At 35.2% G+C, this 126,527-nt stretch overlaps 1 protein-coding gene across 1 annotated transcript; it reads right to left on the bottom strand.

The window, feature by feature from the left end:
- Positions 1-11,113: 11,113 nt before the first annotated feature.
- On the bottom strand, positions 11,114-72,641 carry LOC129000454 (chromosome-associated kinesin KIF4A-like). The gene is made up of 20 exons (XM_054427418.1): positions 72,495-72,641; positions 70,857-71,153; positions 69,922-70,116; positions 65,570-65,706; positions 64,849-65,047; positions 62,138-62,350; positions 55,997-56,285; positions 54,278-54,391; positions 52,392-52,484; positions 48,419-48,469; positions 46,571-46,690; positions 22,801-22,961; positions 21,137-22,681; positions 20,432-20,513; positions 19,661-19,747; positions 17,665-17,763; positions 14,716-14,859; positions 12,523-12,607; positions 11,490-11,618; positions 11,114-11,199 (listed from the first exon to the last, which is right to left on the bottom strand). The coding sequence occupies exons 1-20, from the start codon at positions 72,572-72,574 to the stop codon at positions 11,114-11,116; spliced, it is 4,206 nt and encodes a 1,401-aa protein (XP_054283393.1). The 5' UTR covers positions 72,575-72,641.
- Between the last annotated feature and the right edge of the window lie 53,886 nt (positions 72,642-126,527).

Here is a 126,527-nt window from a genome sequence, read left to right as displayed (position 1 = left end):
TTCTCCAATTTTGACCCTAAAGCATAGGCTACCGTAAAAATTTCAAGAAAAACAACCATTATCATTATGAAAGTAAATTAAATTACCGGCACCTATAATTTAAGTCCAAAAAATTGTTATTACAGGCCTAATAGTTTCCATGATTCAGCTAGTTTAAATTTTCTAATTTTAGCGAATTTCCCATATAGGGAATAAGCTATTACCGTAGGTCTCATGGTAACCCCTAGACCCGGGACCGATTTACTTTTTCGTTTTGAGGTCCCCAGAGGCCAAAAACATCATCCGTTCAAATTTATATATATATAGTGCAATAGACCAACGATTTTATAAGTTTCAAAAAACATAGTAATTTTTTACTTTGACACAATTTAAAATGTTGTTTTATTCCCTAAACCTCAAAACAATTGTTTTTTTCTTATTGGAAATTTAATGTAGAACATGTTCATGGTATCAGTTGCTTTGATATGTGTAGTAGTGGGCGAGAAATTGTATCTTTAAGTTTCAACACAAGAGTATTTTATGAAAAGTGAAATAAATTTTTTTCGAAGCCAATTTTGAGAGTTGGATGTTTTATATACATCATTGTAGAATTTCGGTAGCGTGTAGAGTGGATTGAGTGGACTGTATTATTTGTTGCATAAGCGGAGTTTGATTCTTCAAATTAGAACACTGAGATACAATTGACAAATGGTTTTAATATTAACAAATAAACTTTGAGTAATTATACAGAGCTACAAAAGAAATTAACATTACAAAAGAGAGAGAGGGATCTTCATTTCTTGATGTTTTGTTTTCAACTAACAAAATTACTATTAAATTAGTTCATTGTTAAATCACATGTTGTTTTAAACATTAAAACAAGTTAAAAATCAATGCCATCTGTATTTATTTTTAGATAAAAGAAAGCATTATTATAACAAAGTTAATTATACTGAATATTACAGAACATACCCCCGCCCGTGAACCACTAAGAGGGGTTCACCTAATAATCAAGTTTGAGAAAAAATTGATTTTAGAAATGAACATATTTACAATAAACTGATGGTTAACAGTCTAACTTCTTTCAATATTCATCATTGATTGGAAGGGGTGAGACTTAAGTTAGGTCTGGAGAGTGTCCACAGTTGTTGAATACTCTGAGGGTAGGACTTGTTGTGGAGGAAGATCTCCCATTTTCTGAGTGGTGGTCTTAGGATTCTTTGCATTTAAAGCTTTGGATGCACTTGTAAACTCTTCTTCGAATAACACTTCGTGAAGATAGGATCCAAAACTTCTGAGATATAACGGCTTGTAAAAACTGAGGTTCAGCATGCAAGTGTTTCAAATGGTAATGATCAACGATGAGATTGGTGACAAGGTTAGTTTTGGGCAAGACAATAGGGTGCTTTGCAGCGTAGGATACTTGAGAGTGCTTAAGGCGGCCTCCAACACGAATCAATCCATTTTCGTCTAAGAAGGGGGAGAGAGACACAAGACGAGAAGAACAAGGTTTTCCATCTTTCAATGTGGAAATATCTTCAGAAAAGACTGTTTGTTGAATCATTTTACATATAGTGATTGTTGCTTTATCAAGCTCTTCAAGCTTTAAAAATCCTGATTCTTGAACTTGGTTCAAACCTCTACAAATGTACAAATGTTAAGTTATTTTTGAAGTGTAGAATGTAAGCGATGACTCGCTGGAGGGTTGACCAAGATGAAAACCTGTTGAATAAGTCTGGTTTTTGAGTTGTAACCATTATTGGTAAAGGTTCGGCCTTACGTTCTGGCAATTGTTCGTCTTGGAGAGGGGTGAAGCGTGGAATAGGCCACAATTCCTGATTCAGAGATAACCAATCGGGACCGTTCCACCATAAACTGTTGTCTTTCATAGAAATGGGAATGGTTCCTCTACTGGCAATGTCAGCTGGATTACAATGAGTTGAGACATGTTTCCATATGTAAGTAGGAGTAAGTTCCTGAATTTCTGAGACTCAATTTGCAACATAAACTTTTAAGCGGTAGGGTACAGTTTTTGGGGATGCGGAATACTATCCCCCGGAAAACTACCCCCCCAGGTGAAACGTGACGTCACAAAATCTGCTAACTAACCAACATGGAAGCCGTGTCCGCGACTGGAATACTACCCCCCTAGACAAATCATGCTATGTAATTTTAATTTTCATTAGAGTAATTCAGTTGGATAATAGAAAAGACATGTGGTGAATATAAAACAGATTTTCAAAATGTTACAGCAAGTTTGGTTGGTTAGGTTAGGTTAGATTAGAACTGTTTGACAACTAAATTTGAGTGTTTGTGACTGGAAAACTGCCCCCCCCCCCCCGGTCTCTGACGTCAATATGACGTAGTAACCTGCTTGGGGGGGTAGTTTTCAGGGGGGCAGTCTTCCGGCGACCCCAGTTTTTATCCATGACAAGACTACAGATGAATCACACCAAGCATGTAATTCGTTGACAAGGTAATCTTGAGAGAGTAGGGAATTGCAATAGTTTAGGAGTTTGGACAAAAGATGGGCACCACACAATTCTAATCTAGGGATGGAGATCTTCTTAAGAGGAGCAACTCGAGCTTTGGCAATTAACAGATGTACGTTGATTTCTCCGGACGAACTTACACATCGCAAGTAGACACAAGCTCCATAACCTGTTTCAGACCCATCACAAAATCCATGTAAACTGATATGAACAGCATCAGCTACGGAAACATATCGAGGTAAGCTAAGTTCACTTAAGAAAGGAAGTTGTTGGAGGAACTTAGACCATTTTTCAGTTAGATCCGGAGGTACAGGCGCATCCCATGATAAACCTAGTGTCCATAAAACTTGTATCAAATCAACGCTTTTACCCAAAGAGTGACTGGAGTTAACCAACCGTTTGGATCAAATATTCTGCTAACTGTTCCAAGTATACCTTGTTTAGTGGGAGGTGTGTCTGGGATGTTCAACTGATAAGAGAAAGTGTCTGAGTTAGGTGACCATTTTATACCTAGTACCTTGAAATAAGGTTGATCTGAGGAGTTGAAATAGAGGAGTTTCTTTGTAAGAGTCGGGAAGAGTATCCATGATTTGAGGGCAGTTGCTAGTCCATTTCCTCAATTCGAAACATTTCTTAGTACCAAAGCTTGTTCTATGCTGTTGGCACCTAATATTTAATCATCAACATATACTTGTTTCTTTAAAGCCTCAGCTGCCAGAGGGAAGTTTGCGCCTTCATCAGTGATAAGTTGGTGAAGTGTCCTTAGTGCCAAGTAGGGTGAACAGTTGAATCCAAACACAACCGTAGTTAAACGGTAAACTGAAAGGGGGTCGTCTTTATCATCTCTCCAATACACTATTTGGTCGTTTCTATCACCTGGGTGGATCATTATTTGACGAAACATTTGTTTGATGTCACATGAGAAAACAATAGGGGATAGTCTAAACTTAAACAGAATATCATTGAGATCATGTAGTTTTGGCCCGGTATGTAGAATATCGTTAAGGCAGACACCTGAGAAGCTGTGTGCGCTTGCATCATATACTACGCGAAGCTTGGTAGTTGAGGAATCTACTTTGACAATAGCATGGTGAGGTAAGTAAAATTGTTTATTATCACTGTTTGGAGGAGGGTTAACAGGTTCTTGTGACTAGATGACAATAAATCATGTATGTTGTTCAAAGGTTTATTGCGGACATTTTCCATCACGAAAGTAAAAAACAATACACAACGTTTCGGGATCTGGAATCTGATCCCGTCTTCAGGTGAAAAAACTTAACTAACACATTACAACTAACAATACACAAACGCCCAACCTAAGTTGGAATACACTACCGAGGGTAGTAGTAAAAAAATATGCACTGTATAGCAGTCAAGTCATGATACAACATGCAATTAATAACAAATCACAAAACACTATAATCTATAAAAGGTTTACGTACAAAAAACTCACACAATGGAACACTACCAACACCGTACGCTATGACTCCACCAATGAAACTGAACCAACATGGCTGACCAATCGGAAACACGGAGACAACAGAAATGGCTTCCGGTCCCTGGAAAAGTAAAACCAACAGAATGGCGGAGCGATGTACGATGCCGCAAGATGGGTGTTAATTATGTTTATTCCTATCACGAGTTTTACTACGAGTTAACATAACGTGCGAATTTTGAGGAGAACTCGTTATTTCCCTATTTATTGAACAATTAAGTTCCCTATCCTTTAGTTCCTTGTTCAAAATGGGTAGCCAAAGTGGCCTTATTTCAACCGATGACTGACTGATTGGTTGGTCTGCTAATTTAATGTATGAGGCTTCAATGAGTTTACGTTTGAAAAAATGAGGTTCCTTATGGACAATTTTTGCCTCTTCAAAATTCATACGATGATTTTCGGACCAGCAATGATGAGCGATCTTAGATTTTTCCACTAAACCTTTTTTGGTGTTTTCTCTGTGTTCTTTGATTCTAATGTTCAATGGTCTTTTTGTCTCGCCATAGTAAGGCCTGGAACAATCATTGCAATTTATTCTGTAAACACAGTTTTTAGTATCCTGAGTGTCATTTTTGGGTTTTGTTTTGACGAGACTCTGCCTAAGTGTGTTTTGTGTCCTAAATGCTGTTTGCACATTAGAGGGTAAATTATACCGTCAAGATGAGGGTATGGCCATGGGGTCACCATTGTCACCTATCTTTGCCAACATCTTTATGGAGGAGTTTGAGCAAAAAGCTTTGGCTTCAGCTCGGCTCAAACCGAGGATATGGTGGAGATATGTCGATGACACTTTCGTGGTTTTCCCTCATGGAGATGATAAATTGAATGAGTTTTTAGAGCATCTTAATAGCGTTTCATCCTCCATAAAACTAACCATGGAGGTGGAATCACAAAACAAACTCCCCTTTTTGGACGTGTGCGTAGAAAAGCATTTGAACAGTCTTAGAACATCTGTTTATAGAAAAAAGACACACACAGGGCAGTATCAAAACTTTCAATCAAACCACCAAATTTCTGTCAAGGAGGGGGTTGCTTACTCTCTGTTTGACAGGGCTAAGAGCATTTGCTCCAATCAGGATGAGTTAAAGGATGAAATTAAGAAAGTAGAACAGGATTTGGCTAGTAACGGATACCCTCGATCCATTATAAACAAATGCAAGAACGATAGGGCTACGCGTGAACCTTTACAAAATCGTAAGGAAAAACTCGTCCACATGTCAATCCCGTATGTGTCAGGACTGTCGGAAAAGATCAGAAGGGTTGCTAGGAAATTTAATGTGCAAACAGCATTTAGGACACAAAACACACTTAGGCAGAGTCTCGTCAAAACAAAACCCAAAAATGACACTCAGGATACTAAAAACTGTGTTTACAGAATAAATTGCAATGATTGTTCCAGGCCTTACTATGGCGAGACAAAAAGACCATTGAACATTAGAATCAAAGAACACAGAGAAAACACCAAAAAAAGGTTTAGTGGAAAAATCTAAGATCGCTCATCATTGCTGGTCCGAAAATCATCGTATGAATTTTGAAGAGGCAAAAATTGTCCATAAGGAACCTCATTTTTTCAAACGTAAACTCATTGAAGCCTCATACATTAAATTAGCAGACCAACCAATCAGTCAGTCATCGGTTGAAATAAGGCCACTTTGGCTACCCATTTTGAACAAGGAACTAAAGGATAGGGAACTTAATTGTTCAATAAATAGGGAAATAACGAGTTCTCCTCAAAATTCGCACGTTATGTTAACTCGTAGTAAAACTCGTGATAGGAATAAACATAATTAACACCCATCTTGCGGCATCGTACATCGCTCCGCCATTCTGTTGGTTTTACTTTTCCAGGGACCGGAAGCCATTTCTGTTGTCTCCGTGTTTCCGATTGGTCAGCCATGTTGGTTCAGTTTCATTGGTGGAGTCATAGCGTACGGTGTTGTTAGTGTTCCATTGTGTGAGTTTTTTGTACGTAAACCTTTTATAGATTATAGTGTTTTGTGATTTGTTATTAATTGCATGTTGTATCATGACTAGACTGCTATGCAGTGCATATTTTTTGACTACTACCCTCGGTAGTGTATTCCAACTTAGGTTGGGCGTTTGTGTATTGTTAGTTGTAATGAGTTAGTTAAGTTTTTTCACCTGAAGACGGGATCAGATTCCAGATCCCGAAACGTTGTGTATTGTTTTTTACTTTCGTGATGGAAAATGTCCGCAATAAACCTTTGAACAACATTAACTCACCATCACCAACAATGAACTTCAAACAAAGAAATCATGTATGGCTTTACTATACTCTGCTTTAACTTCAGGCTGACTTTCTAATTTTCTTTCAAGTGATAGGAATCTATTACGAGCGCAAAATGATGAGTCACCAAGAGGGGGATGATTTTCTTTTATGGGTAGCCTAACAAAGTAGCGTCCATCTGAATCCCTAGAGACCGTGTTTAGAAAGTGATTTTCACAAATTTCTTGTTCAGATGGTACATGATGTTTGATGGGAGGTTCCTCTAGAGTCCAAAATTTCTGCAAAGAATTGTGCAAATCAATATCTTGAGTACTTAATAAAGAAACATTACCCTTGCATTGAGGGGCTGTTTTGTGAGGGACTACAGCAGGAAGAGTTGGGGCAGAGCCTATGATAAGATATCCAAATAATACAGAATTCATGGCAGCAGGAAGATCCTTGTTAATGATGATGCGTTCACCAGTGATTACTTTAGCAAATAGATCAGCACCCATGAGAACATCTATCTTACTAGGCAGATGAAAAGTTGGATTCAGCCATGACCAAATGTTTGAAGTGTTCCTTAACATTAACTGGAACTTCTGAATGTGGGAGGTTTGAGGTAATTTTGTCTAGAATAAGGACTGGGTTGTTATCAGCAATCATTTCTCCGCTAAGAGACGATATGTTAACTTTTGACACACCTTTTGACTTAACTTCTACTGATGATAGGCCATCTATCTTTGAATTACTGGAAAATGTCCGTTTAAGCATAAGCAGGTTAGCAATATTTTCTGTTACGCAGCTTACCATAGATGCGGAGTCAATAACGGCTCGGGCTACAACTGTATTACCGTTATTAGCTTTCAAGTGTACCAATGCAGTGGCTAGCAATATAGTAGTATTAGGGTTGGAGGAGACAGCTACAAAGGGAGGTTCAGGGTGATCATATGTTTTATTCATTTCCTTGGCGTTGGAGCATTACCTTTAGGCTTTTGGTTAAGATTATCATTAGGCCTATTATTAGTTTGGTGTAAGAGGGAGTGATGTTTCAGTTTACAGTGAAAACATGATTTATTTGACTTACAGTCTTTGACAGAATGAGCGGTACCTAAGCAGTTCAAACAGAGGTGGTTTTTCCTCACAAAATTGTATCTCTCCTGTACAGAAAAATCTTTGAATTCTGAGCATTGGTAAATGTTGTGATCACTTTTACTACAAAATGTGCATGTGGCGTTTGAGTCTCTGAAAGCTAGTAAAGTAGTGCGGTTTGGGTTCGGTGTAGATTTATGTAGGCCTATGTGAGAGGAGTGAGGGCTGGACCTCTTACTATTTTGAGCGAAACCTACATTGCTTGAAGTAGTTCTAGGGAACTGAGAGTTAGAGAGGTTAGCAGCTTCTAAGTAAGCACATTCATTCTCTAAAAATGTTATTACTTCACCTACGGTTGGTAGGTCTTGAGAATTAACTCGTAAGCTTTCAAACTTTTTGCGAATGTCTGCGTGTAACTTCCGTAGTAACATGGCTGAGAGCAAGATGTTAACCTTGGCTATGTCATGATGAGTGCAATGAGTGCTTGGGCATTTTCGTTATATTGAGAAATGAACGAGCGAATGTTCTTGAGGGAGGAGTCAGTTAGGTTAGGTAAGTCTTTTATGTTGTTGAGGTGTATACTTATGATTTTCCTACTGTTTTGATACCGTTTTTGAAGAAGATCCCATGCTACATCATAGTTTTCAGCTGTGATTGGTAAATTCTTTATCAGATTGAAAGGTTCTCCCTGTTGAGTAGAAAGCATCAACTTTAGATATGTTTTCATTATCATGAACAGATACTTGAAACAGGCTAACATAAGATAACCATTGTTCCGGTGAACCATTAAAAGTTTTGAGAGATAGAGGAGGGAGTTTTAGAGAGGTGGCTATCTTGGTTTGAGGAAGAGCTACTAGGCCTATGTGGTAGGCTACTTGATGGAGTATTTGTTATTGAGTCAGTGTTTAGAACAGGCCTATGACTTGTAGGATCTTGAGAAAGGTGTTTCTTCGTGAGAGTTTGAATTTCTACATATAAGTCAGATATAGTATCTTGTAATTGAAAGAGTGTATCTTCTTCATAATCATCGGGAAGCGTGTCACTATTGAATAGTTTCGCAAGGGAGGTTTCAAATTCGGAATATTTTCTTAGTGTTTCTGAATCGAAAAGTTTCAACTTATTTATTTTGTTCATGGGACTAATCAGGTAATAAATCTAAAGCTTGGATGTTAGTTTGGATTTTGGCTAAACGATTCGCAATTGAGTTTAATTTCCTAGAGAGGGTGACGAATTTCATTTTTGTTGAACAACAAAACAATTATTCTGAGTATTCAGAGAGAGAAAAAGATTAGAGATCGTCATTATCGTCTGCAATACGAGACACAGATGACAGATGGCATTGTTACATTAGCGCTATTATTGGTGGCTCTGAGCATTACAAAATACCAAATTGTACAGTTTGATACAAATTGAAATGTCAAATATGGACCTTTTAGATCTACAGTAGTCTCGGTAGTCTTCTTACTTCTTAGTGATGATAGCGGAGTGAAGAGTCTATTTTAAGGTTTGCAAGTTAGAGTTAGAGTAGAACTAATTGTGACTTATAGTTACCAAAAGAGCTGAATTTCAGACGATCTGCGGCCGAAGGACCATGTAGAATTTCGGTTGCGTGTAGAGTGGATTGAGTGGACTGTATTATTTGTTGCATAAGCGGAGTTTGATTCTTCAAATTAGAACACTGAGATACAATTGACAAATGGTTTTAATATTAACAAATAAACTTTGAGTAATTTTACAGAGCTAAAAAAGAAATTAACATTACAAAAGAGAGAGAGGGATTTCCATTTCTTGATGTTTTTTTTTAACTAACAAAATTACTATTAATTTAGTTCATTGTTAAATCACATGTTTTAAACATTAAAACAAGTTAAATTCAATGCCATCTGTATTTATTTTTAGATAAAAGAAAGAAAGCATTATTATAACAAAGTTAATTATACTGAATATTACAGAACAATCATTAAACTCCATTTACATTGTACTTTTACCGAAAAATTTTTGTAACACTGATGACCAGCCACCCTGTATATATATATCCAGGGTTCCCCACGTAAGGTGTCTCAAATTGATTACATAAAAACAGCTTTAAGTACAAGAATGAAATAAAATTATTTCCCACTAAATCAACCCTCAAGGTATAACGTAATAGTAGTTTACGCAACGATTGCGTTAAGTGAGTCTTTACGACACGAGTAGAAAGGCTCGTGCCTTAAAAACTTCTACGAGTGTCGTAAAGACTATTAACTCGAGTTGCGTACACTACGTTACCTACAACTGTTTTTTAATTACTATCAATCTGGATTTAATTACTAACAATCACTACTGATAACCTTTTTAGAGAGGTTATATTTTCGTGTATTGTCATTGCCACTGAAAGTGATGCAACGACTTGTTGTATAATCAGCTGATTTCCTGTAATTACGTGTTTGTTAAACTTCGTTAAATATTACATTGCTAGCAGCATTCTTACCATAAATAATATTGTATCAGGTACAATTCGGCAAATATTTCATTCATTTTTGGACTTCCACCAACTTAATTAAGAATACGCGAGTATCAACATGAACAAGTCGGATCAACAATTAAATTGGTCAACTGATCAGCTGATCAGCTGATTAGTTGACATTCGAAGCATTACAATTTTAATTCTTTTCTCTCAATACTTGAACCTCATTGGTCCGTTACCTGTGTTGATATGAGAAAAACTATGCTGATATGAAATGAAACAATGCTGATATGAAAGTAAACAGCTGTAAAGTGAAACTTTTCAATTCTAAGAACTGGACTGAAATGGCTACTTTAAAAAACGGTCGTAGGTAAAAATATTTTATATAACATTATGAGAATGAAAGCTAGGCTCGGCTTGATTTTATCTGACTTGGACCTTAGTCACTGAAGTTTTTAGACTATACTCAGCTCGGCGCTAATAACAGAAATTCATGGGAGTGAAAGTTAAGGTAGACACAAGAGAAACAATCGGAATCGAAAGTACAAATATTTACTGGAAATCCACTCAAGTGTTTTTTCCCCAAGAGTAAAAAAGTACAAAAAATTAGACAAGTTGATATCAGACTGTACAGTTTCCAATGCATCACAGAATATTGTACAATATGGAGGCAACAAAACATAGTTAAGTATTTTGTTATACAATTATTACTAACAATAACAAAGCACAAGAGTAGAATTGCATATAATTTCAAAAATAAATAAGAAATAAGCTTATATACAATGAAAATAAAATACATTTATACACAAATATCAACTTATAACCTTAAAGTACTTGAGGTTTAAGGCATAGGTTTTAAGTTGCAATAAATTTACAATTGAATTTGAAATTTGTGTACATTAGAGGTTTTGTACACAATAAAAATGATAAACTAACAATAAATTACACAGACATAAGCTAATAAATCTCATTGTGGCATAGAAAAATAGCATTACATTAGCTAAATAGTAAAACCAAAAAGAGCACAAAAATTACACCATCAATACCACTGTAGAAAAATCTCAGTAGTCCAAATAAATGAATGAAACATTTCAAAAAGGCCTTAAGACTATACGTACATTTATACTCGAATATACCGAATTTTGATAGTTAGCTTACTTTAAATAACAGTAATATAACTTGGAACATCAAATTTGGAAAATTACAATGTTTTTAAGGCAGTATTGAGTACAAAATTAGCAGCTTGTTTCTTAAAATTTGGATGAATCACATTTTTCTTTTACAAAACTAACCATTTAGAACTACTTCACTTATAAGAAAATACTAGGCCTATCAGAATAGTTCCAGTCCTATATTTTACACTCGTTACAATGCCCTCTGTATCATAGCCTGCGTCGTGTGTTTGGCTGTTGAGATTTAACAGGAGATGACAGTCCCAGCTGACTGCTAAGCTGTTTGACAGCCTTACCTAGAATAACAATAAGGATTTGCTGCTTTAGTCAATCTACAATAGAGAATTTCAACTGCACGCTTAAAACTTGTGCCATGGCTATGTACATTTTGCCATTCCAACAAGAATTCAGATTTACTTCCGAACCAGTAGAACATAAAACATATAAACTGAAGACCGTTAATATTTTTTCATAAAAATAAACCTTACGGGCTCTGTATCGTCAGCAGAAGCTTCCATACCAATAAAACATCATGTACTCCAGCTGAATTTCCCCATTAACATATGCCATACAGTAAACTACTTGCCTAGAGATGTGACAGCAGACAACGCCTCGTGTTTGTCCTCTATGTTGACTAGCTGCTCTAGAGCCATGATCCTACTTCTTAAACTGTCAACCTCCTGCTCTATACACGGTTTCTTGTTGTTTTGTGGAACTGGACATAAAAATGAATAAGATTGAAATCATAGGAGACAGAATGCAAGTGGGTAATAACATGCAAAACTGTATATTACACAAGCCTATCTATGACAATTCCTTGAATGAATTGGATAAAAAACATGTTTGTTTGAAATTGCATATGCATTTACTACAGTATTTGACGATTCTCGGCAGGGACTCTACTAGAGGTTATGGAACACTCCTAGGTTATGGTTGGAGGCGAACCAGAGGTCCTGCCCAATTGATTTAGGTTGTTTATGAACCTAAAAACATCACTTTTAAATGCTGGATTTGTGGATTTAAAAATTCCTACAAGAGGTATGCGAGTCTTAGTTTTGCACTATTTGATCCATCTCCAGCTATTTTGATAACCTTGTGATCATTTACAGTGCTTGTGGAGACTTCATCCTTGTTTCCCGCAATCGCTGTGACAATGTATATTTTCAATCCCACCATCTTCGCAGACACTTTCTGTGTTCGCTATAACATTACGAGAATGAAAGCTAGGCTCGGCTTGATTTTATCTGACTTGGACCTTAGTCACTGAAGTTTTTAGACTATACTCAGCTCGGCTTGACAATCTATAATTTAGTTTCTATAATTTACATCTAAATTATCTAAATTATTATTATTGATATTGTGACTTTCGTATACCAATCTCATCGAATTTTCTATTTTCCACTCTTGTAGGCTAGCACCCAGAACAGTCTCACTCTCCTTGCTAAGCCATCTGTCAATTGATGAGCCAGCTGTCAACTGATCAATTCCTAGATTGAGCTAATGAAGAAAAACAATTTGATGTTTGGTTAGCTCTTTCTTTCTATACCAAGCTTTGTAACCTGAAAAGAAATTAATTTTGAAACATGTTATCTTATCTAGAGGAACGGTCAGTGTCTTACCTGGTTCGAGAGGAAGTGGTTTAGGGTCTTGTGAGTTCTGCATCCATGTGGCACTATGAAATAGTTTGTGCCCTCTGGTCTTTGACTGAAATACACCGCCTTAATGTTAATAAATCGTCTTAGAATTATGTGTTTTGATACGGTTGTGGTGTCAATTTAATTTAGCCACAGCTGCTATTAGATGTTTACTTTATGTTAATATTTAGTATGCTACAACTCAAAAATATTTTTATTTTGTTTATGTCATGATTTACCACAGTTCTTTATTTGTTTGTTAATCAAATAAAATACCCATGCATTAATAGTGGTGAAATTATTTATAGAATTAAACATTACTTTATATTGGTGACCCCGAACGACGACAACAAGAACGACATTCCTTCCTCAATATTACCAATGTTGCTAGAAGAAATGGAAGCTTAATTGATGAATCTACGAGAGCAACAAAATGAACTCTCCACCAACATTCAGCAATGCAACAATTCTGATAATGTATCTGTTCATCGAGTTGCAGTCAACCATTCTGAGCCGATCGACCTAGTCTATGGTTTGCTCAGGTAGGTTCCCAGTTCGCTGTCTCAGGCATCACGAGCGATGCCACTTGGTTCCACTACGTCGTTTCTCAGCTTGAAATACGTTATGCAGTGGAGGAATTAAAAATCCACCAGCATGGAATCTTTACGCAGTACTTTGTTTGAAACTATTTGAGAGGCTGTCTACTAGTAAAGAACAACGCATTCCGCAGTTAATGACTGACGAGGAGTTGGAGATCGCAAGCCATCGCAGTTCTTCCATTGTCTAGGTACTAGAGTGTCTAGTTTGTTTCCATTTTAAAATTCAAGACTAATTCTAGATTTTTTAAGACTAGTTTTTTCAACAATTTAGTGAGTGTCGATACCAAAATGTATCAATTCTCAATACTGATACCAATTTTTATAGTTTAATCAAATTTTCTAAATAATTTGGTTATACTACACACACCCCTGTCTTTATGCCATAAAATATTGTTATGATAATATGGTGTTTTCAAGTTAAGACAAAATGCAACAATGAACAATTCTAATTAGCCAATTAGGGGTTTTATTTTATTATGAAATCTTCCACTTACACCATCACTGACTGCCGCGGTAACGGTAACGTCATCCGCGATCGTGGCAAAATTATTAACATTTCCCGCTGCCGTGTAGACATCATCGTCTCTCGCGGTCACGAAAACGTCATTGTCGTCGTCCACAATTGCGGCAAAATCATGAAAATTTCCCGCGATTCCGGAAAAGTCATCATCTTCGTCCGAAATCGCAGCAAAATCATGAACATTTCCTACAGCCGTTTCCCAGACATCATCGTCGTTTCCCGCGATACCAGAAACATCATCGTCCGCGATCAAAGCAAAATCGTGAACATCTCCTGCGGCCAAGTAGACATCATCATCATTGACTTTCGCAGTCACACATATGTGATCGTCGTCTTGCGCAATCATGGCAAAATCATGAAAATTTCCAACTTTGATATCAAAATAATCCCGACTTTTTAAGACCATTTTGAAATTCAATACTAATTCCCGACTTTCCCGTTTATCCCGACTACTAGACACCCTGACGTACTCTGATCAGTCCAGCCTATTTCTACAGGACAACATCCTTCGAGAACTGTCCATCACTTAACACAGTCTTCTACAGGGTATTAAAAAAAATCATAATTTTCTGTTACCAGGCAAAATAAGGCAAAGCAAATCAGGGCATAATTTTGCCTTATTTTGCGACTAACAATTGTGATATTTCAACTATTTATATAATTAAATCTGATTGAACTTAGTGTTGTTTGATAGAAAATTTTAAATTCTTAACAAAACATGTTCTGGACATTTTTTCATAAAATCAGTAAATTTGTAGTTATATAAATTATAAAATGTAAATGTCTCCCATTTCAAAATTCCAAATGATCTAGTTAGTTTTTTCAACATACTTCTATCTTATATTACTAACCATGTTATTACCATGTTTCATAAAGATCTGTTGGAAAAATTTAAGGATAAAAATGTTTAGGTAACAAATACAAAATGGAAGATTGGTTAACACAAATGTCTATCACACTTAGTAGGCCTACAGATAAAACATTTTCACTCCACCATTTGGTTAGCCATGGCTACTGTGATGATGTTATCACCATTATATATTTTCACTGGTCACTCACCAGGATTGTATCCTTCATCTCTCGTAGCCAACCCAGAAACACATCCTGAGGCCAACGGACAGAACTCATCGTCCTCTGATCCCACACTCGGACATTGACGTCAAACCAGCTGTGAGTCGTCACTTCCGGCTCCAGCTGAAACACCTGCGATGGGAAATACTAGTCAATACTGCAACAATACTGTTACTTTTGTCACCTATTACTTAATCTTCCAGTACTTTTCAGCTAGTCATTCTAACGCAGGGTTACTTTTACCTGTTATACTGGTTATCAGTTGTTCCTCAGCAAGACTTACAGTTATTATTTAAAGATGCTCGCTGTTTATGGGAAGATACTATCGGCGTTATTCCTGGGATAACTTTTTTTGAAATACCAGCAGCATCCGTAAGTACCTGTTTTTAAGTTTTTGACTCTTTGAGTTGTGATATTTGTTTGACTTGCATGTGTAATTAGACCTTGCATCTTTTATTGTGAACTGTGTCTGTAGCATTGTGAATATAGTACAAATTACTTATTTATTTATTATTAATTTACGTATTTAATTATTTCTTGTAGAACTGTTCAGAATTTGGTAGAAGCATGTTGATTGGATCTGTAGAGCTTTGTGTTTTTTCCTACAGAATGTGTAACTTAACTGACGATTCCAAATGCATGTATTGTTCAAAGGAAAATAAATACAGTAGACTCCCTCTAGTTCGGCCACCTCGGGACCGGACCACTGGCCGGACTACAAAACGGCCAGACTAACCGGAGGTAGTGCATTTTACATAAACAAAATACAAATAATATTGTTGCGCAATTGTGATATGTTAAGTCATTAACCTTGGTTCAGTAATCAAAACTATAACGTTTAAAATCACACTTACTTAAGCAAAACAAAAATTACACAACACTGTACGTACAGCAATAAATCACGTAAAGAACAGAACAATAGACAGTCTAGTACTGCAAGCTACTACTAGGCCTACCGTAGTCAGCATAGGCCACTACTACATATTGTTTCAGAACATTAAGAATGTCGATAAAAACATTATATAGGCCTAACTCATAAAATCATAGTACATAGTCATAAAGATAATAACAACAGTCGTAAAATAGGATAAAGATAGAAATGGATGATGTAAAACACTACTTATTCTTTCTTCTTTGTTCTTCTATTCTTTCTTTGGTTTCTCTTCATCAACACATTAAACTAGTTGCCATGGTTACTAATCACCCAATCACAAACTGTTGTGAGATAGCAAGCGCACATCAGACATCAGTTGTGTAAAGAGCAAGAGCAGATGATTGTCAGTGCAAGCGGATAGCTTGACCTTGAAGCTAACGATGGCTATTTCTTTGTTTTGTTTTAATTTATTTTTGTCAAATAAACCGTGGTGTTTCAAAAACAATAATGGGGGAACCTACCACATAAAAAAATGGTCCGAAGTATTTAATATACACTGCATTACAACATATTAAACTGAAGAAAAACTATTTATAAAAATGTTCTTGGTATTTTTGAGGTTATGTAACATAGTTTTACGTAGGTAATATGCAATAATTCACCCATAGAAGCACCCGTCAACTAAACTGACATGAATTGTTTACTACTATGGCCGGAAACTAAACATTCAAGTTGAATCCTGTCGAAGGTCATTCGCCCGTGACGATATAACTTGTCCTCCTGAGACCGGGCCGGACCATCCGGCGGCCGATCCAACCGAAGCCGAACTAGAGGGAGTCTACTGTATTCTTATTCTTATTTTGCAACTTCTCCTGCCTAGTAGTAAGGCATCTTGAGATCAAGCTATTTTTTTCAGTGCTTCTTTATCTTTAATTCTTCTCATTTCTATTGCAATCTTGTTGAATAATTTTGCACGGTTGTGTGTTATTGGAGATAAACTCATTAGTCATTACACATGAATATTGGTACGTTACAGTTTTCACAAATTAATCGAGTTATCACGTTCACAGATGCAAACAAGCAGTATATACAAATTTTAACAAATGGAATATTTAGTCCCAGGTCTAGGTCTTACCATGCCACATACGGTAATAGCTTATTCCTTATATGAGAAGTTTGATGAAAGGGCTTTTGACACAAAGTAAAATTTACACAAATCGAATAAGTCATAATTTCCGATGACTTTAAAAGTGTTAACTCAAAGATTATGGAAATACTCACGATGTACATAACTAACATTTCATTATAATCAACATTTATTGTAAATATTTTGTATAATTTTTCAATAGCTGATCTGGTTTTTTAGCGTTTTCTACAAATGTTTCCCACTCATAGCCGTTTGTTCATAATAACAATTATAAATAATTTAAAAAACCCCTATTGTTTCTATAGTTTCAAAAATGTAAGGTCAGTTTGCAAATTTACACACCTAGACAAACATTTTGGTATATAATATGTGGGGTTAAATCTTAAAACAAAAAAGCCTTAGGGGATATTGTTCAAAAAGTGTAATTTAGCGTATATTAATAACAGGATGTCCACAGAAAATTTTTCATTAATTTCCACGACTTTCCATGACTATCCATGACCATTTACCATTGATTTTCATGACTCACGAACTTTACTCGATAATTATAATATAACATACACACACGAATAATACTGCCTGGAAAAGTTATTTCACAGAAATACTGAAATATGTATTAACAGATGAAAATGGAGTACAATTAGGCACAACAATGAACTAATACAAACTCAAAACTCATAAACTAATTCAACTATAATAAATTGAATTGTCATACATTTGTTAAAATTCTTACTCTAGTTGGGGTTACGGCTGACTAGAGCATTGAAAAGTCCCCTCAAATCCATCCATCATTGGGGATTTCTATGACTTTCAATGACCACAATTTTTTCCATGCCTTTCCATGACTATCCCTGACTTTCCAAAATGTGGACACCCTGAATAATATAAATTAAACCAATCATAGCTTTAAAATTACCCAAGGTATTTTGAGTCTGGAACAAATGTCCTCAGCATCTTTGAGTGACTGATGAATCTCTTCTGCCTTCAGCACAAAGCTGCATCTTGCACTTCGATTCTAAAAAAAAATTGTATAAAAAAGTTAGATTCATCCTACATTTTATAATAGCTAGATCAGTATGAAAAATTAGCTTTAATGTTTTTGTAAAGTTAGAGTGGATAATATTCAGTTAATTTAGATTATAAGTCATTTTATAACTAGTTTTCCCGTTAAAAACATTCATAATGGAATACAAATAATGAATGTTTAGCTACAAATGCAGTCACCACTCATGCTTAACAATGATAAATTTACCATATTAAATGAATTCATATTCTACATAAGTTACCGAGCTACATTCAGGTTTTGTATCGTCTAGAAATAAAATTATCACAACATGATTTATATTTTGGAACACACTGAACACTGGTTATGTTTCTTCAATAGAGGGATGGGATAGTGAAACGGTTGAAGCTTATGTTTGTTTTAATTCACAACAGGTTATAATCATCGAGTACCAGGGGACCGAGCATTGCTCTTGGTGTTTGTAGGAGATATTAAAAATATAAAAATAGGCCTACATATGTACAGTTTCCATCATATTATAAAATACAGTCTTAAATTATGTATAAAATAAAACAAATTATATAACATCATTTTATCATGCTCACGTATTGGTGCTATTTGCGCAACATTTTGTGCATGGCCCTGTCGTCTCAAGTCATTGAAAATCATTGTAGGCCTAAATAAACTCGCATTACTGACACAGTAAAAAATTCTAAAATAAAAATTCTGCAATTAAAATTAGTATCATTACAGTATTGTCATTTTTAAATCTGGGCCATTGTATAAGAATTAATGTTATATAATAGTTATCACATTTTAAGTTTATTGGCCTATATTTGACAAAGGTATCCCTGGGATCGTCAAACAACCGCCCATTCTGGTGGTGCATCGTCATAAACTAAAGAACGTCCTTGGGTATACCTCAATACTTTTGTTTAGCATTAGTGTATTATTTTGTGTGGTATAGTATTCTATGACTTTGAACAGTCGTAAAATTATCCCATTGTTTAGTGAAAAGTGTATTATATTTAACCAATGCTAAATGGTATTTAGGGGAATGTCCTTTTCTTTTGAACTTTATTTAGTAATTTGCCACTGTACTGTAGATGGTTTGAAACAAGCATATGTTTCAATTCATGTATTTACATTTTTGTAAAACTGTCATTGGTACCTAGCTTTCCATAAGACCAATGTTAAATATATTGAAATTTCATTTAAAGTTTTTAACGAAAAACAAATTTGTTCAGAACAGTGGCTAACATGAATATTGTTTTTAGCCTGTAACTAAGAGATATTCCTAACAATTTAGAGGAAATCGTAGGAGCCGTTTTTGAAATCATTATCCGCAAACGTTACTCGTATTATAGTATAGATTACTGGTTACTGCTAAGCACATCAAAAAGAATTTTAAAAGAAAGAATCAGTTGATCATAATACAATGGCCGTCTGTAAATTAAGGTCTTCATCAAGCTCCCATCAGGGCTAGTTCCAAATTGAGGACAACGTTGTGTTCCTTACTTCATTCACTACTATTTTAGCCGACGATTACTCTCAGAGTATTTGAAAACGCAGAAAGTTGATGCTACTGCAAAGTATGAATTATATTCTGTTCTGTGATTTGATTTCTGTAGGAAAGGGGTCGACCACTTTTGCTGGGCAGTGGGTGTTTATCAGTTTGAAACGAGACAGTGAATGAATTCGAGGAAACTTTGCTTGCTGATCGGTGTGTTTAAGATTACCAGGCATCGTGATCCGAATGCAGAATCACTGCTTCAAGATAAATTAATGACAGCAGTCGGCCAACATGATGGAAAACAGTGTGCAAATTTTTAAGACCACCTAAAATCTCCCTCCACAAGCCAAAAACCTAATCAATGAAGTAATGTCAAACAGAGTTATAATTACTTACAGACTTCGAATGCTGAGCAATAGAACGTCTAATCACTTTACTTGGTGTCTCCCAATTCTCTTTATCATCTTCAATTTGACTGGAACTCTGTTGTATAGGACAAATTAAAAACTTAAACTAAATCAAAACCTTGATGAGAATAATCAAATTAATTTAAGAAAAAAACAGAAAATAATGAATTGAAATTGATATTTCCATGCTATTCCAAATCAACATGCATGCTATTACATCAACATCGACACCCGACAATCGTGTTCATAGCATATTCCCAAAACATTGAAATGCATAGCAGCTAGCAGCCAGATGTGCATGCTCAAGACCCATTGTTTTTATCTAAGAAAAATCCCATAATGTTATTTCAACATGTGTGTAAACTTACCACTCTTTGTAATCTTATGCTACGCAATCACTTTTTTCAGAAAGCACATGCCACCAACCCATGGTTCTAAAGCCCTTGGCAATAATATGATAAAAAAATACCAAGGGCATATATTATAAAATGAAGCTAAAATGCTTAAAGAGCTATAAAAGGTGCTAATAACTCAAAAACTTGAATAACGGTCTAACACTTATACCTCCTTCTCATACAGAAATTTTTGTCCGCATAAGTGTTTTGAAATTGAAAAAGAAGACAACTTAAATAAAATAACACCATGGAAAAATTCTATGAAATATTTTATTTTAATTCCTTGAATTATGCTTGACAACACAGAGAAAAGTAATTTGTCTCAACAGACTTGCATGGGAACTAACAGCAACAACAAATCGTACCTTTGAGAGAGCAAGTTTCCGATCTTGCTGGGACAGCTGTTCTTGTAGTTGAGTACACAGGGACTCACTTGACTCTTTCGCCCTGAGAAACAAAACAAACACTTGTCAATATGGTGTTTTAGAATTTAATACACTTAATTTGAAGCCTAACGATTGGTCAACCCTTTTTATTTAATTATTTCCCTCCTAAAATGTTTATTTTCTGTGCATCTTTTCTCTGACTGAAATATACCATCGAAGAGACACAGAGTAAAATATAGAGTAATACAGTATATGGTTTGGAATGATATTAATTTAATCTTAGGTTTTACTTTCTATAGGAACGCAGTAATAGCATTACAAACTCTGTAGTTTATCACAAATGAGTAGGATTTACATTAGATAAACTAGATGGGACAACAAAACTTTTTCAAAGAAAATTCTCAAGAAAATTTTCAAATTGACAAACCCCTAATAGACTGCCTCCATGGGATTGTTTGGTTAAAATGCTGTACTATACACCACATTGTTGACTAGAGTGTGCATAAATTGTGTCCCTGCACTAGTTTATTACTAGATTACTACTTATGAATCATAGTGCAAGCAGATACGGGATTATCTATCCGGATTTACTTTCAATTGTAACTTCTGTTGTAATACTAGACTCTAAGTCTTAAGGTATGTGCAAAGAGAGTTATATGAGACGAGAAGTGTTCAGCAACTTACCTCACAGAAGCTCTAAGTTGATTTTTCACCTCTAAAAGTTCTTTTGTGAGAGAAATGACCTGTTGCTCCATAGACGATATCCGTTTTTCATCCTCAACTTTCTTCTTTTTCAATTTTGAATTCTCATCTTTCACAGATCTCAGCTGGCTTTCTAAGTACACTACATCTTGATAACTGTGTTTAATATTCTTCTTATCCTCTAATTCACCCTTCAAAGCAGATAATTCATCTTCTAAACTTTGGATTGTTTCGACGTACTGATTGACTTCTTCTTTGTGCGTTTTTATCAGCTTGTCTTTTTCATCAATGTACTGGCTGATTTCTGCCTCGTGTTTTCTTGTGAGATTGCTGTTCTCATCAGCATACTTTTCAACTGCGTAGAACAGACCGTCAATTTTCTCCTTATACTTATTGTGGTCTGATTGAGCTACCGACTGCAAAGTTCGCACTTCCTTCTCAAGTTCACTGATGCGGTTTTCACATTGAATGTGGACATTCATCGATCTTGCAACAGCAACGGCCTTTCTCAAAGTGTCTAATTTCTCTTCACATTCAGTATGGCTTGCTGTCTTAGACAATTGCATGAGCTCTTTCTTCAAGGAAAGGATTTCTTTGTGGCTTCTTTCCTTGACTGTTTCTAGCTTGGAATTTTCTTCTTTAAATTTGATAATTTCATCTTGTAAGTCTGATAAAATTTTTTCTGATTCCGTCAAAGAGCTTTTCAATTTTTCAATTACTTTATCACATTTTCCATGGTCAGCAAACTGTTTTAATTCGTTTATTGTTTCCTTCAAAGTGCTGATTTCTTTTTCACAACCTTCATGATTGGATTGAGTTGTCATTTCGGTACATTTTTTCTCTAAAGTTTGAGATATTTCCTGATATTGACGAGTAAACCTTTCTGCCTCACACAGGGCTGTCTGCAACATCAGTATTTGGCTGTCACAATGGTTATGATTGAAGTTATTCTTTATTTCTAACATATTGTTTTTCATCTCACTAATGTCTCTTTCATAATTATGATTTTTCTCCGAGCATTCACAAAGATCTTCTTTCAGTTTATTGGTCTCAGCTTTTAGCTGCTTATTTTCCTTTTGATTCTCTTCCAACTCATTCTCAAGCCGACATAATTCTTCTTTGTTACGGTTGTACCTTTCATTTAAATCTTCCAATGTGCCTTTCAACTGCCTTATTTGTATCTCATATTCATACTTATCTTCATTTACCTCCGAACAATCTTTTTTCAATTCCTTGATTTCTCTGTCTAATTTCTTGTTACGATTTTCAGTCAGAGCTAACTCATTTTCCAAATCTTGAATCTTCTGATTACAATATTCGTGAAAGTCAATGACTTTAGTTTTTTCCCATTCCTTTTCCAATTTTAAAATTTCTTTCTCACTTTGATCACAGAAGATTTTAGCTTTGGCCAGTTCTTTAGTAGTCCGATCGAGATGTTCTTGAAGTGTAAGTAGTTTTTGATCACATTCTTTATGATCTACTGACCGATTATCTTCTTTCAACCTTTGAACTTCCTGTTTTAGTTCTCTGAAACAAACAAGATTTCCAACATTAAGTCATTGGGGCAAAGACAAGACACAAGGACAAGATACAAAGAATCAAACTGAAATTTATCTGTGTAATCACAAGTGACTGTTTGTTCTCACCTGATCATTCTCTCGTGAGGTCGCTCATTTATACGAACAGTGTTGACAATGCTACGTGCTTGACAGGCATACCTCAGTGTTGACAATGTTTCATCTACATACTGACTGCTCGGACTGATGGTGGCCAACATGGCTGTGTGAGAGTTGCCACCCAGACTTTCCTGTCACAACAAAACCAATCAAATAGTATAATACAACATTGTGCAACTAAATACAGTTGGGTACCAAACACAGTAGACATGTGCTGAACTCAGGCCAAATGTTAATGTTCAGATTATGAGTGATGACATTTACTTTTCTAAATGGTCTAAAAACTACTCAACTGTAGTTTAGAAATTTGTCAGTAGGTGTCACGACTAAGGGTGGGTTGTAAATCGTTAGAAAAAATATTCATAAAACAAACAAAATTAGTAAAAATCCATTGGCATTACGCTAATACTCTGTTTGTAACAATCATATCTAATACTTGTAATTAGAGTAAAATATTATGTTTTTACTTTATACTGATAGAGGTGCCATATATGGCAACCACAGAACATAGTAGTTTTCGATTACTTTTAGGATGCTATGATCAAAAGAGCCATAAATAAACAGTCACTAGATAAAGTCTCCTCTCTGCTACCTTATCACTCCCAGCATCACTCCCACTGATAACAGGCTAAACTTATCAGTAATCAGTCCCACAGCTCATACATGGCAATTGCAAGATAAGAAATCTTCAAAGGTCAAATTAGGTCTTTTCATAGTTTATCCCAAGATTATTTTTGAAATTTGTGTTTGAGCAAAATTGGGGAGTTTATGAGACAACCCCATACGATTTTAGGTCTGGTTTTACCATGTATGCAATTAACAATAATTTAATCTACAGTATTTCTTATCACTAGTGTACTTGTTGCTCGAATTCCAGCAATTGCGAGGTATTACAGGTGTTAATTTAAAACGAATAACAGTCATAATTTTAGATGACTTTAAAAGAGTTGACTCAATGGTTATGGAAATACTCACGATGTGCATAACAGTTCAATATAATCAACATTTATTGTAAATATACTATCATTTTTAAAAAGCTGATCTTGTTTTTTAGTGTTTTCTACAAATGTTCCACACTCACAGCCGCATTAGGTTGTCCATAATAACGATTATAAATTCTAAAAAAAATAACATCATTTTTATTTCTTCTACTTGGTGGTGTTCTATGACATTCACATATTTCCATAGTTTGCAAATCGGCTTTTTCAATGATTGCTGAAGAAATGCAGCACAGAACCGGTATATCAAATTGTCCAGGCTCTCTCGCTTTTTTCCATTCTAATATTTACGCCAACCCAAAATTAAATAGTACATATTTCACTTCAACCAAGCCGGCAAATGTTTTAAACTAAAATATTAACAGCAATTAAATTATCCAGCTAATCATAATGTAAACAAATATGTTATTCATAAGGATAAGGGAACTTTAAAAGCCACTAGGGCAGAGCCTTATTGTTTCCAAAGTTTCATGTAGCGTATTAATAAATAATAATATTTTATAAATAATAATACAATTTTGTTTTAAGATTTCACCCCACATACTATATACAAAAGTGTTCGTCTAGGTGTGTAGATTTGCAAAATGACCTTACATTTTTGAAAAAGTCCTTGGGCTCTATTTATTTATATTTACTCTTATTAATCCATTCACCAATCTCAGTCGGTACCGAATAGCGTAGTAGTTGTAGTGAGTGGGCCAGGAATCTACCCCACGGCCGAGTCATAAATGCTTGCTTATCTCTGCCACGGCCGCCATGCGTCTGCTGTGGGATTTTATCCCAAAAGCGGGATATTACAGCTGAATCCGGGAAAATATTGGACGAGTGGGGTTGTTTAACTTCGTAGTTTAACATAACAAATTGTACAGAAAGATCAACAATGCCACCCGGAGTGTTTCTAAAGTGATACAAGTAAGTGTGTCATTTCAAGATCATTTTGGTTTTTATTTTTCAAACCCGTGTATGAAAATCATAAGGTCATAAGGATGTAACAATGTCGAAGCCTTAAAATTTCAATCTCGTCTATTTGTTGCTGTGAGAAATCTGATATTACATGTTTATCGATTTGACAGAATTTATATTATCAGCGTAGGCTGCCTCTCAAGAGCAAGTTCAACATGCTTCCGATCTTAATAAGTTTAAAATACCACCGCCACAGCGAACCTGCAGCGAATTTCCATTTGCCTGGTTGGATTGCCACTTATATATTTTCTCCAAACTGTATGAAATCCTATTATTATTACTATTACTCAATTGCATACCTACCTTGCCTAAAAGCTTTGGAATGCCTATACATTAGCCTATATACGTCCCCCAAAGCATACACACACAAAATCTTTATACTGTAATGCGAAAAACAAATTGCAAACGTAAGGTAAGCTAACGTAGATAAGGCGGAATAAAACGGGATATCATATAGGGCAGCGCGGGATATAAGGGAAAAGGGATCCACACGCGAGTAGAGGGAGGGGAGTGAGACGACACTGAGACTGAGTTGTTTGTTGTTTAGTTAGTTAGTTAGATGCGGTCGTGGGAATCAGTCGACAGTTAGCGCGTCACAGCCAAGCCATGGATCTGATATACATGACAGATGTAATGGCTTATCAGAGCATAAGAGGACCAGTGTACAACAACTATGATATACAGATCAACAGTAAGTCTCTAGTGCAATTGCAACATTTATCTGTACCTATACTCTGATCAAACATTTGTTTATAGCACAGTACATATACAGCTCAAGTGTAAAATAATATAGTAATTGGATAATATTTTACGATCCTTAGCATTTCAATAATTTGAGAATATAATTATATTTAGTAAAATAAAAATACGTACAATTGTATTGTGGGGATTCTTTAATTCTTAAAATACAAAAATTAATTTGATATAAATTGATCGAACGTTTAAAACTAAATGTAATCAGTTTGCGTTATAAATCCATTCCGTACTGAAGGTACGGTGTAGGTAAGCATTCGTAAACCTTAACAGGAAAACCTGGTTTCCTCATGTTTTTTCCTTACATTAATGAGAGTTTTTCCTTATTCCGATGATTTACAAGTTAGCTATATATTTCTTTCAATAAAACGCAAATTGCGTTTGAAATTTGACTGAGCCATATAAGAATCTAAGAAATATAATTCTAAATTATATTTGTGGCCATTTTTAGCGAATTTCCCATGTCAAGCTATTACCGTAGGTCTCATGGTAAGACCTGGACCCAGGACCGATTTACTTTTTCGTTTTGAGGTCTCCAGGGGCTAAAAACAACATCCTTTCAAATTCATATAAATATATTTATAATTTTATATGTCTGTAACTTTATATGCGTCCGTTAGCACAACTCGAGCAAAAATCATCCGTTTTTAATGAAATTTTGTCTAGTTCGCGAATCAGCATGATCGGACTAAGGGAACAGTTCAACTTCTTTCCAAACCAATATAGAGCTAAAAAAAAACAAATGATTTGGTATACTGAATCATCGTTGTATGCCTAACGGTTACGGAAAAAATCCCAAAAAGTTAAACTTCAAAATGACCATGTTATTCGTATGGGGAATAAATAAACCGTTGTAGCTTGCTTGTCTGTAGACATATTTGAATGAAAATTTGAAAATGTGTTAACTTCATACTAAGCTATCAATATTTCAATAAAAACGCAAATGATTGTCTTCCTTACAGCATAAAACCTAAGTACTCATTATAACTTATGATGATATCGGACAATGCTCGAGCTAAAGAGACTACACAGAACACCGTAAAATGTTTACGCATAGTGATTAAAAGTGAATGAAAACAAAAATGTGTTAAACTATCAATAGAAGCGTCTTGCATGCATGCAGAACAATAATCACCTACAGTACACCACACAGTGTAGCGATACAGTATCTATCAAGGACGCTGTGTTCCTCGATCGCCTTGATAAAAATAAACGTTTCCGACGAAAAGAAATTTGATGGGAGACACTGGCGAAAGTCAACTCGATTCGTAGCATTGAAGACTAATTCGGTCGAGACGATCGTATAGAATTCTAAAATCTTCCACTTCCCCGTTCTAATAGGTTCAACCATACCTGCATTTTATTCTTTTCGTTTGCATCACGTAACAGTTACACAACTGTTGACAACGGAAACTAACACAGTGATATTTATTGAACTTCATATTTACAGTGTAATTAAGATACTGGGAAGTTGTGATTGTTGTAGATGTACGATACTGGCGCTGTTAATTACCTACTCGTTTGAGGAGAATGCCATTCCGAATTTCAAACTCATAAAGTCTATAAGGACAAGTACACAAATTCTAAACGAACTTATACGTTTGCTTACAGTCGTTTACGATAACAATAGTTTTGTTTGATGAGAGAAATGCAATCTGAAGGCAACCAATTGGACAATAAACCTGACCGATAATGTCGTCCAAGTTTGTCTTCAAACTATTTACAACTATGTAGGCTATTAAAACTCAATGTCTCAAATCCAACTTTGATCACATTATAGGTCAAATCCAAGGTCGTGGATTTTCCAAGTCCATGAATGAATCTGAAAATTACTACTCTCTATGCCTACTAACTGGTAGAATGTCCGATCGATGCCTTAGCTAATTTAGACGTGGATTCGGCGGTGCGGCGTGAAATTCCATCAACCGTCAACCCCTAAGGACAATAGAAATAGAAGACTAGAAATAGAAATAGAAGACTGAATCAACCAGTGATTCAGTTCAGAATCAACCTGAGCTGCGTCTACAGGTAAATGCGCACCAGACATTGTCCTTGACCGGTGTATGTGTGTGTGTGTGACGAGCCCCCGAGCTGTCCGATATAAATAGCCCGATGTAAACAACACGTAGTGGCTCTGCGAGATGCGTAGACACAAACAACACGGCGAGTTTGTATTTAGTTTTTGTCATAGTAGTGACAATATATTTAAATTCCATAATGGAGACACCTATTTAATAAAAACCCGTCCTGGCAATACTACTATGATGTACTATGGATTTGTTATCTTCGATTGCCTATTTCAAATCTAGAGTTCCAAGATAACGATTCACATAAAAAATGAAATGTTAATTTGTAGTACAGATTGAATTTTTTTTAACAACCGGTATTTTCAGGTTTCCGTTAATTCGACCACACTAATATTGTTGGGTGTGCGTTTCTAAAGTTTGGTAAGATTGACATGTTTGCAGGAACTTTCCAACCAACACGATTATAATGACTAAACTGTGCGTTGATCTAACCTTACCTGACCAAACGTACAGTAACGAAAGTAATTTCATTGTGATCGAGATAGTTGGAAAGTACACCAAAACCCACCTTCGAAATTCAAATACAGTTTACAAATGTTATATAAAGATTAACATCCAGATGGTTCGGAACCTGTTTAGTTAAGTTTCTTAAACCAGTTCTATCCGGTTACGAGCGTCTCACTTTATACCTGTGTGTGGATTGGACAGAGCCACGTGTAAACGATAAATGCACTTTGTACCACAGATACAAATCGTTACACAGTTAGTTACCGATGTTAATTGCCATCTCGTTATCCGGTGTCTATTGTTCTTAACTTTGTAAATCGTTCCATTGTTTTGTAAATTGCTACAGTTTTATTTTGTTGGGCTCAATTTATTTATCACTAAACAGTTCCATTAATATGGTAGCGTATAGGTAAATTGATTTAAATCAAGAATTCCTATTCGTCAGGCGCTGAGTAAAATTACATGAAAGCATAGGCTAAGGGACCAATTAAATGGTGTTCTATTATCTGTGATGAAAGCCATTTAAATATAGCAGCAAATAAGTTAATACACGAGCAACACATAAAACAGGCGCAATGTGCAGAAGTGCAATATATGCACTGTATAAATTATCCAATGAAATATTTGAAAAACAATAATTTACAACTTAAAAAATATGATATAGTCTAATAAGCAAGCAATGTATGAAATGACATTTTCTAATTTCAGATTTGTAGAAACAAGTGCTGTAGATTGTCTAGTTATCGAATGCTGTACAGATAAGCTAGCAGCTAGCATCAATGATATCAGTGAGTAGGAAGTGCGATCCGTCGGTCACGCCTACATCATAGCGAGGTCGACTGACTCATTCTGCACGTCTGCTGACCACTTCCACTTGTAAACAAACACGAGTACGAGAAATGAAAACAAGTCGAACCAGCTTTCTCACCTCATGATCTAAAACACTACACATTTGCAGAGATAATTATGGTTTCTTTGCCTAACTCAAGCAACAATTTTTGTACTCAGGACACTGCAGTATCAATAAGGACGTTAATCAATATGGTTTTAAAATGGTAGTGTTTATTGGGCCTATACCTAAACTGACCTATGGTTTTATCTGGGGCAGGTTTTATGAATACATCACGTTAGTTTAACTGATTAGAGATTTCCAAAAGCATTAGAATGGCCTTAAAAACACGATAAATAATTTTTTATTCATTTAAAAAACAGTTAAAATTCATCAAAATATTAAAAAGAAGTTGTCACGATATTGTGCACGATAAGATCAGTTTCCGTTATAATTATTTGCAGCACAAACGGTAAACATTCTGGTTGGCGCTTTAAAACAACTAACTTTGAACAATGAATTCGAATTGTATTCATTGCTTTGAATTTACGACGTCGAAAGAGAATCGTACAAAAACAGCCACAAAGAAATCATTACTATATTGTTTCAGTACAAGACATTGGCCTGGAAATATTTGCCAATACTGTCTGGTGTCCGCGATATACAGTAATGACACAACAGTCTTGCTTTCTCGCACCCCTGCTGAGCCTATTATACGCTATAATTGTCGTCGTACCTTATCTACGGTTGCACCATCTAGTGTAAATAACACGTGTCAGTATCTGCAGAAGAAATTCACTGTTACAGTGATACACAATGGTATTGTTACGTGTAAATAATCCAACTACAAAATAGGGGAATTTTATAGTGGGATATTCACTTTAAATAAGCAATCCCGAGATTCGAGTTTCCTCTTTTTTCGGACAAGGAGAAATAGGCTGAGTTGAATGTAAAGTGTCAAGTGAATGCAATGTATTGTCTGTATTTATCTACTTCCTGATAATTAATCCACTAAATAGTGTTGAAAAATACAATTTCTCGCACATAGAACAACATATAAGTAATTGGCCTCATAGTATATACAAATTTAAAATTTTACTAACCCCATCCTTTTTATCTATTAAATAACTCGTTCAAGATTCTCAGATCTAGCTGGACACCCTATATAGGCTATAATAAAAATAACCACTTTACGATCGTGAACAAAATGAGTTCTAGTGATTGACCACTCTAATCAGCGACTGCACTCACCCTAAATCAGTTAATCTACTCTATAATGTAAGAACATTTACTGTTTTTAGCACCATTAGAAGAATATTTTTAACGAAAGTATTCGTCTCTAATAAAAGCCACCCTGTTAAAATATCTTCGACATTTAAGTATGACATTTGTAGAAAACAATTACGACAACGTTTTTGTTTTTACATTTAAACACGTCCCTGTCATTAGACGTGTTAATTCTACAGGTACAGGGGGAACGTTTGTAAAACACGAAACTAATAGGTAAGCTCAACAATATACAGGCTTTATTCACTTATAAATACAGCACTAAAATGGAAGGCACGGTTATAAGCATCGCGAGTTGGCAATTTACTGATGTTGCCGGGTTTGAAGCAGAATATTATGCGATAAATAAGAATACAGTTTCTGTCTCAGATAGTTGGACACGGCCCAGGTAGGCCTACGTGACCCATAGTGCGTAACCACGAGGGAGTGAGGGGGGAGGGTCCAAAGTGCGTACGTGCGTGACCTCACGGTCCCGCCAAAATTGTTCCCTCTCCCGCCAACCCGATCCCTACATTCACTTCTTTACTGCGCAGTTATGCTTGCTTATTAGTAGACTCATTTTAATTTTGAAATAATTTTTAAATCGTTTCCAATAGAAAAACACCTATCTGCTTATGGAATAAATAGCATTGTAGTGTAATTACAGTACGAAATCTTCATAAACATTTATCCATATATAGATTACACGTTGGAGTATTTATTTATCTTACTCTTCTTACTACATTACTCCAGTTCAATTAAGACCTCAATGAACAAATTAATAAGAAACTAGCTGTTGGCCTGTTGTCCTAGTATGGGTATGAAGTAGTCGATTAAAAATGAATATAATTCAAAACAGCTACTTTACATAAAGACAAATTCTGGCATTTTTAATAGGAAAAATCATCTTGTAAAGAAAAAAACCCTGAACAAAAAATTGTGGCTTCGACATTCTCTAGTTCTCGAAATTCTCTTTCTTTCAACACAAAAATCATGAAAATCCGTCAAGTGGTTGATTTAGAAATAAAAAAACCCTGTCACGTTTTAATGTGATGTTTATCCTCCACGAACTTAGAGTGGTTTTCTAAGACAGGCAAAGCATATTTGAGTGGTAAATAAGTAAATTTTGTGATTGTAGAAACATTATAAAACCGTTTTCAAAATCATATAACAGCTTACTTCCCAAATTTTACTTTTACAGTTTTAACATTTATTGAACCGAATACAGTACAGTACAGTATATGAAATGCAACAATTAATTGCGCTTTTTAACTAAGATCATAAATAAGGTGTAATCATGAGCAAATACTGACTCCTTTATAAACCCAGATAACAAGGCAACAAACAACGTTAGGTAACTGTGTCAATTCTCAGAAAAATACTTTTTCCTCAATTTATGGAAACCACTGCATATCTAATGCATAATATATACTGCCCTCAATAACTCCAGTTTTCCCAATGTATGTAAAACCACTGCGTATCTTATACATATATTTAATTAATATGACAGAGGTAAATTAAACCATTATTATATGTTTAATGTCTTCAATAAACAGTATAAGTGAAAATATGTGTTCTGTGCATCTAAAACATATTCATGAGATGTCATTATCTACATTACAGAACAAGTAAAATTTCTCGTAGAACGAAGAGTATATTATTAGCAATTTACAATTGACAAAGTGATCTTAAAAAAGAAAACACCATTTAATTTAAAATGTAGTTTAACAAAGACTATGAAAATTCAGCTGAAATATAATTATCAGCTGAACAATTTGTATGTGTTTATAAGTGATTGCATGGTTGTTTATTACAGAGCTGATAATTTGTAATACGAGTACATGGATTGAGCAGTGTATCCATATGTACTGTATCTACATTTTTTTACACAACTGTGACAACACTCCTATTGATAGATTTTCAATTCATGTCTGTATGCATTTGAATACACAACCTAAATCATTAAACTCCCTAAAAAAGTTCCTTAAGAGAACTGACTACTTATATAACACATCTGAATTGGTTTAACAGTTAAAATATTAGCCTACTTTGTTCATATGACACACCAAGTTAGTAAATACGGTTACACAATGTTGTAGCCGAATGGTGATTAAACAAATGAACAAATGAGGCTGAGACTATGGGACAAACACTGGACATTTCCATGTATACTTTTGATTGCGGTACCTAAACAAGGCAAGACCAAAAGCAGTCAACAATCAAATGATAGCTAGTTTTATACAGTAAAGAAAAATAACTGAAATGGTCTACTTGGAAATTTGTGAACACAGTGGTAGGATTGAATACAAATTCTGACACACCAAAATTCTTTTTACTAGACAACTCAAACCCCATTGTATGCCTCAAACCACCTTGCTTGCTGCAAAATCTGTATTCTATGATGCAAGATGAGGTAAGCTGTTTTTGCAATTTGTCAGAGGTGTAGATTATATTGCCCAAGTCCTCTTAAATGATAATCTTATCATGAAAGCTATTGTTATCAAGAGGATAAAGTGATGCTGTTAATCAGTAAAAGCTATTGCTAAAAGCCACAAACAAGACTAGGGACCACTCCCCCTATAACCCTATTATGTATCGTGATGAACAGTGAGTTGGCTGTAAGTCCAACACTACATATTAGATTATTGCTTTGAAAAAAGGATATGATTAGTACAGCACAGATAAATAACACACTCATCATCATTATAATATCATGCAATAGCTAGAGGTAATAAAACTTAATGCTAACTCTTGAAACTTGCACTAATATCCTATGCCTATAGCCCCCTTTTAGCGAATTATATATATATATAATATGTGTGTGTCTGTTAGCATGATAACTCTAATGATGATGAGTGTCCAATCAAAATTTATCACCATTTTCCATCTTTTATGTATATTTACCGTCTTGTGAGTAATAGTATAAGCGTAAATATAATGTTATAACTGTTATAAGACGTTTCTTTTATTTACTTTCCGTAAATTTAATAACAAGGACAATGCTGATCAAGAAATTATTTAAATGTAAGTGTAAAATTGTATTACTATGGAATACAAATTTAATTAATCAACTAGAAATTTCTCTTATAATACTTTTGAGTGGCTGCAAAATATTTTCAGTGACCTTATTTCTGCCAATACATAAAAAATCTCAACCCCAAATCAAAGGCATGATGTGTCTTTAAGGTTTTGAATTCAAATTACCATTCTTTTGATTTGAGCAGTTGGCGTTCAAATTAAACAGTGTTAATCCGGATGAATATTCCAGTGGGAAAGGAACATTATTTTTATTAAGTATTATGTAAATTAGGGCCTATAATTTTTGAGCAATAAATAGGTAAACTCATTAAAACTTGTCACTTACAACTGAAAAGCCACCAGAGAGAAGGGGAGGGGCTAAGTTACTCGTGAAATTCTTAACTTTACTTATTGTAAAAAACATATTTTTTTCTCTCGTAAAAAAGTCATTCATTATTATTAGGCACTAAAGAAAAAAAGATAAATTAGAAAAGCTCAGAAAAATTGTAAATGTGATAGCCATAAAGATTTATTATTAGAGGCGCCAATTGAACTATCATATTTATTTAAGTATTAGATACAAAGGTTATCCATCAGTCTGCAGAATATTAATAGAACTGACAAATACATCAATCTTTCTTTTCAATAATGTCTCACTAGATAAACTACAATGGTCATACTTTGCATTTTGATAAAGAAAAATAAACAACCATAACCAAGTGATAACATTGTACAAGAAGAACATAACTTTTAAAACATCTTTACATACATACTTTTTTTTTTAATAGTGATAGTCTTGTGTGTTTGAGTTTGCTAATAGATTTGATTAATTAATTACAAATGTTCATAATCAATCCATAGAACAGGACCAATATTTAACCCTTTCTCCTACTAATATTATAAACTAGCAGAGTACCCGTCCTTCGTACGGGGTTGGAATATAAGTATAAAATGCTTATTGCAGTTATACTCAAGCTTTGCGTTTGCAATAAGGGAGGACAAAGTTTCATAAAATTTGCTTTTTTAAATTTACAGTATTCTATAGTATTACACATCTACCATAGCCATAATGTTCTGCCACTTCACCTAAACAATAGAGAAAAATAAATTATAAACAATTCGCAAAATATCACAAATTATTCATGAAATGAAAAACATAAACATAACTGTAAACAATCCTACTTTGACGGTTCTCATTGCGAATCAAAGTTTTTTTGTTGCTGCTTAGTTCAAATTAGCTGTTTTCATAAATGCAAAAGAATATAGTGCTACAACCTGTTGGTAAATCTTATAACTTTTTAATGCTTTTCCATATCATAGAACCAACTTTTTTAGTTGAAACAGCTGACGGTAGATACCCTACCGGATTTCTCAAATTAATTCCCAACTTTTTCCTGATTTTTCATTAACATAAAAAAAAATTCCCAACCATCGTGAACATATGTCGCGGTCACAGCACCATCGTCAACATATGTTGAAGTCGCGGTACTATTTTCAACATGTCTCATGGTCACGGAACCATCGTCAACATGTCCCGCAGTCACAGCACCATCGGCAACATATGTTGAGGTCTTGGTACTATTGTCAACATGTCTCATGGTCACGGAACCATCGTCAACATATGTAGAGGTCGCGGTACTATATTCAACATGTCTCATGGTCACGGAACCATTGTCAACATGTCCCGCAGTCACAGCACCATCGTCAACATATGTTGAGGTCGCGGAACTATTGTCAACATGTCTCATGGTCACGGAACCATCGTCAACATGTCCCGCGGTCACAGCACCATCGTCAACATGTCCCGCGGTCACAGCACCATCGTCAACATATGTTGAGGTCGCGGCACTATTGTCAACATGTCTCATGGTCACAGAACCATCGTCAACATGTCCTGCGGTCACAGCACCATCGTCGCAGAAAGGACTAAGCAAGAAACAGACCCTCGTCACCCATTACACGGCCACCAACCTGCAGAGCGACGGCTTCGGTCCAGAAAGAGCTTTTTTATACTGACACGAGTCCTGGATGGATCACTCTCAAGCAATCGGGTGTCAAGGTGGGAGGCCACGTTGACTAACCCTCCCATACCAGCCAGGGAGGAACTGGCTCCTGGTGGAGGCCTTCATTACACGGTGTGGAAGACCCTAAATCGAATTAGGGTCGAGGTACCAAAATGCAAGACAAACATGCAGAAATGGGGTCTCTTACCAGGCGAAAAAAACATCTTGTGCGCGTGTGGTGCTGTTCAGGGTCCTGGCCATCTGCTGATCTGCCCACGCCTAGACCAGTCTTGCACATTAGATGATCTTTTACATGCGAATGACAAAGCCATATGGGTGGCTAATTTTTGGAAAAGCGAAGTCTGATTTCCGGACACGGAAAGTAAGTAGCACCATCTTGTCAACATATGTTGAGGTTGCGGCACTATTGTCAACATGTCTCATGGTCACGGAACCATCGTCAACATGTCCTATGGTCACAGCACCATCGTCAACATAATATGTTGAGGTCGCAGCACTATTGTTAACATGTCTCATGGTCACGGAACCATCGTCAACATGTCCTGCGGTCACAGCACCATCGTCAACATATGTTGAGGTTGCGGCACCATTGTCAACATGTCTAATGGTCACGGAACCATCGTCAACATGTCCCGCGGTCACGGCATCATTGTCAACATGTCCCGCGGTCACGGCATCATTGTCAACATGTCCAGCCGTCAGGTACCATCGACTTGTCCTGCTGTCACGGTACCATCTTCAACATGTCCCACGCATGAATGATCGTTAACATATCCCACGTTCACGGTGTCATCTTCGACTTGTCTCGCAGTCAGGGTGCAAGGGTGAAGATCTCTGCGATCACGGATATATCATCATCTCCTGGGTTTGCGGAATAATTGTGAAAATCTCTCACAATCGTGAAGACATCATCATCGGCAGCCGCAATACCGATAATATTTTTTTAGATCGGGGAAACATCATCATCGTGATGCTGCGAAGTCACCGACGATCAGAACAAATCGCGTGCCGAGAAAATTGCGTATCATATTTAATCCCGTCCCAATGATCAGGAATACACGATCCCAAAATTTGTTTGAAGTTTTGGGACCCGTTCTGCCAAAATTCATTACTTTTTCACGGCTCCCCCCCCCTTAAAAATCTCCGACTTTTTCCTGAATTTCCGGAATTCCTGACTGGATAGACACCCCGCACTTTTTTTACAAGTGTTATTGTTGTTTAATTGTAATTCATATGAATTTTACTCCGTTGATGATTGAGTAAATGCTAAAAGTAAAATTTCCAAAACAGGCAAAAGTTGGCACCAAGTTTAAATAGAAAAAAATGTTTTATTTGATCAATTCTGAGGAAAAGACACAGAATGTATCACCCATAAGGTTGCACAAAACTTTATTTTAAGGAACAACATTGAACTTTCCACTTAGACCTGCAATTCTCTATCACATTTTTGCTATGAATGATTTCCAGTGCAGAGCAGTAATAGCGTCCCTGACTAAAAATACCTCAGTAGGCCTAAGTTGTGACACTGTCTTGTCTACAAGGTGAGAGTAGCTAATGCGGGTGACAGAGAAAGAACTACAATAGATTCAGCAGAACTGTGCACTAAACTTGTTCTTTCAGTATTTATGTAGTGCATTATTTTTAAAATAACCACATTTTATGCTAATTTTTTTTCTTGTGCTCTGTTTCTAATAGGACAAAATAAATCTACCCTAACTACTGAGGCTGCAAACTTTAAAAGAAATCTATAAGAAAGATTCTCATAAGGAAGTGTTGGTAAAAAAAAATTTGAACATATGGCTGAGCTTAAGTAGAAAATATGCTAGTACCTGTTGCAGTATCATTAAGAAATTGGATACAAAGATAGGATCCAAAGACACAACATATGGTAACAGCGCCCTACATATCACCTCATTAATAACACATTAATATCTACAACAATAGAAAGTGTTTTGGTGTCTTTGAGGCTATTCAATATTCAGGCTCTTTGGTAGATCAGGATGCACATCCTGTAATTATGTTATTATGTTGATGTTCCAACTCTCTCTTTTCAAATGACAATTTGTTTAAAATGCTCATTAATAATGAATGTATGGAAAGAGAGGTAAATTTTGTTGATAAAAAACAATGCTAATCAGTATTATAGAATACAAACTTGGATAAACTTGATTAATACGTAAAACAATGAATTACTCAACTCGAAAAAAATGAAACACTTACACAAAATTGTATAAAAAAACCTTGTGTTTATGTTAAATGAACTAACAAACTGAAATTCTAACTGACAAAATTAGAATATGTACTTCTAGAAGTTTTTTTCCTCTTGAGGTAAATACCTTTGGATGGGTTTTTTGTTAAGGGATATCTCTAAGACAGACTCTATTTGCCTAAAGAATGATCTTTTAGGAATGAATTTGCTTGAGTAGGAAACCAATAGGTCATACAATATTAAAAAAACCCATAGGAATACAGTAAGGAAAATGAATAGATAGGCTACATAACTAACTTACCTATGAAAATAGTTCCAGGCAGTCTAAAGCACACAACAAGTTCACAATACAGTTAATTAACGTACAGTTTTCTTTTTACTTTTCTGATATACTGACTATACCAGGTTTTTTCTGTTATAATGGCCACACCAGGTTAGGTTAGGTCAGGTTATTTATACATTAAAAATATATTTACTTTAATTTAAAATGTTTGGTTACCCACCATGATCTAGCCTAGTGTGTTTGACATAAAAGGAAAGAACGGTTTTTGTTTGTGCTACTGCCTGGAACTCTTCTCTAAGGTTAGTTAGTTGTGTATACATGCCTTTTTCCTTAATGTATTCCTAAGACAAGTGTTTTTTTATACAAAAACTAAATATAACGTAAGGGTGATTTAGTGGGTCTTGAGTCAGGTAGCTAAGGACGACGTTTTATGGTTTAATCAACACACTTGCATGTCCCGTGATTACCTATTTTAAATGTCAGTATTCTAAATACAGTAAACATTCAAATGTGTCAGTTTTCCATGATAAACCTTAGCCCAAAATGTTTTCTAACTGTTACTTTATTAATAGTTGCCTATTAATCTTCCTGATCAATAATATTGCCAAACAAGGTAGCATGGTTGGTTACGATTAGTCAAAATTATTTGTTTTAAAAAGCCAAAGAACTGATGCACACTTAACTCGAGTTGTAGGTAATGACTGCAATGAGTACAGACGACCCTTGTCAAGGCTAATGATTTGTATGTTTCGCTCAATCACTTATTAAGAGACCTCTGAGTGTTGGTGCATTAGAAGGAGTAACAGTTAATATCTCTCGCCATTGTCTATTGTCTGTTGTATATACATGTACATTAGTATTTAATTGTTCTTTCATATAATCACAAATTTTTCTTTACAAAATTTTTACTTTATTCCTAATTTCCTGAACAGTCCTTGAATTTCTTTTTCATCAAAACAGACATTATACTAATATGTATGCCAATTAATTGACGAGACAGTGTCAACTTCAACTTAATGGTGGAATGGAACTACCAATTTTGTAACTTGATTTTCTAAAAAAATATTCCATACCATGTTAAGGTTATCAAGGTACAGTTATGTCTATTCTTTTATTGAGGTACATACTTCCATTATTCAGAAATACTACGGTACGACGCAAAGTAGCAACGCCTAGAAAATTGTTTTAATTCCGTTAGACTGCATAGTGTTCTCATTTATCATTTTTAGATTGATGGTTGATCAAGGTTAAACAGTACTGTATTAACAGTGGTTTCTTTTTTTTCAGATGATCAAACTAAGAATCAAAAGGTTCATCAGAAGAACAAGGAGAAAGAGCCTTGCAAGATTTGTCAGGAGAGGAAGAGGAGAAGCTTGATGAAGTACATCAGAAGCAAATCCCACGATCATTCCGACAATGATATCAAGGAAGAGGAGGATGAAGAGGAGCCACAGGAAAAGCAAATGCAAGATAAACAAGAGGCAAAGAAACGCTAAAGTAAAACTCAGGTTGAAATGACTTGACATAACAAAGTCAGATTTTGTCAAGAACTGCTCATAATTTTACATTGTTAAACACTTTACACCGCCTGAAAGTATTATAACTACAAACGGCAAACATGCCTAGGTGATTTGAAAAAGTATTATCTCATAATTAACTCAGTATCATAGTGAGAGAAACATGAATGGTTCATCGTAAAATCTAGTTCCCTTTTCACTTGTCAAAAAGCTAAGATAACCAGTGCAATTTTAAGGGTAGAAGTAGTACAACCGATTCACCAATTTGACCAACAAAACATGTTTCAACAAAATAACTCACCCTAATGTTTTTATTTTATTATAAATGATACCTAATTGTTTCAAGAACATGGACATTCTTCTTTTAGTTGTACTTTGATTTCAGAATTATAAAAGAAGGTTTCCCTCAATGAATACTGCAGTTAAGTGTTAATAATTAACTGACAGAGAAGTGTCGAGGTAGAAAAGACACATTGCCTAATGATGTCTTTATTTTCATAATATTTTCCTTCTGTTTTAACTACCAGGTTTTGATGGATTTTATTACTGGACAAAGATGAAGAATTCAAAAATGTGTAGCTGACATATTAATATATCAAGTTGTAGAGCAAAGCTCTTCCCGAGCTCATTGTTTTGTATTAGTGGTTGATATTGGATATTTTTTACAATATTGATGAATTAAAAATGCATTTAACACGTTGACTGCGCCCGCCGACTTTACAGGCGCTCCCCAGTGGCGGGCGAAGCCCCGGCGCGCAACCGAATCAGCGAACGCAATTGGCATTCAAATATTTCAGTCTGACGAATCACAAAAGAGCAGTGGTGACTGTGCTGCGTTACCCCGAGAGTGGATGTAGTTCACTGAAACACCCAAAGGTAGCAGCACTGCATGGATCCGTATCCAGTGTCTTTGTAATGTGGGTTGAAGAGAAAAAATCCCCGAAACCGGGACAAAAGCATTGCCAGACAGGATTTTACGGAAAATTTTAGTACCAACCTACACCAAAGTAAAGCTCGAATTCTAAGCTGGCAGGCTGGCAACGATTATAACGTCTCCGTCTGAGGCTAAGCTCACACTGACTCAATATATTTCTGTTGGTCTGGCGCGCGCCACCTGGGAGCGCTGGCGACGCCGACTAAAGTCGGCACGCGCAGTCAACGTGTTAAAGTCTGAATACCTCAAAGGTACTATTATACGAGACTTGGTCTAAGTACAGCAAATGACTCTAATCATAAGATTATTTCAAAACACTATTAGTAAGTGTTCTCAAGGAGGAATATTTTTAAGAAATTTACTGCAGCTGTGACCTAGATAGACAAACATGCTGGCATTTCAAATAAAGAGGCTGCATTTTTTAATTAGTGAAGAAACTTTACTGTAACCCACATCACCGTCAACTAAAAAGGGTAAAAAGTAAAAGGTTCCTAAATTATAGAATAAATGTTTTAAGTTATAACACTTTAGGAGATGTAAAATAGTATTTAAGACTGATTGTTAAAAATATTGTAAATATTGATTGATGTAAATACAGTAGACTAAGAGTGGTTAAGGGTAATTTTATTTATAAACTTATGAGTGGAGGGTACAGTATTTATCACCCCTTTTCTTTCAATAAATTTGTTCAGATTCATATTTTGTAAGTGTATTACTGTACATGTAATAGTGACAAACTACTTAACTGTTTGTAGCTAAGTTTAACATACATTTTTGCATCAAATATAATCAGCACTCTAAATCTTAGTGAACTCTTAAATTGTAAACTTTGGAAATTAGATATTCTTTGCTCTTTGTATTTCCAGCTTTCCATTGCATTTCATCCTGCCATAGCCTTAAGTATTTTAATAGGATTTTGTATTTTATAATAAATATTTTTATACCTCATTAGAATTTTTATTTTCCTAAACTTTCTTGAGCCGATTAGGCCTAATGCTTTGCATTGCCCACAAATAATCTTTGTATTCTTTTGATGCAGATACATAACGGAGGAAGATAAGAACCTTGATGTGCCTAGTTGTTAAAAAAGAAGCTTGAAACGAATCTATTAAACATAATTATAAGACAGCTGTGCTTGTTTTGTTCTAAGTTGGACGATCATGAGTGTAGCAAGGGTGGAAAAAGTATAAGTAAATGACCATGTCTCTATGTGAAGTTCTGCTCTTTAATTAATTATGCGGAAACACTATTGTGTGGGTCAGAATTTATGAAAAGGATGGGAATCAGATTAATTAAAGAAAAATGGAAACAAAACTTAGACTTAAAAACATGAAAAATACCCCCTCCAAAGCAAACCTGCAGACTTGGAGGATTTCCATTAACTTGATTAGCTTTCCATTAAAACATTTCCTTAAACTTGACATATATATTTTTTTTTTTTATTACATTAGGTTAAACGAGTACTTAGGTTTGCTGCTACAGGGAAGGTAGTAATGTGTTTTTTTTTTTAGCAAAACATCAAAAGCTTGGACGAAATTACAGAATTGGCCAAATTTGATCAAAATATATTCATAAATATGTAAAGTACAACTCTTTACTTTTTCTCCAAAAGAATAACATTTAAGAAATATAAATTTACAGTTTTTTTTTTATTTTCTCCATAAACTTTAATTGTACAACAATTCATCAATACATTTAATTATTTGTTTTTTTAATACTCTACAACGTGGTTTGGAAAGAAATTGTTAAATTTTATATTTAGACGGTAAAAAATTGGAAAACCTATAAAACCCTATTCCTGTAGTCTGATCATGCTAGTTCACGAACTCGTTTGAATAACTTAGGTTTACACGTTTCTAACAAATTTCATCAAAATCGGATGATTTTTTTCTTAAGTTATCGTGCTAACGGATTTCATCACACACATACATATATATTAATTTTGAACGGATGGTGTTTTTCGCATCTGGGGACATCAAAACTCTTGGGTCCATGACCATGAGATCTATGGTAGGTAATACTGTAGCTTATTCACTATATAGAAAATTCGCTAAAATGATACTCATGAACAAAATTAAAACTTTTTAAATGAAATTGACAGTGACAACTGTTATCTAGCATTGCAGAACATTGCGAAATATCAATTCTGATAAAAACACTTCAGCTCTTGATTTCAACATGTCAATCAATTGTAAATAACGAACAAACAATGTATCAAGGCAAGTGGTTTGTTATACTGGGTGTTAGCGAATTTCTCTATAGGGAAGTAGTTATTACCGTAGGTCTCATGATAAGACCTAGGCCCGGGCCCGATTTAATTTTTCATTTTGATGTCCCCAGAGGCCAAAAACACCATTCGTTCAAATTTTTATATAGGTATGTATATTTAACCCTCCGAATGTTAAGCGTCGCTTAATCGACGCACAACACGGCTGCTGTGGTGTTATGCGTCGACGGCAAAGGCTCTGGGACTGACTGAATCAGATTTAACTGGATCGAGATTGGTATCGTTGTTTTAAGCAGATTCTGAGCTTTCTCCTGATGTCTGTTTCTAGACGCTTTTCATTTTAGTTCCGAAAATATTGTAGCAGACAGCTGATGTGCGTATTTGTAAACAACTTGGTTAACCTCGCACCGATGACTGATGTGTTTTATTACGTTTATCATTGTTTTAGTGTTAAAAATCAAAAGTCTAAATACTATACAGCCGCAATTGTTACTCACTCAGGTATACAAATTCTAGACCACTTCTAGATGAGCTAGAGACTTGAAATTTTCGGTGGTTGTAGGTCTAGTGCCCAAACCACCCATAAAATTCCAAAAAGTGACATTTTTAAATTTTAACCCCCCCGTAATCTCGAATTTCCCCCCCATGTTATTCTTATGGGAAATAGCATTGAAAATTGCCGACTTTGGTAAGCTCATCTGAACAACTTAGAAACGTGCTAGAGACTTCAAATTTGCGTAATATTGTAGTGTGAGGTCTTACAATACCGGTGGAATTTGCAAAAGTCCCATTTTAAAATTTTAACCCCCCCCAAAATCCAAAATGGCGGACCTCTGAAAACGATAAAACACGTTTTTTTCAACCGGATGTAGCTCGAAAACAGTAAGAGCTAGAAAAGATTTGAAAGTATATCCAGGAACGGGAATTAAATTTTATACAAAACCCTCTTAAGCGTTTTCCAAAAATCGCACTCCTTCAGCTTCAAAAAACGCCCTACTTTCAAAATTTGGTAAATTTTTATTCAATTTTTACCGGTTTTCGCCATGTTTTCATACTTAAATAATTTTTTTTTCAAAAATTATTATTGCTTTGTATTCTCCTTACTTTACTTTAAATTTTACTCATTACATGTTTTTTGGTAGCTTTACTCCTTGACCCCCAAAACTTAATTTTAATCTCAAAATTTGAAGGTTTTTTGCCACTTTTACGAGCCCCATGTTATTCTTATGGAGAATAACATTGAAAGTGGTCGACTTTGGTGTGCTCATCTGAACCGTTTAGAAACGTGCTAGAGACTTGAAACTTGGTATTATTGTTGTAGGGGATCTTATATTAACGGTGAAATTTGCAAAAGTCCCATTTTCAAATTTTAACCCCGCCAAAAATCCAAAATGTCGGACCTCTGACAACGATAAAACACGTTTTTTTCAAACGGATTTAGCTCGAAAACAGTAAGAGCTAGAAAAGATTTGAAAGAATATCCAGGAACAGGAATTAAATTTTCTACAAAACCCTCGTTGGTGTTTTCCGAAAATCGCACTCTTTCGGGTTCAAAAAACTCCATACTTTCAAAATTTGGTAAATTTCTTTCAACTTTTTACCGGTTTTCGCTATTTTTTCATACTTAAATCATTCCTTTTTGCAAATATTATTATTGCTTTGTATTCTCCTTACTTTAGTTTAAATTTTACACTGTACGTGTTTTTTCGTAACTTTACTCCTTAACCCCCAAAACTTAGGTTTAATGTCAACATTTGAAAGTTTTTACGAGCCCCATGTTATTCTTATGGAGAAAACATTTACCCCATAAAAACCACCATAAGTCCCCGTTCCCATGGTCCGTTCATGCTATAGATTTACTCTGGTTTACTTAAGGTTTTATCCCCCTATCGTATTTACAACCCCCCCCCCCCAAATATTAAATCCCCCCAATGTTATTCTTACAGGTGCATAAGTCTAAATCATGTTTACACATTTCTAGATTAACTGGAAATCTGAAATTTTGCATGATTGTAGATCTTGCGCCCTTTCCGAAAAGTGACATTTTACAAATATAACTCCCTCCCCCACGAAATATAGAATCCCCCCAATGTTATTCCTACAGGTGCATCGGTCTAAATCAATTTTACCCACTTCTAGAATAGCTAAAGATCTGAAATTTGGCTCAATTGCAGGTCTTGCGCCATGGCCCATTTCTATTTACCCCCTACCAAAAAAGGGGGCCTGGGGGCGGAGCCCCCAGCGAGCCAAAGGCGAGTAGTGATATACGTGGTGCATTATAAGAAGATTTAAGTGATTTTGAAGGGCTGGTTGATGATCCTGAAGAAGTAGGTAGTGATATTGATGTAAATTATCGGCCAGATTCCTAGCTATGGTTAGGCTATGCATTCTTAGCTAAACGCTATGTACGAAATCTGTTTTTTGCCCATAACTTATTTATTTGCAAACCTACTTCCTTATATTATTATATTTTCGGAATCCTCATAAAATTTTGAACAAAGTGGCTATTTTAAAATATTTGTAGACCTATAAATTATAACAATTTATTGAGCGGAAACATAATTTTTTTTTCATTTAATTTATAATTTTTTAGAAATGTTAACCCCACAAAAATTTTTGAACATTTTTTTTTGTAATGTTTTATATGTTACATTGAAGCCCATAATTTTCCAAACAAAATGATATATAAAACAGTATACTTTACATTGTTTTTAAGTTTCTAAGTTACATTTTAATAAAACCCTGCGATTGCGCAATAAATGGGCGGTTATTAAGACCAATACTATGGACACTTTGAGGGTAAAATGTGACCGTCCAGATGATAACTTGAGTAATTTTTGTCCAATTTTGATAGAATTTCGTTTTGAAGGTGTAAGGCAGGATAAACTTGAATGAGTTCGCGGACCAGCATGATCGAACCATAGGAATGGCGGGTTTTATGGGGTTTTCTCATTTTAGCGAATTTCCCTATAGGGAATAAGCTATTACCGTAGGTCTCATGGTAAGACTTAGTCCCGGGACCGATTTACTTTTTCATTTTGATGTTCCTAGAAGCCAAAAACACCATCCGTTCAAATTCATATATATATATATATATTTATATATATATATATGTGTCCGTCAGCACGATAACTCGAGCAAAAATGATCCGATTTCGATGAAATTTGGTACAAGCGTGTAAACCTACGTTTATTCGAATGAGTTCGCGAGCCAGCATGATCGGACCATGGGAACGGGGTTTTATGGGGGGATTTATGGGGTAAAAATTGGTTTTTCTCATTTTTGACCCTCAAAACATAAAATTTCCCAAATTTCTTCTAGACCATTTTGAAGAGCTTAAAAAAACAAATAATTCAGTATATTGAAGTGTTTTTGTATGGTTATTGGTTACGGAGAAATTATAAATTAAAAATTCCCATGTTATTCTTATGGTGAATAAGTAAACTTTTGTAGTTTGCTTGTTTATGCATATATTTGGATCAAACTTGGCCAATCGATTTATTTTATACTAAGCTGTTAATATTTTACTGAAAAACACACTTTATTACCCTGTAGGCAGCAAACCTAGGTACTCGTTAAACCTAATGTTATTTGAATAGATTTAATTGAAAATCAAATCAGGCAAATGGAAATTCGCTTAGTCTGCAGGTTTGCTGCGGCGGGGGTATTTTACCCTTAAAACACAAAATTTATAAATTTTTGTCCAGACCTTAAAGAGCTTAAAAAACAAATAATTTAGTATATCAAAGTGATTTTGTACAACAATTGGTTACGAAGAAAATTAAAAAAAAATTTTAATTTAAAAATCCCATGTTATTCTTATAGAGAATATTGTAAAATGTTGTAGTTGGCTTGTTTATGGATATATTTTGATCAAACTTGGCGGATTTATTTATTTCAAACTAAGCTATTGATATTTTAATAAAAACACACTTTATTAGTTTCCCTGTTGGCAGGTTTGCTGCAGCGGGGGGTATTTTTTAACACAACCCAAATTACAAGTATTGTTTATAATTTTAGTTCATTACCGATCAAGTCATTGACTTGGATGGAAGGAACTAATATTATAGATATGAATGTTTGCAGATAAATGTTTATAGATATGAGCATGGAAAAAAAGTATACCTATTACCTGAGCAAACCAAATGGTTTTATATCAATCATAACTAGAAACTAAAAACTCACCCTCAGCAGCCAAGTGATGACAGACTCTCTGTAGGGAATGAAGCCTCCTCGTTTGTTCTCAGCCAGAGAGGAGATCACTTTGCCCAGAGTCAGCAAGGAGCGGTTGATGCTCACACCTTCCTGTGTACAAACAATCACTGTAAATGCCTGCAATAATGTGATCTATAATTTTGCAGTAGGCGACTAGTTAAACTGACATCTGAGTCATCATTAGGCCAGCACTAGTCTTGTTGTTTCATTTGAAGGTCGTCAACATTAATAATAAAATCGCGTGCACGCACACACACAATAAGAAAATTTCAAACCAATTGAGACAACTAAGTTCAAACCATGTTTTGTCATTCAACTGACTTTTTTAATCTATTGTTGCAAATAACAAAAGAAAAACACACTACCACAAGGTAAAACACCACTACTGCAACAGCAAAATGCAGTGTGATGCTCAATTTACTCAGCTAAAGGTCTTGGTTGACACGATAACTAAGACATGTAGAGTAGCAGAGAGTTATACAGCTAAGAATCAACCAACTTGGTAAACCCCTTAAAACAATTAGAAAGTACAGGTTTCTAAAGCCTGATGTGTATTTTTCTACCTCAAATACCTTGGGTAACTTAGTTTTTTATGAATTGATTTTTACAATTTTGGTATTGTTGGATTAGTTATGAAATTTCTTAAAAGCATACATTCTTCAAGGTTTAAGCAAATTTACTGTATATGGAATAAGCTATTACATCATGGGAAGACCCTTAGACCTTTCAAAACCTAAGACTTTTTTTATATTGAACAAAATTAGGAAATGGCTAGATTCATTGCCAGATCACGGCATATCAATGATCATTATTTCAAATGCTTATACAGTAGGTACTATCATTGACTATGGTACTAGTATACCAATCATTTTTTTAATTTATATAAAACCAGGAAATTCTTATTTTAAATAAGTACATTTATTATTACTATTTTTTTCGAATCTCTGTTTTAAAAGCCTGTTTAAATTTTTTTAGTTAATTTCAATTTTTTGTACATTTAATTTTGAATTCTCATCCTCATCGCTTCCGCAAGACTACAGACCAATTAGCATTCTTCCGGCCTTTTCTATAAGTTGAAGTTTTCCTAAAAGAAATTTATAAGGAAATAGGTTTAGCTCTTATTGATAAATTCTCAGACAGATCAAATAACGTAATACAAAAATTCAAAAAGTCAGTCAATGCCTGGTTGTTTAGACTATTTTGTGGTTTGCAGGAAGCCTTTTAAATTGAAATTTAAAGAACTATTAGTTTCAGTTAATTGACTTTGGTATTCACATATGTGTGAAATTATTTACGTGATCCATTGCAGAGTTTATCAAAGTGTGGTCCCCTAGGGGTCCGCGGGCAGGTTTTTGGGGGTCCGCAAAAAACATTCTATTGAAATTTATTTTTAATTACTCACACCAAAAGCGCCTATTTTCTGAAAATAACAGTTTCTGTTTGCATTAAAAAATGTATACGAAGCAAGCTCAACACATGCCTAGGAGCAGGGAAATATGGGGTTAATGGGGGTAGGGGGTCCGTACTACACACATAATTAATTACGGGGGTCCTTGAGTAGGTGAAGTTTGAGAACCCCTGATCTATTGTATGTTATATATTCAATGATCCAAAAATATTCACATGTTTATATGATATTTTTGTTTTATTTTGAACTACGGTAATGAACAAATACAAAACGATTTCCAGAGAGTTTGTATACACGCTGTATACAAACAATACAAAACTTGTAGGGAAATACAATGAAATACAGTACCTATTGTGTTTGTTATAAACAATAGCTTAGTTTGAAGAGTATTTATTCAACTGACGTCTTACCTTCAAATGTAACTGAATCAGAGGGTTTTTATAAGGATTTTTGGAGGATGCCTGGAAAGAGGAGTAAATGATAAAGTAAAAAATAAAAACCATTACATATTTAAAAAAAAAAAACTATGCCTATAGACTGGGCTGTAAAACCATACACATATATTTGAAAATTATTGTGCAAGTGTCGGGAGATGAATGAAAAGGAGAAAGGAGAAAACAGACGGAGCCAATCATAAACTACAACAACTACCACTGCAAACTTGCAGGCTAAGCAAATTTGTATTAGTCTGATTGGATTTTCACTAAAATATTTCCTTAACATGTCATGTTTATTCCCTATTAAAATAGGATTAAAAAATTTGGTTTAATGAGTACCTAGATTGCTGCTTTAAGGAAGGTAATAAAGAGTGTTTTCAGTGAAATGTTAATAGCTTAGGCCTATGTAATAAATCTGTCTAATTTGATCAAAATATAGCCTATCCATAAACCAGCAAACTACAACAGTAGACTTATTTTCCATAAGAATAACATAGAAATTTTATTTTATCCCAAACCATTAAGCTACAATCATGCTTCAATATATATCATTTTTAAAGATCTACAAAGTGGTCATAAAAAACTGCAACATTTTATATTTTGAGGGTTAAAAAAGAGAATAAGGCAATTTTTAAACCCCTAAAACCCCATTCTCCACTGTCCCTCCACACTGACTCACATCTCTCTTAACTTGGTCATACCATCTCATTTTTGGTCTACCCAGTGGATGCTTTTCAGTTGGTACAGCAGAACATACTTCCTTTAGTCTTGTTCCTTCTTGCCTTCGCAATACATGACCTAGCCAACCTAATCTTTTTGTCTTTATCAAAGCTATTATATCAGGGTACTGGTATAACGCTCGTAGCTCTCTGTTTTTTCTAATCCGCCATTCTCCTTCATCGTTTACTGGGCAGAATATTTATTTATTTATTACTTAGTACAGCAGATATACAATGAATTTACAATACCAAACTGCATAAGCCTTAAAAAAAAGGCTTGTCCGCAGCGTTTCTTTTAATACTAATTGTCTTTTCCATCTTTATCTTGGTCTTGAGTCAGTGTGAACTATTAACTGTGCAAAAATATATTTCCTGCTTCTTAAACAGTAACGAATTTGGCTTGTAACATTTTTACATGATTATATTTTTCTTAGGACCTTGTTTTCAAAAACAATCAAGCGTCCTTTATTTTTCTTGGATGTCCTATACCATCTATCGCTTCCATACAATAGCACTGGTTGAATAATGGTTTTATATAATATTCTTATTTTTGTATCAGATGATAGGAGTTTTGATGACAGGAACTTCATACATGCACCTAAACATTTATTGGCATTTGCTAACTTACTTAATATTTCTGTATCTTCTATGTTAAAGCTATTTACAGTAACTCCTAGGTATTTAAAGCTTTCTACTGGTTCAATTAAATAGTTGGCTATATTGAAATTTGTGCCTCTATTGATGGGATGTTGTCCAAACTTTATTATTTTGGTTTTTTCTTCATTTAGTTCCAAACCCACTTTTTTTACATTCTTGAATAAACTTGTCAGCTAGAAAACACAGATCTTCCGACTTTTCAGCCAATATCACAGTGGAGATGGCAGCGGACAGAGAGGCGTGGAAGAGGCTGATCTACGAGGCAAAGAATCGACTGCGATTTGTAGCACCCCAGCAGTAAGTAAGTAAAACCCCATTCATATTGGCCGATCATGCTGGTTTACAAACTCAATTTAATAGTAAAGTAGGTATTCTTTTACTTTCACATTTGTTTACACATTTGTACCAAGTTTAATCAAAACTAGTGTACATGTTGCTCGAATTCGAGCAATTGTAAAGTCTTAAAGGAGTTATTGCAAAACGAATAATAGTCATATTTACAATGAGTTTAAAAGAGTCAACTCAAAGATTACCGGTGTGTATCCATCCCGGACCATGTTTATCTTCGTTATTGATAAACCTAAAGCATTCCGGCCGGTTTTCTCCTTCTCAAAATGCCTCGCTGTACAGGCAACACAGGTCATTGATAGAGGGCCAATTATTGAGAACGAAAAGTCGTTTTGGGGTAGTGTTGGGGCGCATTTGTAACCTAATAGTTGAGATTGTCCAGGGTCAGGTGCTGACTGTGATGAGTAAGCCTGTTACGCGCCACTGATCAGTAGCTGCGGTCGTTATCACGATTACACCTCCTGTCTATGTTTCGTTGTCGTCGCGTCCGAGTCATTTAAAAGAAAAAAAAACTACAAATAAACAAATTATAGCTACACAAAAAAACGATAAATGCACACATTTAAGATACAACCATACTAACACGATCCGTCTTGGGGGTTATGTTTACACAAACTCAAATAGTAAATAAATGTACTCAATGCGTTTCATTGAATTGAAAAATAATTATCAGCAATTAAATTATACAGCTGATCAAAATGTAAACAATTATGTTCTTCATAAGGATAACATGGGAACTTACAAAGCCACTGGGGCAGAGCCCAAGGGACTTTTTCAAAAATGTAAAGTCAGTTTGCAAATCTACGCGACACGCTCTTTCCAATGAGATGTCAATGGATAAAATCTGTTAAGAAATGGTGGAGGAGTTCAACCGACAAAGTTTCATGTAGCGTATTAATTATATAGATCTGATTTTTAACTTGAGTTATCGTGATAAAGGACACACAAATCTAGACCTACCTGTGTAAAAGAATTTGAATGGATTGTGTTTTTGGGCTCTGTGAACATCAAGAGACCTCTGGTAATAGGTTAATGGGAAATTTGCTAACAGAAGAGAGTGGCAAATCAATTCAATTGCGTTGTTTGCGTTGCGCACAAAACAACATCATGGAAAGTTTTTACTTCAAGTCGAACAGTTAAACACGTTGAGTGCGGTCGTTCCCGATCGGGAACGCTTGGTAATGCCTTTTGTATATCTTCGTATTTTTCTCTAGCGTCGGTCAAAAGCGGACCTATACCACGTTAGCGTGTAGTGTGTGACTTGCATTTTGTTGTGGTGTAGGTTGGTGGTAAATTTCCACGTAGAATCCCCATCTGGCAAGCTTAAAAATCTTGTTCCGTCTTTTTTTGGCAATAAAATTCCAATGGGACCGGCTACGCTCCAAGCAGTGCAGCTATCTGAAGGTGTTCAGCGAACTACGTCGACTCTCGTCGTAAAGCAGGACATCCCATCCATTTTGTTATTTGCTAATCGTCAGACCGAAATTGGAAAGCCAATCACACGCGGCAATTGGGTTTGTTCGACGCTGTGGGCTGCGCTGCACTGGGGATACGCCTGCCCCGAAATTGGAAAGCCAATCACACACGGCAATCGGGTTTGTTCGACGCTGTGGGATACGCCTGTCATTTGACATGCCGCAGCGAACGTGATAATTAAACTCTAAGTTTGCAAAATGAAAAAAAAAACTGAATAGGCCTAAAGGCCTAACCATACAACTGACTGTTTTGGCAAGCTCAAGGCAAAAGACTTGTATCTTTGACTATTGACAGTTAGAACTAGAAATTCCATCCCCATGTTAAAGTTGTCGCCAGTTTTTTTCATCTAAATTTATATAGCTAGATTGAGTCACCAACAGATTGCACTGAAGTAAACTGATTTCTGTCGAATATGCTCACTTTTTAAACAAGTCAAACTGATAGGACCACTTATTGTAAGTTATGTCACGCCTAACTAAGTTGTGCTAACAGACACACACACACACACACACATAAATATAAATATATTAAATGAATTTGAATGGATGGTGTTTTTTACCTCTGGCGACATCAAAACAAAAAATAAATTGGTCCTGGGTTTAGGTCGTACACCATGAAACCTACAGTAGCTTATATGGGAAATTCGCTAAAAACATGATTCTTTTGGTCTGAGTAATTGATTTCACTAGTAAAGAAGAGAATCCTTATTTTACAATCCATGTCAACAGTTGGGTCTGACAACTTACCTTCAGTCTGTCACCAGAAGCACAAGTGTGAGCCAACCGTTCACTGCCAGCCAGATCCACCAAGTTGATCTTACTGCAAACACTTGGTCGATCCTACCACACAAAAGCAACAGCAAACATTAGCAAATCTATATTTAACACAATTATGGGTTCCTCTGTAACATCCTTTTTCTGCCTGTTCTACTAAACCGTTTTCTATGAATGAGGTATCATTTTAAAGTTCTAGTGCAGGGACCAATGGTATTTTAATTGTAATTTTAAAGGTGATTACCTCCAGTTGAATACTAAAACCAACTCAAATTGTAAACAAAAAATGAAACAGTTTATGATAATCGATTCAAAACAGGCTACTTTTAATAACAATTGTTTATAACCTGATTTAAATAGGTTAATTTACAATTTAGTAGGCCTTGTAGATCAACGATCTACATATTTTATATTAGGGATGTGATTCTCAATACCACCGATACTTGACTGTTGGTATCAGTATTGAAAATCGATCATCAAAAGTCAATTCCAATACCGGACCGATACAAGTCACCTTTGCACGACTGGAAAATGACCGCTATTGCCGCGAACGTGCAAGACTATGACGACGTTTCCGTGACTGCGGGAGACAACAATGACGTCTACAAGGCCGCGGGATGTGTTCATGATTTCGCCGCAATTGCGGAAGACGAAGATGACGTTTCTGTAATCGCGGGAGACGATAATGACGTCATCACAACTGCGGAAGATGTTCATGATTCCCTATCGCGGATGACGAGGATGAAGTGTCCGTGACCGCGGGAGACGATGATGATAATGTCCACACAGCCACAGAAGATTTTTATGATTTTGCCCCTATCGCGGAAGACAATGATGATGTCCACACGTTGCGGAAGATGGTCATGATTTTGCCGCAATCACGGACGACGACGTTTCCGTGACTGAGGGAGTAGATGATGGTGTCTACACGGCCACGGGAGATGTTCATGATTTTGACGCGATCGCGGACGACGACGTTTCAGTGACCGCAAAAGACGATGATGAGGTTTGAATTGAGGAAGATATTTACAATTTTGCAGTGATCCCAGAAGACGAAGATTATATATCCACGACTGCTGGCGATGATAACAATATTAGCTCGAGTTTGGCTTGACAAAAAATGATAGGCTAGCACACCCTCATAATTCATTTTCTATTTAATATGGTAAGTTTTTTATGTGTTTAGAAAGGTTTAAACTTAAATTGGCTAGTTGGAATGCATCATTGCTGCATAGTGCATACATTTTCACCCCATTTCCTAAAAAATTCCTAATGGAAGGACATATGGAAGGACTAATGGAAGATAGGGGTTGGTGTAGTATAGTATAACCAATCCATTCAGACAATTTGGTAAAACAAAAAAATCTTATCTGTATCAGTATCGAGAATAGATTTTTCAGGTATCAGTATCGGTATCGAGAATCAATAAATTTTGGTATCGACACATCACTATTTTAGTATTTTATATCATGGAAATTAAATTAGTAGTTTTATTCATCTAATAACTGTCTTCAACAGCTTATTTTTATATATCATGATGTTATTCTTGAAAGTAAAAATAGTTTGTTACTAAACTTTAAAGAGTGTTGTGCTGAACAGAATCTGTTAAGAAAACAAACATGCTCAAAACCTGAATTGAAACTTTGAAACGTACAATGCTGAAATTATGAAATTTATAATTTCCAATATTAAGCAAGGGGAAGCAAGTTGTAGCAGTGCTTCGGTCCTCGAGGTCCCAGGTTCAAATCTTACCAATCACCAATAGGTTTTATCTATGTGATAATGTTGCAACCCTCTAGGACTAGCCTCAAGTTAGAGAGCCTAGCTTATGTGAAAGTAGGACATTATATTATACTCACATCATCCTGTGATTGTGTCAGTGTGATTGTGAAGATGGAGTGGGACCGAGAGCTGTTTACATTCATCTCTGTGGCTGCCGTAGCCTTGTGACTGTTGCCTATTCTCAGCCAGTCCTACAACCAAGCATAACCATAAATTAATAAAGAACATGCTTGTCAAACTCTGACAAGTTCAAACCATCATCAGAGGCACTTGGATTCTACGCCCCTTGTAAGAGATACCATAGACTAACCAACACAAGAAGACTTGTCATCCCATTGTAAATTTTGACGTTTATTTTTCGTGTCTAGTTCATGTACGGTGACACTGGGCGCTAGTGTAGACAAAATTTTGTTTATATTATTTTAGGGTTAATTTCTTGATTTGTGCTTTACTGTTTGGTTATATAACTGGGAGACAAGTTACTGTTTATGATTCTAGATCGTATTATTTGGTTAAACGAGGTTTTAAATGACTGTATTAACGGGAAACAAATTGTAAACAAAACACGACCTCTACATAAACCGTACAGAACTAACAATAAAATTGTCTTCAGCTGTTCCATTAGGATGAGAAATCTACTTGGGGGAGTATGTTTTATCTATGGAGATACTTAATTTTTGTCCTGTTTTACTACTAAATTGCACTACTATACATATACTGTCAAAGAGACCATGATTTCAATTTATATAATTTTTGTTTTCATTTCTAACTTTGGTTATTTGGCCGAAAGAATTTTAGGTTGTTTGGGCTGGATTGTCTTCTTGATAAAAGTGACATTTCCAGATAGGCCTAATGTACATACTTTGACTTCTTCTAAAATGAGTTATATACTTAACAAAATTTGATTTAGTAAGGATTGCTAAATTGAGGAAAGGTAAGCTTTCAGCTTTTTTTGTGTTTTTCAGCTGATTTCGCTGTGTAGTGGCCGAAGTAAGTTACATATAAATCCATCTCACAACCACAGGCAGTACAATCAAATCTAGCAGACCACCACTGCTACAAAACTCTATGGTATTTATAGTCCACAATCCGCAACAACTGACTTTTTGATGTGAAAAGAGTATTGTTTGCGACAAACAACTCAGGTTACAGGTTGCAGTTCAGTTGTGATCTGCCAATTGAATCACTTTGTAATAAAAGCTGAAATAGTAAAAATATTTTTTGTTGAGTTTTTTTCAAAATAAAAACATTCACATAAGGAAATAAGCCTAATCCCAAGTACTTGTGACATAATGTATTAGTCCTAATACTTTTTTCGATCACAGATGCAGAATTTAAGTACATAATTCAAGTAGCCTACTGTTGAAAGGATAGGATCGTTGTGAAGATAGCAGGCTTACCTGAATGGGAAAGAGTCAAAAGTGACACAAGAAAGAAACACTTTACTTTACTTTTAAGTAGGCCTATATTCAAAAAAATATAATATTTCACTATTTCACTGGATCCTTCCTTAGATAAAAATGAGTGAGTGACAGTGTGGTGTTTTTGAGTTTCTTGTCAGGTAAACTTTTTATCCTTATAAAAACAAAAATAAAACCATTGGGATTTTACTTGCACTCTCTCTAAACTTGACAAATTTCCCCAGGAAAAAGACACTGTATGTTCTGTGTGTCTTCTGTATGTTGTGGACGTTGTGGTACACCTGTACTTCTTCAATGTAGGCTAGCTGATATCCTCTTTATTCTACAATTCAATATGGGTTTTATTAAAGCTATTTAAAACGAGCCCCAACTCACCTGCAGTGATCTGAAAGAGCAGACTTTACGGACTGTCAGATCCACCACGTAGGGCCCCATTTCCGGGTGTTCCCTCACCCTCAATGGAGCAGCTCTGCCGCTCTCCTCTGACGGACGGAGCAGATCGTGTATCTTCTCATTGTAAATTTCAAAATAGCTTATTTCGATTTGTGCACTCAAATAATCCTTGGAGCCCTCAACTGTGTTGAAAATCTGTTTGGAGAATCTTGGGATGATTCCTGCTTTCTCAGGAACGTCTTCAATCGATTTACTTTCTTCACCCATCATGCTTATCGGAAAGACAGATTGTTAAACAAGCTTTCACAAATATAACACAAATATTATACTTAATTCATAACAAACAGTTTGTAGTTAAATTTAGTGCTGGTCCAAACCAGAAATTTCAAATCTCGTATCCTAACTGAAATCAAAATTGTAATAATCGGTTCTCAAATGCCATAACCTAAACGCAAAACTTACTCGACTGGTTAAGGTAATAAAAAAATACTAGTAATAAAATGCTCATCATACAATCCAAACCAAAAGAAATTGGACTCCTGCCCCTATGAATTATTATATGAATTACATGGCTAATACACTTCAAACCTAAAAAACCATTATTTTTTATAAACAACAAACAATGAAATAGCCAAAATTAACCTCCTGACACTGATGTAATACAGGGTGGCTACTGCATCAGTAATTTTAAATTCCCTGACTTTTCCCTGACCAATATATAATTTTCCCTGACCAAAAATACAGGTGATTTGCGTTAAATTAATGTTCTTACTTAGATATAATCACTAAATAAAACATAAAAATTACTGACTTCAAGCTATAGAAGCGTTTTTCAGGTTTTTCATTAATAGATTGCTGAACGTAAAAAGTCGAATAAATAGGCTAGGCCTACTAAAATATAAATATTTTATGGTTAATAACTGATGGAGTAGGCTTACCCAAATATATACTAAGATCAAGATGATAAGAAGAAAAAAGAAAGTGAAAAAATATAGGCTAGCCTATCACTGCTAGTTTTGGGCTATTCAGATAATCAGATATAGGCCTACTCTATAACATAAATAAACTTGCTGCTGGTATTTTGAGTAGAATTTTATTAGTATACTTACAGCTGTAGTAGTGCTGCTAAGTTTTCAACCACTCCTATTAAATCAAAGTTTATGTACAATCTATTTACACTGCACTCCACGAACATTTGTACAACTTATTTACATTTTTTCACATCCACATCATTAGTTTTTCTTTACAATACTTTTGATCTGCTCATTCAGCAGATCAGTTTGTTTTTGAGCTTCTTCCAGAATTTTTATTTTCTTAGTTTCTAATTCCTTTAAAAGTAGCTGCGCTTTCCTCTTATTCTCATTCTTCTCTGCTTCTTCTGTCATAACTCTCTTCTTTTCTTTTGAAGCTTCGACAAACCTGGAATGGGCATTTCTGGCAGAATGTATGAGGAGCTTATCAACATCCAAGTTTTGTATGCCACCCTTGGTTGAAATTGTGTCATAAACGACCCTCCTTGCTACGAGAAGTTCACATTTCATGTTTTCCATTACACATTCTGAATTAACTGAAAACCCTCTTTCAACATTTGCGTTTCCATGAGAAAGGGTTGAGACCAACTTTAAAACTTTAAGTAAATGTGGACTTGAGCCAACGGTTACAAGATTTTTCCAAAACTTGTCAAGACGAACATTTCGATTGTAGGCTTTTAACTGGATCATGGACTCAGGCTGCTGACAAATAGTTTCATACTCCCTCATGACTTTGTCCACAACTGTGCTAGTGATCCAATTATTCTCCAACAAAATTGTCAATAGTAGCTCCATCCTCTTCTTTGCGAGACCAAAATTCACTGTGACTACTTGTGGATCGAAACATGATACTGCTCTAGTCAATTTAAAAAACAAAGGTGACTTTATTAACATCTTGTTGATAAATTTTAACAAAGCATTTTTACAACTTTCTCTAAATTTCAAAATTTGTTGGTCAGAGATATTTTTTTTGTTGACTTTTGAAATAGCATTTTTTGTGGCGATACCAATAGCTACATCTTTACAGGGCAATAGGTTACTTTTCTCCAATTTTACCTCTTTCACAGATTTTGCTCTCTTTAATTCTTCTGGATTTACAATTCTATCCATCTGTATTTTTACCAGTGTAGTCAGATCGTTAAAAAGGAAAGGCGCCATTGGGACATCACTTTGGAATTGTGTCAAAAAAGGCTCCACATCAGAAGCAAGACCTTTGAAAAATTCCAATTTAGCATGAAGCAACGGATCTGATATAGCCTTTGAAATTACATCAAAACTGTAGGTGTTGATGGCTTTGGATTTGTTTACTTCTTCAACAAAAAGTTTCAGGCTTGGAAGAATGTCTATTGCTCGCTGAGCCACATCAGCATTGTGAAGCCACCGAACTGAACAAAACTTCTTGGGAAACAATTCAGACTTTGTAACAAAAATGAAGTGAGCCCTCCTAGCCGGACTGTCCTTAAAGAGGTTATACAGGGCTCTAAGGAATGGCACGATACCCCAACCTGTTTCTATCATTGCTGACTTAAAAGCATTGTGTAAAGTATGAAGTCCACAGCTGCCCAAATCTAAGATTTTTTTGTCATCTGGCTCACTGTTCATGTCATCTTTAAAGTCTTTCAAAAATTTAAAGTTAACATTAGGTCCGTCCATAGAAATCTGAAGAATTTTCTTTACGTCTACAGATTTAAGACCATCTTTAAAGGCATTGACTAGATCAGCAGCTGTTGCACGGCCTAAGAACTCAGAAGTTAAATAACGGGTTACTACTTCATCAGAGGTATCATCCCAAAAGCGGATATTAATATCCATCTGTTGCTTTTGGGCAACTTTGTTCAATGATTCATCGAATCCAACAACTAAAAATTCGCATGTGTTTACTTTCTGTATCAGTTCTTTTTGGAAATGTGGGGCAATGCCATAAGCAAGAAGGTAGCCTACTTTGTCACGCTGCATTTGCATCTTTTGTGCTATTTCACTGTCAGGGAACATATGCTTAAAAATACTTACATCACTGCCTGCAGTTCGCAGAGACTTATGCGTCATAACACTTTGTATAGCCCATATAATTTCAGATTTTGTAACACTGTCATTAAACAAAAATCTTTTTAGCCCACGAAATGTGTTGGCATCTTCTTGAGTAGGCCTAACCATAATAGCCGTATCCGTAGAGCTTGAAGCACTTGAGTCCGTCGTTGTTGCTTGCTGTTCACTTTCTAAGGGTTTGGAACCAGACGGGACCGATTGCGACTCACTAGGTCTAGTTAAAAAACATTTAACAGAAGCAGACTGTTGACGAGCTCGCATGTTTTTCTTGTGTTTTTCGCCTGTCATGTGACTCGTAACAGCGCGGCGGCCCATATTACTCAAATTAAATGTTTTTTGGCAAACTTTGCACTTAGCCACTTTTGTGTTTAGTGGTACACGCACAAGCCACGAACTAAACTCAACCTCGTTTAGCCAATTTTCTTGAAAAACTGTCAGTTTTGACATCGTTAATATAATATTAGGACGAAACGATTAATTAATACGACACTCAAAACCAAATCATACTGAAAAAACAATCGAACAATAACATTTACATTGCGCAATACCGGTAAGTAATGGCCGACCAAGACTCTGACTACTAACCACTTTTCGTGTCGTCAACGTCCGATACGAACTCCCCCACTTTCCATAAAAATGGAATCGCCCAGCCGTTGTCTTGACAACGGTCTCGTTATCGCAATCGCAGTCGCTGATTCGCTATGAGTCACTGAGCACGCGCATCATCATAATCGTCACTACCCACCCCACCACCCACCAAATTCAAGAATCCGACATTCTATTCTTTGTTTTTGAGGTGTTCTACTAAAAAACAAATTTCAATATCAACTAACTATTATTATTAATCAGTTATGTATATATATTTTATTGAAAAACATACTGTAACATCTTACTTTACATCACGAAAAAATGATAAATTGGTTTTTACAAATGTTTGCAGAAACTACGTGAACAAAATAGTCCGTATTTAAAATTCGAAGTATGTTGTAAATGTTAGGCTGTAAATAACTAATGCATTAGTGTGAGACATTTAGTCATCCGGCCTGTAATTTTGATAACAGAAAGAAAGAAATATATTGAGAACAACGTTAGAACAGAGGTAGAGTGTGTACGTGCGTGTGTGCGAGAGAGAGAGAGAAAGAGGGAGAGGGAGAAGGGAGACAACCGTAGAGAAACACAACAAACATAGGCGAATGGCTGGAGGGAGGGAAAGAGAAGATTGAGCAACGAAAGTGACCTTGAGGCATACTTAGCGACGTAGCTGTTGTAATGCGGGTGGTGGTGAAGGGGGGAGGGGTGGCAGGCGGCCTCACGGGGTCTCACAAAAACGATTACACCACTCAAAAATCTTTTTTAAACTCAAATATTTTTACTACTCGGGTACTCGACCAACCCTAGATAGCATAATTATTTGACGTTCATTCAGTTAAGTCATAAATTATCGGTAGGCTAAAAAATAATTCTTGCAATCAATATTAACCCATTATTTATTTTGGTAATGTTTATATTAATCATTAATTATAGTTATTTGTAGAAGAAACAAAATTTATTTAATTATTGAAGTCATTTTTAATAACAATAAAGCCAAGGAGCAGAGTGGGATTGGGCCACTGTCCCCCGCCCGATTTCCTCGCTGCTACTAGCAGACGAAACCTCTTGTCAACACGATAATGCGGACTCACGGCGGAAACGTATCCACGCAACAACATTCATTCAACTTTAAGTAATGTAAATATTCTGTGGTTATACTTTTCTATTGTAATCATCAATATATATCGCCAATCTACTTGTTTAACACAATTATTAAAATGCATATTTTCCCTGACCGTTTGCAAATTTCCCTGACTTTTCCAGAATTTTTTATATCCCTGACTTTTCCCGGTTTTCCCGGTTTTCCCGGTCGATCGCCACCCTGTAATAACATAAATATGAGACCAATACTTATTGTAATATACTTAGTCTTAAATCTCGAAACCAGGGGTGGGGTGGCTGTGATAGGAACAGATGATTTAGTATACTGTGATTTACTGATGTTGCACACATAATGTGGGGATTAGTTGTGGTGTTTCTGGACCATTTGATAAATAAAGAAGGTTGAATTAAAGGTTGTTGCCTAGTGGTCGAGTTTCATAATAACTGGATTAGGCCTATGCACATTTTGACACTTCCACCATCATCAGATATAAGAACTAAATTTACCTAAAGAGATGTCAGAAGGTCAAAAACAAAGCAAATTAACACTTAATAGACTGTTATTTAACATATTTTATATCGAATAAGTTATTCTTTGTGACACCTGCACAGGCAGGACAGTATGGAGGTATGTGGTGAGACTGAAACCAAAAATCTAAGGCAATAGTTGGTAGTTTAACCTTTTTTATAAAAAAAATCATTTTATATCAACTTCTGACCATTAGGGAAAGGGTAGGCCGTATCCGGATTGTATCCCACTACTTGTCTAATGCCAGGTTAATTGTTACTTAGCCAGTCATTATCACATTAACACGTTGAGTGCGGCAGGCATTCAAACAGGCGCTCGCAAATGGTGGCAATGCCCCGGCGCGGCACCATAACAGCGAACGCAATTGGCATTCAAATATTTCAATCTGACGAATAACAAAAGAGCAGCGGTGACTGTTCTACGTTACCCCGATATTGGACTTAGTTCCCTTAAACACCCAAAGGTAGCAGCACTGCCTGGATCAGTAGTCAGTGGCTTTGTAATGTGGCTTGAAGAGAGAAAATCCCCGAAACCGGGACAAAAGCATTGTAAGACGAGGTTTTTTGGGAAATTTTAGTACCAACCTACACCAAAATAAAGCTCATATTCTAAGCTACAGGCTAGCAACGATTATAACGCTCCCCGGCAATGGCTGAGCTCATACTGAGCTAATGTAGTGGGGGTTGCGCAACTACATCAATTGATGTAGGCCGATAGGAGCAATTGATGTAGTCAGCATTATACGTCCTAATTTCTGTTCACATAACGTTAGTTTATATAAATAATTTAATACTCCATATTTATTTATGATTACAGAATGCATACCTGTAACTCTTTCCAGAACCAGTCTGACCGTAGGCGAAGAGACAAACGTTGTAGCTGTGGAATGCAGCATCTACCAGTGGCTGGACCATGGTGTCAAACACCTGTTGTTGGTCACAGTTGGAGTCGAAGCAGTAGTCATATGAGAAGCAATGTTCTGATCCCAGGCCATGCACTCTCACTGTACCATCGTCTACAGTGACTACACTGCGCTCGCTGCAACACAACAAATTAGCTGACAATAAGTACAACAAACCTGCAGACTAATCAAATTGCTAGTTGCTTTACTAGATGTTATTCAAATAGACTACCGGTACTTAATTCCCTATAGCCTACACCGTTCACCAAATTTAGGCGGTTTTAGGGGAAGAGATCTATCTGCTCCACTTGGCCCTATCTTTAAAACAACAGCTGAGGTTTGCCAAAATGTTAATCAGCTGGGACATACATTAATACCAAATAAATTAAATAGTGGGGCAACTTCTCCTCAAACCGCCTAAATTTTGTGAATGGGCTATAATAAAAGCCCAACTGGGTTTATATCTTTATTACACTTGTACCAATGCCCATTATAATAATACTGGCTCAATATGTACTTTGACAAGTGGTCAACGACCCTGAAATATTTCAAATTTAAATCAAAATGTGTAAGTGAATATAAATGTGTTTCCTTTTGAAACTCGCCCACTGTACATGTAAGCCTGCCTCTATAAAAAATACCCCCGCCGCAGCAAACCTGCCGACTAAGCGAATTTCCATTTTTCTGAATTGATTTTCAGTTAAATATATTTTAATAACTTTAGGTTTAACGAGTACCTAGGTTTGCTGCTACAAGGAAACTAATAAAGTGTGCTTTTGAGTAAAATATTGATAGCTTAGTGCAAAATAAATAAATTTGCCAAGTTAGATCAAAATATATCGATAAACAAGCAAACTACAACATTTGACAATATTCTCCATAAGCATAACATGGGAATTTTAAATTTACAATTTTTTTAAATTTTCTCCGTTACTAATAACCGAAAAAAAAACTTTTATATACTAAATTATTTGTTTTTTAAGCTCTTTAAAAAGATCTAAAGAGAAATTGGGAAATTTTGTGTTTTGAGGGTCAAAAGTGAGAAAACCCAATTTTTACCCCATATAACCCCCCATAAAACCCCGTTCCTATGGTCCGATCATGCTGGTTCGCGAACTCATTCAAGTTTATCCCGAAACCAAATTTCATCAAAATCGGACCAAAATTACTCAAGTTATCGCGTTCACAGACGTATATATATATATATTATTTTCTTGCATTTTTAGGGCTACTAATATAATAAAATTAAAACATATATAACAAAGTACCCTTTTAGTAATTATTTTATTTTTCATGACAAAATAAAATAATTACTAAAAGGGTACTTTGTTATATATGTTTTAATTTTAATATATATATATATAAATCTATATATATACTAGCTGACCCGGCGAACTTCGTATCGCCTAAGTTATAGGTTTCCCCTAAGACAGACCGATGGAAAGAAAGTACCGTTACGTTTAATTTTCAAGATGATCTCGTTCGCATCGCTCAATCACGTCCTGGTTGAAGTTCGTTCGCTACGCTCACTCACCTTTGGGTTGGAGCTCGTTCGCTACGCTCACTCACCTTTAGGTTGGAGCTCGTTTGCTGCGCTCACTTGCCTTCAGGTTAGCTCGTTCGCTACGCTAACTCGTCTCCAGGTTGAAGTTCGTTTGCTACGCTCACTCACCTTTGGGTTGGAGCTCGTTCGCTACGCTCACTCACCTTTAGGTTGGAGCTCGTTCGCTGCGCTCACTTGCCTTCAGGTTAGCTCGTTCGCTACGCTAACTCGCCTCCAGGTTGAAGTTCGTTCGCTACGCTCACTCACCTTTTGGTTGCAAATTAGCTGTTGTCATAAATGTAAAAGAAATAATAGTGCTGCACCATGTTGGTAATCCTTGTAACTTTAATGCTATTGAACATCATAGAACAGAACCAACTTGTTTAATTGAAACAGCTGTTAAGATTCATTAATTCCATTTCTCATAAGGTTAACATGGGAAACTCCAGAGCCACTGGGGCGGAGCCCTTTTAAGAATTTCGAAACGGGAAATAGTTTACGTCCGATTCGCATACCTACAGAATTTACACACCAAATTTCATAACGATCGGTGAAGTCGTTCCGGAGGAGTTTGCAGACAAACACTGTGACACGAGAATTTTATATATTAGATATATATATACATATATAAAAATTTGAACGAACGGTGTTTTTGGCCTCTGGGGACATCAAAATGAAAAAGTAAATTGGTCCCGGGTCTAGGTCTTACCGTGCCACCTACGGTAATAGCTACTTCCCTATAGGGAAATTCGCTAAAAAATCACACCTAATCTGGCCTGGAGCCCTTTACCAAGAATACCTAACATCACACATTATTTGATTATGGAAATATAGGTGGTATGGAGTCATTACACTGAGATTTGTTATACAATTGCTGTACTAACCATATAACTTACAGTACAGCACTTGATGCTTACAAATCTTTAAAATGTATAAACGTTAGTTAAGAGGACTTTTTTCTACTCTAGTAAACCACTAATTTTATTAATATTGAAATTATGAGTTAAAGTTAAATAACCAACCTACTTTTCTAACATAGGCCATAAATATATGTACAGTTAACGAGGATGGATCACTTGTATTACTACTAACCCTGGGAAGGTAGGTCGCAGTCTCACAGCCACTGTGAGATTTGTAGTCTCACCCACAACAGACTGAGTGTCTAGCAGCACGGGTGAGAAACACCCAGGGGTGGCCTCGTCTTCAAACCTCACCCGATGTTTGGGTGTCATCATATTTTGACTGTGAGACCGAGAAAGAATTGGACGGGCCGGGCTGTCGGTGGATGCAGCTATGAACCAACATTTAAGTTAACATACTTTGTCTACAGTTGTCATACAAAGTGGCATTTGGTTCACTGAATTAGTGTGCAAAACAGCTGATTTCTCAACATTTTATTTTGCCCACTAATTTTCTACACTCCGGGTGGTAACTAAGTAAAATTTATGCTAAGTTAATTTAATTTGAAGTTGACAATAATATTGATTATCACGTGCATCATGCTTCAGTAGGCCTAATGCAGCTCAGCCATGATATTTTTTAGTTGCTGTAGACAATTTAATGCTGTAGACAATTTATTTGTGCAACTAATGAGCAAAGTGGCACTTTTTGAAATTATAGAAAATGTTGGTAGCTTGGCAAGTCTTGTGCATAGATTTTAGTTAGTTAAAAAAAAAAGATTTGAACACTATTGCACATTCATTTGTCTACAATTTCAAGTTGTATAAATAATAGTCCAATATGTTCAAATTGTAATATGATCAGTTGCTATAATACACCATTGCATTGACCAAAGAGATATTTAATGGCTTACCAAGAGTGCCAGTAGACACAGATCGTCGCAGCTTGTGTTGAGGTTGAGAGGTCGGAGTGCTGGGACTCAAGGGAACTCGAAACTTGCTTGGACTGGATTGATCAAACCTACTTTTGGAAGACAGGATTCCTTTGATACTGAAAAAAATTTAAATTTCATTAGAGATTTTTTAATTCAAATTATTTACAGAGGGTCCACCCCTCTTCTGTCATCCGGCAGACAAAACAACACCCTCAACGGACTATGACTGTGTTTCTAAATTATTTATACTTAAATGGTACCACTTAAAACTGCAGTTACACTAATATACTACAAAATAACCAAATAACCCTACCAAAAGCCAAAAGCAGACCTACAGACAGACTAAGCAAATTTCCATAAGCCTAATTTGATTTTCACTTAAAATCAACAGGGTCAAAAGTCCCAGTACGGTTAAATATTAAGAAAAATAATAGATAGAGCTACAAAAGTTTGTACAAAGTAGTTACTGGTCTTTATTATTTAAACATGATTCAGTGATAAGCTATCCCTTCAGGGGACGGCCCGCTATTAGTCAGAAGAAAATAATGAAAGTGTTGGTTGATAAGTACATCAAAACAAAGGTTTTATAGTAGAATACAATGCCACAAACCTGATCTCAAAATGGACAACTAAGTCAAAAATACCAGTCGTTCAAAGATTACTTGAATTTCAGAATTTTACCAAACATGGTCTAATAATTGCAAATTCAAGAAATCATTGAACAGCTGTTCCTTTTTTAATTGGTTGCTCCTTTAATAAGGGTTTTTAGCATTGTATTCTACAAATAAAGACCTTTGGTTCAATGTCCATATCGACCTATCCTAACTTTAATCATTTTCTTTTAGCGAATTTCCCATTTAGGGAATTTATTCCCTATATGGGAAATTCGCTAAAAGAAAATGATAGTTATTACCGTAGGTCTCATGGTTAGATCTAGACCTGGGACCGATTTACTTTTTCGTTAAGAGGTCCCCAGAGGCCAAAAACACCATCTGTTCAAATTCATATAGGTATATGTGTTCGTTGAGATAACTCAAGCAAAAATGATCCGATTTTGATGAAATTTTGTACAAACATGTAAACCTACATTTATTCGAACGAGTTCACAAACCAGCATTAATCGGACTATGGGAATGGGGGTTTATGGGGGGTTTTATGGGGTAAAAATTGATTTTTCCCAGTTTTGACCCTAAAACACAAAATTTTACTATTTCTCTCCAAACCATTTTGTAGAGCTTCAAAAATAAATAATTTATTATATTAAAGCGTTGTTGTATGCCCAAAGGTTACGGAGATAATTTTAAAAATTGTAAATTTAAAACTCCCATGTTATTTATTCTTTTGGAGAATACATAAACTGTCGAGTTTGCTTGTTTATGGATATATTTTAATCAAATTTGGTAACTGTCAACATTTCAAAAAAAAAAAAAAAAAACACACCTTAATATCTTCCCCGTAGCATAAAACCTAGGTACTCACTAAAATTGATGTTATTTAAATAGGAAATAAATCTTACAATTTTAAGGGAATATTTTAGTAGAAATCAAGCCGGGTAAATGCAAATTCGCTTAGTCTGCAGGTTTTCTTCGGCAGGGGATTTACTTCTAGTGGGCGTCCCCCTGAGAAAGGGAAGTATTTAATAGCATAACAAATTCAAGGAATCTTTGAACAGCTGTAATTTTTTAGTGGTTTAGGTATCCCGTCTGTTTGAATTTGGGTTTGCGGCATTGTATTTTCCTAATAAAAAACTTTAATTTGATTTGTACATCAATATGCTTACATTTTAGATTTTCTTCTGACTTCTAGCGGGCCGTCCCTCTGAGGAGGTAGTGTATACCTGAATAATGGGTTGAAATTATTTCAATGCCCAGTAGCTTTGTGCCAAGTTTTGTAGGTTCATCTTTAGGCCTATTATGTTTTGAATTTTTTTATTGTCCTGAGCCTGAGACTTTTCCCCCCCTATATTTAATTAACATTAGGTTTAACGAGTAGGCCTACGTAACTTACATTTAATGCTACAGAGATGGTAATAAAAGTGTGTATTTTAGTAAAATATTACTAGCTTAAGTATTAAATAAATAAATTTACTGAGTTTGATCAAAATATATCCATAAACAAGCAAACTGCATCATTTCACTTAATCCCTATAAGAATAACATGCACATTTTAAATTTAGGCCTACAATTCTTTTTTTAATTTTCTCTGTTTAACTGTACAAAATGCTTCAATAAACTAAATTACTTGTTTTTTAAGCTCTTCTCTGGGGACAACGTAAACAAAACAAAAAAGTAGGCCCTAAATCGGTCCCGGTCCAGGTCTCACCATAAAACCTACGGTAATAGCTTATTCCCTAAATGTGGAATTTGATAAAAATCCTAAAAAGCTAGGCCCTTTTGCTCTATTTTCCATCCTTAAACTCAAACTGTGGCCTATATTTCAATGATTGTTTCAGAAATTTTAGTTCCAGTCTGCCTGAAAGAATTGAAAGGCTCAACAGCTTTGAATAAAAAATACAAATTATGTGCCTAACTTAATTTAAAAATAGTTATCATTTAAAGCGGCTTGTAATAAGTTAGGCCTATGACTTTTTGAACTGATTGCTCCAAAAACTGTACGCCTATATAAATGTAGAGTTTGCCAATGTTTTAGCTGAAGTGTTTGATAAAATTTTAGGCTATACTTTAACTTGTTTTTATTTAACATCTTCATAAATGACATTACATATATTCTGGACGTTAGGTTTCTCCTCTTTGCAGATGACCTGAAACTCTGTTGTGAGATTTCCTCAAAAGATGACAACGCTCGCCTTCAGAGAAACCTTGACAATGTTATTCATTGGTGTCGAATCAACTCTATGGACCTGAATGAGAATAAGTGTGTGGTTATGCAGTTCACACGCTCTTCACAGATGAACTGTTTCAATTACCATATTGGTCTTCAAGTTCTGCAGTCTGTCAAAGAGGTCCGCGACTTGGGGTTTTCTTCACATCCAACCTTCACCCTGTCGCTCACATATCTCGCATCTGCTCCAAGGCCTACTCCGTTCTCGGTTTCATCTTCAGAGCCACCAGAGGACCATTTTCTCTTACCACCATTAAATCTCTCTACATGACTCTTGTCCGCTCAATTCTGGAATTCAACTCAACTGTGTGGTCCCCTTACCAACTGGGATTGGTTAATGAACTAGAAAAAGTCCAAAACCGTTTTCTCAGATTGATCGGAGTCAAGATGGGTTTTCGCTACACTGAAGTTGAAATCAACGAGATCGGTCAGCTTCTTGGCCTCCCGCCGTTGCTTCTTCGAAGAAAGTTGATGGACGCAGTATTCCTCTTCAAGCTAGTAAATGGCTCATTGGACTGTCCTGAGCTGCTGGGAAAGATTGACTTCCACGTCCCTCGTCATTCCAGACATCAACAATTGTTTAAAAGAGATCACTACTCTACCTCTTACATTCAGCACAGTCCAGTACCTCGCCTGATGCGCACAGGGAACAGCATCTGCGGAGACGTCAACTTCTTTGGCCGCAGTGTCTCCTCCTTTAAGTCCGAAACGAGTGCCGTACTCAGAAGAATGCACATGTAGTGAAATCTTGTCAATAATGTCACTCATCTGTTTCTCTTTCTGTTTTACTGTTGAATGGTCTATTTATTTTGTTTTATTGTTAAATAGTCTATTTATATTGTTTTTGTTGTAAATGATCTATATTGTCTTGTGCAAAATGGTTTGTTATGTAGTTTTCGTTGTTAATAGTCTATTTAAAATTGTTTTTGTTGTTAGCCTAAATTGTCTATTTATATTGTTTTTCGTGCAACATGCCTGTACCTATAGCTGTCATGTCCTGTAAATCATGTATATTTATTCATCAAAACTGTGTTGTTATCGCATTTCATATTACTGTATTATATTGTTTTGTCTATTTATATTGTTTTTGTTGTAAATGATCTATATTTGTCTTGTGCAAAATGGTTTGTTATGTAGTTTTTGTTGTTAATAGTCTATTTAAAATTGTTTTTGTTGTTAGCCTAAATTGTCTATTTATATTGTTTTTCGTGCAACATGCCTGTACCTATAGCTGTCATGTCCTGTAAATCATGTATATTTATTCATCAAAACTGTGTTGTTATCGCATTTCATATTATTATATTTCATATTATTTATTAGTATTTCATATACGTTATATTATTTAATTATTGATTGCACTAAAACTATTTCACTTTAAGTCACAAAAAATGTGTACACAATCTCAACTCAACTCTCTTGTAAAATGGCGTTTGCCGTGCATGTAATAAATAAATAAAAAAAACTACAAAATGTAGGCCTAATGAACTTACATGTCGTTATTTCTCATGTTGGACAACTGAGGTTTAGCTCTTGAAGGAGAAGGAGATGGAGGAGGTTTAGCAGGAACTCGATTCTCTTTCCGTTCAAAACAAGACCTCATAGTCTTCACATTTATGTTGGCTGGAATATCGGAACTCTCAGCTGCTCCTTCAAACAGTCCTCTCCTAGAAGTAGGCTTGTTGTCTCTAGAAACAGAAAAAATCATTTGGATTAACTAACATGCTTTTTAAGGGATTAGAACAGGAAAATTTGAAAATTAAAAAACAAATAAATAGAATTACAAGAATCTCAAAAAAGTTACTTGTTCAAAAATGTTCAAAGCATATTGTTACCGGTAGTAATCTTTTAATAATTTTGTGTTGTTTAAAAAGTAGGTGTGACACATAATTTTTTGGCTAATGAAAAATTTTGATTTTCTGCCAAGAGGATTTGAAATATAGGCTATAGCCTATGTGTGCAATAGGTGAGTAGGTGGCTCTGTCGATAGCGCTACTGACTTCAGGCCCATGACAGTGATTCTGTGGGTTCGGATTCTGGTATACAGTCTATTAGGGTAACTAGGCCTACTTTTTATGAGTGCAGTTCAACCTTGAACTGTACTGGCTCACCCTTTGCTTCGCTGGATGTTTTAGGCCTACACACAGGTCCATAGGTAATAAAACTTAGTACCTAATAAAAGTCTGTAATAAAATCTATCTACCTATCATAGCCTATGAGAGCAGGCAAATTAAGTTAGGTAGGTACAGTGTTTTTAGTAAAATTATTTTTTATCCATCTAAGTTGTCGGTCTAAAATTTGTAGGCCTCAGTCTGTTAAAACATTAGATTGATAAAGATTACTGTACTTGAGTTACATAAAAGCTATAACTATAGTAGGCCCTAACTCAATTCTTAACACTAGAGGGTATCAATGTGATTGGTCTAACCTTGCATTTCGCAGTTTTACAACCCCAGAAACTGAATACAGTTTTGAACCAGAAGTTGGTTTCTTTGTATCTCTCTTATCCTCATTTGATTGTTCCTTTCTCGGACTAGGGTTGATGGCTGGCCGCCCTTTGTTCATCTTGGATGACATGTCTGTGATTTGCAGCCGACTTGTGACATTAATGTTTGTACTTCTGGTACCAGCAGGACTGCTTCTAACCTCAGTCTGTATTCTACATTTCCTCGGACTAGATTCAGCTACCGTAGAGCTGACTTGCTGGTTCTTCGTTTTACTTGGACTAAATGTGTAAAAAAAAGACAAACACAGGATTAACTTAGTAGGTAGGCCTACTTAATGTACAAAATATGATCAATAAGCCAAGCATCAATTTATCTTAAGTAAGTTCTCTGAGGGAGCTGACCGATGAACCACTCTTCCCTTCACAATAAAAATATCCGCCATAGGCCTACAACCAGTTGTAAATATTAGTTGTTATAAGTTAGTTAACTTATTGCAGTGTTAAAAAAATGAAGTCTTTTAATATAGGCTACATAAAAGACATGACACAATCTATCTGACAATCGTCAGTCAAGGATTAAGAATAAAAAGTAAAAAAAAATAAAATAAATTTCATTAAGTTAGTTTGTTTAAAACTTAATAGGGCCTAGCATGTTCATTTAAGTTGGGCCAGCCTAAGTATTAAAACTGTACAGGTTATAAATCATAGGCAAGGCCTAATTTTCTAAAAAGGCTAGGATTAAGTTAACAAAGGGCTACATTAGATAACTTAATGGAATTTAGAAAACTCCTTAGGTCTAGCTTTACTTTGCATCTTGCCAGTGTCTGGAACAAGTCAAGTAAGGATGGGGTAGGCCTACATCCTTTAACGTCCTTAAGTTAACTCAATTTATGAAAAACTTAAATTATTAAGTTAGGCTACTAGCCTAGGTAACTCAAGTTAGGTCCAGGACTTTCTATACATACCGTAAGTTGAGTTAAGGTATTCAATTAGGCTTTTAAGCTTAGCCTACTTCTAAACAAGACAAAGTTTTAAGTTTGTTTGGGGGAGTTCCTTTACGTTCCTGGCATTGATGTGTCCATCAAAGCGAGGAAAAGGCTAGCTTTTTTAAAGTTATAACTTAAACAAATTTTTGACAAACATACAGGATACCGTAACTTACCGTGTTTGATGTTATGTTTTTGCATGTGTTGTTAAAGCTTGCAAGTTTATGGTTTGAGTTGTTGTAGGCCTAGCTGGTTTGAAATTGTGTAGGCTAGCCTAGCATATTGTACGCCTAGGCTATTCAATTATTAGGCTACTGTAATTTATTTAAACCTATATAAACCTAGGCATATGAGTGTTGATTGAACTTCATAATACCTAACAGCTGGCTTTCCGTATCGCACTTGTAAGACCTTAACTAAAAAGACAAGACGTTAATTAAGACGCTACATAGGCCTATGCCTTGCCCAAGACTACGATTTAGATTTAGGCTTCTAAGAAATTATAATCTAGGTTGATTACAAATTTGGTTAGTATTTAACTATCAAGAGAAACTAAGTAACTAAAGAGAACAATATTAAGTTAGTTAAGCTAGAACAAAGTTACCAATCTATTCTAAAAGTAGAGGTTACTAACCCGTTAGATCTACCTGACGCCGGTGACGATCTCACATTTTTCATTGGCGAGTAAGAAAATATAGAGGATGGTTTGGACATTATTTATATTACTGGTTTTCAATGATAATAACGACAATTAAAATAATTCAGTTGAAACACTTTGTTTCATACCGGACAAGACTGATATTTTTAAATCGTATAAACAACCTAAACAATCGTTATGGTCACGTGGTCTGAGCAGTTAGAGACGTTAGGCAGGATAGCCAACATGCATTCACACAATAACGTATAGAATATCTTGTATACACGTATAATAATGGCCTCAAAAGGTATTGTATAAATCATTTTCATTCTTCATGTAGGCTGAATATAATTATTCCTCACAACAGCAAAGCTTGAAAGAAAAGAAACCCTAATTCAATTATCAATCTTGGTTATTAATTAATTGCTTTCAAGTAGATTATAAGGGTTTACCCTTTGCGGCTGAATGGCGAGTATGGGCAAGGCCCCACTAGAAAAACTTTCCCGACTGCTCGAATGGCATCCTATACTCGCCGAAAAATGAAGAAATTAGACCCGTAGATCAAACAATTAATCAATGATTAAACTTGATCAAATCAATATAAATTATTTAATACCCCCGCCGCAGTAAACCTGCAGACTAAGCAAATTTCCATTAGCCTGATAGGATTTCACATTAAAATGCCTCCTTAAAAATATCATATTTATTCCCTATTTAAATAGAATTAGTTTAACGAGTACTTAGGTTTGCTGCAACAGGGAGGGTAAAAAGGTGGTTTTTTTATGTTAATAGTTTAGTAAGAAATGAATGTATTTTCCAAATTCGATCAAAATATGTTCATAAACAAGTAAAACTACAACAGTTGACTTATTCTCCATAAGAATAACATAGGGATTTTAAATTTACAATGGTTTATCTGTAACCATTAGGCGTACAATAACGCTTCAATATACTATAAATTATTATTTTTTTTAAGCTATACAAAATGGTGTGGAAATAAATTGTAAAATTTTGTGTATTTAGGGTCAAAAATGGGAAAAACCTATTTTTACCCCATAAAACCCCCCATAAACCCCCGTTCCCATAGTCCGATCATGCTGGTTCGCGAACTCGTTCAAATAAATGTAGTTTTACACGTTTATACCAAATTTCATCAAAGTCGGATCATTTTTGCTTGAGTTATCGTGCTGATATATATGAATTTGAACGGATGGTGTTTTTGGCCTCTAGGGACCTCAAAATGAAAAAATAAATCGGTCCCGGGTTTAGATCTTACCATGAGTACTTCGGTAATAGCTTATTCCCTATATGGGAAATTCGCTAAAAGGAAAAACCCCCATTGATTATGAAATGTATTATCAATTGTAAAACACAGTAACATTGAGTCACATTCATTAATAGATTAAACATTATTTAATTAATTGTATGTTCCCACATCTCCAGGGAGACACACATTTGTTTGTACATGTGTAATGAGCTTAAATTAAACTTCATTTGACACCAACCCAGCCTGCCAAGAAGACTGCTACGGAACGTACACCATTCACCCCAACCATGGTGAAAGACCTCAACCGTAAAGGTGCCACTATCCTTTCTAACATTATCATCGGAAAAGCCAAACTTCCCTGCACCAACCCACCTCAGCCTAGGAAAGAACCCGATCTTACCACCCATCCTAGCCACAACCTAGCGTACACCCGGATGCCCTCAACACCAGAGCAACACCACTCAGCCACCTGAAGAAACCCAGAAAGCCTCCACCAATCAACAAATACCTCTTCAACTCCCAACCAACCACAGTAAATGCCAACAACATAAAACCGGCCCCGTATTAAAAAAGCCCACAAACTCCCCCCCACCCCTCCCACCACAAGATAAACATAAACCCGGGACCCCCCAAAACCTCAAAACCATTCAACCATACCAGCATCCACAGAAAAATCACTCCCAAAAAATAAAAAATAAAAATAGATCCAGATATATTATCATCTCCGAACATGGCCTAACCGAATAACAAATAAACCAAATTAATTTACCGGACTACTCCCTAACTACAAGTTTCCCAAGGACATTACATAATTGGGGAGGGATCGCCATCTTCTCTAAAAAAACAAGCAACAACTCCTACAAAGACATTGACACCAAGCCACATTGCGAGAGGAACTCACCTCAGAACTGGTTGCAATACACCTGCCTAAACAACAACTAACAGTGATATTGGAGCTTATAGATCCCTATCCCCATCTCAACCCATCGAAGAATTTACTAAACACTTAGACCCCTTCCTGGAAACATACTCTAAAAGGAACAAAGACATTATATTTATGGGAGACATAAATGTAAATAGGTATTCTACGCCCAAACGAACCAGCGACACCTTGAAATTAATAGCTTTTGCAGGCCAACATAATTTTAGAGACCTGAACCATCTTAGCCACCAGAATAACCCCCAACTCTGTCAGCAGTATTGATATCTGCCTTACAAATCTGAGACTACACAACACTGCCCCAAAAACCCACAAAATGCCCTTCTCAGACCATCTGGGAATCAGCTGCGTCATAACAAACCACTACAACCTAAGAAACAAATCCATTAAAGCCCCCCACACACTACCAGACAAGACCTCCAGACCAGACCGTCCCAAGACGGAGATTAATCTCTTTTAGCCGTCCAAACGGCTCTACACACTCCCAGACCAAACGGTCCGAAGAGACCGTGGTGAGGAACTCCGACAAATGCATGAAGACTGTCACGATGGTTGGCCGTCTGACAGACAGCGCTACACACTCACAGACCAGACAAAAATAGTGGTGGGGGAATCTCATACCGTCTGTGGTCTGAGGGTTCAACCATCAGACACGCAGACAGTCTGGTCCGAGAAAATCGGTCTGCAGACAGCCCCACACACGATAAGACAAGTCCCAGAGGTCTGGTCTAGTGGTCTGGCAGTGTGATACAAATCAAACTAAATGTATAAAAAATAAGCGGTTCCATGAGTTGATAAACAGTTCGTTAAATGTTGATAAATCAGTAATTGACATCAGCACAGTCTGTCAGTGGTTCACACCAACTATACGATGATTTTGATTTTAAAACTTGCAAGAACTTTAACAGGGAGAGCGAGTTGTTCTAGTGGTTAGAGCGCGGGACTCAGGTTCCTATTGGGTCCCGGGTTCAAATCCCGCTAAATCACCAATGGAATTTATCTAAGTAAAAATTCCGTAACCCCTATGTCCAGCCTGAAGTAATGTGAAAAACAATTCCGGGCTAGAGTCCTAAGACAAAAATATGGGGATAGAATTGACTAGTTAGTTGTATCAATAGTCAAAGATATTTGCATAGATGAAAGGTTAGTCTATGATATTAGCAGACTACTCTGTTTACTATTTGACTCTTTTAATCTCCGACATTTGCCACTAATCAATGCTATATATGTGCCACCGAATGAGTGCAGTTCAACTGGTAGAATTAGGCAAAGGTTTTCAAATGTGAACCATGCTGTGAACTCGTTTATAAAATCACGAACTCCGCGCGACTGGAGCCGCCTGGCAAGAGCCGTCGCGACTGGACTGCTCCGTGAGCAGTTCAGTAGCTTCAGTCACGCGGCTGTAACGAATTTATAGTTAAACATAACATACGGAGTTTGAGGTGTGTACCTTCATAGATGATGGAACTGGTTCGTCACCACCCATACGTTTTCAACCCCAAGAACTCCCAATACTTTAAGAGGACGTCTCTGAATGAGAATACTCTTAAATCCCTTTTTTTCGCCGTACCATGAACAATGGATTAGGTTGTTCATTGTTTTTTACCATGCACATTAATATTTCCTTTTCATCCTCTTCTCCAAGTAATATATTTGCTGACAACTGTGCTTATGTGACGGCCAAGAGTGAAATTGCACTAGTCACTAGTCGTGGGAGTCGCGGCATATGAATTAAGACAAGCGTCTCGAGTCGTATACGGCTCTAGACTAGAGTCTTAACAGTCGCAGGATAGGAATTGGACCTTTAGCTAGTAACTCTGAGCCATCGAAGTATATAACACAAAGTGTATACAGACAGACGGTGTCCTCAGACGCTGCTGATAATCTTTTTACCTCATGAAGAAAAAGAGCAATTTTTTCTAATTGACTCATATAGTCATATGTAGAAAACATCCGTTTTTGTTATTTAATGTGCCGAACAAATATTTTCTGTGTAATTATTTTTTTCTGGCCATAGTCAACTTTTCATAACCCGGTTTGCAATCCATGCCAGTTGAATTATGTATATGATTTAAAAAATATATATGTATTACAGTATAACTGATAATTAACTGGAACTTGACCCTTTATAGTAGGTACGTTTTAGCATAGACAGAAACCATGGTGCTGCAGTTACCATGGTTACAATAGGTTCTGGTGCACACCGCTGGGAGTTCCATGTAGTTACTTAGCGCGTACGTCGTAACTACATGGCGTTCCCAGCGGTACGCGAGAACCTGTGGTAACTACAGCATGGCTGACGGTCTATATTTAATTATTTTTTGTATATGGTTTTAGGGCTCCAGGTTTGATGGAAACTCATAATAACATGCTAAAGTAAACTTAAACTTGTTCTTTCTCATTTTTATGCGATTATTTATACATTTGGTAGAACAAATCATACGCATTTATTTTTTAATAAAAGTTATAAAACGCAATAGGATGGTTTAGGTGTATTAATTGACGATAAAGCCAGTTTGGATATGCCTTTAGGGAAAACAGCAACATCCTAAGAGGCGAGTGTATTAATTGCTGTGGCAATCAACATGAATAATGGTTTGGCTCTCATCAGAAAAAGAATCAATCAATCAATCTTCAGCTCTCACCAATCCCAAGCTCAAGTTGAAGTTCGATTCAGACTTGCCGGCTCACCGATTTGAAGTCCCTCATAGTCTCGAGTTTTGAATTTTATACATACCTACATTATAAGGTAGCTTGTTTGCTATTTGCCCAACCTTTACTACTACACCATTGCTGACAATTTGACCATTAGGTTTAACGAGTACCTAGTTTTGCTGCTACAGGGAAGCTAATAAAGTGTGGCATTTAGTAAAATATTATAAAATAAATACATTTGCCGAGTTTAATTATTTGTGTTTTAAGCTCTTTAAAATGGTCTAGAGATAAATTGGGAAATTTTGTTTTTAGAAAACCCAATTTTTTACCCCATAAAACCCCCCGTAAACCCGCTCAAGATTAAAATAAGCCATTCTTGCCACTCTTCAAACATATCCATCAAAGACGAAACCCTTCTTTAAAGAGAATGATGTTGCTTTAATCAGGGGGGTTGTGTGGAGATGGACGGAACCAGTGTTTTCCCCGCCTTGAGGGCGTGGGTAGGAGATTGGAGCTGAAATTCGTGGATGATCCGCGACAGTTCAGCCTAGGGCTTGGAAGCGAAAGCAAAGTTAAACCGGGAACTGGTCAGATGCGTATGTGAACCCTTCACTTTGTTGATGTTTAGAAAACAGTCGATTTATCTTCAAAATCTATTTTTTATTGTTGAGTTTATTGTTGGGATCTGACTCGCCTTAATTTTTAAATCCGATGGTCACCAATACAGACTAAGCCGACGTCATAAAATACAAAAACCTGCTCGGTCCCCAAATGACGATGACAGCTGGCATGGCCAGCAAAACGTAACTTTCAGCCTATAATTAACGTATGTTAAACAGCTAATAACATCATGGTGTGGTGAAAAACTATTTGTCATCGACCTTAAAAACAGTTGTTCGTTTGAAGAAGAAGCAGGTAAAATAAGACATTTCTATGCTAATTGACTGTCGTGTTAAACCTTTACACGATACTTAGAAAATTTTGCAACACTAAATTTTAACTCGTCTGATGTAATACTGTACCTGTAGTCTCTTCCAGGAACTGAAACCCATGGTTTGAGCAGCCGTTCTTGTTTTGAAAGACCGCTAATTATGTTTTTTAAACCTTGAGGTTAGAAAATGACTCGATTTCAATGTTAATGGAGCGTTCACAGTTTTGTAACCTCAACTTTGAAAACGGGTGCTTAGACCTGAGTAAATAAACTGTATAAGTAATCTGACATCGGCTTAGTATTCTCTTATTGGTTTGTCAACAACCTTTATCATGGGGTAGCGGTAGGAGAAACTATGATATTGGGAAAATCACAAAAGTTGCAATAGCTTTTGAACCGTACCTTTTTCAGCAATGGGGGTTGTACAATTTTGTTTATAACAATAATGACCGTAACTTACAAAAAGTTAATCAAAGTTGGTAGAGCAATCTTTTCAAAAATCCATATTTCCGTTGGCATATAGTTTCTTTTAATCACATAATTTACAAAAAAACTTTTGAATCTTAATTTTTATAGTGATTGTGGTTGTACCGTTATGTTAAAGGTTCAAAGGACATATCATACTAAACTTTAATCCAAAATAGTACGGGCCATTAAAAGATGAGTTTTCCGTTATTTTGTGGGTTTCTCTTAAAAATCAAAATTTCTAGAAACTAAAATTCACCTGGAAATACCATGGATTAGTACCTACATACAGGTGTAGTCTGTAGCTCTGTACACAACGAGCGGAGATAAACACAGAGACAATCACTTCGAAAACCACTGGTATGGATTCAGGGGGACCCAAAACGGATATATCCATTCAAACTCTATTTTTTAGTAAATATCTATACTATTATAAAAAAATGTAATGGTGTCTGTCTGTATGTGTATTACTAATAGGCGCAAAAACTACTGAACCAACTGGGCTGAAATTATACAAAAATATAGCTACCATACCAAGGACCATTATGGGACTATTCACATTTCGATACTGACCGTAGGCTTTGCCCCTTTGGCTTAAAAGTTCTGGGGTATTTTAAAAGTAAATATTGATTGGTCTCCATGGCTGAGATGAGAACACTAACAATGTTTGTTTACATTTGCTTTGACATTTAAATATAAACAAGAAGAACTGCTAAACTGCATATTTCACAATTTCAGACAGCTGATACAAAGAAATTAAATATAATATTTTCAACTATGTCAATGATTATAAAAAAAAATTCTATAACCGTTGCTGTATCAACTCCGGCTCTGCTTTGGATTTTTTAAAGCGTCTAAGTTATGAAAATAATGTTATTGGTATGTTTTCATGGAAACAGTATTAACATTACAAAGTATAGATGTTTTATATGAATTTGGAGGCTACTTTAAATAAATTCTAACTGCTTAACATGTGTTGGATTAACTTAACATAACTTGCACATCACATTGTTTTTTATGTGTATATTTAGGTAAATTAAGTTGTTGTGTTTTGCTAACCCTATGCTTAAAAACTAAAGAATATCATCAATAACTAAATTGTACGTTGATTTTTGTTTTCTAAAATCTGTTGTATGTAACTATAGTTAATTATCAAATGCTAATACAAAATATTCTTATTTTATCTTAACATAGCTTTCAGTTCACATTTACTTTATTTGATACATTTATTATTTGTGTTTTGCCACACCACTGATTAAATCAAATCAAGGAAAATATCATAAAACTAAGCAGTACACAGTGTTATTTTGTTTCTAAAATCAATGAAATATCTGTTACTATGTTTACTTTATGTTAAGTGTGAAAATGTAAAGGCAATGGACAATGGAACTGATTTAAAAAAACGAGTTTGTATATTAGGTTGTTTGTTGATATTTTTGTAGAGTAGAATTAGAGATGCAATGAAGCATATACTGTATTTGCTATTACATTTTTTAGTCCTTGATGCTTTGATAATCATATTAGTTTTGTCTGCTGACTTTAATGCTAAATTATTTGTTTAAAATTTTTTATAGTACCTATAGATATAGTTTCTTTAATATTTCAAAAAACTGTATTGATAAGGCACAGCAATATTTCTAACGTTTATAACAGCTGACTTAGTTTTGCTAATGATTTCGTTATTGTGAGTGAAGAAACTGAAGATGGAAGGATTTTAAAGAAGAGTGAAATTTAAAAAAATGTTCATTTAAATTTAATAATTAGTTTTTTTGCAACTTCAAAATTGAAATTTAAAATGTCAATAATAAATTAAAAGATATGTAAGATGAAGGTAAATCATGTATGTCAATGTTTTATTCGAAGATTTGGTAAGTTTTTCTCATATCAGCCTACACAAGATTTAAAATTAATCAAAACCAAAATGGTGGTATCCACTACTTACCAGATTGAAAAGTCATATAACTTAAACGTTTCTATCTTTCTTCTAATATATAAAATTCTCGTGTCACAGTGTTTGTCTGCAAACTCCTCCGGAACGACTTCACCGATCGTAATGAAATTTGGTGTGTAAATTCTGTAGGTATGCGAATCGGACGTAAACTATTTCCCGTTTCGAAATTCTTAAAAGGGCTCCGCCCCAGTGGCTCTGGAGTTTCCCATGTTAACCTTATGAGAAATGGAATTAATGAATCTTAACAGCTGTTTCAATTAAACAAGTTGGTTCTGTTCTATGATGTTCAATAGCATTAAAGTTACAAGGATTACCAACAGGGTGCAGCACTATTATTTCTTTTACATTTATGACAACAGCTAATTTGCAACCAAAAGGTGAGTGAGCGTAGCGAACGAACTTCAACCTGGAGGCGAGTGAGCGTAGCGAACGAGCTAACCTGGAGGCGAGTTAGCGTAGCGAACGAGCTCCAGCCTAAAGGCAAGTGAGCGCAGCGAACGAGCTCCAACCCAAAGGGGAGTGAGCGTAGCGAACGAACTTCAACCAGGACGTGATTGAGCGATGCGAACGAGATCATCTTGAAAATTAAACGTAACGGTACTTTCTTTCCATCGGTCTGTCTTAGGGGAAACCTATAACTTAGGCGATACGAAGTTCGCCTGGTCAGCTAGTTAAGGCTATAAAAGTTGAATTTTGTTTCTAAAAGCGTTGGCGGATGTGTAACTATTATATGCAACAGATGTAAAGATTAAAATGTTTTTATTTTGTGTCCTCTTCCCGTTGCAAACAAAGCACGGGTACAACAGCTAGTTTTTAATAATTCGCTAGAGTTTGATTTCTTACAGTAGATCCAGCTGTTCTCGTTCTCAGAAATAAATAAACACACGAATTAACTAAATTTCTAAATTTATTACAGTGACCCATTTTCCTTCTACCATGATAGTGACCAAAACCAGCGATTGAATCACTGGAACACTGGACCGGCTGACCGGAGACGTTGGAGGAGGAACACTGGACCGGCTGACCAGAGTCGCAGGAGGAGGAACACTGGACCGGTGTCATCGTAGAAAGCGGTCGATCTTGACCTGTAGCTGTCCGGAATACCGCGAAGAATCCGGTAAGACAGGCTGAGTAGGTGCAATATGTAGTGACGTTTGTAATCTTAATTTCTGGCCTACCACTTGCTACATCATTCGGGGAGGGACAATGATTTGTTTGACATTACTATGTCTAGTTTGTCTAGTTCGATCGCAATGAAAGATTACGCGTGAAATAAATCAGTGCCCATAGATGATAAAATGGAAAAAGTACAGTCAAGTAGTTAGAGCTTCATAATGCATTAAGCTGCCTTAGGATCGCTAACATCAAACATAGGTCAAGCCAAGGCTGACACCAACAACAGTTAAACATTTATTATTGATTACTACTATTATTAATTACTTATTAGCTTTATTGAAATTTCACCGAGACACCGAAGTGTAGCCTACTTTTACGTCATTTTAATTAGAGCGGATGATTTAATAGAATGAATTGCCAACTGACTCATGTTTTCTATCACTAAATAGTTAAAACCTCTGCATCGATAATGAAGCATCAACCATAGACAAAAAATAAGATTATTTTCCTCAAGATCGTTGGTTTTATACAGTTATCGCATCACTATGGTGAAATAACTACTCATCCAGTTTCATTAGGTAATTTAGGTTTCATTTGGACTTATATTACAATTTATAATATTAAAATATATAGGGAACCAGTAGTAAATTATATCTGCAACCTTTAACCTTATGCTTGATACACAATTTCCAAAATCAGTTCCCGGAACATGATGGGAGGGTCCAGAGAAAGTTTGACCCACTGGGGCAGGTGTGAGCGGCGTCGTTCACTTTTACTTGACCTTGGAAATTCGTTAATTTATTACGCGTGTTTTCAGTCACGACTTCTGTACACCTTCACGGCGTTAGTGTTCGTAGATATTTCGGAAGTAGATTGGCAATGTCTGTTGATTGAGCTTTCTCCGTCCCCTAATTGAATGATTAGTGATACAGTTTAGTCACCAACGGTCACTGATGCTGACCAAAAAAATATTATGTCGTGTTTACATTAATAAATACAACTGTTATATTTAAGGAATATACAAGGGTTTATAAGCGAATTTCCATCTGCCTGAATTGATTTTCAATTTAATATATTTTAAACATGACGTTTATCGATTACTACTAGTAGGTTTGCTGCTATAGGGAAACTAATAAAGTGTGTTGTTTGGTAAAATATTAATAGCTTAGCATAAAATAAATAAATTTATATATATATATAAAACATATATACTCACACATATATAACTCTCTATACATATATAAAAATTTGAACGATTTGTGTTTTTAGCCTCTGGGGACATCAAAATGAAAAAAGTAAATCGGTCCTGGGCCTAGGTCTTACCGAACCACCTATGGTAATAGCTACTACCCTATAGGGAAATTCGCTAAAACAATAAGTGTTCCTTTAGAAACAATGCATGCTTTTATGTCTGGATCACGGTTAGTTTGAGTCATACAGGCACGCTGCGTTCCTGCAGAGGCATACGATTTCTCAACTACCTTCTTGTATCGATGACGACATAGAAAGTGCCGGTTGTGTTATTGTTGATAGTCTAATTGGTCGAGTAGGCACGGCGAGGCGGTCCCCTGGCTACGGAGAAAGCACGCGTCCAATACTTGACTTGCAGTACAATACGCCAATCACAACTATACAACTTGCAATGTCCACACAGACCCGCGGAAACGACAATATCATAATATAGATGAAATAATGTCTATTATATGATTTTAGAGATACCACGAATGTTTTATGCTGCGCCACATAAAGACTAGAAAAAAGTAAAACTTAAAAAGTGTGTGGGCGAATGTTGATTGGCTTTTATAATATTCATTTCACAGTAGCAACCAGGTAGCAATATATTGGTGGGTTTCATGGTATACTGCGTTATAACAATGTTTTTGTTATCATTAGGTGTATAAATATGTAAGTTTTTAGGCGTACCTACCACCACGTGAGCACGCAACATACAGCTGTCCGTGTGAAAATCATACATTTATAAATTTAAACCGGCTATAGTCAGCAAATTACCCTTGTGCCTTACAATGGTGATTGCAAAATCAACACACAAAGGATATTTTAGTCTCTTGAATTAAAAGGGTAATTTGGATGAAATCATCGGTATTCTTAAGATTAAGACTATTTCTCCTGTAAACTTACCACTGATGATTGTTGCTTCGATCAAGTTTGGTGTCATTTTTGTATCGTCAGTCTGGTGCCGTTGCACAGCTTGGGTGGATTTAAGTTTCGCATTCGTATTTTTGGAGTTCCTTCTTTTAATGACAGTAATGTAGTGGGTTGATGACAAATTGCGATGCATATGAATACCCGAGGTAGCACGCACGATTATTATTTTACTTATTAATTTATGTTAGACTAGCTGTAACCCGCGGGCTTTGCCCCGTTTAACTTCTTAATTTTCAAGATTATCTCGTTCGCATGGCTCAATCACGTCCTGGTTGAAGTTTGTTCGCTACGCTCACTCACCTTTAGGTTGGAGCTCGTTCGCTACGCTCACTCACCTTTTGGTTGCAAATTAGCTGTTGTCATAAATGTAAAAGAAATAATAGTGCTGCACCCTGTTGGTAATCCTTGTAACTTTAATGCTATTGAACATCATAGAACAGAACCAACTTGTTTAATTGAAACAGCTGTTAAGATTCAATAATTTCATTTCTCATAAGATTAACATGGGAAACTCCAGAGCCACTGGGGCGGAGCCCGAAAGGATTTTTGAAATAAAAATATGCCTATATGTTAATCGGGAATGTGAGCTATCATCATGCCAAATTTCAGCCCAATCCGACCAGTATTTTTCGCGTTCACTTGTCACAAACATACATCCATACATCCATACATCCAAAATTTCTCATTTATAATATTAGTAGGATTGTGTGGGTATAGAACAAAACATAAAAAAATTAAGGCATTTCCATCTCTTTTATTGTTTATAATACTTTTTCTAAAGGTTTTTACTTTTTATGTTTACATATTTCATAATGGACAGTTTAAACGTTGTTGTGTGCACAGGTGTGCTGCTATTAGGCCTTAATATATTTGGACCTATCCAAAAGTAATATAGTTTTCTGTGCTGCATTCAGTGGAAACAGTGTGGCCCCATTTCAAATCATGGCTGATAAAGAATTTTGGAATTATTCAAATCTACAAAACAGTTGGTGAAAGTAAACATTTGCTTTTAAATTATATTTATTTGTAAACATTGTAGTACCAAAAGTCTGACATTGGACCCGTTAAAACCCTCTGGGGCGGAGTCCTTTTGACGGATCTGCACCAAACTTCACACAAACCATCCTTGAATAATGCTTAATAATGCCTGAAAGTTTCATTACAATTTGTCGAACGGTTTCTAAGTCCGTAGGGTGTATACATACAAACATACATAGGTACATACATACATATATACATTCATACTTCCTATTTTTTTATAGACATAGATTTGCAATTAAAAATTGTATAAGAAATTTTTAGTCTATTATACTAAAAATAATTACTGGTATATTGTAAACGAATGAAAACCTAAGAGATAATTTGGAATTTTAATAAACATGGCTGTAAAATATACCTAATACAATTCTGCTCCTCCGGTAAAGTGAAAGTACAATTAACCCTTGTATCCGGTCAAGGTCAGTAAGGTATTATGCAAATCACATTCCTCCCGAAAATGTCTTGAGTATTCATTCTTCAGATTAGATATCCTTTAAATCTACAACTGAAAAGAACCGCTACATCTCTTGACACGTTTGCATTAATTGGAACTGGAGCGAGTAACATACGTCTCAGTGAGGGATTTATTTTTTTAATCTGTGATTTTTCCAACTATTTGATAACAAACAGTTATAGTAGTAGTTAGAAAGGGAACTTAGAAGGTACTAAGAAAGTTCTTTGTTGTTGACGAGTGAGTGCTAAAACAGATTTTTTTGCTTTGTAATATACTACATATATATTACAGTGAATATAATTTGGAATAATACATTTTGGACCTTACAAAATAAACGACAAACATCAATCTGTGTTTTGGAAACTGAATCAAATTTTGTTGAATCTCTGAGCCCTATAAAATTATATACTGTACGCGAGTGTGTGTTTTCGTTTTTATGTTTACGATACGTTACGCGAAACTTTCCGACGTGACGACTTAAGTAATGGCCTCCAGAGTTTTTCATAATTATTGTTGTTTTATAAAGTGTTGTTTGTTTACGTGCGTTATTCTGCAGAAAGCTGCTTGTAAGTTTATGCTTGGAAACATTTAATTAATTGTAAATTTCCTTGAGGGTGTTAAATGATTCTGTTTGAATGGACACACAAATTGCGTGACAAATATAAGTCGTTGCTGTCAACAACAATGAAAAAAAATAACTTCTTCCGAAATCGTTTCGACCCCCACAGTTGTACACTTAGAACCAGAGGGGCAAACCCGGGGATAGAAGTTGGGGGACCAACTGGTGGGGAGGGGGTCACATCCTTAGGGGTTTTAAATAAGATGCATATTTTCAAAGTCTGGGGGCCGGGCCCCTTTGGCCTCCCAGGGTACGTCCCTGCTTAGAACTTTATCAGCTTTCCGACTCCAAAGTACTTTACAACATTTTTTTCAAGGACTGATTCATTTTAATTGAATAGCTTGGTTCCAGTAATTTTAATTAAATTTTGGATACATAATTTGCCTCCAGGATTGATTTATTGACATAAAATGAGGTTACTAAACTGTCGTCAATCAGTCCTCTATTTTCTTGGATGACTATAGTTTCGGGGTTAAAACCCCATTTTCAAATCTTCTCTTCAGTCGTCAAATGTCAAACATATTCTCTTGCATAAGCCGTCGTCAAAATTACTTCACACATACACATAAACACACACGAAAATATTTATATTTATAAATCATGTACATGCGCGTGAGGCTCATTTCATGTAAATTCTGGAGTTTTGGAGTGTAAATCGAATTAAAGTTCCCCACTGTTTCTACTGTTCTTCCAGTTTTCCCTCCAATCTCGCAGTCGGTCTACCCCAGAAGACCGCAGGAAACGGATGTGAAACGAAATGCTCACGAGGCGGAAGAGAGATTTAAACTTTCAATCCTATGCCTTCATTAGAGATATTTAGTTTTTCGAGTCGTTATTAATTTCTCCTTGTTGAAGTATTTACTCGGATTAATTGGATTCTTCTTTAAAACGTTTATTTGTCATTACGCCAAGGCTTCGGTGCAATTCTTATTATGAAATACTCGTGAAGCTTGTAAAGATTGAGTTTATGTGACCACAATAAATGTCATGGGAACACAAACATCCTGGGCACCCTGTTAATACTGTTCAATGAAATGGCGACCATACATTGTAGGTATTTTAAGCCAAGCATGAATGGAGATGAGTGTAGGATGAGTGGCGCGATCTTGTAGTCTTGTTAGTGACTAAGGCCGACATTCCTTAGACACAGCTGTTAATTAATAGCCCATACAGCTAATGACAACTAAGGGACCTACAGTTTATACGAATAGGGTCCTGGAACAGTTATTGGGGAATTGACACTTGTGCCGAGGTAGGCATCTTTATAAACCGAAGGAATAAGCGCCAACTATTACTCATTACTACATACTAGTTACAACTGTGCTTGGGAACAGTGTTATTAAATTAAATTTTATGCAATTTACACAGGAAACTTAGTCAAAGGGATTTTCAGTCCCATTTAATCTAATCTAAAACATCGCAAAACTCAAGTGTCACCAAAACTTCGCTTTACTTATAACCTTGATTTTACAAAAAACTTGAGTACTTGTTTCTAAAAATCTAAATATGCCTCTTAGCAGCTTGAATACTTGTAAAAACCACGAGAAATCCCAAAGATATACTATAGCTAACTTGTTCGACTAACAAAATTGAAGAAAAACGTTAAGCTGAGTCCTTCAGTCAACTTTTTTTTATCCCTGTCATATGTTTTTTTAGTTTAAATTCTATCAACTAAGGAAACTAGATGTTTTTTTTAAACATTTTAAATAACATGTTCACAATTCTTCAAAGCTTTCCAAAACCAAACGCATTCTCTTAAATACGAGTTGAGGAGACTGTGTACCGGAAAGTCGAGTTAAATACGGTCTGTGAATTTCATTCACTATATCCAAGTATGTACTGTAATTTTAGTTCAGATACATTCAATAACAATTTAATGTGCCCCTTAAACTTCACTAATTAAAAATTCCTCTTGAGCTTTTGATTATTTAAACCAGTATTAATCCATTCAAATAGCTTTAAAGACAGTTTACGAAAAGAAGTGGGTATCTTGATGAATAATATACTGCATGTAAAAATGTCTTTTTAACGATTTGGAAGTTGTATTCGAGGTGTAACAAAGTTATACTGATAGGCTATAAATGCAAATTGCCAGCTTTATTGATACAATTAATACTTGTAATATGTTTCTTTAAACTGTTACATGAAGTACAGCATTCACATGTTCATAACATAGCACAAACATATTTGAGGCAATATAGATAGGAATGTCAGATCAAATAAGATATCGTGAAATGTGTATTAACATTGTGTGTTGTTATGGGCGGATAACAACAGTAGCAGGCGAGTCTCGTAACTTCAAACACATACATTTGTAAATTTATCAGTGGGGGTTTGTATTTAAAAGATTTGGCGATGGAGTTTCTAAACCATGTCTAAGATGAGAATTAAAAAATCGTCCATCAGTGATCAGAATTTTTAATGTGTTTGACATTTTGTAAGATTTTTGTGAGTGCTCATCATGACTTCAAACTCAGAGTACCTACCTGACATGGACTTTGATGACTATTATCATCTTAACCCTGATGATCGGCCTATAGAGCCTGGTATGTTATCTTGTTGTTTTCATACATTTTACTAGTAAACGCCTTAGGGTCTTTCAAGGAAGAGGGCAGCCACTATTGAAATGTGTACTATACAAAAGGTGACAGTCAGAGTACATACAAGTAAAGGTTAAGTTAGGGTGTCTGGATCACATTTATTTGCTAAGAACGATTGTTATAGTGCCTTATTTTTGAAAAGACCCGAAGCTGAAATTTAAAATCTATTTACATTGAGGTGGCATATTTTTAGGTTTTGAACAAAGCGTTAGCACCTAAAGTTATATGTTGCGTTTCTATGCAAAATTCACCACTTTAAATTTACTCTACTTTTGGGTTATTTTTTCTGGTCATAGACTCGATGTTAGAACGTATCTATATTTAAAATGCAGGGGTAAAATTTGTAACTGAAACTCCCCTTACTTTTTCAACCGTGACTTCAGAGTCGTTTGATAGAGATAAACTTTACGTTTTTCCATTCTAATATTATTTTGACATTAAGTTTCACATACTTTCATTAAAACTATCATTGCAAATTGCAATTCAGAGAGTTCGTCCAGTAAACCAGTATATTATGAAAACGTTACCAACCCTTAAACGATTTTTGCCACAAGTATTATGTGTAATTATGCTTGGGTATGGGTTACTCGTTTCATAACAAAGACAACAACTTTTCTGTGCCCGAGGTGAATAATATCCTAATAATTCAAGTAAACTTGCAGATAAAATTATTAATATAAAGTACGCTAAACAAAGATTCTTGTTAAAAATTATATTTTGAAATACTTGCCGTTCCTATTCCCTACCCTGAGTTTTACGGACTTCTTTAACTTAAATTATTTATCAATGTAGCCTAAGTAATCTATACTATTATAAAGAAGAGGTGGTGTCTGTGTGTGTGTGTGTGTGTGTGTGTGTGTGTGTGTGTGTGTGTTTGTATGAGCTAATCTCAAAAACTACTGAACCTACTGGTCTCAAATTGCACACAAATGAAGCTACAGCTCTGAGGATACATATAGAACTATTCCCGCTTCGATATTGACCTCGGGCTCTGCCCCGTGGGCTTTCAAAAGTCGGAGGTGAGAGATTAAAAAGTAAATATTGATTGATGGTATCCATGGTAACAAAGAACAAACCTAGAAAGTTAAAAAATGTAAACAAGCAGAACTAACTATCAAATGAATTTTGATTTCACAATTCCACACAGCTGGTTCAAACATTTATTTAAATACTGCACGAATATTAGAACAGAGAGGGTAAGGATCATATTTAAAATAATGATGTCACTAGCCTGAATGTAAACATTATTTAACATTTACTTAAATGGAGCTGTCAAACCATATGTAATTTCATTATAATAGGATTCTTTCAGTTACATCATTTGTTTATGTTTGTAATCTATTGTAATGAGTCTGTTCTAACATTTGTGATATGTTGTAATAATATTTTACAGTGAATATTTCATTGTAAAAAGAAATCATTCATGGATATAGGAAATAATTAAGATTCTACAATCATTGCCGTATCAACCTAGGCCCTTATCCTGAGTTGTATGAAATTACAGTTTTAGATTTATTTTTGTGTAAACAGTAATTTAATATCCCTGCTGCAGCAAATACTTATATCCCAACCCCGTACGAAGGACGGGTACTCTGCTAGTCTTTTTATAATGGTATGGACCTTAATAATTTAGCGGTTATAAAAATCTAATGAGGAAATTCAGCTTTACACTAGAATTTGTTGAATTTGACTTGATATGAGGAAGACGCATAAGTTAAGAAGTTAGGAAGATTGTGGATGAACGAGATATGGCACCATTACAACCTATCATTCAATGTTATAGAGGGGTTTTGGTTTTAATGGAGTTATTTTAATACAGACTTATTAGTTATTAGATTAACCAATAGAACGAGTAGGCCTTTTGCTAAAGATTTCCGCATTTCTTTAGCATTTTGTTGAATGTCCGAGATCTTGTGAAGACAAAGAATACATCACTTTTTTATCATGACTTGTACTCTGTATGATTCGGAATTTACGAAGCTATAATTTCACAAGAACGCTCAAATCAAATTAGCTTTAAAATAGCCCTATGTGGGGAATTATCTGAAAAAGTGTATGAGCCTACGTATGTATAAAAATAATACACGAAAAATAAATTAAATCCAAATAAATACATAAAAGGAAAAGGTCTTCAACCTTATAAATATTTTTTGGGAAAATGCAGGGACCCAGAACTAATGTAGTTCCTAGAACCTTTTTGTCCTAGACACGAGCTCGGGATTGTTTTACGCGTTACTTCAGGCTAGACATAGGGGTTGCGGCATTATCACTTAAACAATGTCCATTGGTGATTCGGTGGGATTTGAACCCGGGACCTCACGAACTGAAGTCCCACAAGCTCGCTACCTAATTACTAGTAGGGGAGTTATTCCTCCCTAGTACTGGAGGAAAAAGTTCTAGTTAATAACCGACTAAGCGTATGAAATAAAATTCTGTACGATTGATTACCTCTGTTGCAGATTGGTGTTTGGTAGGCACTACAATGTACGAGGCATGGAGCATATGGTTTGAGAAAGACAAGAGCATCAAGATGTGCTGGTTCGGTCCTACAGTTATCACTTTATTCTCACCTCGAAGATTTTGGAGGAGATGTAAAAAGTTATTCACCCTAGTAATAGATACAATAACACTAAAGGGTTGGCTGTAATCTGTAGATTGACCTGTGTAGGGTAAATACTCTGAGCAAACCAACTGTTGCGGAATATTGTGCATAACATGGTATAGTTGATAATTTGTAAATATTCTTGTATAATTAATTTTTTTATAGAATACAGTTACAATGCGTGCTTGTATGAATTATGAGATTTCGATATCATATCCCCACTCTGACAGCAAATTTTGCGTCAGTTTTGTTTGTCGTAAACTATTTATAGCTTGAGTTTGGTTTCCAGTACCTATATATTTTTTTAACTTATTTATCTAAAATAGTAGTGTAAAAAATCTGGAAGTTTTTATGAATTTAAGACTAAGTACCAGGGGACCGAGCCTTGCTCGGTTGTGGTTAATTTGGTTTAATCGTTAAAAAATATTGTAAACCCATTTTAGCGAATTTCCCATATAGGGAATAAGCTATTGCCGTAGTACTCATGGTAAGACCTGGACCCGGGACCTTAATTTTTCGTTTTGAGATCGCTAGAGGTCAAAAACACCATCCGTTCATATATATATCCGGTGAGGCCGGTGTTTTAAATGTCCATAAATCGTATTTCGTACCCAATCATACAGAGCTTTCTCAGTTTGTCGGGTTTGTCTGAAACCATTTCACAGCAACATCTCTTCACCCATCTGTCAAAGACGTGATGTTGTGTTCATCCAACGAAAAGGAAAGTGCGATAGCGCATTAGGAAGATATCATTGACGCTTACTCTCACTCTCTAACCGTGGAGAAACCCTGCGATTATACGAGTGATTATTGCTTGCCCTGTCTCCGGTTACGCCATGGTCCATGGGGTGAATGGTCTTTAGGATAATGTTCCATGGGGTGAATGTTCTTTTGGGTGGATGGTCCTTGGGGCGAATGTGCCTTTGGATTAATTTTCCTTGAGATGGATGTGCCTTGGGGTGAACGTTTCTTGAGGTGAATGTCCCTTTAGGTGAATGTTCCTTGCGGTGAATCTTCATTGGAAGTGAATGTTCCTTGGGATGAATATGCCTTAAGAGGGATGTTCCTTGAGGTTAATGTTCCTTAAGGTGAATGTTCCTTGAGATTTATGTCCCTTGAGGCGAATTTTAATTGCGGTGGATGCTCCTTTGGTTTGGATGAATGTTCCTTGGGGTGAATGTGCCTTGAGATTGAAGTTCCTTGAGATCAATGTCCCTTGAGGCGAATGTCCCTTTAGATGAATCTCCCTTAATGTGAACGTTCCTTGTGGTGTATGTTCCTTCGAGTTAATTTTTTAGTGAATGTCCCTTGAGATGAATGTTCCTTGAGGTGAATGTTCCTTGAGATGAATGTCCCTTGAGGTGAACGCTCTTTGCGGTGTATGTTCCTTGGGGCGAATGTCTCTTGAGGTGAATGTTACTTGGGGTGAAAGCCCCTTGAGGTGAATGTCCCTTGAGCTGGATGTTCCTTGTGGTGTATGTTCCTTTGAGTGAATGTTTTGGAGTAAGTGTTCCTCGAGATGAATGTCCCTTGAGGTGAATGTTCTTTGCGGTGTATGTTCCTTGTGGTGTATGTTCCTTGGGGTGAAAGTCCCTTGAGGAGAATTTTCCTTGGGGTGAATGTGCATTGAAATGAATGTTCCTTGAGATGAATGTCCCTTGAGGTGAATGTTCCTTGGGGTGAATGTTCCTTGGTAAAATTGTCATTGAGGTGGATGTTCCTTAGGGTAAATGTGGCATGAGATGGATTAGCATCAGTATGAATGTTTCTTGAGATGGATGGTCCTTTGGATGTATATTTCTTTGGGTAATGCTTTAAGGGAAAAATTGTCCTTATATTGAATTATTTTAATCGGAAAATGCTCCTTGGGAGCAATGTTCCGTTTGAGATCAAATTAAACTTACAGTGAGACAATTGAATAAATCGACGAAACGTTCCATAATATTTATGCCCTAAGATATGTTATGTCTTCTATATATATAACTAGCAGAGTACCCGTCCTTCGTACGGGGTTGGCATATAAGTATAAATGCTTTCAGCTATGGGAGAGGACACGGTTTATTAAAATTTGGTCTTTTAATTTAAACGGTATTATATAGTATCCTATAGTATCTACCATAGCCCTAATATTCTACCACTGCACCTAAACCATGAAAAAGTTAAGTTCTCATTGTGTACCACAACTTTTTGTTGCTAGCTGGTTAAAATTAGCTCTGGTCATGAATGCAAAAATACATAATAGTGCTGCACCCTGTTGGTAAGCCTTATACCTTTTTAATGCTATTTAATATCATAGAACCAACTTGTAAAGTTGAAACTGCTGACAAAATTCTTTAATTTCTTTAAATATGAATACTCATAAGGTTTACATGAGAAACTCCAGAGCCAGAGCCACTGGGGCGGAGCCTGAAAGGATTTTTGAGGTAAGAATAATATGTATATATGTTAATCGGGAATGTCAGCTATCATCATACTAAATTTCAACCTTGTCGGTTTAGTATTTTTCGCGTTTACTTGTCACAAACATCCAACCATACATCCATACATCTATACATCCGTACATCCAAAACTTTCTGATTATAGAATCTTAATTATTTCCTATATCCATGAACAATTTATTTACAAAGATTTATTCCCTGTAAAATATTATTACAGCATTTCACAAATATTAGAACAGACTCAGTATAATAGATCATAAACATAAACAATGAAGTAACTGAAAGAATCATACACTAATGAAATTACATTAACATATGGTTTGACAGCTCCATTTAAGTAATGATAATGTTTACATTCGGGCTTAGTGACATCATTATTTTAAATTTATAATCCTTACCCTCTCTGTTCTAATATTCGTGTAGTATTTAATATGTTTGAACCAGATGTGTGGAATTGTGAAATGAAAAATTCATTTGACAGTTAGTTCTGCTTGTTTACATTTTTAAACTTTGTAGGTTTGTTCTTTGTTACCATGGATACCATCAATCAATATTTACTTTTAAACTAACTTTAAACTACATGTTGCTCGAATTCGAGCAATTTCAAAGTATTGCAGGAGTTATTTCAAAACGAATTGCACAGGTCATATTTACAATGAGTTTAAAAGAGTCAACTCAAAGATTACCGGTGTGTAGCTCATGGAGAAATTCACGATGTATATAACGGTAATAAACATTTCCTGTAAATATTTGATCATATTTCATAACCTGGTATTGCTTTTTAATGTTTTCTACAAACATTTTCTGACTTATAGCCAAATAAGGTTGTCCATGTTTATCTTTTTTATTGATAAACCTAAAGCATTCCGGTCGGTTTTCTCCTTCTCAAAATGCCTCGCTGTACAGGCAATACAGGTCATTGATAGAGGGCCAATTGAGAACGAAAAGTCGTTTTGGGGTAGTGTTAGGCATTGGTAACCAGAAGTCGTAGATTGTCCAGGGTCAAGTGCTGACTGTGATGAGTTAAGCCACTGTTCTGTAGCTGCGGTCCTTATCACGATTAGACTACGCCTCCTGTCTATGTTTCGTTGTCGTCGCGTCGGAGGAATGTAAAAGAAAGAAACAAATAAACAAATTATAGCTACACAAAACCACGATAAATGCACAAATTTAAGATACAGCCATACTAACACGATCCGCCTTGGGGGTTATGTTTACACAAACTCAAATCTATATCTATACTATTATATAAAAATCTAATGGTGTCTGTATGTGTATTACTAATAGGCGCAAAAACTACTGAACAAACTGGCCTAAAATTTTACAAAAATATAGTTACCATACCAAGGACCATTATAGGACTATTCACGTTTCGATACTGACCGTAGGCTTTGCCCCTTTGGCTTTAAAAGTTGTGAGGTGAAGATTTTAAAAGTAAATATTGATTGGTCTCCATGACTGCAATGAGAACACTAACAATGTTTGTTTACATTTGCTTTGACATTTAAATGTAAACAAGAAGAACTGCTAAACTGCATATTTCACAATTTCAGACAGCTGATACAAAGAAATTAAATATAATATTTTCCATAACTATGAGGTAGGTTTATTTTAATCTAACCTTTTATCATGGATTATTTATTCTAAAACTATTTCAATGATTATATAAAAAAAAATATTCTATAACCGTTGCTGTATCAACTCCGGCTCTGCTTTGGATTTGTTTAAAGTGTCTTAAGTTATGAAAATAATGTTATTAATATGATTTCATGGAAACAGTATGAAAATTACAATGTATAGATGTTTTATATGAATTTGGAGGCTACTTTAAATAGATTCGAACTCCTTAACATGTGTTAGATTAACTTAACATAACTTGCACATCACATTGTTTTTTATATGTACATTTAGGTAAATTAAGTTGTTGTGTTTTGCTAAACCATGCATAAATTAAACTAAAGAATATCATCAATAACTAAACTGTAATGTGTTGTTGATTTTTGCTTTTTAAAATCTGTTGTACAAAATCTGTTGTGTTTATGTGTAACTATAATTAATTATCAAATGATAATACAAAATACTCTTGTTTTATCTTAACATAGCTTTCAGTTCACATTTACTTTATTTTATACATTTATTATTTGTGTTTTGCCACACCACTGATTAAATTAAACCAAGGAAAATATTATAAAACTAAGTAGTACACAGTGTTCTTTTGTTTCTAAAATCAATGAAATATCTTTACTATGTTTACTTTATGGTAAGTGTGAAAATGTAAAGCCAATGGACGATGGAACTGATTAAAAGAACTGGTTTGTATATTAAGTTGTTTGTTGATATTTTTGTAGAGTACAATCAGAGATGCAATGAAACACTGTATTTGCTGTTAAATTGTTTAGTTCTTGATGCTTTGATAATCATATTAGTTTTGTCTGCTGTCTTTAATGCTAAATTATTTGTTTAACATTTTTTATAGTACCTATAACTATAGATATAGTTTTCTTTAATATTTCAAAAGACTGTATTGAAAAGGCATAGCAATATTTCTAAAGTTTATAACAGCTGACTTAGTTTTGCTAATGATTTATTTTGAGTGAAGAAACTGAAGATGTAAGGATTTGTGATTTAATATAAACAAGAGTGAAATTTAAAAAAGAGTTTCATTTAAATTTGATAATTAGCAGTAACTTCAAAATGGAAATTTAAAATGTCAATAATAAATAAAAAGATATGTTATTAAGGGAGATGAAATGGTGGTATCCACTACTTACCAGATTCAAAAGTCATAACTTAAACGTTTCTATTAAGGCCATAAAAGTTGAATTTTGTTTCTAAAAGCCTTGGGGGATGTGTAACTATTATATGCAACAAATGTAAAGATTAAAATGTTTCTATTTTGTTTCTATCTTCCCGTTGCAAAGCACGGGTTCAACAGCTAGTAGTAAATAAATGTAATGCAATAATATTATACAGCTGATCAAAATGTAAACAATTATGTTCTCCATAAGGATAACATGGAAACTTTCGAAGCCACTGGGGCAGAGCCCAAGGGACTTTTTCAAAAATGTAAGGCCAGTTTGCAAATCTACGTGGCACACTCTTTCCAATGAGACGTCAATGGTTAAAATCTGTTAAGAAATGGCGGAGGAGTTCAACCGACAAAGTTTCATGTAGCGTATTAATTATATAGATCTCTCACCTCAAATTTTTGAAAGCCCACGGGGCAGAGCCCTAGCACACTATCGAAGCGGGAATAGTTCTATATGTATCCTCGGAGCTGTAGCTTCATTTGTGTGCAATTTGAGCCCAGTCGGTTCAGTAGTTTTTGAGATTACCTCATACAAACACACACACACACACACACAGACACCACCTCTTCTTTATCCTATACTCTAATACGAGCAAAGTTTGCTTGTATGTATGTATGTATGCTTGCACCAGGATCTCGAAAACGGCTCCGACGATTTTCTTCAAATGTTGTATATAGTTTATTTCTGGCCTAAAAACGAGTTTACTGCAAATAGAACTGCCAACAAAAATCTAATTACGTAGAAAAATGAAACTGAAAATCACATTTTTTTAACATTAGTCTTATGGGTTGCTAGGTAACCATGTTGGCTGAATTAAATAACAAGGAAAAAGTAAACAAAAGACTTGTAATTATTTGTCTATCCACAGTATACTAGCAAAACAAAATACAGTACAAAAGGAAAAACATCAGTTGTTACTATTGAGCAAAGATTATACCGAAGATTACTCGATTCTATAGTCAAGGGTAGCAGTGTGGAGAGTGGGATTTGTTTATGACGATTAGATTACGGTATCTGCAATCCTTAAATGCTATGGAAAGGGAGGAAATAGGTCCACGACATAGGAAGTGGTGAAGGAAGTAGTAAAGGCGAGCAGTCTGGAGTGTGGGAACTGTTTTTAAGGTAATCTGCAAGTAAAATGTAATGGGAAGGGAGGAAAACAGGTCCATGACGTAGGAAATGAGGAAGGAAGTTGTAAGGCTAGCAGTGCAGAGTGTGGGAACGGTCTGCGGCATTTATGTATCTGCAATTCTAAAATAGTATAAGGAAGGAGGGCAAACAGGTGTACGACATAGGGAGTGGTGAAGGAAGTAGTAAAGGCGAGCAGTCTGGAGTGTGGAAACTGTTTATGACGATTAGATTAAGGAATCTGCAATCCTAAAATGCTATGGGAATGGAGGGAAACAGGTCCGCGACGTAGGAAGTGGTGAAGGAAGTAGTAAAGGAGAGCAGTCTGGAGTGTGGAAACTGTTTATGACGATTAGATTAAGGAATCTACAATCCTAAAATGCTATGGGAATGGAGGGAAACAGGTCCGCGACGTAGGAAGTGGTGAAGGAAGTAGTAAAGGCGAGCAGTCTGGAGTGTGAAAACTGTTTATGACGATTAGATTAAGGAATCTGCAATCCTAAAATGCTATGGGAAGGGAGGGAAACAGGTTCACGACGTAGGAAGTGGTGAAGGAAGTAGTAAAGGTGAGCAGTCCGGAGTGTGGGAACTGTTAAATAACGATTAGATCAAGTTATCTACAATCCTAAAATGCTATGGGAAGGGAGGGTATCAGGTCCGCGACGTAGGAAGTGGTGAAGGAAGTAGTAAAGGCGAGCAGTCTGGAGTGTGGAAACTGTTTATGACGATTAGATTAAGGAATCTACAATCCTAAAATCCTATGGGAAGGGATGGAAAGAGGTCTGCGACATAGGAAGTGGTGAAGGAAGTAGTAAAGGTGAGCAGTCCGGAGTGTGGGAAATGTTTATGACGATTAGATTAAGGTATCTACAATCCTAAAATGCTATGGGAATGGAGGAAACAGGTCTGCGACGTAGGAAGAGGTGAAGGAAGTAGTAAAGGCAAGCAGCCCGGAGTGTTGGAACTGTTAATTACGATTAGATTAGTGTATCTGCAATCCTAAAATGCCATTGGAAGGGAGAGAAACAGGTCCGCGACGTAGGAAGTGTTGAAGGAATTAGTAAAGGTGAGTAGTCTGGAGTCTGGGAACTGTTTATGGGAATTACATTAAGGTATCTACAATCCTAAAATGCTACGAGAAGGGAGGAAAACAGGTTCATGACGTAGGAAATGGCTTAGGAAGTAGTAATGCTAGCAGTGCAGAGTGTGGGAACTGTCTGTGGCATTTATGTATCTGCAATTCTAAAATGGTATAGGGAAGGAGGGAAAACAGGTCCACGACGTAGGAAGTGGTGAAGGAAGTAGTTAATAAAGGAAAGTTAATGACGATTAGATTAAGGTATCTGTTATCCTAAAATGCTATGGGCTGGGAGGGAAACATGGTCCGTGACGAAGGAAGCGGTGAAGGAAGTAGTAAAGGTGAGTAGTCCGGAGTGTGGGAACTGTTTATGACGATTAGACTAAGGTATCTGTTATCCTAAAATGCTATGGGAAGGGAGGGAAACAGGTCCGTGACGTAGGAAGTCGTGATGGAAGCAGTAAAGGTGAGCGGTCCGGAGTGTGGGAACTGTTTATCACGATTAGATTAAGGTATCCGGTATCCACAATCTTAAAATGCTATGGGAAGGGAGGGAAATAGGTTCGCGGCGTAGGAAGTGGCGAAGGAAGTAGTAAAGGCGAGTAGTCCGGAGTGTGGGAACTGTTAACGACGATTAGATTAAGGTATCTACAATCTTAAAATGCAATGGGAAGGGAGGGAACAGGTCCGCGACGTAGGAAGAGGTGAAGTAAGTAGTGAAGGTGAGCAGTGTAGAGATTGAGAGTGGATTAATGTATCTGCAATACTTTTCAGAGTATACTAATAATTTTCCCCGAGCAAAGCTCGGTCCCCAGGTACTAATAGTATAGATTCCGTAAGTCAAATTTTTGTAAAGAAATTGTGAGTGACTGGATGGCCGTAGAAGGATGGGAGGGGTCTTATTTTAAAGGTCTTGACGTGAATTTTGAGGGAAAACTATTCATTTTTCTTAATTATGCACCAAAAGGTTATTACGGAATAAATTAATTCACATTTAAATAGCACGGGAATCTAAGTCATGTCTGCTTTGTTTACTTTAAAACATGTGGTTTAACTTTATTTACAGCATATGGTAATTTGTAATATGTACTGTGCATGGTGGAAGGAAAAAACATAGGTGTGCTATTCCCGTCATATTCTGACGTCACTCGGATTGCAAACAAAAGATCACCTGATTGTAACTGTCAAATTAGTATGTATTTGTTTTGATTTGATTGATATTGTTTTTTTACTGTGTATACTATTATAAAGCTTAAAATTTAAGTAAATATACTTTTTCCCAATTTTAAGGGTCTAAATTAGTTAATGGAGTACGATTGGTTGTGTTAGCCATGTCCGAAAATAGTGTAAAGTTAGAAGGAATTACTGGAGTAGGCAAAGGGAACATATTTTTCATGCCAAAAAAAAAACTAATATCAACCAATCCGAGTTTAAATTTTCTCTTAAAAAATCGCTGTTACTATAAATAAAGCGCAAGGCCAAACCTTCACAAAAGTTGGCAATTATAAAAATAAAAAACAGTGTTTACCCAGTGGTCAACTTTATGTTACTTTTAGCCGGGTGATTTTGCATTTTACAATTTGGAGGATGACATTACCTCTATGTGTTTTTTCGAAGTGAATTTGTATATATTCAAAGACATTTATATATATTTAATTAATAGTCATGAAAATTACTATTGAACATGTTCCTTAGTTGTATTATGATTAGAAAGTTTATATTATAAACACACTGCATAAACAGTCCTTTGGAATTTTTATTTTAAACAGAGCAGACATCAAAATGCTTTATGCAGCTATGTAATGACTATCATACATATTATAACAAATAAAAATGTAAAACAATAATTCAAGGTAGAGGATAACCCATTAGACTAATAATTTGTACAAAATACTAACTAGAATAATAGGGGATATTGCCCCTACAAGCCACTAGTTCTCTATAACATGGCAACTATAAACGTATACTCTATATCGCTCAATGTTGACAAGCTATCTATTTTACAAAGCTAAATGAAAAGCACTAAGCTACTGAAGTCCGCTCTCTAAAATACCGTAAACTCAATACATAGCTCTATTCTGAGCTAAAATTCAAAAACTTCATACAAAAACCTAATTAAAAAAAAAAATTATTACGATAACGTCATACGTGCTGACGCATCTGATAATCTCCCTAGACACTTATCAACTAAAGATCAGCAATTAATAATAATTATCAGCGTGTACCTGACCTTGGTTCCGCATGTTGAGAGACCAGTTTTGGGTCAAGAGGTAAACTCGCCGTCATCGTGTCGAGCACATGGCGTAGTTCAGGGCCAAGGCCCAGTACCTCTTACTTTGGCGAATCCAGTCGTAACTCTAGTATTTGTACTAGGAGGTATCTGCATTCTTACATCAGGATTGAAATTAAGAAAATATTGACACTTTTTGAACATTTTGATTTTCTCTCTGTCGCGAAGTTAAAAACAAAAGATTTTAAAACCTTTATAGATACATTTTCACTTCTGTTTTCACCCTGAATTCTGTTACACACAAACTACATTGGATAGTGATAGATTTAGAAGGACAACTCAAATGAATATCATAATGACACATTGTTTGGTTACAGATGGCCACCCAAAGTTTTGTGAAGGATGTTTTTAAATTATCAGCGTCAGTCGCATTATTTATTAAATTATCCATAATTACAGTATACTAACAGTCTATTATTTTCTGTAATTGATTCCCCAATCCAAACACATAATTAAGTCTTGTATGGGGGGATATAGTATTTTTTTACTATTGGCATGAGAACCAATCAACAATTAAGTCCTTCTATGATGGATTTAAGGGTAGACCTAACCAAACCTAACCTAACCTAACCAAAACATCAAGTCGTTAATTAATTGTTCTCGCGTTTAAAATAATAACTTACAAATTCAGCTCAAAAGAGCCAATATTTATTTCGTGAAGTGTAACCCTTAAAAAATTACTTTAAATTCCCAATTTGAAAAAAAATATTATTGAGGTCTTTTACTCAGTAGAGTTCTTTCTTACTGATATAAAGTTTCAAAAGATGATTTTGGTCAGTTTCACAAAAACATATGTATTTCTTTTTTACTTATCAGCGACAGAAAATACCCTAAATAATCATTTATAGCAGTGTTGAGCTCATACAAATTTGCGTACACACTACTATACAATAAAATGATAAATATTTCAATTCGATGTGAACTGACAACTGGTTCAATTACAAAATATACCTGTTAATATTCTTAGTTTTTCAATATCAAATTACACACGACATCACTTACAAATTTTGTATATAAATGCTAAGATAAGATGTTAACCCAAATCTAAATTTAGTTTTAATTACTCCCACAAGTGAACGTTTAATGTGCAGCAGTTGTGCACAGCTGGAAAATCCCGTCATTACTCGGTAAGTTACGTAGTAATGGCGGTTTTAATTGGTAGAATTAGAATGAGCCATAAAGGGACCTAGTGCCCTGAATAACTGTCACGACTATTGAGCGTCGTCTGCTTAGTATACTAAAATAATATTGAAAGTAGTAAAAATGGCCGAGATAGAAAACTGTGGAAAGAGAATGCAGCTTTGGAAGTACTAACTGGGTAAAAGTTATTGTCTTAGTGTAAATGATGTAGTGATAAAATGAGTTCCATTAGTATAATAGAATTATATCACTGAAATATGGAGAAAATTTTGCCTTAGCAGTTGATTAACTTATACTTCAAGAATAATCATTATATTAATAGGCAAGCATGTTTCATTAAAACCTTTTTTCTCAGCTCGTACGCAGGGAAACTCTACGCATACTGTTAGAAAGATATTTTCCTGTAGATGTGCAGAATCTCTTTGAAAATTAAAATAGGCTCAAATATAAGCACAAAAAATGAATTTGAAATAAAAAAAATTAACATGGACTTTATGGGTTGCCATGCTGGTGACGAAATAACAACGAAATATAAACAGAAAATCCAAACAGATGGAAGAAATAATACAATCACATGTTTTATTTACAGTGTGGGGTGAAAATAGAGAAGCCTGTAATTTTGACTTACACCTAGACATTCCATCCCTATGTTAAAGTTGTCGCCAGTTTTAACTAAATTAGTCGTAGTTGATGTGGGCCACCAACAGATTGCGCTGATCTAAATGACTAATTTCTCTCGAATACAACTTTGTCAGCAACAAAAAATAAGATAGAAAATATGATTTTAGACACGCATACTATAGTTGTGTGACTGGTTCACAAATAATTAATCCTTTTGTTTATAGACAGAAAACGTATAAATATTACGATCCTACACTCACCTTTGGACGATCCTCCTTACCATGATGTTTACTGACTTGCTCGATTATAAGGATATTTAAGGAGAGTTGTTTGCCCACTATACCATTACGGCCGTGTCAAAGGTTTAAGGTTAAAAGTGTCTGAAATAAGACCCAGGCTCAGACATTAATTGTTAACCAAAACTGCCAAATGGCCATTGAATCGAGGTTACGTGGGATGAAGATCCCATAAAATTTACAGTGTATGTAGTTTTAGAAATTTTGCGTTTCGTTAATATGAATAACACATTAAATTGCGCAAAGGTATGTCTAGGTTTCCATTAAAATCATATACACGCTGAGACAGGTAGCTTGAGTAGTCTCATATCTCGCAATATGTGCCTAGATACAGCTATAAGTAACTATAATGGATCGTTTGAGGTTTAAGTACAGTATAAAGTAGGCTATGCTTTTACGGCGATAAAAACAAACTATTACCTGTACAGAAGAATGTAAATACATACATATAATACGAAGAGGGTATAAGGTAATATAAGGTCAGCTTTTAAAAACTGGAATTTACACCGAACACCAAGAGACATCTTCACACTAGTCGAGTATCAGAGACTGTGTTACAAGTAAAGAGACTGCTCTAGGTTTACTGATAATATTTACATTTAACTTTTTCCCCCATACATAGAATATGGAGAAAGAAATTGTTGTCGTCAAAATTTTCGAGTTTGAGTAGAAATATTCATTTTGGACCCCTTGAAAAATGGTTTCGTAGTGATGTATGTGTGTGTGTGTGCTTGTTTGTGTGTCCAAGGCTACAGACTACACCTGTGGTCCGATTATGATGGGTTCACTAAGTTGATAAGTTTACTTAAGCTTACATAATTACCCTAGCATACACATTTATGGTACAAAAAACCTTTCTGTTTATTGAAATTTAGATTTTTAATGGTGATTCCCCCATAAAATACTGGTGAAACCTGAATGTCACAGAAACGGATCAAACGATTTTGATTAAAATTTAGTTTTTTTATAGTAGGTACTTTTAACTCCAAGCAAAACGGCACAACCCCTAACGCTCCAAAAAAAATACAGTTCAAGTTTTTGTGAGCAATTTTTGTGAGTTTCTCCATAAAAATTCCTAAAAACTACAACTTACACCTGTGATCCGGTTTTCATGAATGTATATTCTGACATGTTTCCCACTTTATTTAAGCAATAGACAGTTGTGAACATTTGAAAAAAGAATAATGGGCGAAAGTGTCTGTCTATTTTGTCAACTGTTCCTTCAGTATTTATTTCACAACCACTATGACCTAGTGGTGACAAGGGGATTCTACAGTCCCAAGCTACAACGATCCATATCGATATCCTATTGACCTCGTGATCGTCGATGTGATCGTGTGATGCCTTGAACTAGTCGTGACTGCTGCAGTCTGCGAGTCTGCTTGGAGAAGATACGTTCACTGCGGAGAAAAGAGAGATAGTAATCCTGGGGGATTAAGGTCATAATTATTAAGGATAATTATTAGAGTTTTATAAAATAAACTTTCCTACGCCAAGTATTTTGACTACACTTCGTTTTGAGAGGTGATGGAACCAATCCCATACCTTGATTGACCTTAGTATCTACATTGATCTAATTACCCCATCCGACCCATTTATTTTTTATCCCTCATAAATCACCTTTTGTATTTTACTAAAATTAAAAGCAATATACAAAAAACTATGAAACTTAGGCCTCACCCAAAGACAACTATACTTATCAGTCCGACTCCGAGCCTGCAAGCTGATATGTTGTGGCTTTTTCGGACTACTAGCTTGGGGGCTACGGACTAATAAGTATAGCTGTGTTTGGAGCTTTGTTGTTTTGGGTATGTAGGGCCTAATTGTTTTTAGGTTATGTAATATCTATGTAAATAGAATTACAGTTTTGTCTGTAGATTGATTAGAATCATGCAGTTTTTGGTTATTTTTACGTTTTATGGCCTAAGAAAGCCGAAACGAGTCTTATCTCAATTTCTGTCTGTCCGTCTGTCTGTTTGTCTGTCTGTTTGTCCATCCATTCAGTCATTCTGTCTGTGACGCCAAAATGTCATTTTACGCGGCCTACTCCTAGACAACTAGAGTACCGATCAAGGTTAAATGTAGTATATAAAATATAATCTATGTATGGGGGGAGGGGGGAATTAAATAGTAAGTTGGATAGAGAAAACAGGTAAAATGAAGATTATTAAGGTCGCTTGAAAGTGGTAGAAATTCCCTTTACATCATGGATGAAAAGCCAATTTTACCTCAAACTAGAAGATAGTTCCATGCAAAAAATAAGCAAAGATTTTCTCTACGTTTCTCTCTGCTCTAAATCTGCATAGCAATGGGAAACTGGTAATTGTGGCAACTTTCTGTAGATGTAAAATAATTTACTGAAAAACACTACTACAATATACAAGAGGCTGCTGCACACCACAATAGGCGGGTCGCCGGAATTTTATCCCCCTGGAATTTTACCCCCTGGGCAAAGCTGACGTCACTATGACGTAGTAGCCTGAGTGGCCAAAAGTTTGTTCGCGGCTGGAATTTTACCCCCGCGGATTTGGAAGTCTAATGAAAATTGTCAGAGCATGATTAATTAGATTAGCGATAAAAACCGGAATTTTACCCCCTGTCCATATAACTATAACTATAGCGTTTAGACAACTGAAGATGTACGGGCCGGATTTTTACCCCCGGATTTTTACCCCCGGAATTTTACCCCCGGATTTTTACCCCCCGGAATTTTACCCCCGGAATTTTACCACCGGATTTTTACCCCCCGGAATTTTACCTCCTGGCCGATTTTAGAAATCGAATGATTGATTTTCTTATTTCTGTTTTTAATTAATTGTAAACATTTCATTATTAGTAGCCTATCTTTATTTATTTATTTTGTAATCTCAACTAAGTAAACAGAATTCGCAGTTTTATTTTGATCATATTAACCAACAGTTGGCTTCAAAGATCGAATCCTGATACTCGAATCTCAAAATTAAAATTAAAAACCTGTTCGTTTAGTTAATGTTACTAATAAATTAAGATAGGCTACTTAATAATAAAATGTTTACTATTAAATTAAAACTGAATGAAGATCATTAATCATTCTCACTAATTTATATATCTGGCCAGGGGGTAAAATTCCGGGGTTAAAATTCCGGGGGTAAAAATCCGGGCCGTACATTATGGGTTTTTATAATTTGATGTGTTCTGATTAAATTCACAACCGTGAAAATATATGTTTAATTCCGCGTTTAATCCATCGAGCTGATGTCGCGAAACTAAAAAGTTCGCGGCCGGAATTTTACCCCCTGGTTTGTGACGTCACGTTTGCCCAGGGGGTAAAATTCCAGGGGGATAAAAATCCGCTACCCCCAATAGGCTACTAACTTGCTGCGATTCAAAAAAACATAAAGGATTGCAAATGGAGTTGAAATTACGAATTGCATTGCGTACTATGTGAAGTGTTCTAAGTATGAATGAATGCACGAGCTTGTGTGTACTATAATGTTCATCTTATGGGAGTTTGAGAACGAAGGCACAGATTTCGCTGGTGACTCATGCGCAGTAGGATCTGTCCCTGGCGTGACGTAAACTTCTCGAAAACAGAGAAATCGCGTCGCTATTCCAGAGAACGCTTGCGACAGTGTAATTTAGTAAAGTCGTGGTTTTAACTGAATTTAAATAACTTTGTTTTCATGGAAACGCGTAGCTCTCATTGGCTAGCTAACATTTGTGTTGATTCACTTACTAAACTCTTCTAAAATTTTGGGTTCGATAATGATTCGTTTATAATTAATCGGTCAGATATAAAGGTGATTTGAATGGCAAATAGTCAATGCATATACGTACATGTAATAAACAGAAGTAAATCGTTTTACTTATATTCCGTCAGAGAACTGCACCTATCATGAACTGTTACCTGCGATCTTTCACATCAATCAAGTACAATAAGCTGTGGTAAACATGTTCCCTGGACCTACAAAACAGAACCTAGCCCAAATAAATTTAAGCCCTAACCTCATTTAGATCGCCTTCATTTGCATAGGTCAAAGTTTAATAGTAGTGGCCCTATTCTTGAAAAATACCTCCAACCGATTAATGACCATTAATAAATGGTAAGTTATTTTAAATTTCTTGCCCTGTTGAACGATTAGAGATCACTGCATATCTTCCAGTACGAATAGTACGCCGCCTCTGTTCGTTCTACCCCAGAGTGTCCAGGATCGCCAGGAAGGACCTGGGATGACCTTGAAGATGACCTACAGTTCTCACTCCTGGTCCTGTCACATAGACCTTGCCGGTAATTACACTAATGTTATGTGCGAAGCGGTAAACGATGTGTTCAGACTTAAGCAGCTCTGACAAGAACATTTTTTGTGTTCCTATCAGCTGGATATTTTAGATGTTGCTCGTCTAGATAACCGAGGGTAAGACTTGAAGAAAAGAACACTTTCTTTGAAGTTACAATGAATTTGATATTTAGTTCATCATAGATACTGTTGCGAAATACGAATTCCATTCTGAAATTTTAACCATTTTGGAATGCAAAAGGATCTAACTGTTTAACTTAACCATTCACAAAGTGTCGTGATATATTGTACTGTGTGTCAACAAAGTGTCAAAATCAGCAAGGTTTCAAAGTATTTTGATCGTATATAGGGCATTACTTTTGAATATTAATACAACTTCTGTTTACCATAGTCAATGGTATTAATTAATTAATTGGACAAAATCAAACAAACTATCTAGCCAAATCAAAATCCTAACAAATTTAAAATACTTAACAAACTGTATGAAAAGGTAAACTAAACTAGTAGCGGAGATGATAATATTGTTTTACCAAAATAACAACACCTTAAGAGTAGTGAGTCAAGTTCGACAAGATGTGAAAAGAATATGTAATTTATACGAATTTTTAATGAAAATGTATCAAGCATATACAAAATCCGTTCTAAAATGTAGCCTACAGACACACAAATAACCTATGCAGAAAATATGAAAACTGTATTAGTAAGAGCAACAAAGTGACCAACGCCCAACATCAAAACAATAAACTCGAACGAAAACAACCGAAACAAAATATCTCGAGGAACAGATTAAAAATTAATTTAGCATGGTATTATAACAAACAACAATGTAACAAACTGTAAACAATATTTATGTGCAAAGAATGACATTGTACATTATAAAATATGATGAGTGTACTGGTTGCATGTATCCTTGTCGCAATCTTACATCAGAATTTCACAATGCAAAGGTGTTGGATTCATGTGCGAGACAAGGTAACTTACCCACAGCATCTTCAGCAATGAGAAACATCTGTTCTAAGCCCTTGGTGTAATTACTGTGGAACAGTTATAATTTTAGCAACGAATATGTGTAACATTATGTATTTGATCATAAGAAAATACTAGTCCTATGAAAGTTATTCATGTAATAGATGGAATCTGTTATTCTGTCATACTAAAGAGGAAAAAAATTACTGCACATTTTAAATACAGAACTGGTAAGCGTTCATTACATAAATCTTACTTTGTTACTTCATCCTTAAGTATCAAAACCTGGATCTGCGACTACAATATTACATGGGAACTCACGGAAGTATTTGATAATATACGAGTGTACTTGACCGTAAGTACACGTTCCATTTATCTGTGACAGTTTTAGCAAGTTGTTTTAAAATTAATAAAAACCACTAGACTAGGCTACTCTGTTTTAGCACTGCAACTTGTTAATCATGGGAAATTCAAAAGATACATTTTCACCACACTACGTTGTTTTTAGCTGTTTTACATTCGTTAATTGGTGGCTGAAAGTTACGTTTTGCTAGTCATGCCAGCTGTCATCGTTATTTGGGGACCGAACAGGTTTTTACATCCCTAGGGCAGCAAAATCAGCTGCCCACTACTTACTTCAAACAATCAAACATGAAGGCATATTAAATACACAATCAGTATCCATAGCATTGCAATAGAATTGTTTTATTGTCACCGTTGCCTACCAAACTATTTACTATTATTTTTGCTGATACCTCAAACTATTTCTTTACATAACCTTAAAGTTGTAGTTGTGTTGACTATCAGTGTGCATTATTATTGTGGTGAATAGTGGTAATAGGGTTATAGTATGGTAAAAATAGCGTTCGTACCACGGACCGAAATGGTTTTGCAGCTCTCGATCGTTTTAAGTTCTCGACTTCGTCTCGAGCTTAAAAACTATCTCGAGCCGGCAAAACCTCATTTTCGGCCCTAGGTACGAAATATACTATTTTATCTTCATAATAACTAGCGTGTGATATTTCCTCTTAAACTATCATAGTATGAATACATAAAATCAGAAATGAAACTGTAATTAATAGTCGTACGTATCACTCTATGCACGATAAACCGGGTTCTTTTTTAGTAAAAAAAAATATCCCCGCCGCAGCAAACCTGTAGACTAAGCGAATTTCAACTTGTCTAATGGTTTTTTTACTAAAATATTTTCATAAATAAGACATTATTTTCCCAATAAAAAAAAAACATTAGATTTAATGAGTGCTTAGGTTTGCTGCTACGGGGAAGGTAAAAAGTGTTTTTGAACAAAAGTTAATAGCATAGGATGAAATAAATCAATTTGCCAAATTTGATTATCATACATCCATGAACAAGTAAACTACAACAGTTTTAATTTTCTCCATAAAAATAACATGGGAATTTTAAATTTACAATTTTTTTTAATTTTCTCTGTAACCATTAGACATACAACATCGCTTCAATGTTCTACATAATTTCTTTTTTTAAGCTCTACAAAATGGTTTGGAAAGAAATTGCAAAATTGTATGTTTTTAAGGTCAAAATGGGAAAAGCCCAGTTTTACGCCATAAAACCCCCATAAAACCCCGTTCCCATGGTCCGATCGAGCTGGTTCGCGAACTCGTTCGAATAAAAGTAGGCTTACACGTTTAAACAAAATTTCATCAAAATCGGATCATTTTTGCTCGAGTTATCGTGCTAACGAACACATCTTATCTATTCTATACTATTATATAAAAATCTAATGGTGTCTGTCTGTATGTGTATTACTAATAGGTGCAAAAACTACTGAACCAACTGGGCTTAAATTTTACAAAAATAGAGCTACCATACCAAGGACCATTATAGGACTATTCACATTTCGATACTGACCGTAGGCTTTGCCCCTTTGGCTTTAAAAGTTCTGAGGTGAGGATTGTAAAAGTAAATATTGATTGGTCTCCATGGCTGTGATGAGAACACTAACAATGTTTGTTTACATTTGCTTTGACATTTAAATGTAAACAAGAAGAACTGCTAAACTGCATAATTCACAATTTCAGACAGCTGATACAAAGAAATCAAATACGGTATAATATTTTCCATAACTATGAGGTAGGTTTATTGCAATCATACGTTTTATCATGGATTATTTATTCTAAAACTATGTCAATGATTATATAAAAAAATTCTATACCATAACTGTAGCTGTATCAACAACGGCTCTGCTTTGGATTTTTTTAAAGCGTCTAAGTTATGAAAATAATTTTATTGATATGTTTTCATGGAAACAGTATGAAAATTACAATGTATAGATGTTTTGTATGAATTTGGAGGCTACTTTAAATAAATTATAACTGCTTAACATGTGTTAGATTAACTTAACATAACTTGCACATCACATTGTTTTTATATGTATATTTAGGTAAATTAAGTTACTGTGTTTTGCTAAACATATGCTTAAAATAAACGAAAGACTAAATTGTATGTCGTTGATTTTTGTTTTCTAAAATCTGTTGTATATGTGTAACTATATTTATTTATCAAATGGTAATACAAAATACTCTTATTTTATCTTAACATAGCTTTCAGTTCACATTTACTTTATTTGATACATTTATTATTTGTGTTTTGCTACACCACTGATTAAATTAAACCAAGGAAAATATCATAAAACTAAGCAGTACACAGTGTTCTTTTGTTTCTAAAATCAATGAAATATCTGTTACTATGTTTACTTAATGGTAAGTGTCAAAATGTAAAGGCAATGGACGATGGAACTGATTAAAAGAAACGGTTTGTATATTAAGTTGTTTGTTGATATTTTTGTAGAGTAGAATCGGAGATGCAATGAAACGTATACTGTTTTTGCTATTACATTTTTTATCCTTGATGCTTCAATAATCACATTAGTTTTGTCTGATGTCTTTAATGCTAAATTATTTGTTTAAATTTGTTTATAGTACCTATAGATACAGTTTCTTTAATATTTCAAAAGACTGTATTGATAAGGCACAGCAATATTTCTAAAGTTTATAACAGCTGACTTAGTTTTGCTAATGATTTATTGTGAGGGAAGAAACTGAAGATGGAAGGATTTGTGATTTAATATAAAAAAGTGAAATAAAAAAAACTAGTGGCTTGTATGGACATAAGTCCCTAAAAAGCTCAAATGTAAAACAACTTTTTGCAATACCGGTATTTAAACAAACTCAGAATAACATTATCTATGTGTCAGAATAGGCATCCCTACACCATATCTTTTGAGTAAAAACCAGTTTGTTGTTCTTCTTTGTTTGCTTTTGTTGATGTCATTTTCAATAAATAATTTGAATCACTCCAGTGGTTTAACATGAAAAGGCAGCAAACATATCATTGTTTGTGAATAAATACTGGTTTACTAAGGTAGCTTTGGTCTTGTGGTTAATGAGGATAAATAAAAGCTTCCCTGTTTGGAATTTTAAAAATTCATTGGAGGTTCGCCTTCAGATGAATTGAAGACGCCTGCAATTTCATCTGCAGTAGGCTTATTATACCTACGACGATCCATATTTATCCTGTCTACAAACCTAAGTTCTAATTCACTGTCACCTTGTACAACCATTTCTTTCGAAGCTCTTTTGTAAATTTGTGCAAATGGATTTTCTAATAGAATTTCAGCTAGTTTTGACAATATTTCAGGTTTTAAGTCACTATTTTCTCGACGCCTTTGACGAATTTCTGTTGCTGTTGATGTGTCAATAATGTACAATTGGCCATACACGGGGTCTTCATCATGTTGAGGCAGCAAATCTGAGATTGAACGATAAATTTAATCTGTCCTTGAATTTTGAAACAGTATGGTCCTTTTCCTGGAATATTTTTCTTACTGGCTGAAAAATAAGCAAAAGCCATCGCACTGTTGCATTGTCGAATTAATTTATACAGTTGTGGGCTCTCTTCAAACAATCTTTTAAGTTCTACATTAGTTTTTGACTGAGGAAGGTTAATAAGTCCGTTATGGCAACATGTCATAAAATGATTATTCGTTAGTTCTTCTCTAAAATGAAGAGCACTACATTGAATGTACTCTTGGTCCAGTAATCCTGCATCATGAATATTTACATTGCTCTCGTCTGCCATGGGTCTCCTAAAAAGGGGTTGTAACATATCTTGATTATAAGTTCGTCATTATCTACTCTTGCTCTCCTACGCGCACTGTCATTCCTATGAACAGTTCCCCGCCTTTGTGGTATTCCCCTGGCGTTCATATTAATTACAGTACTTATAATGAAAAGAATATATATCCAGCAGCCTACATACCAAAACATCTTGAATCCGTGGTGATTTTATAAAAGTATGATCGAATATGATTACTCTACGTTGTATATTCACTGCACTAAAAAAATTTACTTACGAAGGAATGCAAATACACCATTTTAGAACCAATAACATTTATAGGTTATTTTAGTTGTATATATTTACACAACCTTAACCTTAAAATGTGTAGAAATATAAATAAAACAACATCATTTAAAATAAACTTGAACATATGATTTAAAAATAAAAACAAAACAGAAGTTAGATTTAATTTCGACTCTTTGATTATTTATACAGAATATTTATTCTATGTCGTTTATTCCTTTAACACGACAATGACGTAAAAGCATGAAAAAATGAAACTTGAGTATATGATTTAAATATAAACAAAGAATGCAGACGTTTTTCCGACTAATCTTCAATATTTCAGTTTTATTATAGTATACATTTCATAGTTGACTGGTTAAAAGTAAACCAAATGTGTGTATTGATCACTGTTTTCAAATCTGTGGCACAGCTGTTTTAATTTCAAAAGATGTAAACAAATTAAACCCCTTGTTGTTTTAATGGGGAAAGTTTTATTCTGTTGCGAATTTATGGTAAAAAAAATAAGAAAAATGAATAGTTTTCCCTCAAAATTCACGTCAAGACCTTTAAAATAAGACCCCTCCCATCCTTCTACGGCCATCCAGTCACTCACAATTTCTTTACAAAAATTTGACTTACGGAATTATATATATAGATGTTCATTTAAATTTAATAATTCGTATTTTTGCAACTTCAAAATCAAAATTTAAAATGTTAATAATAAATTAAAAGATATGTAATCAAGGGAGATGATGAAGGTATATCATGTATGTCAAAGTTTTATTCAAAGATTTGGCCAGTTTTTCTCATATCAGGCTACACAAGATTAAAAATTAATCAAAACCAAAATGGTGGTATCCACTACTTACCAGATTTAAAATTCATAACTTAATTGCACAGAACCTCACTGTGTTTTTATATGCAACAGATGTAAAGATTAAAATGTTTCTATTTTGTGTCCTCTTCCCGTTGCAAAGCACGGGTACAACAGCTAGTAAATAAATAAATATACTGTATATATGAATTCAAACAGAAGGTGTTATTGGCCCCTGGAGACCTCAAAGCGAAAAAATAAATGGGTCCCGGGTCCAGTTCTTACCATGAGACCTACGGTAATTACTTATTCCCAATATGGGAAATCGCTAAAACTGGCATGTCTATAAAACAATATAGTATACTATACAGTCAGTTGTAATCCATCGGCACTATGTAATTAATTCAAATGATAAAACTGAAAGTAATTTGTTAAGTTTTCATGTGGAAAATCAGAGATAGTATAAAATAATTATTCGAAACTAAGAAAAACTGAGATATTACATTTTATTTGTAAAGGGGATGTGTTTAACAAGTATTATTATGTTAAGACTCAATAAGAGTAAGAATAAGAAAAATAAGAAATAAGAAATTTTACTCGTCTAATGGTAATGGTTACTTTAGTAATACGTTTTTGAAACGGCCTATATGACGTTCTATTCTGACGTTCTGATAGATAGATAATTCCATCAATGTATTCTGAATTTAAACATATAGTAACTTGAAATTATTACACCTTTTTAAACTGTATACTTTGATATACAGTATAGTTCTATACTGTATTTATGTGTAATAGTATGGAATTGTGTTTCTGTTGGCCCAAGGAGTACATTTCATGGAAGTAGGTGTGTTCTTACCGTTACACCGTTATACACTGCGGTCATGTGCCATGAGCCGATCTTTGCCCGCACCCTGTACTGTCACCAACATCTCACTGGTTTTTATTTATTCTTTTATTGTAGTCGACAAATTACATTGTATTACAAACGTCTGATACCATAATATTTGGGGAAAAAACAATACAAGCTATTATTTACATTTTGTCAGGTTGAAAGTATTTCGAAAGAATAAACACTTTTTTAACTGTGCCTGAACTTTTTCTGTTGTACTTCCTAGAATTACCAACTGTTAGGATAATTCACTAGTTTATCCTCAAATTTAAAACAATTTTCTAAAACACCATGTTACTTTGAGTTGATGAGCAAAATACTGTTTTGTCCTTCAGAAGTAGACCAAGAGTTAAAAAGTAAAGCGAATTGCCTTCCAAATATACAAAAAGTTGTGTGAAAATTATCAGTACTGTTATTTTAAATACGATATATTTTCATGTCAATTCCCTGGCCCTCGTTAAAAAGTTATTATAAAAGGATTTTGAGACAGATTCTGGAAAGTGTTTAGCTGTATGGTAAAATAAATCATTTAAACTCGCATAGTGACACTCTGATGGCCAATGTTCTAGGCTGTAATAGGTAAATATTGTTTATAAATAGCATGGATAACGCTTACAAACTTAAGGTTGTGCACTATCTATGTCCTAGACTTGACTTTTTTTAAACTTATCTCTATTCCAGTAAATATGTTTATGCCAATTTTTTTAAGAGGCGTTGAAAATGTTTTTATATTGTTACGAAAGCAAATAAAGAAGTTAAAACTTTAAAGACAATTTTGTAAAATTGTGAAGGCCAAGACCTTACTTACCTCTACTCAAAGTATTTTAAAAACAAAATTTGATCATAGTAAAATTGTATTGTAAATATATGTCAGTTAGCTACCAACTATACTCATCCCTCAGATACAAAAAAATTTTAGGGACGGTTTGCCGGGAACGTGTTGAACGCCAAAAAATTGATCACCTAAACAAAAATCTGTCTCTCGGCACTAAATAAAGTGTGCGATTCATCCAACATATTGTACATTGTCAAAAAAGAAATTGCCCCTGGACAAGTAAATACGAGACCTAAGCTCATTTGAACACTCAAAGAAAGGATACTATTGTTCACATTTCTTTCTCTTGCCCCTTTTCTGAGCATGACTTTGAATAAATTACCAAACATGACGAACAATACCGGATGAATAATTTCTCTCCATTTTACCATACCGACAACAGAAGTATTCTCCTTAAACGCCAAATAAGGAGCTTGATAACACTGCGTTCAGCTGACCTTTAGCTTTCGCTACGATATCCTTAATCCTTAATTGCCGACAGGATAGAAGCGATCTACTACAGAAGCAACGCCGCACGAGTCAGAGCATTTGAGCGGACGATAATTGGCGAAAGTTATTTGATCGTAAGCTAATACTGGGTGAGAAAGTTGTCTTAGACAATGGAACAGTGGAACAAAGGTGTCAGACCGCATTCCGACGTTCCTTCTGTCGAAGGGCAAGGCTACAACAGGTCGAGCTCTGTGTGATGATTGATGTTCTTTTGTGTTGTCTTTTGTATTTAGCTTGTCACTAATGAGTTGTACTTTATGTTCCTTATTTGTACTGCGTGACTTCAATGTTTGTAACATAACAGGCTTTGAGTAATAGAATGTATAGGTGCTTAGATTGAGGCAATTAGGAAGATATTTTAATTCAATTAATTCTTATGCCAGCAAGCCTTCCTATGATCAAATGTCTTTGCAAAGTCTATTTCGTGACAATGGTAACGTGTATCTCACAATTTACGCTGAGTGAATCGTGCTACAAGCATTCTAATATATTTTCCGACGATCACAATCTAATATTCCCTCCGTTACTGCTGGGGATCCACTAAACGGGTATTATTTTGGAGGATTTCGGATGAATCGGGGAGGATGCAAATTAAAAATTAAACCAAGTATGAAGAGTGGTGGGTGAGAATTTACTGTAAGTATGTCTTCAAGGTATTGCTTTACGCCTGGCTGCTACTTTCATACTCCTGTACTATAAAAGTAATTTACTAGCCGTATTTCTCTACAGTAGTTTACAGTCAACCCTCTCGCTGAGGACGAACCAGAAGGCCAAAGGTCACGGTGAGAAAGGAAAGGATGTTGTGGATAAGAATGTAGTTTACACTGACTCACTTATCGCTACAGTGACGCCTGAAGACTCGACACTTGCTATTCATTGGTATAAAGGGTAGACGGACCGAAGATCCCAGGGTTAAAATTGACCTGAGAATTGTTTACCTGTTTTGGCGAGGCTTGACCGAAGATCCCAGCACCATGAGGGGTCGAGCGGGGATCTTCAGTCAAGCCTCGATCTTGGGATCTTCATCGAGTTTGATGAGGGTTGACAAGGGGCACCGATAACACCTCACACCATGGGTCACTTACATTTTGCAGTAATTTAAAATAAAATATTAAGTAATAGTTGGGGGCCATGGGAAGGCCAGCAGTCAGTTTATTTATATGACTTGGAGTAATATGCCAACAATTACAAACAAAAATATGTTACTTTGACAGATCCCTCATTGATTATGAACATATTATGCAATTATTTGTTTTATAGGTCTTAGCTTAGTATTATTAGTAGCGGCGAATATGAAGGAAATCCTCGTAGCCTTTTTCGCGATAATTGTGCAACCAACCAATCACGCAAACATTGATCATAAAAGAGTAGAGGATTATTTCCTTATGTGGGTAGTTCCATAGATGAAACATACTCCCTTAGTAGATTTCTCAACCTTATGGAACAGCTGAAGCCAATTTCATACTTCTGTTCGGTGCGAATGTGTGTTATTTGCCACCAGTGATATTTTGCCACCACTCAAGGATTTGTGTCATTTGCCATCACTGTATACCTGGCTGCGTGAGTCATCGGCCCCAACCCTAGTCCGACGGGGGCAGACTCAACTGGTCCCGTAAGCCAGGTACCCTACTTCTACTGGTCCCAGTCTCAAGTAAGGTCTCTTAATCCGCACTTCCACTGGTCCCGTCGGCAGCCCCTTTGTAATTTGTCTAACAGGATTACGGCTAGTGTTTGTATAGCTATCAATGCCCATTCATCAGTAGGAGGAAGGGGCCTGAGGTGTTTCGTTGTCTCTAAAAACACGTTTGGAGAGTGTTTGATAGATTTAGATAGTGTTACCAGTAACATTAAAAAGTACAGCATTAATGTTTATATACTTTCAAGTGTTTAAATGGTGATTCAGCGAATGAGTATCAGTAGTATGGCATGTTATAGAATTCATTGGGTTTTAATTCCTAAGGATACTAATACACAGTGTTGTGAATAATTTTCGATTATTTCATGCTGAAAATATTTATTATAAAATACAAATGCGTTAAGAAAATAACTGAAAAAATATACAAAGACATGTGTTTAAAACAATCTATATAAATAAAACTAGAGTTTTGTGTGTACATTGCTCAGAATCATAAATTTTTAGGTTATTTTTACGTTTTAAAAGAAGCCGAAACAAGTCTCATCTCAATTTCTGTCTGCCAAGAGCGTCCCAAGAGCCATTTACGCGGCCTTCTCCTGAAAAACGAGAGTACCTATCAAGATCCGAATCATTTTAATGTATTCACTGGATTAGCGAGAGTGTCTTTAGCTATTAAAATATGGCCTCACTACTTTTTAAATAATCGTACGGTCGTTTAAAAACCCAATTTTGTGCGATTTTTGTCAAGTTTTCTCCCAATTTTTAATCTATGAAATAGCGAACAGCTGTTCGGATCAAGATTATTTTTCTCTAGATGTCACTGATATGTTTACATTTAATGTTATTTACAAATACCGCAATCATTTCCGGTCACGTTTCAAAATCAAATCCAAACCAAGTTGGATTAAAACAGTTTTTCCTTACATAACGGATTTAATTAATCGCAAGGTCAATAATTTGTGGGGTAACCGTAAATGAAATTAAAGATTCTTTGTGTATAAAAGTTTTCTTGAGTTTTGATAACCGGGAAAAAGACCTCGAATCAGTTTTTTATATGGCCGGGAAACTTACATTTTTTACATAAGCGTTACCAATAGCTTACATAAAAGGTTTCAACTTCAACGGCACTTCAATGGTGGATGTGTAAAGTGTAAAGTGACAACTGCAGTGGGTGATTGTAGCAGAGGTTTACGGATTATGCTCAAATCGCTTTACCAATGTGTCTTCTCAACGCCATGTGCTGCTCGCTGGACCATACAGCCAATAGACCAATTGCCTATCTCTTGGGATCGTAGGCCTAAACAATTATTCAAAAGTTGGTAGCGCATATTATATTACTCAGTGTTCCGTACGGACAGGACAAGAACACCTTTGATAGTGAAATTTCCAACCTGAATGTTTAATAGCGAGGTTGAGGTAATAGTATTTTAACTAAATATCGTTTGGTTAGTTAGGTAAGGTTAACCTAACCTAACTAACCAAATGATATATTGAATTAAACAATCGAATAATCAATATTACTCATTTGGTTGTTTGTGCCAACAGATATGGAAGTGTACCCCTTATAGTTCTATTACGCAATTTTTTTTTTTTTTTACTTGAAACTGTCGGATACTGTTTTTGTTTATATATAATTAGTTTGGCCAGCATATTTCAAAATATGCCAACCAACTGCTGTTCTTTATATAGGAAGGTTTCAACTGACCACTATAAGATGGGTGCGTAGAACGGGCACACAGCTAAAAGATGAATATTTACGATTTAATAATTACTAAGTAGGTACATTTAAAAACATATTTCACAAAAATTGACATAAACATTGATCAAAAACCAGATCAAATACGATGATATATGAAATTAAATTGCAGAAAAGATATATTTACAATTGATAACAAAACAAAAAACTCATAAAATATACGAAAAAACGAAAAATACGACAAACTGAATGCTTACAAAGATTTTACAAACAAACTACCATATTAAAAATGACTAAAAACTATATTTACAGACTCTATTCCCCTCGACTAAACCTCTCTGGGTAAGGAAACGTTTGATACACATTTTAAAATACCCCCGCCGCAGCAAACCTGCAGACTAAGCGAATTTCCATTTGCCTGATTGGTTTTACACTAAAATGTATCCTTAAAAATTTCACATTTATTCCCTATTCAAATAACATTAGTTTAACGAGTATGCCTACTTAGGTTTGCTGCAACAGGGAGGGTAACAATGTGTTTTTTTTTTTTTGTAAAATGTTAATAGTTTAGTATGAAATTAATGCATTTTCCAAATTTGATCAAAATATGTTCATTAACAAGCAAACTACAACAATTAACTTATTCTCCATAAGAATAACATGGGAATTTTAAAATAACAGATTTTTGGAATTTTCTCCTCCTCTATAGGGGAAATTCGCTAAAAGTGACCTGGTCAATCTCCCCTGTTGAAAGAGATTCTAGCTTTTTGTCGATGAAGTATTTCATTGCTACAGTCTTCTTTTTCCTCCACGTTCCTTCTCTCCCCTTAACATTTGATTTTGAACATAAATATCCCTACTAACTTTGCTTATTACAGTACTACCTCTTGTAATCAATTTTGTTTACTTTGATACCGAGAGCGCTGCAAGTATTTGCTGTTGTTGACGTGTAGAGTGAAGTGATGCATTGTTTAGAGCTTCGCGATGGGATGATGACCTGGCGAGGGAATTCCAAAATTCGCACCATTCATTGCCGAGGACAGGACTGCAAGTATTTATTGTTTGTTTACATCACGCTTCATGCCTCATTGCTCCACTGGATTAGCCGCCCCAAAACTACCTGGACCTCTCGGGACCAGTGGAGTCGTTTTATTGCCCCAACCTTTTTCGACCCTCGGATTACGGGACCAGCTAACCATTACCCGTCCGACGGTCATCACCCCTCGAGGCCTGAGCCTCCGAGTATTTCATAAATGCAGTCACCAAAGTAGAGTTAAGACCCCAGATTTTTTTTTTGAATCAGTAATGAATTAAAAATAAGATTGTCTTTAAAAACTGCTTTAACGACATCTTAAATAAATATTACGTATAAATATTATAAAAATTTACGAATACAGGGAGAACAACTTAACCACCATTGCTATCTAAGACACTATTAGATTTAGGGAAAACATCAAAGGGAACTTCAACTATTTTCTTGTGACATACAAAAGTATGAATTCCACTTTTAAAAAAATCGCCAGTATTTTCCAATATGGAGGTTAACTTTAAAATTACTTATTAGACAACTTGTAACCTATTTTATGATGATTTTAGAATGTAAATGCAATTTAAAAACGTTTTAGTAGCTGCATTTTTTCCATAAAGCTACTTGTTTAGGAGTTACAGCGTGTTACATTTGGAAAAGAGTGGCTTTTTGTGAACATTCTGCATGATGTAGCTCATATAAGAATAAGATGATAAAATACAGGGAGATTCATAAGAAATTTGAAGTCTAGTTGCCATTTTTTGTGGCTATTTTGTAAAAACCTTAAGGAATAATTTTAATATATTTTATGCTCTTTCTAGAATGTAAATGCAATTTTCAATTTTAAGACTAATTTATTCTTTGCATTCCTTCTCAAAGCTTACTCGTTCAGGAGCTATCATGCAGAATGTACCAAAAAGCCACTTTTCCCAAAATGTAACACACTGTAACTCCTAAACGTAGCTTTATAGACGAAATTCTAACTAATGAACACGTTTTTAAAATTACAGTCTAAACTCGTCATAAAATACAAGGTCTTCCGTAAGAAATGTGTAAGTTACCTGCCATATTGAAAATATCAGCCATTAAAAAAAGAAATTCATATTCTTGTATGTTGTAAGATAAAAGTTGGAGTTCCCCATATAATGTTTTTTGCTCTGTATATTCGCAGAATATTAAACACTGAAACTGTGGTTATTAAGGTAATATTTCAAGTATTTTAATGAAATTTAATCTTATAGATGCATCATGTACCGTGCCAAATGTCATTTCTATATTATCTATTGTGATAACTAATCTTAGGCCCTATAAGGAATATTCAAATAGTTTAAAATACCTTGACATAGATAGGCCTATTCTGTTTAACTTGCGATTATGTGAACTGTTTTTGCGTCTTTTTTAGCCGAACAAGATGGTAAAATTAATTTTTACAATTCATAGTTGTAACTGGAGTTAGCCTATAACCATTAATTTAATATACAAACAAATATAAGTACAACTATATGGTTGTGACACATAGGAACGGTCAAGGCAGGAATTCCGGGAACTGACCCTACTGGTGGAAAATGACACTGGTGGCAAATAGTAGGACACCGTTCGGTGCACTGTAGATGTCGTGTTTGTTTACAATTCACTTCTTGTTGTTTCAGTCATTTAAACCCCCGTTTAACCAAATAAAACTATATAATCATAAATAATAACTAATCCTCTAGTTATATAACCAAACAGTAAAGCACAAATCATCAAATTAACTCTAATGCTTATTGCAGTTAAATTGAGCAAAGCTTTGCGTTTGCAATGGGAGAGGACAAAGTTTGATAAAATTTGCTTCTTTAAATTGACGGTATACTATGGTATTACACATCTACCATAGCCATAATGTTCTACCTCTTCACCTAAACAATAAAGAAAAATAAAGTATTACAAATTTAAAAAATCACAAATTATTCATGACATTAAAAACATAATCATAACTATAAAAAATCCCACTTTGACAGTTCTCATTGCGTATCACAGTTGTTTGTTGCTGCTTACTGTTTACATAAATGCAAAAAAATATAGTGCTGCACCCTGTTGGCAAATCTTATAACTTTTTAATGCTTTTGTATATCATAGAACCAACCTTTTTAGTTGAAACAGCTGACTAAATTCTTTAATTCCCTTTAAATATGAATACTCATAAGGTTAACATGGGGAACTACAGAGCCACTGGGAAGGAGCCCGAAGGGATTTTTTAGATAAGAATATGCCTATATGTTAATCGGGAATGTGAGCTATCATCATGCCAAATTTCAGCTCAATCCATCCAGTGGTTTATGCGTGATTGAACTTCAAACACACAAACAAACAAACACACAAAAATTTTCACATTTATAATATTAGTAAGATAAGATTTCACCTATATATTTTCTTATATTAAAAAATATATCATACTAATATTCTAAATGTGACATTTTGGATGTATGTATGAATGAATGTTTCGTCACCTAAACACGACCGAACCTATTAAGGTATACAATATTTCACTATAAGCCTCACGCGTAAAATGTTCTCTTGCCCCAAAATAAAGCTTTTGAGACGACTAGTGAACGATAAGTTTTATCACGATGTAAATAACCACCCTAAACTTTAAACAAAATTATCTGATCTTTCACAGTCTAGTAAATTTCAATAAGGAAACACAACATGGTTTTACAAATAAAGTAGGAAGTTTGAACAAAGAATTTTAAAAACAAATAAAGACCAATAACTACAAATAAATAGGGCTACTGTTGAACAAAACGGGAACTTCCATTGTTTAGGACAGGACAATTTAAATCCAGTTTGCACATCTGCAAACCTAGACGCGCGTTTCAGTGTATAATAGTGGTGGTAAAGAGAAAGCCTTACTTTTTTTAGTTGTCACTTAGCGTATTAATAATATAGCTAGATTTGTCGATATAGGCTTACCGGTTCACTAAGAATTTTATTAAAAATCAAAATACACATTCCAGGATATAATGTTATTATATTAGCCCCAGTTACTATTTCTATGACATAATTTTAAATTCTTAAGACGGATGTGAACAGAAAATGTATTTGCATAATAACTGTATAGTATGTAATTAATATTAAATATTACGTTTACTGAATACGCGTTTGTTACGTTATAAATAGTTTACAAGTATAACGAAAACCCAAAGACTGATTTTAGTGGGAAAAACACATGCTGGGAAGAAAATTATATGTAATTTCAACTAAATATATTGAAAAACAAATTGTGTCCAATTTTTTCAGTTTTAATTTGGTGCGGTTATGCTTTTGCAGTTTTATAAAGTTATACGCTATATAAGTTTAATCATAGTCTGGGTGCTAAAAATTGACACATAGCCTGTTATTTTGTTGTCTGTTTAAAACAAATTTGTTAGTTTAGTTTAATAATTATGGTTTAAGACTAGCAGGAAAACAAAGTTTTAGTCTAAGATTTGCAATACAAATCATATATCACGGATGTGAGCTTGGAACTTTGTGAAGGAGGATATAGACAGATAGTCATAGCTAGTCCCAGCGGTTCTCCACCCCTGGCACGTAGAGGCAGAGGCCCGAGTGCTGTATACCTGTTTTTCGAGGCTTGACTGAAGATCCCAGGACTAATTAGGGCTCATGAGGGGATCCTGAGTCAAGCATCGCCAAAATATTTTACGACCTACCCTTGATTGGGCTACCCTGGGATCTTCAGTCCTACAATCGGTATAAAGCTGGGTTATCTTGTCCGGGGGTGTTTGGTGACTGAGTGAGATTCAACATTTTAACAAAAACAACACTTTACTGTACAACTCCCCCAAAAAGTACAAACAGATTAACCTTAAGGTCTCCAAGTTTGCTTTTATTTTTCATTATCCCTGTAAGATTTTGGAAATATATTTTGTAAGTTATATTTTGAACACTGCTTATTCGAATTTATTCTAGTAACTACTTTCGTTAACAGTAAGGGCTCATATAAATGCTACAATATTTGTTCAAAATTAATACAATTGATTAATATAATTAAAATACATAACATTTTCTTAGCATTTTTTAGGTAGTACTGTCTTAAGGAAAATACTGTTGATAACAAAAAAATACCGTAATCCTTATCCAACCACAGTTGTTGGTATGACTACTAGTTTCGTTCCTCAGATCATTTTGTACGCAACCATATCATCAATGTATTAAAACATAGTGGTATGTCAGTAGATTCTTTTAAAAACTGTCAAAATCAGTAACAATAACAGAATAAATAAATAAATACTTTATTGTCTTGACAATATAAATTGAATAGACAGTACAATTAGGTTAAGTATAAAACTCTTAAAATTATGATTCATATTTCATTGAAGTCTTCAATAGAGTAGATTGGATTTTCAATAAGGATTTATTTTATTTTTTTTTGTATTCTTTTAACTTTAAGTTTTGAATATTAGTTGGTAGTTTGTTAAATAATTTTCTTCCATTGTAATAAAGATGTTTTTCATTTGTTTGGTGGAAAGTAAAAGAATATATTTGTAATTTTCTCAAATCATAATACTTCTCACATAATTCATCATTTTCCAGAATTTCTCAAAATTGTTCTTTAAAGATAGTTATGTTTCATAAATATAAATTGAGTAAAAGGTCATAAATTGATTTGTAGAAAGTAAAATACTGTTATCTCTAATGCTGTCTAAATAACTGTACGAGCTTTTAACAAGTTTATATACAGTAGTGATTGTTCACATGTACGTGAGCAGCATTTACTGTTATTTTGGCGGTTGTCCAGGTGTTCTACTGGCCTACAGCCTACAAACTAATATCTTACTTTGAATTCCTGTTCTAATAAATATACCAATAATATACCAATATATACCATATATACCAATCCTGTTCTAATAAATATATATATATTTGATTTTTCAAATTAAATAGTTGGCGTCAACCACTAGTTAAGTAATGTCCGCGCCTAGTTGTAGAACAAAGGTGTAATTTAAAATAAAACCTGTAATGGTTCAAGTATGCACTCGTTTTAAGATCAAAATCCTCACCCATGACTCAGTCGGTCACTTACTGGATCACAACTTTGGTATGACAAGTAAATGGCCATACCGGTAATTTTTAAATCATTTTGATCACAAAAGCCTCTGAGTGTTATTATAAGACTAACTTATAGCCATTATGACACTTCCTCAAAATTAAACAAATCTAACTCCACTTAGAAAATTTGAAGAATTTTATAGGATTAAGTATGAATGTAGAGGTTTTAGGGTAAAAATATTTGGACATTCTGGGATGTAATTTAATTTGACGGTAGTTTGGACGCCGACGAGGCAGTTTTACACCTCGTTAACTCGCCTAAGGCCGGAACATTCTCCGACAACTTCTTCTGGGCCGGAAGCGGTAGTGAAATAGTGTTTTCGAACCTTCAGATTGTCAAATGACACAAAAACTATGTGACTTTTAATGGATAATACGATTTGAAAGGTCAATCTATATAAAAATATAGCATGATGCATATTGCAAGCAACTAGCATAGATGAAAAGCTAAACCAGAACATTGAGCATAAAAGGTAGACGATCCATAATGACGGGGTGTATACTCCAATTGAATATGAGTTGCACCACAGAAATGCAGTGTTTCAAACCGAAGCAATGTTCTAACTAGGTTGATCACTAGAAACTAATTGAAGGGTGTTTATTCCCATCGATATAAGGTCAGACCACCATCCATTGTTGATGGGTGAAGGTACCAACTTTCTTATCCTCCCGACTGCCATTGATCGGAAGAACACCTCATGATAATCCTCTTATAAACTAGTGTTTAAGAACGTACACAAATAAAAACTGGAACATCAATAAACTAGTATTTGCATTACGTACCTAACATACAGGAAGGGATGAAAATAACCGGCTTCTTGCTACGATAAGGCGTATGATTATACCTAGTTATTTTAGTGTATTTTATTACAAAAATATATCTATTGAAGATTATCATTGATTACTCTATAGAAATCAGTTTCGCAGTATTATTTTGATGATGTATCATTGATAGTGTTTTAATTTGTTTAGAAAATAAATTGATTTAAATCACAATACGATATTTTAATGTAAAATGTGCTGTATTCCAAAGGATATTTATCTTAGTTTTATTGTATTCAGTTCAAAATATTTTATAATATTGTTTCTAGTTTGTGTTAAACGTTACTTATGCCTTATTGACCAACTATTTACAAGGGATTGCAGGGGCTATTCGGATATGCAGGAGAACACTAGAAATATCTCGGCCTAGTTCCGATTTAAAGGCTAGTGTCCGAAGAGCAAATGAAGTTTGTATCGCGTAGTCTGTGGGCTATAAAATCTAGGAGTCACACACTGCAAGCTGTGTGCGTAAATGTATTTTCGTCTCTACCTCAAGAAAAAAA

Source organism: Macrosteles quadrilineatus, unplaced genomic scaffold (genome assembly GCF_028750875.1).
Source record: "Macrosteles quadrilineatus isolate MER2022 unplaced genomic scaffold, UCM_ALF_1.0 Scaffold_8__2_contigs__length_117827958, whole genome shotgun sequence".
Taxonomy (NCBI): Eukaryota; Metazoa; Arthropoda; class Insecta; order Hemiptera; family Cicadellidae; genus Macrosteles; species Macrosteles quadrilineatus.
Note: the sequence above shows the minus strand (reverse complement) of the source record. Positions and strands in the feature narration are given on the sequence as shown.

What these genes read in the sequence shown, in the direction of transcription:
- LOC129000454 (XM_054427418.1), bottom strand. Translation starts at nt 72,574, where the DNA reads ATGTCCAAACCATCCTCTATATTTTCTTACTCGCCAATGAAAAATGTG. An exon ending in CCTCACGAGAGAATGATCAG is followed by an intron (nt 22,682 to 22,800) that starts GTGAGAACAAAC and finishes TGTTTGTTTCAG; the next exon opens with AGAACTAAAACAGGAAGTTC. An exon ending in AGATGAAGGATACAATCCTG is followed by an intron (nt 12,608 to 14,715) that starts GTGAGTGACCAG and finishes GGTGTATTTCAG; the next exon opens with TCAAAGACCAGAGGGCACAA.